Source organism: Pelophylax lessonae (genome assembly GCF_965119305.1).
Source record: "Pelophylax lessonae genome assembly, chromosome: 9".
NCBI lineage: Eukaryota > Metazoa > Chordata > Amphibia > Anura > Ranidae > Pelophylax > Pelophylax lessonae.
In genome coordinates this window covers 235,413,217-235,538,718 of record NC_138776.1, presented here as the reverse complement: position 1 = coordinate 235,538,718, position 125,502 = coordinate 235,413,217, and the positions used below count along the sequence as shown (strand labels likewise).

Genomic DNA, 125,502 nt, shown 5'->3' with positions numbered 1-125,502 from the left:
ATGCGTCCGGTGCCCTGCATGTAGATTAGGGGGCCGAATGCATGGATAGGGGGAGCGGCGCCCCCAATGGACGGGCCGCCACTGATTGGCAGTGTCTTAGCTGTGGCTGAGCCCCTGCTACAATTGGGCCTCTACTAGTACGAGAACTTTTACTGCCCCGTAATTTTAGCCAAGAAAATGTTGTCAGGTCATCTATCACAACAGAGTTACTGAGGCCAGAAAAACCTCAAAGAGTGGGGCACAACATAATTACCTGTAGCAAGGTTTCCAGGCCTGTGGCCTGATGTGGGTCTGCCATTAGTACCGGAATCCTCTCCAGCCCATGTGAGCTGAGTCCCCAGGTGTGACAATTGAAACAGTGACAACTCCGGCATCTTTGTTTGTGGTTTTTATTAAAATAAGGGGATGGGAGAAGGGAATAAGTGGGATACTCCTTTAAGCTTGAACTAATTACAATTGGGACTTTGATCCTGGAAAAATTCTCGTTTGCACTTCCTTGACGCTAGCCAGCGCCAGCCAACGCTCACTGACTCTGAGAACACTCTGTAAAACAGAGGAAGTGTTGAATCCCCGACCTATAGTCCAGTAGATCCAAGACTGAGAACTGTAGAACTCCTGACACTGCTTCATTGTGTAAGTCTTTGAATACTTTTCCCCCACCTGGCACAGCTTGAGGTAGTATTTTGTAGAACTCCAAATAGCTAACACTGTAACTGGCATACGCAATACAATTCAGGGCCCAGACTGCAGGTTCCCCCTTTACTCCTTGAACTCTTCAGGGTCCACTGACCATGTACCCCCTTTATACTTCAGGGTCCTCAACCTAGGAACCTCCTTTACAGCTAGCTGACCTTGGATCCCCAAACCTCTTCCGGAGTGGTCCCCTCTGACTCTAGGCAGACCCCCAGGGGCAATCCGCAGTGCTCACGACCTGTGTAGGCTTTCCTGGGACTGGACCCCTCTCTCTCTCCGCAGGCTCTCGGCACACCGGATCCCCCTCAGCTCAACTCAGCACTCTCTGGATTATCAGGCGACACCCCAAGACAGGAGGAGAGACAGCCACACTCTCCTTCCTGGGACTCTGCTCCCACCAAAGACACCATGCCATGCACTTCCCCCCCAAACTTATACCCACTCCCAGAATCCCTTGCAGCATAATCTGCCTTCTGGGGTAGTTACAAGCTGGGATGTGTCCCCCTGATTGGGCTTCCCACACTGCCCTATGAGAAGCCTCTCACAGGAGCAAGTGGGGATACTTCTCCCCTCAGCAGGCACATCTGAAAGCCCTGACACCCTGGCTAGATAAATCACAGCCCTGCTGTTAAGCAGACAAGGCCCACTATACATTTACCTAGCACCTATTTGTAGGGTGCTACATACCAATATCACATATGGGGAATTATATATATATATATATATATATATGAGATAGACTGTGTTATCTGTTCTCACCTGAGTGTAAGTGTGACACCTAGGAAGGAACATGCATTTATTTTCCCTTTTTGGGTCCATTTGGCAATCTTGGTTGATGGAACTCCTTCCTATATACAAAAGAGCCTCCTAATTACTGATGGTCACGCAATGGTTTACTTTATGGTGAATATCTGCCAAACCCAGCAAGTCTTGCTTATTCTAGTCTATAGAAATAGAATTTGACTGATGTGTTGAAACAAAAGCAAAGCACTTTTTTCCATATATTTCCAACAATGAGAAAGTTAAATATGGCTCAGTACTGCAAAAAACCTGTCTAACCAGTAAATAATTCTGATATTTACCTTTCACTTCAAAGTGCAATGTCAGTTCAAGGTATAAACATTCACATATATCTAGTGCAGTCTACAAGCCAACAGGGGATATTTTCCCTTTCTGTTGACCGCTGTCACTGGGACAGGAAGTGAAAGGCATTTTCCCAAAAGGGTAGTAGAAAACAAAACAAAAATACATTGCTTCATAACCGGTGTAGCACCATTCTAGTTTAAAGTAGTCTGCACACAGTGGAGCAGGAGTTGATTACTTAGGGGTGTTCAGTGTCTCATAGGCTGCTGTTCTGCTTCTCCCCCCTGTCTTCTAGAAACTTCTAGAAGTATAGTGGGAGGGAGAACAGGACATGCAGACTGAATATTTATGGAACTCCAGCCAATCCATTGGGAAGTGTGGCCAGTAGGTGGAGGAAGAGCCCATAAATATTCTGAGACCCAGCGAGGTTACCTAAAGTTAAGATTCCCATGTTTACAATGGCAGGAGTGGTATGGAAAGAAGCTAAGAGAATAGTAGGGTTTAGAGATGTCCCCCAGGAAGTTCCCATCTGGAATAGCCCAGCATTTGAACAGCTGGAAGGAAGTCCAGATGGAAAGAGTCATTGTATGTACCATGAGTCATGTTTCTGAAAAAGGGTCAAATACAATTTTGGTTACAATGGGTTTTGTTGGCAGCCTATTTAAAATGAATGTGCTACCTTAGTGCAATGCATGTTAAAACACATGACTGGCCTTGTGCTCACCTGTCTAGGCTCCTGCTATATCAATGCTGTGCAGCCCATGGAAGGAGCTGCAATTCTGTTACTGTGGACTCACCTGGAGAGCCAAACATCATGGATCTTGTAGAATTATCAACAGGTGAGTATAAAGCTGGATACACACTATACAATGTTCTCTACATTTTTTCCTTTAGATTTACCAAAACAATATAATATGAGCTCAACCCTAAACATTTTCAATTTGTATGCAATCAGACAGTCCCTTGCACTACATAGTTGAAGGTAAATCTAAAGGAAATCAAACAACAAAAGTTGTATAGTGTGTATATAGCTTAAGACTTTGAGCTGCTCAGAGTGTAAGGCTGGATACACACTATACATTTCTCTTTAGATTTTTTCCTTTAGATTTACTTAAACCATAGAATATGAGGTCAAACCTACACACTTTCAATTTGTATGCAATCAGGCAGGCCCTTGCACTACATAGTTGAAGGTAAATCTAAACGAAATCTAACAACAAATGTTGTAGAATGTGTATCCAGCTTTAGGGAGATGTCTTAAATAATGTATAACCTTCCAAAATGAAAGTCGTTTTTTCAATGATGAAAAAATGGGAGGGACCAATGCGCTATCAATGAGGTAGATAAATAGCAGAAGAAGATGAGTGGACCCCCGAAATCAGCTGCCGATTGTAGTAGTGTCACCACTTACTGTTAAAAAGTGAAGGAAAGGGGAAATCAGCGCTCAATTTCTAAAATGGTGGGCCACAAAACACATTGTTACATGGTCTATACCCTTGATAAAGTCACGTGTCTGTTGTGACGCAACGCACCGGGAGAAGCCGGGTGACGTCATTTCCGGTCTACGGCCGAGACCGGAAGCCTCTGTGGACACGGCATCGGCGGTTTGTTTTGCTGCTTGTTCCTGCTTGCTTACCCTTACTTCAACTGTAAGTGTTTTTATTGCTTGCTTTATTAAGGTATCTACCTACTACGCTTTGAGCGCCCCCTCTTGTCATTTTGATGATTGAGTGGCATAGGAATACATCAGGATAAAATTCCCTTTAAGGAGAGGAATTTCCACTACAGACATCTATTCTATGATCTGAGGAGATATCCACTGTCCATTCCCAGTTATACTTCATTGGAAAACCCCCTGATGTCCTTGATGGTGATCTAACACACCAAAAACGCTCATTTGAGTGTTAATGGAGGTGAGCGGCTATTGCACTTAATCTAGGATTAGAGCTCACTAATTAATTGCACACGTATATCACTGGATGAGATTCTTTGTTTTATACACTGGAACACCCTTGAACTCTTTCACCCCATTTTGCATTTATTTATTTATGCATATTTATTTTGTGCACACCATCCAGTGACACATGGACTATTTATGCTGTTAGCATCCTCACAGTGTTTTTGTATGCTACTTTATTGCATCACTTGCACTTTTATTTATTCTTCTAGTTCTTCTCCTTACTTCTGTTCTTCTCCTTGCTTCTGTTCTTCTCCTTACTTCTGTTCTTCTCCTTGCTTCTGTTCTTCTCTTTGCTTCTGTTCTTCTCCTTGCTTCTGTTCTTCTCCTTGCTTATGTTCTTCTCCTTACTTCTGTTCTTCTCCTTGCTTCTGTTCTTCTCTTTGCTTCTGTTCTTCTCCTTGCTTCTGTTCTTCTCCTTGCTTCTGTTCTTCTCCTTGCTTCTGTTCTTCTCCTTACTTCTGTTCTTCTCCTTACTTCTGTTCTTCTCCTTGCTTCTGTTCTTCTCCTTGCTTCTGTTCTTCTCCTTGCTTATTTCAGAAATCATGCTGCCAGCATTAACACTGTTATGCTGATTTGAAGTTGAGGTTTTGTTTTTGGTTGGTGGAATTTTATGATATGTAGAAAAGGAATACAGGACATTGAACATAGTTCTTTAAAGTGATGTTTGTAATTTTATTAGACATAAAATAAAACAAATACATTTAAATATTTTGGTTTGTGAATAACTTGGTGAGATCATATGTTATAGGAAGTGTAGTGATTTTTACTGAAAGGGCAAAAGTGTGATTGTTCACCAGGGGGGCAGGGGGGGCAGGGGGGGGCAGGGGGGCTGGATACAATGTGTTTAGGCAATCAAGATGTCTTCAGTAGGGTCTGGTGTCAGGAGAGGTTCATCACAATCCTCTTTCTCCTTATCAAGTTCTTTCTGTAAAATAGGAAAAGTTTTTTTGACACAACTTTCATAGATTTATAAGTATATTTTTGGTATTGTAATAAATAGAGATTAGAGATTTGTAGATTAACATCCAGAGGGAGGGCTCAACAGTTTATCACCGTTACTCTAGCTTTCTCCCAACAGCTGTTGACATAAGATATCTATCTATCTATCTATCTATCTATCTATCTATCTATCTATCTATCTATCTATCTATCTATCTATCTATCTATCTATCTATCTATCTATCTATCTATCTATCTATCTATCTATCTATCTATCTATCTATCTATCTATCTATCTATCTATCTATCTATCTATCTATCTATCTATCTATCTATCTATCTATCTACACACCCTATAATACCAAAAGTATTAAGATACCTGCCTTTGCACACACATGAACTTTAATTGCATCCCAGTCTTAGTCCATAGCGTTCAATATTGAGTTGGCCCATCCTTTGCAGCTATAACAGCTTTAACTCTTCTGGGAAGGCTGTCCACAAGGTTACCAAATGGTGTGTGACTCTCTAATTACAACACAATTCTCACACCAGTTCTTCCAACTGACTCATCACCAGCCCACCCGGCTGACTATTAAGAGATCTTTCAGAGAAGGATGACGACTTAAGCACACCTCTGTCTTCAGGGAGACTGGCTACATGTGGCAGTCTCCCCCCTTGTTATTCCCCAACAGTGTTGCTCTACTAACTGTCTCTCTCTTGTCCCAGTGCCTCTAGGAAGAGCTTCCTCCATCCATTATGACAGGATTCTTTCAGCACAAGGCAGGACACCCCTCCCCAGACTAGGCGGTATTCCTGAGTGCCACCCACAGCCTCCTCAACACTGTATCTACATCTTCTACCCAACTGCCCTCCTGGCATGGCTCATGTCTATTTATAAGGTAAGCAATGCCCCCTGCCAGCCCACTACTGGGGACTGGCTGAGGCCTCATAAATATTCTAGGCAGCTCCTCCTAACCTCCACCCACTAGCTCTAGAACATTCTTGCATGTCCCAGAAACAGGGGGAGGCACCAGAGGAACTGTCAGGATGTCATCCAGCCCTGACTCACAGAGTCTTGGCCTAGATTCCACAGCTCATGCTTAGCCCTGAGCTAAACTAGAATTTGAATATAAATAAATCCGCGCTAAGGATATCAGAGGATAAATTAGATGCACAGGTAAGCTGCAGCCTCACTTAAAATATAGCCAAAAAAGGCTATATAAATATGTATGTAAATATGAAGTGGTGGCGCTGCTTATAAGGTGCAAATAGGTATATATAAATATATAAAATGAAAAAATAAAATGTAGAAACACAGATGTGATTGAGGAATAAAAATATAAATATAAATGGTGGATATGTAAATGATGCCACAATATAGTAAAAGTCCAACATAAAATGGTATTGGGAATGAGTTAATATGGAATATATGAAAAAATATAAAAAGATATAATAATAAAATGAAGTAAAATATAAATAACCACCAGAGTGCGTAGTATAAAGTGCAAAGTACTACAATATATATATCTCTTAGTATATACCTAAAATAATAATATCAGCATTTTGTAATAAAATGGTAAGAAAATAACTTGAAATAATAATACATAGGCAATGGTATAATATGAAAAAGTGTGCAAAAAGTGCAACAATTAAATTGGGTGTGCGGGAAACTTTTCCGGAGAAAATGAATAAGAGTGCGGGAAACTATTTTTACAAAGTGCAGTAAGTAGTGATGTGATCTAAATTCATGTGATAAATAGTCCGTATAATAATAAAGGTGCAAACAATATTATGTGCAAAGAAATATGAACTCCAAGGTAGAAATAAGAAATGGTATTAGATCAGATCAGCTGTTAAGATAAGTCCATATATAGATGATTGTGCCCCGAGGAGTGGTGAATGAATAAGTATCCAGCGGTGACCCCCAAGGTGGGTGACTGGCGAGTGGCGGGGAAACCTCTAGTAGAAAAACCTACTCACCAGATGTACCCACCCCACACAGGGGTATAGGGCAGGTACTGTAGAAATATCCTGTTGGTCCTGGCTCTGGGTAGTAGTTCCCTTCCTGGGGGAGATGTAGTATAGGATCCGCAGGGATATCCTAAAGTGAGATCCTATCCGATAGTAGGATATCCAACGATCCGTGGGGTGAACTGATATGGCCACTCAAAGGTATGTGGATGGAGGGATCATATAAATGGAAAAGAACTCGATAGTGTAATACCGTTTTTAAAGTTTATTCCTTCCAGCAGTAACATAAAAATGGGTACTCACATAGATAAAATCAGTAAACAGCGAGGTAGTGGCGTCCCGGAACGCAATGCGTTCCAACTGGAGACCGGAACCGGAAGTGACGTGACGGCGCTGTACGCGTTTCGTCATGTGACGTCTTCTGCAGCGTCCAGTCACTTCCAGCGTAAGCCCTTTTGTATATGGTGGTTGCTAAGCGACGGGGCTCGTTTGTGAAATACAACGAGAAGTAACAGGTGTTCAATATAAACTGATGCCGTAGGTCAATTGCGAAAACGTGTGGTGCAACTAATAAGAAAATACGACCATGGCTTACTTCTTGGCAATTCCAAACCAAGTATGTGTATATTTCAATCAATATCTTATGATAAATACAATAACCCACGCCCGCTCGGTTGAACCACCATATATACATACAGGGAGGTATACAACATATATATATAATAATAAAAAAATATACTAAACATTTATTTATTAACAAATATTATAAAAACAGAAAATGTGTGTAAAATATAAAATCTTATATAGTATGCCGTCTGGTGGAAGAAAGTATATAGAGGAGACAAGGAATGTGATCATATATAATGCGCCATCTGGTGGACGGACATATATATGGTATTGACTATATGATGTATATACTAAAAGTGTGTATATAATATTAATAATTTAAATAATTATAAAGCATGATATGTGATATATAAATTATTATAAAAATTATAAAATTAATATGTGGTAATTGGTGAAAGGCAATGTGAATAAAGATATAAAAATTATACAATTGATAATATTGAATATCAATAATTTTAAGTGCTTATGTAACATGAAGGTGTGATATAAAATAAAAAATATATATAAAATTAATATATAAAATTAAAAATGTGATAATTGGTGAAAAGCAATGTGAATTAAGATATAAAATTATAAAATAAATATGTAGTATATTATGAAAGACAAAGTGAGGTGGGATACTACGGAGGAGGACATCTAGTGGATGGTCAATATACTACACCGAGAGTATATATATAAGATGCTAAATGGATGAAGTAAAGAGGATTGAGTGTAATATATTCAGATGGTATGATTAGATCTAATAAATATAGATGTATATGGGATGTAGATTAATGGCATTAGATAAGATATAGGAGTGGAGGTTATGTAAAATTAAAATACATTTTATAGTGATAGAATAGGATAATGAGGAATATGAAAAAGATAAAAATATTGGGATAATGGATAAAAATTAAGGTAAAAAAGGATATAAATAGAAAAAAAGGGGAATTAAAAATTGGAAATAAAACAGTTGAGGTCTATGTCCAAATTGAGTCCCCTAGGCTGAAGTGTATTAAGCCGGTAAATCCAGCTAGTTTCGTTTTTAGAGATTTTGATTCTTTTGTTTTCGCCTCTCCAGTGTCCAGTAATGGAGTCGATTCCCACAAAAGTAAGGCACCTTGGGTCCTTATTATGTACCTCTGCGAAGTGTCTGGAGAGACTATGTTTCGTAAACCCCTTTTTTATGTTCTTAACATGCTCTCTGATGCGTACAAACAAAGGCCTGGTGGTCCTGCCCACATATTGGAGCCGACAAGGGCACTCTACTAGATAAGTCACATGGGTGGTCTGACAAGTTATTAGTTTGTTAATCTTGAACTCTTCCCCACTCCATCTGGATTTGAAATGTAGTGTCTTTCTAGGTTGTTTGCTGGTTGATCTACAGGGTAAACATCTATTACATCGAAAAAACCCTTTTAAATCAGGGAACAATTTTACTGGTTTGGGGGGGTCAACTGCATTATGAACCAGTTGGTTGCGTAGGTTAGGGGCTTTTCTGTATATAAATCTCGGTTGTCTGGGTAGCATTTTGGACAAAGTTTTATCAGACTTCAGAATAGGCCAGTATTTCTTCACTATTTTCTCTGTTTGTCTGAAGTTTTGATGAAAACCGGTAATAAAAGCTAGCTCATTCGATTTTTGTTCCGGCACGTTAGTTTTATGTAGTAATTCTTCTCTATCTGTTCTCAATATTTTATTTCTGGCCGTAATTAACTTCTGTCTGTCATATCCCTTTTCTTCAAATCTGTTTATTAAAATATCCGTTTGTAGTATGTAGTCTTCCAAATTGTCACAATTTCTTCTGATCCTGACGAATTGGCTTTTTGGGATTCCTTCTTTCCATCTAGGATGGTGACAACTGGTACTGGGTATATATCCGTTCCTGTCTGTAGGTTTAAAATAAGTCCTACTTTTAAGTATATTATTTTCTTTAAAAATGTTAAGATCCAAATAATTTATCTGGTTAAAACTCCAATCTCCTGTAAACTTAATGCCATATGGGTTCTCATTCATCTTTAAAAAGAAATTGTTCAAAGTTTCTTCAGTCCCCTCCCATAAAATGATGATATCATCTATATATCGTCTGTAAAATATCAATTCTGGTATATTTTGGCTATAAATGATGTTCTCTTCTAAAAGGTCCATAAACAGGTTCGCTACGCTGGGTGCGTAGCGTGCTCCCATTGCGACCCCTTTTGTTTGTAAATAATATTTGTTTTTATGCCAGAAAAAATTACTACTCATAGTGAGTTTTAGACCATCCAGTATGTATTTTATTTGCGTTTGTTTTAACTTAGTGCGTTCATGTAAAGCAATATCTACTGCTTCTAATCCCTCCATCTGGTTGATGCTGGTATAGAGAGAGTTAGCATCTATTGTCGCCAGGATACATCCTTCTGGTAATTGTACTTCTTTTAGTGCTTTTATCAGCTCTGAGCTGTCTTTAAGATATGATTTTCCCATTTTTACAGCCGGCTGTAAGTATCCATCCAGATACTCCCCCAGTCTGGAAAATAGTGAGTCCACACCACTCACGATGGGCCTTCCTGGGGGTTTAACGGGATCTTTATGTATTTTGGGTAAATAATACAGTACTGGAATTTTACTTGAATTGGGTAATAAATATTGTGCTTCCTTCTTGTTCAAAATCCCCAATTCTTTACCTTTATTGATGAAATCTTTTAGCTTCTTCCTATATGTCGTGGTTGGGTTGCTTTTCAGTTTTTTATAGGTGTCTTCCACACTTAATAAATTATTCATTTCCTGTTCGTAATCAGTTTTATTCAGAATTACTAATCCTCCTCCCTTGTCTGCGGGTCGGATTATGATTCCCTTTCTGTCTTCCAATTGTTTGATAGCTGCTTTTACTTTATTGAATTTTTTATGTGGTTTCTTTATCTTCCTCAAGTCCTCCTCTACCATCTTCTTAAAAGCACTGATACACTCACCCCCAGGAACTGATGGGTTAAAAACCGAGTTGTTCCTGAGGCCTGAGTGTACAAAATTGGGGTCGGAAGTAGACTGTGTATGTCCTTTTATTTTAAAAAATTTTTTAATATTCAATTTTCTTAAAAATTTGTGAAGGTCGATAAAAATTTCAAAGGGGTCAGCATCCTTGGTGGGAGCGAATTTGAGGCCAAGATCTAAAAGCTGAAGTTCATCCTCATTAAAAATAATGTCTGTAAGGTTAAAAATCCCTTGACCTAAAATTCTCGTCTTCGTTTTCTTCCTCCCACCTCTCTTACCCCTCTTCCGTCTTCTTCTTCTTCCCAGTAGTAATTCTGTTGTTGGGGTCTCGTGTATCCTCCTGGTGGGGGTCCCCTCCATTGGTTCTGGTATTCCCCCCCTCTGTATGCATTGGGTCTTCTGTCTTCGTGGTAATTGCGATTCCATCTGTTCTGCTGGTCTTGTGGTCCTCTCCATCCTATGTTTCTTTGTGGTCTGTACCATCCTTGTTGTCTGTAAGGAGGTGGTGGTCTTCTTTGGTGGCCTCCGCGGAAAAAATCCCTTTGTGTGTTGTAATTCGGTCTGTCCCTATATTCTCTGCCTGGAGTGTATGTATCCATCCTGGCTAACGGAGAGAACCTATTGTGCATAGGGAGATTGAAATTTCTTTGGTTGGGTGTGTTGACCCTGTTGTACTCCCTGGGTGGTGTACGTGGTCTCTCTTGCGTTCTGGGTGTATTCCTAGGTGGTAGGGGCCTATTCTCTTGGGTAGGCGGTCTGTTGTCTTCTATATCTCTATTAGGTCTGAAGGTGAACAACTGTGGAGTCCTGGGGGCTGGTGTAGCTAGGGACTCCTCATATTCATCTTCATCTACCGATGTATCTCTGGACTCGAAGGCATTTGGAGTAGTGGGAATCTCCATTTCCTCTTCCGCTGTTTGCCATTTATATACTTTGGAACTCTTGTAATCCGTGACATCTCTACTATACTTTTTTTGCTTTTTTTGTTGTATGGCCGAATCGTATTTTGCAATATAGGTTTGAAGTTCCTTTTCTTTATCTTTGTATTCCTTGTGAAGTAAGAATGGAATAAGTGCCGTCTTTAAATCTGTAATCTGTGTTTCTATGTTCCTTAATTTAGTCTGTCTTCTTTTGATGATAAGTGTGAGAAGGTCTGTTTCACACCGATTAAAAAATATGTACCATTCTTCTGTTAGAGTGATATCATTAAGACCATCATTGGGATTCACATCCCATCTTAGTCGTCTGGGGGTAATTTTATCTCTAATATACATTTCCAGGTTTGAAATGTCCCACCAGACCCTAAGTTGTTTTTCTAGGGCGTGTTTAAGTTGTTTAAAAAGCCCATCCATGTCTTGTCTATTGGTTACTCTCTCCTGGTTAAAAATATCCTCAATGTTGATTTTCCTATTGTTTATATATCCAAAGATATCCGAAGCTGCAGGATTAGCCATGCCCAATGAGGGTATGTGTGAAATAGAATATAAATAAATCCGCGCTAAGGATATCAGAGGATAAATTAGATGCACAGGTAAGCTGCAGCCTCACTTAAAATATAGCCAAAAAAGGCTATATAAATATGTATGTAAATATGAAGTGGTGGCGCTGCTTATAAGGTGCAAATAGGTATATATAAATATATAAAATGAAAAAATAAAATGTAGAAACACAGATGTGATTGAGGAATAAAAATATAAATATAAATGGTGGATATGTAAATGATGCCACAATATAGTAAAAGTCCAACATAAAATGGTATTGGGAATGAGTTAATATGGAATATATGAAAAAATATAAAAAGATATAATAATAAAATGAAGTAAAATATAAATAACCACCAGAGTGCGTAGTATAAAGTGCAAAGTACTACAATATATATATCTCTTAGTATATACCTAAAATAATAATATCAGCATTTTGTAATAAAATGGTAAGAAAATAACTTGAAATAATAATACATAGGCAATGGTATAATATGAAAAAGTGTGCAAAAAGTGCAACAATTAAATTGGGTGTGCGGGAAACTTTTCCGGAGAAAATGAATAAGAGTGCGGGAAACTATTTTTACAAAGTGCAGTAAGTAGTGATGTGATCTAAATTCATGTGATAAATAGTCCGTATATGCAGTTGACCCCCCCAAACCAGTAAAATTGTTCCCTGATTTAAAAGGGTTTTTTCGATGTAATAGATGTTTACCCTGTAGATCAACCAGCAAACAACCTAGAAAGACACTACATTTCAAATCCAGATGGAGTGGGGAAGAGTTCAAGATTAACAAACTAATAACTTGTCAGACCACCCATGTGACTTATCTAGTAGAGTGCCCTTGTCGGCTCCAATATGTGGGCAGGACCACCAGGCCTTTGTTTGTACGCATCAGAGAGCATGTTAAGAACATAAAAAAGGGGTTTACGAAACATAGTCTCTCCAGACACTTCGCAGAGGTACATAATAAGGACCCAAGGTGCCTTACTTTTGTGGGAATCGACTCCATTACTGGACACTGGAGAGGCGAAAACAAAAGAATCAAAATCTCTAAAAACGAAACTAGCTGGATTTACCGGCTTAATACACTTCAGCCTAGGGGACTCAATTTGGACATAGACCTCAACTGTTTTATTTCCAATTTTTAATTCCCCTTTTTTTCTATTTATATCCTTTTTTACCTTAATTTTTATCCATTATCCCAATATTTTTATCTTTTTCATATTCCTCATTATCCTATTCTATCACTATAAAATGTATTTTAATTTTACATAACCTCCACTCCTATATCTTATCTAATGCCATTAATCTACATCCCATATACATCTATATTTATTAGATCTAATCATACCATCTGAATATATTACACTCAATCCTCTTTACTTCATCCATTTAGCATCTTATATATATACTCTCGGTGTAGTATATTGACCATCCACTAGATGTCCTCCTCCGTAGTATCCCACCTCACTTTGTCTTTCATAATATACTACATATTTATTTTATAATTTTATATCTTAATTCACATTGCTTTTCACCAATTATCACATTTTTAATTTTATATATTAATTTTATATATATTTTTTATTTTATATCACACCTTCATGTTACATAAGCACTTAAAATTATTGATATTCAATATTATCAATTGTATAATTTTTATATCTTTATTCACATTGCCTTTCACCAATTACCACATATTAATTTTATAATTTTTATAATAATTTATATATCACATATCATGCTTTATAATTATTTAAATTATTAATATTATATACACACTTTTAGTATATACATCATATAGTCAATACCATATATATGTCCGTCCACCAGATGGCGCATTATATATGATCACATTCCTTGTCTCCTCTATATACTTTCTTCCACCAGACGGCATACTATATAAGATTTTATATTTTACACACATTTTCTGTTTTTATAATATTTGTTAATAAATAAATGTTTAGTATATTTTTTTATTATTATATATATATGTTGTATACCTCCCTGTATGTATATATGGTGGTTCAACCGAGCGGGCGTGGGTTATTGTATTTATCATAAGATATTGATTGAAATATACACATACTTGGTTTGGAATTGCCAAGAAGTAAGCCATGGTCGTATTTTCTTATTAGTTGCACCACACGTTTTCGCAATTGACCTACGGCATCAGTTTATATTGAACACCTGTTACTTCTCGTTGTATTTCACAAACGAGCCCCGTCGCTTAGCAACCACCATATACAAAAGGGCTTACGCTGGAAGTGACTGGACGCTGCAGAAGACGTCACATGACGAAACGCGTACAGCGCCGTCACGTCACTTCCGGTTCCGGTCTCCAGTTGGAACGCATTGCGTTCCGGGACGCCACTACCTCGCTGTTTACTGATTTTATCTATGTGAGTACCCATTTTTATGTTACTGCTGGAAGGAATAAACTTTAAAAACGGTATTACACTATCGAGTTCTTTTCCATTTATATGATCCCTCCATCCACATACCTTTGAGTGGCCATATCAGTTCACCCCACGGATCGTTGGATATCCTACTATCGGATAGGATCTCACTTTAGGATATCCCTGCGGACCCTATACTACATCTCCCCCAGGAAGGGAACTACTACCCAGAGCCAGGACCAACAGGATATTTCTACAGTACCTGCCCTATACCCCTGTGTGGGGTGGGTACATCTGGTGAGTAGGTTTTTCTACTAGAGGTTTCCCCGCCACTCGCCAGTCACCCACCTTGGGGGTCACCGCTGGATACTTATTCATTCACCACTCCTCGGGGCACAATCATCTATATATGGACTTATCTTAACAGCTGATCTGATCTAATACCATTTCTTATTTCTACCTTGGAGTTCATATTTCTTTGCACATTGAGTTTGCCCATAATATTGTTTGCACCTTTATTATTATACGGACTATTTATCACATGAATTTAGATCACATCACTACTTACTGCACTTTGTAAAAATAGTTTCCCGCACTCTTATTCATTTTCTCCGGAAAAGTTTCCCGCACACCCAATTTAATTGTTGCACTTTTTGCACACTTTTTCATATTATACCATTGCCTATGTATTATTATTTCAAGTTATTTTCTTACCATTTTATTACAAAATGCTGATATTATTATTTTAGGTATATACTAAGAGATATATATATTGTAGTACTTTGCACTTTATACTACGCACTCTGGTGGTTATTTATATTTTACTTCATTTTATTATTATATCTTTTTATATTTTTTCATATATTCCATATTAACTCATTCCCAATACCATTTTATGTTGGACTTTTACTATATTGTGGCATCATTTACATATCCACCATTTATATTTATATTTTTATTCCTCAATCACATCTGTGTTTCTACATTTTATTTTTTCATTTTATATATTTATATATACCTATTTGCACCTTATAAGCAGCGCCACCACTTCATATTTACATACATATTTATATAGCCTTTTTTGGCTATATTTTAAGTGAGGCTGCAGCTTACCTGTGCATCTAATTTATCCTCTGATATCCTTAGCGCGGATTTATTTATATTCTATTTCACACATACCCTCATTGGGCATGGCTAATCCTGCAGCTTCGGATATCTTTGGATATATAAACAATAGGAAAATCAACATTGAGGATATTTTTAACCAGGAGAGAGTAACCAATAGACAAGACATGGATGGGCTTTTTAAACAACTTAAACACGCCCTAGAAAAACAACTTAGGGTCTGGTGGGACATTTCAAACCTGGAAATGTATATTAGAGATAAAATTACCCCCAGACGACTAAGATGGGATGTGAATCCCAATGATGGTCTTAATGATATCACTCTAACAGAAGAATGGTACATATTTTTTAATCGGTGTGAAACAGACCTTCTCACACTTATCATCAAAAGAAGACAGACTAAATTAAGGAACATAGAAACACAGATTACAGATTTAAAGACGGCACTTATTCCATTCTTACTTCACAAGGAATACAAAGATAAAGAAAAGGAACTTCAAACCTATATTGCAAAATACGATTCGGCCATACAACAAAAAAAGCAAAAAAAGTATAGTAGAGATGTCACGGATTACAAGAGTTCCAAAGTATATAAATGGCAAACAGCGGAAGAGGAAATGGAGATTCCCACTACTCCAAATGCCTTCGAGTCCAGAGATACATCGGTAGATGAAGATGAATATGAGGAGTCCCTAGCTACACCAGCCCCCAGGACTCCACAGTTGTTCACCTTCAGACCTAATAGAGATATAGAAGACAACAGACCGCCTACCCAAGAGAATAGGCCCCTACCACCTAGGAATACACCCAGAACGCAAGAGAGACCACGTACACCACCCAGGGAGTACAACAGGGTCAACACACCCAACCAAAGAAATTTCAATCTCCCTATGCACAATAGGTTCTCTCCGTTAGCCAGGATGGATACATACACTCCAGGCAGAGAATATAGGGACAGACCGAATTACAACACACAAAGGGATTTTTTCCGCGGAGGCCACCAAAGAAGACCACCACCTCCTTACAGACAACAAGGATGGTACAGACCACAAAGAAACATAGGATGGAGAGGACCACAAGACCAGCAGAACAGATGGAATCGCAATTACCACGAAGACAGAAGACCCAATGCATACAGAGGGGGGGAATACCAGAACCAATGGAGGGGACCCCCACCAGGAGGATACACGAGACCCCAACAACAGAATTACTACTGGGAAGAAGAAGAAGACGGAAGAGGGGTAAGAGAGGTGGGAGGAAGAAAACGAAGACGAGAATTTTAGGTCAAGGGATTTTTAACCTTACAGACATTATTTTTAATGAGGATGAACTTCAGCTTTTAGATCTTGGCCTCAAATTCGCTCCCACCAAGGATGCTGACCCCTTTGAAATTTTTATCGACCTTCACAAATTTTTAAGAAAATTGAATATTAAAAAATTTTTTAAAATAAAAGGACATACACAGTCTACTTCCGACCCCAATTTTGTACACTCAGGCCTCAGGAACAACTCGGTTTTTAACCCATCAGTTCCTGGGGGTGAGTGTATCAGTGCTTTTAAGAAGATGGTAGAGGAGGACTTGAGGAAGATAAAGAAACCACATAAAAAATTCAATAAAGTAAAAGCAGCTATCAAACAATTGGAAGACAGAAAGGGAATCATAATCCGACCCGCAGACAAGGGAGGAGGATTAGTAATTCTGAATAAAACTGATTACGAACAGGAAATGAATAATTTATTAAGTGTGGAAGACACCTATAAAAAACTGAAAAGCAACCCAACCACGACATATAGGAAGAAGCTAAAAGATTTCATCAATAAAGGTAAAGAATTGGGGATTTTGAACAAGAAGGAAGCACAATATTTATTACCCAATTCAAGTAAAATTCCAGTACTGTATTATTTACCCAAAATACATAAAGATCCCGTTAAACCCCCAGGAAGGCCCATCGTGAGTGGTGTGGACTCACTATTTTCCAGACTGGGGGAGTATCTGGATGGATACTTACAGCCGGCTGTAAAAATGGGAAAATCATATCTTAAAGACAGCTCAGAGCTGATAAAAGCACTAAAAGAAGTACAATTACCAGAAGGATGTATCCTGGCGACAATAGATGCTAACTCTCTCTATACCAGCATCAACCAGATGGAGGGATTAGAAGCAGTAGATATTGCTTTACATGAACGCACTAAGTTAAAACAAACGCAAATAAAATACATACTGGATGGTCTAAAACTCACTATGAGTAGTAATTTTTTCTGGCATAAAAACAAATATTATTTACAAACAAAAGGGGTCGCAATGGGAGCACGCTACGCACCCAGCGTAGCGAACCTGTTTATGGACCTTTTAGAAGAGAACATCATTTATAGCCAAAATATACCAGAATTGATATTTTACAGACGATATATAGATGATATCATCATTTTATGGGAGGGGACTGAAGAAACTTTGAACAATTTCTTTTTAAAGATGAATGAGAACCCATATGGCATTAAGTTTACAGGAGATTGGAGTTTTAACCAGATAAATTATTTGGATCTTAACATTTTTAAAGAAAATAATATACTTAAAAGTAGGACTTATTTTAAACCTACAGACAGGAACGGATATATACCCAGTACCAGTTGTCACCATCCTAGATGGAAAGAAGGAATCCCAAAAAGCCAATTCGTCAGGATCAGAAGAAATTGTGACAATTTGGAAGACTACATACTACAAACGGATATTTTAATAAACAGATTTGAAGAAAAGGGATATGACAGACAGAAGTTAATTACGGCCAGAAATAAAATATTGAGAACAGATAGAGAAGAATTACTACATAAAACTAACGTGCCGGAACAAAAATCGAATGAGCTAGCTTTTATTACCGGTTTTCATCAAAACTTCAGACAAACAGAGAAAATAGTGAAGAAATACTGGCCTATTCTGAAGTCTGATAAAACTTTGTCCAAAATGCTACCCAGACAACCGAGATTTATATACAGAAAAGCCCCTAACCTACGCAACCAACTGGTTCATAATGCAGTTGACCCCCCCAAACCAGTAAAATTGTTCCCTGATTTAAAAGGGTTTTTTCGATGTAATAGATGTTTACCCTGTAGATCAACCAGCAAACAACCTAGAAAGACACTACATTTCAAATCCAGATGGAGTGGGGAAGAGTTCAAGATTAACAAACTAATAACTTGTCAGACCACCCATGTGACTTATCTAGTAGAGTGCCCTTGTCGGCTCCAATATGTGGGCAGGACCACCAGGCCTTTGTTTGTACGCATCAGAGAGCATGTTAAGAACATAAAAAAGGGGTTTACGAAACATAGTCTCTCCAGACACTTCGCAGAGGTACATAATAAGGACCCAAGGTGCCTTACTTTTGTGGGAATCGACTCCATTACTGGACACTGGAGAGGCGAAAACAAAAGAATCAAAATCTCTAAAAACGAAACTAGCTGGATTTACCGGCTTAATACACTTCAGCCTAGGGGACTCAATTTGGACATAGACCTCAACTGTTTTATTTCCAATTTTTAATTCCCCTTTTTTTCTATTTATATCCTTTTTTACCTTAATTTTTATCCATTATCCCAATATTTTTATCTTTTTCATATTCCTCATTATCCTATTCTATCACTATAAAATGTATTTTAATTTTACATAACCTCCACTCCTATATCTTATCTAATGCCATTAATCTACATCCCATATACATCTATATTTATTAGATCTAATCATACCATCTGAATATATTACACTCAATCCTCTTTACTTCATCCATTTAGCATCTTATATATATACTCTCGGTGTAGTATATTGACCATCCACTAGATGTCCTCCTCCGTAGTATCCCACCTCACTTTGTCTTTCATAATATACTACATATTTATTTTATAATTTTATATCTTAATTCACATTGCTTTTCACCAATTATCACATTTTTAATTTTATATATTAATTTTATATATATTTTTTATTTTATATCACACCTTCATGTTACATAAGCACTTAAAATTATTGATATTCAATATTATCAATTGTATAATTTTTATATCTTTATTCACATTGCCTTTCACCAATTACCACATATTAATTTTATAATTTTTATAATAATTTATATATCACATATCATGCTTTATAATTATTTAAATTATTAATATTATATACACACTTTTAGTATATACATCATATAGTCAATACCATATATATGTCCGTCCACCAGATGGCGCATTATATATGATCACATTCCTTGTCTCCTCTATATACTTTCTTCCACCAGACGGCATACTATATAAGATTTTATATTTTACACACATTTTCTGTTTTTATAATATTTGTTAATAAATAAATGTTTAGTATATTTTTTTATTATTATATATATATGTTGTATACCTCCCTGTATGTATATATGGTGGTTCAACCGAGCGGGCGTGGGTTATTGTATTTATCATAAGATATTGATTGAAATATACACATACTTGGTTTGGAATTGCCAAGAAGTAAGCCATGGTCGTATTTTCTTATTAGTTGCACCACACGTTTTCGCAATTGACCTACGGCATCAGTTTATATTGAACACCTGTTACTTCTCGTTGTATTTCACAAACGAGCCCCGTCGCTTAGCAACCACCATATACAAAAGGGCTTACGCTGGAAGTGACTGGACGCTGCAGAAGACGTCACATGACGAAACGCGTACAGCGCCGTCACGTCACTTCCGGTTCCGGTCTCCAGTTGGAACGCATTGCGTTCCGGGACGCCACTACCTCGCTGTTTACTGATTTTATCTATGTGAGTACCCATTTTTATGTTACTGCTGGAAGGAATAAACTTTAAAAACGGTATTACACTATCGAGTTCTTTTCCATTTATATGATCCCTCCATCCACATACCTTTGAGTGGCCATATCAGTTCACCCCACGGATCGTTGGATATCCTACTATCGGATAGGATCTCACTTTAGGATATCCCTGCGGACCCTATACTACATCTCCCCCAGGAAGGGAACTACTACCCAGAGCCAGGACCAACAGGATATTTCTACAGTACCTGCCCTATACCCCTGTGTGGGGTGGGTACATCTGGTGAGTAGGTTTTTCTACTAGAGGTTTCCCCGCCACTCGCCAGTCACCCACCTTGGGGGTCACCGCTGGATACTTATTCATTCACCACTCCTCGGGGCACAATCATCTATATATGGACTTATCTTAACAGCTGATCTGATCTAATACCATTTCTTATTTCTACCTTGGAGTTCATATTTCTTTGCACATTGAGTTTGCCCATAATATTGTTTGCACCTTTATTATTATACGGACTATTTATCACATGAATTTAGATCACATCACTACTTACTGCACTTTGTAAAAATAGTTTCCCGCACTCTTATTCATTTTCTCCGGAAAAGTTTCCCGCACACCCAATTTAATTGTTGCACTTTTTGCACACTTTTTCATATTATACCATTGCCTATGTATTATTATTTCAAGTTATTTTCTTACCATTTTATTACAAAATGCTGATATTATTATTTTAGGTATATACTAAGAGATATATATATTGTAGTACTTTGCACTTTATACTACGCACTCTGGTGGTTATTTATATTTTACTTCATTTTATTATTATATCTTTTTATATTTTTTCATATATTCCATATTAACTCATTCCCAATACCATTTTATGTTGGACTTTTACTATATTGTGGCATCATTTACATATCCACCATTTATATTTATATTTTTATTCCTCAATCACATCTGTGTTTCTACATTTTATTTTTTCATTTTATATATTTATATATACCTATTTGCACCTTATAAGCAGCGCCACCACTTCATATTTACATACTAAACTAGAATTTACCTATTCTAAACTCTAACACTACTTCTAGCACACACTAGAGGGTGCTACATATATAAAGCTCAAACTTTTCTTTAAATGGTTAAAGCCCTTGCTGGTTTGATTATGCTGCCTCTGTCCTGGTGGGAAATCTCTTGTCATGATACAAAGTGAGGGGAATGTCCCTTGTAGACTTGTCACCAGAACAATGTGCCCATTAAAAGATTTCCTTTCTCATCTTGTTATGATGACAACTTTAAGATTTTGCATTTCCCATCACATCACATAAAATCCTGACAGAGGCTGCAGATAGACCAGCCATTTATCCTAATTATTGGCTACTCAGACAATGGTCATTGGATTGTGGCAGTGGATGTTCATGTGTGCCCCATGGCCCATGGTTCTGGGTGTTTAACAGGTCTGTGCTGGTGTAGCATAGTGGCAGGACGGATTAAATAAGTCTTGGCTCTGTATGGTCTAAGCTTGGGTCTCCAAACACTCTAAACAAAAGGCCAGTTTATTATCCTTCATACTTCAGAGGGGCCAGACTGTGGGCAGAAGAAGTAGAATATGTCCTGGCATCAGGAGCAATGCCCCATCATTGGTGTCAGTGAGATGAATAGTACCCCATCATTGTTGTCAGTAGAAGGACTAGTGCCACACTATTGGTTTTAGTGGCAGGAACTATGCCCCTTTGTTAGTATCAATGTCAGAGGGAGGAATAGTACTCCAAGGGTCGGGTAAAGGCAAGCAAAGGGCCGCAGGTCACATTTCCTTTTTAAACATTAGATTCAAAAATCGTATTTTTTTTTTGTATGCAAAGGAACTAAATAGACTCCAAGAATAAGAAACTACCGTAATTGAACATTTAGAGATTTAGCCTTACTTAAGCAGCTCAAAAGGAAAAAAGAATTTACAGATAATAAATGTATACCAGAAACTGGAAAGTAATGCACCATTGTGGCTTAACTTATTTCAGAGTTTGAGAAAGCAACTTGGAGCCACTTCATTCAAAGGCAATCTGCAGCCCTGGGTGCAACAAAACACTGTTCTCAGTAAAATGTGTAAGGACTAGAACCTCTCTCAAGTTATTATTACTGCAAAGAAAATTGGTAGGTGCTTGATTTTTTTTAAACATTGATTTGCAGTGCATGGGCCACCAATCTACAGACCTTCTCAGTGTCACAGAGAAACATATTATACAGGCCCCTCTCAAAAAATTTGCATATTGTGTTAAAGTTAATTATTTTCTGTAATGTACTGATAAACATTAGACTTTCATATATTTTAGATTCATTACACACAACTGAAGTAGTGCAAGCCTTTTATTGTTTTAATATTGATGATTTTGGCATACAGCTCATGAAAAACCAAAATTCCTATATCAAAAAATTAGCATATCGTGAAAAGGTTCTCTAAACGAGCTATTAACCTAATCATCTGAATCAACTAATTAACTCTAAACACCTGCAAAAGATTCCTGAGGCTTTTAAAAACTCCCAGCCTGGTTCATTACTCAAAACCGCAATCATGGGTAAGACTGCCGACCTGACTGCTGTCCAGAAGGCCATCATTGACACCCTCAAGCAAGAGGGTAAGACACAGAAAGAAATTTCTGAACGAATAGGCTGTTCCCAGAGTGCTGTATCAAGGCACTTCAGTGGGAAGTCTGTGGGAAGGAAAAAGTGTGGCAGAAAACGCTGCACAACGAGAAGAGGTGACCGGACCCTGAGGAAGATTGTGGAGAAGGACCGATTCCAGACCTTGGGGGACCTGCGGAAGCAGTGGACTGAGTCTGAAGTAGAAATATCTAAAGCCACTGTGTACAGGCGTGTGCAGGAAATGGGCTACAGGTGCCGCATTCCCCAGGTCAAGCCACTTTTGAACCAGAAACAGCGGCAGAAGCGCCTGACCTGGGCTACAGAGAAGCAGCACTGGACTGTTGCTCATTGGTCCAAAATACTTTTTTCGGATGAAAGCAAATTTTGCATGTCATTCGGAAATCAAGGTGCCAGAGTCTGGAGGAAGACTGGGGAGAGGGAAATGCCAAAATGCCTGAAGTCCAGTGTCAAGTACCCACAGTCAGTGATGGTCTGGGGTGCCATGTCAGCTGCTGGTGTTGGTCCACTGTGTTTTATCAAGGGCAGGGTCAATGCAGATAGCTATCACGAGATTTTGGAGCACTTCATGCTTCCATCTGCTGAAAAGCTTTATGGAGATGAAGATTTCATTTTTCAGCACGACCTGGCACCTGCTCACAGTGCCAAAACCACTGGTAAATGGTTTACTGACCATGGTATTACTGTGCTCAATTGGCCTGCCAACTCTCCTGACCTGAACGCCATAGAGAATCTGTGGGATGTTGTGAAGAGAAAGTTGAGAGACGCAAGACCCAACACTCTGGATGAGCTCAAGGCCGCTATCGAAGCATCCTGGGCCTCCCTAACACCTCAGCAGTGCCACAGGCTGATTGCCTCCATGCCACGCCGCATTGAAGCAGTCATTTCTGCAAAAGGATTCCCGACCAAGTATTGAGTGCATAACTGAACATAATTATTTGAAGGTTGACTTTTTTTGTATTAAAAACACTTTTTTTTTTATTGGTCGGATGAAATATGCTAATTTTTTGAGATAGGAATTTTGGTTTTTCATGAGCTGTATGCCAAAATCATCAATATTAAAACAATAAAAGGCTTGCACTACTTCAGTTGTGTGTAATGAATCTAAAATATATGAAAGTCTAATGTTTATCAGTACATTACAGAAAATAATGAACTTTATCACAATATGCTAATTTTTTGAGAGGGACCTGTACAATGGAAACCTTGACACTTGCTTCATCACTGAACCACCTATAATTTCCCATAACCCTCGAAGATAGTGGTGTTTCCGACCTATGAAAGGCTTTGGGTTGGTTTAAAATATTTAAGCAATAAATGCATTTCAGTTCACATGTTCTAATTCATTTACTGTTAGGGCTACAAGATTGTGGAATTCTCTACCACAAGAGGTGGTTTCTGCGGGTAGTATGGTGGCTTTCAAAGGACTCTTAGATGTACATCTCAAGGATCAGAACATTCAGGGGTATGAGAGATGATTACGGCCACACACACCTACACAGGTTGAACTGGATGGACTATTGTCTTCTTTATTCAACCTCACCTACTATGTAACTATGTAAGTGTTTAGTAAATAGGTTGCCACTTACCTCCCGTTTGCAGGCTGCGAGAACTACCTCCATTCTGTATCCCAAAGTTATAGAGGAAAGACAAAGGCCCCATATCATCATAAGCAAGGACATAACATCCAAGCCAAACAGCAAGTTCTATTTATGAAAAGGGAAGACAACTAGAATGTCAAACACCATATGGGTAAACTCCGAGCTTATCTCAGTTTTTGTAAATAACAGCTGAAACTAGTTTTCTTCAGTGGAAAAGTTTGATAGTCCATTGTATTTACATTTCATAGACTGAGGTTTTATATCTGATATGAAAGCTATTCACAAATAAACAGAGTCCTGTGTTTTACCCTTGCAATGCAAAGCAAAAGGCTCAATTTGTTGTCCCCCCCCCCCCCCCCTCCCCAACAGCATTTAATTATGAAGAGCGTCTACAATCGCTTAATTTATTCTCCCAGGAAAAGAGACGCCTGAGAGGGGACATGATAGCAATTTATAAATACCTCAATGGTGATCTCAGCATAGAAAAAAAGCTATTCAGTTGCAAGGATTGCATAAGGACTCGAGGACATACAATGCGATTAGAGGAGAAGCGTTTTGACCTCAGGCAACGCAGGGGGTTCTTTACTGTTAGGGCTACAAGATTGTGAAATTCTCTACCACAAGAGGTAGTTTCTGCGGGAAGTATGGCTACTTTCAAAAGACTCCTGGACATACATCTCAAGGATCAGAACATTAAGGGGTGTGAGAGATGATTACGGCCACACACACCTACACAGGTTGAACTGGATGGACTATTGTCTTTATTCAACCTCAACTACTATGTAACTATGTAACTATGTAACTGCTAGTGCTGCCTCTTCCTTCAAGAGCTGCTATGTGGAGGACTACAACGGGGTCAATCATTTTTCACCCAGCTCAGGGATGCTTGCAGGCCCCCCGCAGCTTCAATACCTGTGAATCAGCTAAAACTCAAGCTGTCTTGGGGGCCTCTAAGGAGACACGGCCAATTGTCCTATTCATTGCAACGTGAAAAGCCTTCAGCACCATATTCCACCAAATGTTAGAACATGAGGCAGCGCTGTAGTATATTTGTAATAAAGTGTGTTGCATAAAGTCCAATAAATAAAGTCCGATTAGATCACAATCTTATGTGGACATTAAATAAGTGCGAGGAGCAGCGGTGGTGGTGGCCAAGGCCTGATCACAGCCTGCCTGACTTGAGGCCCTTGGTGTGTATGGCAGTGAAAGGGACCCTTCTTCTGTCTGACCCCTTTTGATGCTCTCAGTTTCTGTAAATGATGTAGGTAAAACTACTGCTGTATCTGGAGTGTCTCTTTCTTGGTACTGATGATTAAATGCTGAGGTGTACTGTGCTGAGCCCTAATATCACAATCATCATCATCCTAAATACAGTGCATTGCGAAAGTATTCGGCCCCCTTGAACTTTTCGACCTTTTGCCACATTTCAGGCTTCAAACATAAAGATATAAAACTGTAATTCTTTTTAAAGAATCAACAACAAGTGGGACACAATCATGAAGTGAAACAAAATTTATTGGATATTTCAAACTTTTTTAACAAAAAAAAAACTGAAAAATTGGGCATGCAAAATTATTCAGCCCCTTTACTTTCAGTGCAGCAAACTCTCTCCAGAAGTTCAGTGAGGATCTCTGAATGATCCAATGATGATCTCTAAATGACTAATGATGATAAATAGAATCCACCTGTGTGTAATCAAGTCTCCGTATAAATGCACCTGCACTGTGATAGTCTCAGAGGTCCATTTAAAGCGCAGAAAGCATCATGAAGAACAAGGAACACACCAGGCAGGTCCGAGATACTGTTGTGGAGAAATTTAAAGCTGGATTTGGATACAAAAAGATTTCCCAAGCTTTAAACATCCCAGGGAGCACTGTGCAAGCGATAATATTGAAATGGAAGGAGTATCAGACCACTGCAAATCTACGAAGACCTGGCTGTCCCTCTAAACTTTCAGCTCATACAAGGAGAAGACTGATCAGAGATGCAGCCAAGAGGCCCATGATCACTCTGGATGAACTGCAGAGATCTGCAGCTGAGGTGGGAGACTCTGTTCATAGGACAACAATCAGTCGTATACTGCACAAATCTGGTCTTTATGGAAGAGTGGCAAGAAGAAAGCCATTTCTTAAAGATATCCATAAAAAGTGTCATTTAAAGTTTGCCACAAGCCACCTGGGAGACACACCAAACATGTGGAAGAAGGTGCTCTGGTCAGATGAAACCAAAATCAAACTTTTTGGCAACAATGCAAAACGTTATGTTTGGCGTAAAAGCAACACAGCTCATCACCCTGAACACACCATCCCCACTGTCAAACATGGGGGTGGCAGCATCATGGTTTGGGCCTGCTTTTCTTCAGCAGGGACAGGGAAGATGGTTAAAATTGATGGGAAGATGGATGGAGCCAAATACAGGACCATTCTGGAAGAAAACCTGATGGAGTCTGCAAAAGACCTGAGACTGGGACGGAGATTTGTCTTCCAACAAGACAATGATCCAAAACATAAAGCAAAATCTACAATGGAACGGTTCACAAATAAACATATCCAGGTGTTAGAATGGCCAAGTCAAAGTCCAGACCTGAATCCAATCGAGAATCTGGGGAAAGAACTGAAAACTGCTGTTCACAAACGCTCTCCATCCAACCTCACTCTAGCTATTTTGCAAGGAGGAATGGGCAAAACTTTCAGTCTCTTGATGTGCAAAACTGATAGAGACATACCCCAAGAGACTTACAGCTATAATCGCAGCAAAAGGTGGCGCTACAAAGTATTAACTTAAGGGGGCTGAATAATTTTGCCTGCCCAATTTTTCAGTTTTTTATTTGTTAAAAAAGTTTGAAATATCCAATAAATTCCGTTCCACATCATGATTGTGTCCCACTTGTTGTTAATTCTTCAAAAAAAAAATTACAGTTTTACATCTTTATGTTTGAAGCCTGAAATGTGGCAAAAGGTCGAAAAGTTCAAGGGGGCCGAATACTTTCGCAATGCACTGTATCTTGAGTTTTAATAATTCTTGCCAGATGCAAACCCAATGACATTTACAAGAGTAGCTGGGACACAATACCTGGGCTTGATGAAAGCCTCTCTTGCAGTTCTCCATTTTCCATTCTGGTGGCTGATAATATCTTGGAGCTTGTGTTCTGTTGCTATGGTAAAACCGGTCATAATAATGGGGATAACGGCTTTTGGAGACGTTTTCACACAAATGGACCAGGTCGATAGTCCAACCATTGTCATTAATTATGAGCATCATTGCAGCAATAGAGACAGCAAGGCTAACCAACATTGAAATGAAGGCGAGAACCTCCTGCAAGTAAGAATAAAACATTTTTTTTGTGAAAATATTTAATATTCACCATCTTAATATGGCATTAGCTGTGAGTGGCTGTTTGCATGTTTGGCAGATGTAGGTGTAGGAAAACCCAGCTGTCAGTCCAGCACTGAGCCCAGAACATGAATCCATTAGCTCTTGGTCTTCCGATCCTGCTACAGAGTGCTCTATAACACAATGTAGCCACAATGCATCCAGATTTTAGTAAATCTGGAAACCCAGTGATGTAATCTCTAATTTCAATAGTATTTCCTGGAAACTTCAGTGACCACTTTAAAGAACTGGACAGGGCAGGACAGAACTTACAACAGGAAGTAGCACAACACTATTTCCGGTTAACCTCTGCTGCATGAATTCAATAGGGAGCCAGATTATTTTCCCCAACTTGATCCAGCCCCCTCTCCCCCTTTGAAAAAAAGGCTTTTAACAAAAAATAATTTTATTGTTGAGTGTACGGCACTCAAATTTAGTCAACAGCTAGTTGCACACTAAATAGTTTATAAGCTAAATACCTCATGTACGGTGGTTGTTTTAAACCCTTTATCCACCCAAAGTTAAGGAAAATATCCCCAGTGGGACCTCAGAGAGAAATAAGAGTTCAACAGAAATGGAAACTCTGGTCTATCTGAAACAACAACAAAAAATGTTTGAGGTAGGCTTTAAAGTGTTACTTAACTCAGAACCTGCATTTACTATACCTGGTCTCCCACAGTACACAGAACATGTAAGTGCAATAGTTTTAGTAAATATAAACTGATAAATACCTTTTTTCATCTGTATATAGCATTTAGAGCAGTCTTGTGACTTGTATCAGTGCGTGCTGAAAGCTTGTAGGAGCAGTTTTCATTTCTTCCATGAGGGTCCTATCAGGCTTCAAGATCCCTGACCCTCTGTCTGGACATGTCTGGAAGGCAAGGTAAGACCTTGACAGTACCCTCCCCTCAACGGCCCCAAAGTGGAGCAAAAAAAGATTTCTGAGGAAAGTGAGCATGGAAAGCACGGAGAAGGATGGGAGCATGGACATCAGTGGAGGGAACCAAGAAGCGCTTCTCTTGACCGTAACCTTTCTAGTGAACCAGGTATTGAACCTGACCTCGGAACAGACAAGAATCCAAGATGTTGTTAACCTCATACTCCTTTTGATTGCCCACAAGAATGGGACAAGGGCGAGGAAGTGAAGAAGTATAGCAATTGCAAACCAGTGGCTTCAAAAGTGACACGTGAAAGACATTGGAGATACGCATGCCAGGAGAAAGATCAAGGGCATAGGCCACCGGGTTCACCTTACGGAGGATGCGAAAAGGGCCAACAAAACGAGGTGCCAGTTTTGGAGTGGGCACCTTGAGGTTGAGATTACGGGCCGACAACCATACCCACTCCCCCACCTGGTATGAAGGAGCAGATAAATGTCTCCGGTCTGCCTGGAGCTTCTGACGCTGTGCAAAAGACTCTTGAATCTGCACCCAAGAGAAACGGAGGGCATGAAGGTGATGCTCCACAGCTGGAATGTCCTGTGGCGAGAACGACTCGGGCAACACAGCTGGTTGGAACCCATAATTGGCCATGAAAGGAGACATTTTGGAGGACGAGTTGACGGCAAAGTTTCTGGCAAACTCTGCCCAGGGTAGCAGATCAACCCAATTGTCCTGATGGTCAGAGATATAGCAGCAGGGAAAATGCTCCAGAGCTTGGTTGGAATGTTCAGCGGCACCATTGGACTGGGGATGGTAGGCCGAGGAGAAGGAGAGTCGAATACCCAACTGGAAGCAAAAGGCATGCCCTAACCTAGAGACAAACTGACTTCCACAGTCCGAGACAATCTCCTTACACCCGTGTAGGCGAAAAACCTCAGTGGCAAACTCCTGAGCGGTAGAAAGCCGCTTAAAAGGAACACAGTGGCACATTTTGGAAAACCGGTCGACAACCATGGGGATAACCGTGTAACCTCGAGACGCAGGAAGTTCCACAATAAAATCCATGTCCAGGTGAGACCAGGGACGCTCCCCATTTGGAATGGGATGCAGCAGGCCCAAGGGAAGGTACAGCAGGGATTTGTTCTGGGCAGAGACCGAACAAGCAGCCACGTACGCAGCAACATCAGTGCAGGGAGATGGCCACCAGAACTGACGGGAAATAGCCCAGGACATCTGGTTCTTACCAGGATGACCGGCAGTCTTGGAATTGTGGTACACGCACAACAGTCTGATGTGCAACCCCTCAGGTATAAAACATTTGCCAGCAGGTCTCTCAGTGGGAGCAACAGGTTGGGCAGCCAAGATCTGTTCCCCAAGAGGAGAGGTTAAGTTGGTGCGGATGGCAGCCAGGATATGATCGGTGTTGGCACGGAGTCCTCCCTGGAGAGACAAGGCTTCAGCTTTAACATTTTTGGAGCTGGGCAAATAGGTGACCACATAGATAAAGCGAGACAAAAATAAGGCCCATCTGGCCTGAGGGGGTGTGGGCCTCTTGGCCTCCGAGAGATACATCAGATTCTTATGATCGGTGAGAATGAGAACTTGAACCACAGAACCTTCGAGCAAGTGTCTCCACTCAAGAGCCAGCCAAGAGCTCTCTGTCTCCAATGTCATAGTTGCATTCAGCTGGGGACAGCTTCCTGGAGAAGAACCCACAAGGAAGTAAGGGTCCATCAGGTGGCCAAAGCTGAGACAGGAGGGGGCCTACTCCTGTCTCAGATGCATCCACCTCTAGGACAAAGGGCAAACCAGGATTGGGATGAGACAGAATGGAAACCGAAGAGAAAGCAGACTTTAGGGGCTCGAAAGCTTGGATAGCAGCAGGTGTTCAATTGTGAGGATCGCTGCAACTCTTGGTCAGATCTGAGATAGATTTGGCCAAAGAGGAATTGTTCCTGATAAATTTCCGATAGTAGTTGGCAAACCCAAGGAAAAGCTGAATGGAACGGAGACCACTAGGGCAAGGCCACTGTAGAACAGCCGAAACCTTCTGAGGGTCCATAGAGAACTCCTCACCAGAAATGATGTAGCCCAAGAAGGCAACCTGAGACAGGTGGAATTCACATTTCTCAAGCTTACAGAAAAGCCCATTCTCGAGTAACCGTTGCAGCACCCGTCTGGACATCCAGGTAGTGTGATTCAATGGAGTCCGAGTAAACCAAGATGTTGTCCAAATAGACTAGCACGCTTTGCTGCAACATATCATGAAAGACATCATTGGTGAACTCCTGGAAGACAGCGGGCGCATTGCACAAGCCAAAGGGCATTACTAAATATTCACAATGACCAGTTCTGGTATTAAACGCGGTCTTCCACTCATCGCCCTCCTTCATCCTTAGTAGGTTAAACGCAGCCCTTAGTTCAAGCTTGGTAAAGACCGTTGCTCCCTTGAGGCGGTCGAACAATTCAGTAATCAACGGAATACTTCCATTCTTGACCGTGATGCAATTGAGACCCCTATAATCAATGCAAGGTCTCAACCCACCCTCCTTCTTCTTTATGAAGAAAAAACCAGCACCCACTGGATAAGTGGACTTGCGAGTGTGCCCTCAGGCAAGCGCATCCACCACGTACTCCTCCATGGCCTTATTCTCCGCAACCGAGAGAGGATAAACCCTGCCATGAGGGGGAATGGCACCAGGTTGCAAGTCTATGGCACAATCGTACGGAGGATGAGGAGGAAGAGTACCAGCACGCACCTTGTCAAATACATCTTGATACTCATGATATTGATAATGATACTGAATCTGAGGAGGTACAAAGTACCATGGATACAAACAGCGCCCCACTGTGGAGACCAAGAGAGGATCTCTACCGACTGCCAATCAAAGGTCGGATTATGCTTCTGAAGCCAAGGGTACCCTAAAACAACAGAGTAGTGTGGGGATGATATAACCTGGAAGGCTGACTCCCTGTGAACTGCCCCTATAGCCATGTCAACTGGAACATTCTCGTGGGTAACCTGTGCTGGTTGCAGGGGTCTGCCATCAATCACCTTGATGAACAGTGGAGCAACACGCGGCTGCAAGGGTATGGAATTCGCAGCAGCAAACGTACTGGCAATAAAGTAACCGCCAGCACCGGAGTCTACTAATGCCTGGGTAACCACCGACCCTGCTGTCCAGAACAAGGACAACTGTGATTAGCAGTTTATCTTTACGGGAAACCGGGCATGAAGAAATTCCACCTAAGATCTGCCCCCTGACAGGATCTTACGTGTGAGCGTTTCCTGGACGGGTAGGACAAGATTTCAGGAAATGTCTACCAAGGCCGCAATACAGACACTGGCCCTCCTCCTCTTAAAGGCCGCTCAGCCTTTAGAAAGGTGAGTGAACCCTAGCTGCATGGGTTCACAGTCAGACGCACCATCCCCAGGAGGCATGGGAAGTGAGTGAGGAATGGGTGGGAAAGAAAATGTAGGAGCCAATCTGGTAGGAGGCCTCCGCAGGCGCTCCTTAAACGATGGTCTCTCCCTGAGCCTGGTATCGTTCAAAATCAGGAAGGAAAGGAGAGCCTCAAGCTCATCAGTGAGATCTCGTCCTTCAATGCATCGGAAAGACATGAGAGAAGACCACCACCAGAGCCTCATTATTCCAGCCCACCTCTGCTGCCAGGGTACAAAATTCGATGGCATACTCGGCAACGGTTCGAATACCCTGTTCAATGGACAGGAGCAGCTTAGCAGCAGAAGCAGAGCGAGCAGGGGCATCGAATACCCTACGAAAGGAGGCAACAAAACTCGGGTAATCGAGAATCTCGGAATTATCATTCGCCATAGGGGATTCGACCAGGCCAAGGCCTTTCCGAGAGCACCGAGATTAGGAAGCCCGCCTTGGACCTGTCAGATGGAAACGCCTGAGGAATCATCTCAATATAAATTGGTTTAGGAAGCCACGACACTGACTCGGTTCACCCCCATAGCGCTGCGGGAGGGGGGCTGATCCAGTCATCCCTCTGGTAACAGCGACATCAGCTGCAGGAGCGGCAACAGGAGCAGCAGCGGGTGCAACAACAGGAGGAACCACTGGCCTAGCAGCACCAGGAGCAAGGTGTGCATGCAAGCAACATCTGCAACGCCTGAGCGAACTGCCCCAAAAGGTGATCTTGTTGATCGAGCCTGGTAACCAGCATGGGAAGCGTAGGAGCACCTGCATCGTCAGGATTCATGGCCCATGCGTACTGTCAGGTTGCCAGGAAACCAAACCACATGAAGATGCAAGTAAAATAAAGCAATTTATTTATGCAACAATAATAATCACACAGCAAGCCAGAGGTGCAAAATCACCAGGGTCAAGTTCAGAAGCTGATAGTCATCCAAGCCGGGATTGAGTCCAGGAACAGGTAGTCACCCAAGCCGAGATAGAGTCCAGAAGAGGGTAGTCTGCTGAAGCCGGTTCGTCGTCTGATGCGGGGTCATCTGCCGATGCGGAATCCAGGGCCAGGAAAGTTGTCAGCCAAGCCAAGTCATGCACAAACGCAAGGGCAAGGTCTGAAAGCCATCAGGTGATATATATATAGTCAGGTGTGCAACATCATCACGGAGCGATGCCCAGGCAGCAGACAAGTGATGATGCAAACAGAGTCTGCACATGTCCAAGATGGCTGCCAACAGGAAGGCAAGGTAAGACCTTGACAAGGAGGGAGGAACTGGGCTGTCATTTAGGATCTGTAAACACATCCAAATGTGTGATGTGAATACCAATTAACTTGACTAGCTCTGATCAAACAGGAAATGTTCTCTTCAGCAATAGAGACCAAACTGAGCATGTGCAGCCCGACTAAACTCATTGTGTCTTATCCGGACTTGTCCAGGTTGACGATGCAGGGGGGGGGGGGGGGGGGTTGTGCATAAAGGATCAAAGAGCCTTTTTACACAATGCAAAGGATTAACCCCTTAGGTTCCACAGTGAGTATAACAAGCATGCTATTCTGCTTATACAGACAGATTTTACTGTTGTGGGTTTAGTAACACTCTAAGTACTAAATTAATCCACACGAGAGTCCCCTTCATATCTAATTTTCTAAAATATGAAATAGCCTCAAACAATTGGTCATGTGGAAATGCTATGGGATTGATTTACTAAAGGCAAATATACCGTGCACTTTGGAAAGTGCAGATGCACTCCACAAGAGCAGTTGCTCCAGAGCTTAGTAAACGAGGGAGTGCTCTGCTGACTTTCATCATCCAATCATGTGCAAGCAAAAAAATGTTTTTTTTTCCTTGCATCTGATTGGGTGCTCTTTGCAAAGTGCAGCTTTACCTAATTTACTAAACTCTGTTGTAACTGCACGTTGCAAAGTGCACAGTCTATTTACCTTTAGTAAATCAACCCCTATGTGTCATTGACAGGATTCACATGTTTTACCATGCATTATCTCAATACACATTAATGCACAGTACTATGCACTTTACATAAGTTGCAATGCTTTTAGAATGTTAAAATGCACACAAAGGTTTGATTTACTAAAGACAAATAGATTCTGCAAGTTCAGTTATTCCAGAGCTTTGTAGATGAGGTAAAGCTTTACTTTACGATGAATACCCAATCACATGCAAGGAAAATACAAAAAAAGGTTTGCTTGCAGGTGATTGGATGATGGAAGTCAGCAGGGCTTCCCCTTATTTACTAAGCTCTGGACTAACTGCATTTGCAAACTGTACAATCTATTTGCCTTTTGTAAACCAACTGCATGGAGTAGCTGCAATTGAAGAGACAAGAACTCACTGCTCAAGGTGGTGTAATTGCCTGATGACTCACACCGGTGCATGCCCCGGCTCGCCTCCATGAAAACTTGATAAAGTAAAAGGATTTGGCAGCACTCCAGGTTGAGTCAAAATCCAGTTTTATTGACTGGACATCCAAATATGACAATCGTGACAAGGTAGACGCGTTTCACACACTGACTGTGTGCTTAATCATTACCAACATGCATGGAGTAGCTGCCAACTCACCTGTACTACAGTACACCACCACACACAAAGGGTGCATTGTGATGTTGCTGAAAGTGCTGCAGGGACATTATTTTTTCATGCATTGTTGTACAATGTCAGCCCATTTAGGATGAAAAGGCTGCCTTAACGCATCACTCTTCCGTGCAGGAGATGCATGCAAAGGTGTGAAGGGGACCTTGCTCATTTCTAGATGGATAGATCCAGCTGTAAACAAGAAGGCAGGCCTGAAATGTAATGGAGAAGTACTTACCCAATATGCTTTTGAATATCTAGAGGCCACAACATTCAGAACTCCGCAACCAATGAACTGTTAGGAAACAAGCAAAAGTAAAAACATAATGGGATTTTGAAAAGGACAACAATGGTACGTGGTTAAGAGATCTAGAGATAGAAACAAATAACTGAAGTAGAGGGCAAAAATAAAAGAGAGGAGTGGGAGACAGTGAAAGAGAGTCTGTGACAGAGAATGAGTAGTGCCATATGTAGGGATTCAACAGAATGGACATGAGGACAAATTCCCTCAAGGTTTTGGTGGGCCATTAACAATCAGTATTTAGGTTTTCTACTTAGCCTGTGTGTGTCTGCCACAGACTCAGGGGAAAAGACCATCATGAAGACATACTTCTGGTCCACCAGCCATGACTGCGTGTGCTATATGCATGGAGGGTTGGCATTATATTGTAGAGATCCCTGTCTCTTTTGGGGTAAGGGGATACTGAGAAAGGTATTAGGGTTACAGAAAGGGTTACTGCTAAGGTTACCGAGAAGGTTAGAGTTAGGCCCCCTTCACACTTCTACGACTCCAAAGTTTCACCGACTTTGGAGTGCAACTTTGACGCAAATTTGGATGGGTGTAATTTGAATACGACTTTGGCTTTGACCAGTTTTAATGGACAACTGTTGCACACAAGTTGCATTGTATAACATTTAGGTATGACTTTCATGCAGCTTTTGAGGGTTAATATTGAAGTCTATGGCCCTCAAGTTGCCTGAAAGTTGGACCAAAGTAGTGCATGAACTACTTTGACGTCGCTGCAACTTTAAGTATGAATGGGTATCGTTGGAAAACATGGGGAACGACATGTCGTGCAACTCTGATGTCCAAAGTTGCATCACAAGTTGCACAAGTGTGAATGGAGCCTTAGCCTCCCTGGCGGTATGATTATGTCAGGAATTCTGTACCAAAAGCGGTACAATTTTTTTCATGGAAATTTGGCGTTATGTATTATAGGCCTACAATTCTTAGTAATTACTGGCTTAAACCTGACCAAAACAAGACTCTAGTAGACATCCCAGATGTGATAAATTTGAAACACAAACGCATGAATTATAATCTAATCAATAATATAATTTTCTTATATAATATAATATATATATATATATATTATATAATAAAATTATATTATTGATTAGATTATAATTCATGCGTTATATTATATATATATATATATATATATATATATATATATATATATATATATATATATGTGTGTGTGTGTGTATATACATACATGTGTGTATATACATACATGTGTGTATATATATATATATATATATATATATATATATATATATATATATACACACATATATATATATATATATATATATATACACACACACACACATATATATATATATATATATATACATGAATATATACACACACACACATATATATATATATATACATACATATATGCACACACATATATATATATATATATACATATATACATATACATAAATGTGTTATGTGTTTGTGTTTTGTGCAACGTTTGAATTTCCCTCCCAGTTCCGCTCCCATGCAGCAATGCTGCTGCAGGGAACGGAACCAGGAAGTCATCATACCGACGGACGAGCGGCGGGGATCTCGGCTGGCGATCACAGCAATGGGAGATCATCGCTGGATCACCAGGAGAAGGTAAGAGACAGTGCTGCGCGCTCTGCACATCTACCCCGAGCGTGACTCGGGGATACCGATACTAGCATAACAAATCCACCCTGAGTCACACTCGGGGATACCGCTAAGGCGGTTAGGCGTTGGGTTACAAGGGGGTAATGTTGAGTTGCAGGGAGGGTTAGTGTTTTTGTTATAGGGAGTATTCTGGGTAAGGGTGAAGGTTACAGAGAGGAATAGTGCAAGGGTTACAGGAAGGGTTAGTGTGAGCGTTACAGGGAGAGTCAATGTTTGTATTACATGAAGAGTTGGGGCTAGGGTTACATGGTGCAAATTAGAGTTTCAGGGAAGAAGAGTGTAAGGGTTAGAAAGAGATGGTTACTGGGAGGGTTAGTATTATGGATACAAGGATAGTTGATGTTAGGGTACAGGGAAGGTAAATGTTTGGGTTAAAGCAAGAGTTAGTGTAGCAGAGAGGTTAGTATTTTGTATACAGGGAAGGCTACTGTTAGGGTTTTAGGGAGGGTAAGAGTTAGAATTAACCACCTCCCACCCGGGCCATTGTAGATATACGGCCGGGCGGGAGTCTCGTCCTTCTGAATGGACGTTCCGGAACGTCCTTCAGAAGGAGAGAGATTGCGCCGCCGCGGCGCAATCTCGATGTGCCTGTGTCCCTAGGACACAGAGCAACAAGACTCGGCAGGAGGGCCCTGTGATTGGCCCTCCTGATCACATGACGGCTGTGTCCAATCACAGCCGTCATGTAATGTCAATACAGCCGTTGTAACGGCTTCGATCTCTTCTCCTCCTGACAGATCCTGTCAGTGAGGAGAAGAGCAGAGGATCGATTCTGCAGCCGGGGTGATCAGTGAGTATTTCTGATTACTCACTGATCACAGGGGGGGTCTGTGCTGGTAATCAGATGATTGATTACCAGTGCAGCCCTGGGGGGAGGGGGTGCCACTAGAGCCACCAGGGATGCCCACCCATGACCACCAGGGATGCCCACCATGGCCACCAGGGATGGCAAACAGGGCTCAGAGAGCCTGCCAGTGGTGCCCCCCTATCAGTGCTGCCCACCAATGCCATCTATCAGTGCTGCCCACCAGTGCCCGTTATTGCCATCTATCAGTGCCGCCCACCAGTGCCTATTATTGCCCACCAGTGCTGCCTATCAGTGCCCATCAGTGCCCCCCATCAGTGCCGATCAGTCCCACCCATCAGTGCCACCTATCAGTGCCCATCAGTGCCCATCAGTGCCGCCGATCAGTCCCCATCAGTGCTGCCTATCAGTGCCCATCAGCGCTGCCTATCAGTGCCCACCAATGCTGCATATCAGTGCTATCAATCAGTGCCACATATCAGTGCCCATCAGTGCTGCATATCAGTGCTACCCACCAGTGCCCATCAGTGCTGCATATCAGTGCCACCCCATCGCTGCCACCCCATCAGTGTCTCCTCATCAGTGCCTGTCAGTGCGGCGTCATCAGTGCTCATCAGTGCAGGAAAAAACGTATCCATTTACAAAATTTTATAACCTAAACAAAAAAACTTTTTTTTTTTTTTCAAACTTTTCGGTCTTTTTTTATTTGTGCACCAAAAAAGAAAAAACCTGGCGGTGATCAAATACCACCAAAAGAAAGCTCTATTTGTGGGGAAAAAATGACACAAATTTGGTTTAGGTACAGTGTTGCATGACCGCGCAATTGTCATTCAAAATGCAACAGCGCTAAAAGCTGAAAATTGGTCTGGGAAGGAAGGGGGTTTAAGTGCCCAGTATTGAGTAAGGATGATCGAACTTTTGAAAAGTTTGGTTCGACCAGAACACCCGAATTTTCCAAAAGTTCGGCCCAGATTTCAGAACCCCATTGAAATCAATGGGACCCGAACTTCGGTAATCAAAAAACACCATTTTGAAGCCCTAAAACCCAAATGCCCCTAAAAAGTGCCTAGGGTTCTGGGTCATGCCCCATTAACTATTATTCACAAAGAAAAAAAAAGTTCTTAAAAATTGTCATTTTTGATAAAAAAAGCCAATTATTGAAAAAAAAAAAGAGAGAGATTTTTTGATTTTTACTTTGGATTTAGTATCTGGGGGGTCTAAAAGGTGTACATGTGAAGTTTCAGCTCTGTAGCATGTCCAGAACCATAAAAAAAAAAGATAATTTTTCATTAGAACAGGGATGTGGGTCGGGACCCTCCTTTAACTTTAACACCTATATGATCTTTTTTTCTGGTTCTGGACATGCTACAGAGCTGAAACTTCACAGGTACACCTTTTAGACCCCCCAGACACAAAATCACACAAAAAAAGTTCTTAAAAATTGTCATTTTTGATAAAAAAAAAGCCAATTATTGAAAAAATTAAAAAAAAAAAAAAGAGATTATATATGTCTAGGTGTGTATATAAATATATGGATGTGTGTATATATACCACTATACACAAGTTCAGATGTTTTGCCTGCCTCAAAAGAACCCCAAAAAATGCAAAAAAAAAACGCTAGCATCAAAAATAAAAATGCCCAGGTATGTTTTTGCTGGCATTTTTGGGGGGTTTTTGGAGGCAAGCAAAACATCAGAACTTGTGCACAGTACCACTATACACAAGTTCAGATGTTTTTCCTGACTGCAAAGATCCCAAAAAAATGCCTTCTATTAAACCGGCAAGGTGTTACAGCAGCAAAGCCAACCCCCTGTCAGAAAGTTTTCTAATACAAACAATCTTTTTTTTTTATGGTTCTGGACATGCTACATAGCTGAAACTTCACATGTACACTTTTTAGACCCCCCAGATCTGAAATCCAAAGTAAAAATCAAAAAATCTCTCTTTTTTTTAAAATTTTTTCAATAATTGGCTTTTTTTATCAAAAATGACAATTCTTAAGAACTTTTTTTGTGTGATTTTGTGTCTGGGGGGTCTAAAAGGTGTACCTGTGAAGTTTCAGCTCTGTAGCATGTCCAGAACCAGAAAAAAAAAGGATTGTTTGTATTAGAAAACTTTCTGACAGGGGGTTGGCTCCGCTCCTGTAACACCTTGCCGGTTTAATAGAAGGCATTTTTTTGGGATCTTTGCAGTCAGGAAAACCATCTGAACTTGTGTATAATGGTACTGTGCACAAGTTCAGATGTTTTGCTTGCCTCCAAAACCCCCCAAAAAATGCCAGCAAAAACACACCTGGGCATTTTTTTTTGACGCTAGCGTTTTTTTGGCATTTTTTTGGGTTCTTTTGAGGCAATCAAAACATCTGAACTTGTGTATAGTGGTACTGTGCACAAGTTCAGATGTTTTGTCTGCCTCCAAAACCCCCCAAAAAATGCCAGCAAAAACACACCTGGGCATTTCTTTTTTGACGCTATCGTTTTTTTGGCATTTTTTTGGGTTCTTTTGAGGCAGGCAAAACATCTGAACATGTGTATAGGGGGTATATATAGACATATATGTCTGAATATATACCCCTAGACATATATAGGTGTGATAGTAGCAGAAATATATTACTGTAAATGATTTCATTAGCGCAAGCATTTATTTCTGCTACTATCACACCTATATATGTCTAGGGGTATATATTCAGACATATATGTCTATATATACCCCCTATACACATGTTCAGATGTCATGTCTGACATCAAACATGTCCTCAAAAAAGCACTGGCAGTGGCAGCCCCTGCAGCATAAAAAATGCTTGGCTGGTGAGAAGCCATATGGGTGTCCCGAAGCAATTCAGAGAAATGATCATTTCTCTATAGCGGTCACCCTGCTATGGAAGGGTTTTGTCACCCTGCCATAGCAGGTGTACAGGGGAGCCGCACAGGCCCTCTGGAGCATGGGGCCCGGTTGAAATTGCAACCCCTGTAGTTACGCCCCTGCATCATTGCATGTTACAGAAAATTACAGAGACTGAAGCTTGTAAAGGAAAGGTAATTTTTAATACCATTAATTTACAATATTTATGTATACGCTATATTCGTTTTTCTTTATTTGCTATTTTTTTCCCTACAAAAGTGGAGTTACCCTTTAAATAGTATAAGTAATATAACAAAGAAACAAGGGTTCAGCACTGCTCGACTCCACTGAACCAGATAACACTTTTAGCCTGTGATATATTTGGTGGGTCATCTTACATACTGCCACCCAAACTATAGTGGTTCCATATGAACTTCACTATGTGGCCTATAGCATGATAAAAGAATTCCCATCTATAAGAAGAACCATAACTTTCAACACCCTATACCTTCTCAGCTGTTCCTGTACAGGGTCATTGCGGAAAACCAGCACTAATAAATGTGTTACATGCTGAGCTTGTTTACTGCTTGATCTTCCACCAGAATTAATTTAAAGTTACAGAAGCATGGCCAAGGAACGAAGAGAAAGGGGTGCAAATAGACACGCAATTATTGTGGCATTGTCTATAAGGAGAAATGATACAGCTACTGACCAATAGTGAGTAAGGAGGAAAGGATATACAGTGTATCAGAATCATAGGCGATGGAGAATGGAATCATATGGAGAAGTGAGGGAATAACACAGGAAGGGCCAGTAATGTGTGAGGAGAAAGGGGGTGCTCTTAGCTGGCATGCTGCTTTCCTATTCTGTGTTTGGCTCTTCTAGAATAAAGATCCTTACCATTAAGTATATAAAACTCAATTTTAATTATCATGTCTCTTTAATTTAGTCAATATTTTTTTTTTTTTAATTTAGTTTATTTTACAAAAAATAGGAATTTTGATTTACCAGGCTGAAAATTCCTTATCTTGGAGTACAATACAGGATGCAGGACTTTTCATAGACTTTGGGTTATATGCACCCTACCTTCAGGCGATTGGACACTGGCAAAAAAAAATGCTAGGGCCTCCCTAGTGGACATTCATATAACTATGCTCAGTGTGGGAGACTCCAGTTTTTTTTTAGGAAGCTAAAATGAGTGAGGAATTTACAGGTAATTCAAAATTCCTAGTAAATGAATCGTACAGTACATGACACAGGACTTCTATTCACAGACTGTGGATCTTCCCTAGCAATAAACAAAGGGGTTGGCAGCAATATACCCAAACAGAACTGCCAACAGGCCCACAAAAAATAAACCCACAATGGTTAAAAAATCTGAAAACACTCAGAAAACACCTTGAAGCACCTTGCGGACGAAACTTGCATCATCCAAGCCCTGAACATCCATAATAGAACTTGGAGAACATGTGAACGGAGGTCAGTTGAAAGCCTTGAAAATCTGGGATACAGATGCTTGATATTGAAAAGCCCAAGAGACATCAGCAGCCCATGTAGAATCATCTCTGATGGAGAAAGGAAGGAAACTTTCCCTTAAGGGTGTAGGCCTTAGGAGAATAAGGTCTTCATTGAAGTGAAAAGAAGAAACCACCTTTGCAAAATGACTACCTTCTCTCAGTGCAAAGCAAAAAAAGACCCTTTACAAGAAAGGAATGCCAGGTCAAAAATGTGCCTAATAAATGTAATGGTAAACAAAGGGAAACCTTGCGAAGTCCTCCAAACCAACGTCTCTAACCTGTTCAAAGGGGGGGTCTCTGAAGGACAAGGTTGAGATCTCAAGGTGACACAGAATGGCAATTTTGGAAAATTATTTTAGCAACTCCCTGAAGAAAAGTCTTGACAAGGGATTGCTTGGCAAGAGACTTCTGGACAGTGTTGGGGGGTAACGAGTTACAAAGTAACGGATTACAGTAACTACATTACTTTTTTGGGTAACAGAGCAACGTAACGCATTACACTAATAATATTGGTAACTCCACTACTTTACTAGTCTATAGCAACGCGCTTTCCTGCTTTACCCAAGCCTTGTGGTGAGTGCGTGGCGTGCATGGGTGCGTGTGCCGCAGTTGCCATAGAGATCGATGACGTAGCGAAGGGGAGTGGGGAATGGAGATCAGATGGAGACGGAGACAGATGGGTTTGGCCACTGGCGATATTCACACTACTTTCAGTTTATTGCTCTAAAGGACAAAAATATTCGTGTGAAATGCACAGGCGACAAGTTTCTTTCAACTGCTGCCAACTCAATGAGCAACCTTTTTAAGCATTTGTCAGCCCAGCATGACAATACAAAACTTGTGGCAAAAGATCCTGCTCACCGGTCACTTGAAGGAGTCACTCAGCCGACCCCGCCTAAACAAGTTAAGCTTTTCTCAAGCCTTGGAGCACAGCAGGTAACACAAAACTAAATGAACAGGCTATTTGCAGGGTTCATTGTAGAAGACATGCTTCCCCTGTCAACTATTGAATCGCCCAGGTTTAGAAAAATACTAGATAAAATACCCACTGCTCGCAGTCGCAAGCCAGCGTCCAACAGGAAAACATTTTGACATTACATGGATAAGTGTTATTCCGACATGGAATCGAAGCTTAAAAGAACGTTCGAGTCCCTGGATCATGTGGGTACCACTGCGGACATTTGGTTCCCCAACAACAAAAGGTATTTAGGAATGACGGTGCACTGGATAGACAGCATTAGTTTTAAATGCAAGAAGGCTGCTCTTGCCTGCAAGAGAGTGAGAGGAAGACACACTTATGATGACATAGCTAGCAAAGGTTCATTCATCCTTTGGACTATCACATAACAGCATGTGTCACTGATAATGGCAGCAATTTTGTAAAGTCTTTAGAATGTTTGAATCCCATCCTGATGATGGGTCTGACTCGGACGAGCCATCTGATAAGGAGGGGGTGGAGGAGGTCACTTTTACTGATGTTGCCGAAGCACTCTCCACAGAATCAGATGAGACATTTTCACTGCCGCCTCATCTGCGCTGTGCATCACATACATTTAACCTCATCGCAAAAAATAACCTGGAGAAATGGCTGACCAGTAACAATGACTGTAAAGCAGTTTACAGAAGTGCTCTTGCAAAGTGTGCAGCAATCTGGACAAAAACTAGTCACTCTACTGTGGCTTCAGACCAGGTTGAGGATGTGCTAAAAAGAAAGCCCATCATACCCTCTGCTACACGCTGCAACTCCACTCATGATGCCTTGTCTCTCATCACAGAAATCCCAATCAGAGATTTAAACACCATTTTTTCTAGACTGAGTGTAAAGAGCATCACTGAGCGAGAGTATCAGTTCCTGAAGGAATATTGTGCAGTGTTAGGTCCTCTAGCTGCTGCATTAGATATACTACAAGGAGAAGATGATTGCTACTACGGCACCCTCCTGACCTGCCAACCTTAGAGATTCTCATGTCAAAGTTGCTTGCGTTGAAGGATGGCCTTTTCCAGATGACAGCTGGCATGCCTGGTGCTATTGTACACATATTGAATAATTTATGAGGCAGTAAAAGCTGTTAATTGAACTGTATATGTTTGTCTAATGTAGCCTACTATTTCAAATCACAGGCAATCAAACACAGATTTGCATCTGTCTTGGACAGCAAGGATGCTCTGATGGCTGCTGCCACAATGGCCAAATTAAAGGTCCGCTGGCTCAAAGAAGGGAAGAGAAGAGATGCTGTTAAAACCATGCTAATTTCTGAGTGTCGTGCCCGGATTCCTGAAGAACCACTGATGAAATCAACAGTTCAGAACCCTGCCACCTCCAGTCACAACGACTTTTTTAAATTTGAAGAGGAGTTTTCCTACACCGCAGAGACTGAAGTCATGGAGTACTTAAAAATGCCTGTATCTGACTGGGAGATTCTCTCCAGGTTCCCCAGAATCAAGGAAATTGCAAAGCAGTACAACACTCCAACACCGTCTAGTGCACCGGTGGAAAGGTTTTTCAGCCTGGGCAGTATTGTTCTGACCCCAAGGAGGAACAGGCTCTGGGATAAAAGATTTGAAAGGCTTTTACTTATGCGATACAATCGTTATTTCGAAGAATAGAGAGGGATAAAGTTTATGACTTTTTGTTGCACTTTCTGTTTTATTCTGTTTTTTCAGGTTTTGTTCTCAGGAGAAGAGTGTTATTCTCATGTTTCCCAAAGCCTGTGTTTTGAAACGTTCGTGTTGACATCATTTTAAAATGACCCCACCATAGCCTTCTTTATCCTGTTGGTTCTGGATTTCACGGTGAGGCAAATTTATTTGTGCAGAAGGGGATATTGTTCTTTCATATGGTTCAATATTTATACAATAAACTCTATGCAGAAAGAGTAAATGTTTGTCCACGTCTCTTCTTCTACACAGTAAATTAAGAAAAAGAAAAGTAAAGTAATAAGTAGTGAAGTTACTTTTCAAATGCAGTAACTAGTAAAGCAATCTCATTACAATTTACATACGTAACTTGCAGCTAATAACTGATTCAATTTTTTGAGTAACTACCCCAACACTGCTTCTGGAAGACAATGGATAAAGCAGAAACCTGTCCCTTGAGGGTGCTCAAGTCCAGATTAAAACAGAATTTTTGTAAAATCTTACCTGTAAAATTCCTTTCTCTGAGTCCTCTGACAGTCACCGCCTCCAATAGGTGTGTGCATAGGGTGTGCCGAGTGTGCCTGGGCACACCCTAATCACCTTGTGCATATTGCCATTGTCACTGTGTGCAGGCAGGGAGATGGGGAAAGATCCCCCTCCTATAGGCTCTGCCATAAGAGAAGTTCTCAGGCAATTCTCTTTCACTGCACCAGCAGGGAGGTCAGTGTGCTGGTGTCATATATATATGAAGACACACGCATGCATGTGTGTTTGAGCTTTGGGGTGCACACCCTAATACAATAGGCTGTGCACACCTATGCCGCCTCCTCTAAGTCATCACTATTGGCAGGAGTAGCTAGGCATAAGACTTAGTCAAAAGCATTTGGATAGACACACCCATGGGCGCTGTCCCACTGGTCAATACCCCCCTGCAGTGATCACGCCCAACTCAGTTTGGTAGCATAGCAGTAAGTGTACAAGAAAACCCCAAAAGAGGGGCGGGGGCGGCGACTGTCGGAGGACTCAGAGAAAGGAATTTTACAGGTAAGATTTTACAAAAATTAAGTTTTCTCTTATGTCCTCCGACAGTCGCCGCCTCCTCTAAGTCATCACTATTGGGATGTCCCAAAGCAATGTAGACATGAGGGGTGGGAGACGCAACCGTAGAAAAAAGGCAACACAGTACCCCCATCAGAGAAAGGAACCTTACACGCACAGTAAGAGAACCTTCTGGGCAACAGAAAACAAGGCTCAACAGGAGCAACAGCCCAGGAAAGCAAATAACCCAGGGGATAACACCCCAACAGCCAGGGACCCGCAAAAAAACACAAGGGTCCTTCATGGCACTGCTGCACTGAGAACTTTGCGGCCAAAGGAGGCATCAGCTGATGCCAGAACATCCACCTTATAGAATTTGGAAAAGGTGTGCACCGACGACCAAGTCGCAGCCTTGCACACCTGGGCCACCGAGGCACGATGCCAATAGGCCCAGGACGCACTCAAAGATCTGGTAGAGTGGGCCTTAACAGGGAAGGGTGGAACCCGTTCCTTCAAAGCATAGGCCTGTTCAATGGTCTGTCTGATCCATTTGGCAAGGGTCGCTGCAGACGCAGCCATGCCCTTCCGAGGTCCCTCAGGAAGGACAAAGAGGGAATCCGTCTTCCGAAAGGACTCCATAGATGACAGGTAAACGCTGATCGCCCTGACAACATCCAAGGAATGCAATGCAATCTCCTTAGGATGCTTAGGCTTCATACAAAGCGAAGGCAGGACAATGTCCTCATTAAGGTGGAACTCAGAGACCACCTTAGGAAGAAAAGACGAATGAGGTCGCAAGACCACCTTATCCTTGTGTATCACCAAGTAGAGAGAGCGGAAAGACAACGCTGCCAGCTCCGACACTCTGCGAGCCGAAGTGATCGCCACCAAAAAGGCAACCTTCTTAGACAGCAGAGGCAACGATATCTCCCGGATGTTTTCAAAGGGAGCACGCTGTAACACGGACAGAACCAAGTTCAAGTCCCATGGAGGTAAAGGCTCCCTCCTAGGAGGACCCAAATGTCGCACACCTTGAATGAAGGTGCGAATTAAAGAATGAGACGCCACAAGGCATTGGAAAAGAATAGCCAGTGCAGACACCTGGCCCTTAATCGTGGCCAGCACCAGGCGCTGGTCCACACCAGTCTTGAGGAAGGCCAACACTCTCGACACCGAGTACGAGCGAGGGGAGAACCCCCTGCACTCACACCAGGCGAAATAAGCCTTCCAGGTACGATAATAGATTTTACCAGACAAGGTTTTCCTAGCCTTGATAAGAGTAGGAATGACCTCAGGGGCGAGACCCCTGTCTCTCAGGACCTGGGTCTCAACAGCCAGGCCGTTAAAGCCAGCGACTGTAAAGCAGGATGGAAGATCGGTCCCTGAGACAGTAGATCTTCCCGCAGTGGCACCAGGTGAATAACGTCGGCGTACCAGGACCGACGGGCCAGTCCGGCGCTACCAGAATCACCAAGTGTGGTTCCAAGGCTAACCTGCAAAGGAACCTGGACAACAACTGAATCGGAGGAAAGGCATACATCAGACGATACTGATGCCACGGGGCCACCAACGCATCCGAGGCGTCTGCCAGAGGATCGCGCGTTCTTGCCACAAACCTTTCCACCTTGTGGTTTAGCCGAGATGCGAACAGATCCACGTCCGGGTATCCCCACCTCGCACACAGCATTTGGAAGACCTTCGGGTGCAGGGACCATTCCCCCTGGTCCTGGGTCTGGCGGCTCAGATAGTCATAGTTACATAGTTACATAGTATGTGAGGTTGAATAAAGACAACAGTCCATCCAGTTCAACCTGTGTAGGTGTGTGCGGCTGTAATCATCTCACATACCCCTGAATGTTCTGATCCTTGAGATGTACGTCTAATAGTCTTTTGAAAGCCACCATACTACCCGTAGAAACCACCTCTTGTGGTAGAGAATTCCACAATCTTGTAGCCCTAACAGTAAAGAACCCCCCACGTTGCCTGAGGTTAAAACGCTTCTCCTCTAATTGCATTGTATGCCCCCGAGTCCTCATGCAATCCCTTTGACTGAACAGCTTTTTTTCTAAGCTGAGATCCCCATTGAGATATTTAAAAATTGCTATCATGTCCCCCCTCAGGCGTCTCTTCTCCAGGGAGAATAAATCAAGCGATTGCAGACGCTCTTCATAATCAAGGTCCTCCAATCCCCTAATCAGTAGTCGGCCTGCCAATTCTCCACACCCGGAATGTGAACTGCTGAGATTGCCGGGACATGAGTCTCGGCCCAAGACAGAATGTCGGTCACCTCCCGGGCCGCCCGGGCACTCCTGGTGCCCCCTTGGTGGTTGATGTAAGCCACCGCGGTAGCATTGTCCGTCTGTACCCGAACCGGAAGGCCCCAAAGTCGATCCAACCACTGGAAGAGACAGAGTTTGATCGCTCTCAATTCCAATATGTTGATCGGAAGGGAGGATTCCTCCCCCGACCAAGTGCCCTGGGCAGACAAGTTGCCCAGGACTCCACCCCAGCCTGACAGGCTGGCATCGGTGGTAATCACCGTCCACAACAACGGACGGAAGGATTTTCCTTCTGACACAGCCGGGGACTGAAACCACCACAGAAGATCCATTCTGGTCCGGCGACTCAATGAGACACTCAGATCCAAGGACTGAGGTAGTCTGTCCCACCTGGCCAGGATCTCCGCTTGAAGAAACCGTGTGTGAAACTGAGCAAAGGGTATCGCCTCGAAGGCCGATTCCATCAACCCTAGGGACTGCATGCAGGTCCTGAGCGACGAGGATGGCTTGTCCCTGAGGGACCTGATCTCGTCCCGTAAGGTCCGGAGCTTGTCCTCCGGCAAGAACACCCTTGCTTGAGCAGAGTCCAGAACCATTCCCAGATAGGGAAGACAAACCGAAGGAGACAAGGTCGACTTCTGTACGTTGATGGTCCATCCGAACTCCTGGAGTGTCTGTACCGTGGTAGACAGATCGCGCAGTAGGTCCTGGCAGACACTCGATCTTAAGAGGAGATCGTCCAGATATCCCAAGACTGCAATGCCCTGGGCCCTTAGCAGGCCCAGAACAGGCGCCAACACTTTGGTAAAGACCCTTTGTAGCCGAAGCGAGACCGAAAGGTAACGCCACAAACTGATAGTGGTTCTCCGCTATTGCGAACCGAAGGTACCTCTGGTGACCCTCGAAAATGGGAATGTGTAGGTACGCATCCTTCAGGTCTATGGAGGGCAGGAATTCCCCTGGAGTCAGGGAGGCCACCACCGAGCGGAGAGATTCCATACGGAACTTTCGAACGTGCACAAAGCGGTTCAGCGCTTTCAGGTTCAGAATAGGACGCACCTTGCCCTCCTTTCTGGGCACAGTGAACAGATTGGAATAAAACCCCCGAAACCTGTCCCGATGAGGCACCGGGACAATCACCCCCTGGCCAAGGAGATCCTGCACCGCTTGATGCAGGTCCTGCAGGCGCCCTGGGTCAAACGAAGATTTGAGGGAAAAAATCTGTCCGCCGGCCGGGAAAAGAATTTGATCGTGTACCCTGATCGAATGATTTCCTGAACCCACCAGTCCGGAATTCGGAGCAGCCAAGGTTGGAGGAAACCGCGCAAACATCCCCCCACCCCAGAAATGGGTGAGGGCGCTCCTTCAGGCAGAGGCGGATTGACCCGCCGCACCGGCATTGCCGGACTTCTGCTTGCCCGCCCAGGGCTTCTTCTGGCTACCTTGGCCCTTGAAGGGCTTGCCCTTGGTTTGATTCTGAAAGGCACGAAAGGACCCTTGATTGGGTTGAGAGGCGGAACCCTGCTTGCCACGAAAGGACTTGTTCTTCTGGTTCTGGGGCAGCATGGTACTCTTGCCCCCCGTGACGCCTTTTACCAAGGTATCCAACGCTTCGCCAAAAAGGCGAGAGCCAGCATAGGGAATATCAGCGACTGTTTTCCTTGATGTCTGGTCAGCCGACCAGCTCTTCAGCCAGATCAGTCGACGGTTAAGCACCGCAACACTAGATAGGCGTGCTACCAAAGGGGCCTCATTTAAGGCCGCATCGCACAAATACATGACTCCTTGGTGAATTTGATCCACCATAGCCAGTGTGGCAGGGGGGGCAGAATCAGATGCGAGGCTGCATCTAAGCACCTTAGTGCAATCAGCCACCGCCTGAGCCACCAGAACGGACGCGAAAGCAGGTTTGAGCATGGAACCTGCCACCGTGTAGGAATGGCGGGCTAGAGACTCCAACCTTCTGTCCGTGGGATCCCGAAAAACCGAGGTCTCCTCAGTAGGAATCAAGGTAGCCTTGTTTAACACGGCCACAGTGTGATCCACCTGTGGAGGCACACACCATCGCGATTCAGTAGCCGGTGCAAAGGGATAAAGTAGTTTAAACCGACTAGGAACCATGAATGGACGTTTTAAAGTGCGCCACAGTTCATTCACAGTGTAATGAAACTCAGCGGGGCAGGAAAAAACCTGCGCTAACTTGCGGGTCCTATGTGTACCGAAGGAGGACACAATGCCTGGAGGACCGGGCTCATCCTCCAAGTGTAGTGTTTCTTTTACAGAAACAATCAACTCATCCATGGTCACGCGTTCTTCAGGCGACCCCAGGGGAGAAACATCAACCCCCTCCACCTTCGCCTCCCCTTCAGACCCCAGAGGGTCCAAGGATGAGCGAGACCCTGAAAAGGGCACGGCCGCCGCAGCAGCCACATCACCATCTGAATCAGAGGAGATAGATAATCTGGGTCTTTTCCTAGCAGCACTTTCAGCCATCAGTACCTCCATTTTGGACACTAAGGATGCCACTACGGCGGCCAAATCAGGTATAACAGGGGCCCCAGCAGGACTGGGGTCCCCCACCAGAGCTGTAGGAAATTTGCTGTCCTGAGATTCCATTGCCCAAGGTAGAAAACAACAGTGCAATAAAAGGTACTGGCCCTTTAATACCGCTGCGGAGTGCGCAGCCCACCGCTATATGTACAGTAACTAAAGACCCCCAAGACCCCCAAAAGGAGAAGAAACTGAGCCAGGAATGACAAAACAGAAAGTTATTGAAGAGACAGTCTGCAGAGCCCCACAGAGTGTTACCACATCGATTGCTGCTTCAGAGGAAAGGGAAGTGAGGTCAGAAGAGGCTGAACTATAAGCTGCAATAACCCAGGGAAAATGGCTGCCTATAGAGCTGAATGGGAGGCTTCAGGAAAATGGCCGCCGAACATGTGCTCGGAACGATCGGTCTGCCACACGCAAGATGGCGCCAGATGGCGCCAAAACAGCATGTAATGTAGCCCATAGTGAAGCCAGACATGCTTGCCCATAGTAAAAATGGCGGACCGCGCGGTTTCCCCCCGCTGCGGCCGCCACACACATCGTCTGCACCCCCAGAAAAAAAGCACCGAAGTGACACAGGGGAAGGGGCCCCCAACAATACACAGCACCGCAGCGCATGTACAAAAAGACCCCCACAGGGATCGCCACCGTGAGCCCCACAAAGGCACAGACATGGGGGACACACAGCAACACAGGACTGCCACCGCAGACAGAGGCCCCACACAGAAGTACTTACCTGTACCAGATGGCGTGGGGTACCTCTCAGAACGGAAAGCTGCTGTCCTCACCTGACAGGGAATGCCGTTAGCCAAGGACATTACACTGCAGTATCGCAGATGAGTCCAGTGAGGTAGCCACCTCACAGCTGCATCCCTGCTGCGAGCAGGGATGGGTAGTTCATAATGCCAGGACGAACACATGGCTGAACGCTCAATGGCGGGCTGGGGGTCCCTCTGACCCTCTGCCCTGGAGAACCAGGGCGGTCAGTCCGATTCCCAGCTCCGCATGAATCCATCTTCATCCGAAGAGTCGATTAAAAACTAAACAAAAGAAACAGCTAGTAACAAGAAAAAACTGACATCTTTAAAAATCAAATAAAAAAGATTAGAAAGGCTGAGACTGTAGCCCCAGCACAGGGAAAGCCTAACTACTCCTGACGCTAGGCAGAAACAAACTGAGTTGGGAGTGATCACTGCAGGGGGATATTGACCAGTGGGACAGCCCCCATGGGTGTGTCTATGCAAATGCTTTTGTTCTTTTGACTAAGAGCCGGTTCACACTGGGGCGACTTGTCAGGCGACTTGGTCGCCTGACAAGTCGCCGTGGGTCGCCTGCCATAGATTAGCACAGGACCCGTTCTAATAGGAGCGACACAAGTTGCTCCGACTTAGAAAAAGGGTCCTGTACTACTTTGGAGCGACCTGCATGGACTTCAATGATATGAAGTCCGTGCATGTCGCTCCGAGGTCGCGTTGCGCGCTGTGCACCGCGACTTCACAGGTCGCCCCGGCAAGTCGGGTCGCCTGTATGTGAACCGGCTCTAAGTCTTATGCCTAGCTACTCCTGCGGAGCGGAAGTCAATACCCAATAGTGATGACTTAGAGGAGGCGGCGACTGTCGGAGGACGTAAGAGAAAGAAAGGTTTTTACTGCTCCCTGGCTGCCTTTGTGAAGGAGTCCTTCCAAGCAGGCTCAGAAGAGTAAGCTTCTAGCCATAAAATTCTGTGCATATGCACAGAGGTGAGAGATAATTTAGAGACTTAGCAAATTACATTCTCTAGAACGTGAACACAAAGCAATAAGGCTAACAGAATGAGCTGTAATTGTTCCATTAGAACAGAATAATCAAAGACATGTTTTTGGTCTCTTTTCATTTATCTTCTTCTTTTAGGAATAGTCTGGGAATTAAAAATGGCAGCTATTGCTGGCTACACGCCTGGACCTGCAAGAGCAAATAAGGCCTTTAAGAGGGCTTTAAAGAGAGAACATTCTCAATAGAAATTGTAAGGTGAAAAAAATTTAGGAGGAGTGAATGCCTTCTTAGGGTTTAGCCAGTCCTGAAAAACAAAAAATGCACAACCAATCTGTGCGTGTATTGGAAAAGTTTTTCTTAACCAGGTTCTTAGTGCCCATAGGGGCTTCTTTTGGCTGTGGAGAGTCAGGTGTTGTTAGGCAAAGACTAGAGTACACTGTGTCAAAAAAAGTGTCCACAGTGGAGAACATTTGATGTAAAACTGTAGCTTGTACCTCATAAAAACAGGCCAATAAAATACTCTCCTGATTCCATTACAAATGTAGGGTCCTCAATACTTCCCTCCATAATATCCTCAAGTAAAAGAGGTTCCACCTCTGATTCCTGAACCAAAGGTTCTAGAAGCTAAGGGTTGCCACCTGATCCCTTTAAACCAGGACACACATTGGGAAAGAGAAGGAGGCGCAACACCTAGTGCATTACCCGTGGTCACCGTATAGAATGTTTTATTAAAATCATGCCAAATGCATACTCACAGAGTCTGTGAGTATGCATTTGGCATGATTTTAATAAAACATTCTATACGGTGACCACGGGTAAAGACATGCCCGGCACTAGGAGGAAGGAACTAAGCAGAGGGCATACATGACTGGGTGAAAGGGGAATCATGCAGTAAGGGTCAAGTGGGGGATAAAAGTAGGTGGTCTGTTAGGGGACACTTACCTTATTGGTCAGTGGTCTGGGCAGGGGGTGGAGATGTTGAAATATAGGTTCAGGGTAGGAGGGGTCAGGTCAATCTTGAAGGAGAAAGCGTGGAAGAAAGTCCCTCCCTCCCCCCCTATGTTTTGTTTTTTCGTTGGGGTGAACTCTTTTTTGGGGGGTATGTCAATTTTTGCTTCTAAGAGGGGGCGTTTTGGGGTCCTTGACAGGGGTTCATCAAACAGTTTTTTTGGGAAAAATGGTGGGGACCCATCCGAGGTATGGCATCCTCTAATTGGTACAGGTGGGTGTCTGAGGTCGGCTGTGTTAGTCCCCGAGGCGGTGCTTAGCGGCTGGGGAAGTGACTAAGCAAAATTGGTGACCCAGACACAGAAGTTGGTTATATGGTACTGTCAAGGACCTACAAACAAGAGTATCTGGGTTATTGTTATATTGTTATTTCAGTGTTTTATATTTTGTTATTTAATAAAAGTCAATGTCGGCCATTTTTACTCCAAGCTGAGTAGCGTGTTTATTATATAGTTATAAGTTTGGTGTGGGTATGGGGGGTAAGGAGGTATTTACAGTAGTTCAGCACGGGAGCTCTGATCTACCCAGATCATGCACTAGGTGTTGCGCCTCCTTCTCTTTCCTATATGCATCCTAGTTGGAGCTCCCCGCCTGAGGAGAGCAGCACGTCGGTCTTCCCCTTCGGAGTGAGCGCTTGGCTGAATTGATTGTCAGGACACACATTAACTACACAGGTTTTGTAGCTGATTAAGGTGGTAATTAAACTCACTTGGTGCCTTATGTGCATTATATCAGCCTCAGAACCTGTGTAATTAAGGTGTATCCTGGATTAAAGGGATGAGGTAGCAACCCTACAAGAAGCACCAACATTTTTCCAAATAATTCAGACATAGTGGCAGAGAAATCTGCTTTTGTCAGACAGGTTGCATGGTGTGTGCCTCAGAAGGAGTTAAAATCAGAGGAGGGGAGCAGTGTCGCAACAGGAAATCGCTCTGGGACAAAGGAACAGCTATCATCCTGAGTGATGTTAAGAGAGTTTCCTGTGTGCAGAATGCATAAATTCTTCTCTTTTTTTTTCCAAACTCCCTTGCGCCTCTGACCCACCCTTACTAATTGAGGGATCCCCAGTGGAGTAGTCATGAAATGATGGAGTTTGGACTGGGTGAGGTTTTGCTTGTACTGGAGCCAATATAACCCAGGTGCTGATTGTGTTCTTGTGACAGTGTCTCTGTAGCAGATGGCATTAACAGTGCAGCAATGTGCTTTATGCATTATCAGCGGAAAAGGTGGGTGGGAAGGTGTCAGCTCAGAGATGTGACTCAACTACTGTACCTCGTCCTGATGACACTAAGTATAGATAAAAGGTGAAAAAAAGCCATATTAAAACTGCTTACTGCAAGAAGCGCTACTGACAAATATATTAGGGGCACCAAAAAGTGAATAACTCCCCATTTGTCTGCCTAAAAAAACACATAATATGCTACACAATGCAGTTTATTCTACTAAAAGCCAGGAACTGGTATTAATATACTGGGAAACCCTGCCTTACCTTATCCAAAATGTTGGTTCTACCAGAGGTCCTTCAGGTTTGTCACAGTGGGCATGCCCATAAATGAACTACTACACATGTTGCCAAGGTGAGTGCCTAATGCCGGATCCAGTGCCCGAAGCTAACATAAATGACTTGTAGAAGGGGCCCTCTATCAAGGTACCCAGTTGGAAAGGAATACACGCACACAGGCTTCAGTAAAGTGGGAACTTTATGTAGCGCACCCCATGTAGGAGCCGCTGCTAAATTGGGATCCCCCACCCTGCACAGCCAGGCACACACCGAATCCTCACAGTCACTTCAAAGACAGAGAGACAGCCCACAACTTTGTTTTTAAGGTTTATTGAGGGTTAATAAACTTGGATGGGGATGAGAAGTTATGTGAGGCCCACTTGATTTTATCAAAACTTCAGGGACAACTTCTTAGTATATACAGTCTCTATGTACACTCCACTTCTTCCTCCAGCACTTCACTTGCTTGCAGGACTCAGCTATGCTACCCAGCAGTAATTTGCATAGCAAAGGCCCATTACAGGCAGGGACCCCGGGCCCCTATACTTGCAGAACAGATAGAGTGTCACAGCTCACACTTTCCCAGCACTTCCTCCTCTGGTCACTGATCCCAGCACCACCTCTTCAGGCCCTGCCAGCTGTCCTGGCTGCAGCAGCCCCTTTCACCACCCCTCCTGGCTACATCTTCACAGTCCTCCAGACTGACATTCCCCAATCCTCCAAACTGACATTCACCAGACCTCCCAGACTAACTCTCAGGAGATCTCCTGGACATGCTGACCTGCTTCCACTGTCCTCTCCTTGCCCCCGTTCCCCTAGGAAGGACGTCCTCTGTAATTTGTACTTTCTAAGCATTTTAATCAATTCACATTCCTTCCCCACACACAAATATTTTGATTATCGGAGCCTGAGGCCCAAGGTCACCCTCCCAGACTTTGGTGCTCCCTCAAGGGCCTCAGACAGCCTCCTCAGCACTCCATTTCCAATCTTCCACCCGACACACTCTCTGCTGCTGGCATGACCCATGAGTATTTATGAGGTACCTGCCCCCTGCCAGCTCACTTTCTGGGGATTGGCTGGGGCCCTCATCAGTACTCCAAGAAGCCCCTCCTATACTTCTGGAAGCTTCTCCAATATTCCAGAGAGTAGGGGGAGTTACGAGAGGTGCTGCTTGCTGAGTCATCCAGCCTCCTGAGTCACTCAGCCCTAAACCCCGATTCAACTCAGGCCTGGCACCCAGCCAAGCCAAATTTGCCTACTCTAACATCTATGTACACTAGCACACTAGCTAGAAGGTGCTACACTTATGATTGTTGTGCAGCTGTAACAGCCTTATGGTTGGCACACTGTAGAAGAAGGCAGTAGAGAATGGCTGTCAATATTGTCTAACATTGAACAGAGGCTGGCTCTGCTGGATAGGTGGCAGTCTGCTGACCCAATGGATAGCACTGACTTATTGGTTGAACTAGATTGACTTTTTTCAACTAGACTAACTATGTAACCCAAGGAAGGGAATCCTAGAGAAGTTCTTCAGGATCAGAAAGGGTCCCTTGAGCTGTCCCTACTCATCAGGAGTATTTCCCTGTGCTAAGCACTGTCCCCAACCAGAGGGTTCCTTTCCCTAGCCTGTCCACTCATTCATTGCATGCCTAAATTACATGGGATCCCCTATTTAAAGACTCCCCTATTAAAATGGCTGTCTGAACTTTTGTGAGAAATCAGTATCAAATTAGGTATCTACTTTCCCTAGAAAGGACTAACAGAGTCTCCTAGGGACAATTTCCCTTAACAGACTACCATTCCCTTGTAGCATTGGCACAGTGACCCCTACACGACAGAAGGATGCCTGCACCTGTCTAAAGACTGGCTCCTCACAGTGAGGTCAGGGTATGGTCCCCAAGGTACACATTACCAATCTGGAAACTGTTAGATAGCCCACAGCATTAAGCAGATGGAACTTAATAGTTAGATAGCCCACAGCATTAAGCAGACAGAACTTAATTCTTGTCAGAAGCTAGAAATTGAATGGCTTAAAATAAAAAATACTTATCCAGAGAAGAACAGGTCCATCACCTAAGGACACAAACAAAAAACTGGAGTCTTACAAAATGGGTGGGATTATATAAGTCTTCACTGCAGAGGGGGGACCTGAGCAAGTTTTTCTGGTAGTGTCTGGTAGTGTCCAATCACCTGAAAGTAGCCTGCATATAACCCATGGTGTATGAATACAAGTCCCCTGTCCTGTACTGTATGATAAAGATAGTAAATTTTTTTGTAATATAAGTAAATAATGTCCAAAACTAAATCAGGCTAGCCAGTTGTTGGATGTTTGCCAGGGATCATTCTCCTCAGTGAACTGTTAAAATGATAATTTGGCGCAATTCAAGCCATATTAAGACATGTGAAGTATGTAACAAAATACTCGTCTTCCCCTAGTGGGAACAATGATCCTTCAGTTACCCCCTCTTCTCCTTCTTCCCCATTTCTTCTTTTCCCTTGCCTTGGCATTCTTCCCTCCTCCCTCCTCCCTCTTCTTTCTCTACTTTGCCCCCCCCCTCCTCCTCCGCTTCCTGCCCCCCCCCTCCTTCTTCTCCTCTCCATTCTCCCTCCTCCCGCTCCCTTCCACCTGCCCCCCCTTCCTCTTCCCCCCTCTGTCCCCCCCCCAGGTTATCTCTCCCCTCCCCTCCACTTCCCTCATTCCGCTTGCTCCCCCCTCTCTCTTCTTCTTCGTCTTCTTCCCCCTTCCCCTCTCCTCATTCCTCGTCTTCTTCTTCCTCTCTCTTGCCCTTCCTCTTCTTCCCTTTCTGCCTTTTCCTCCTCTTTCCCCCCCCCTCCCCCTCTTTCCTATGTTCTCCTTCCCCTATGGAACTACCCTGATACGGCTGTCATGCTTCGCACTTGTCTAACATTGTTCTTATCGGTACCTTTGTACCTACAGCACCGATGTTACTTAACTGTACGAGTTGTGCCCTGACTGCAATTGTATTTGGTACTTGTCATTTTATACCTGTTTGTATTATTTTGCTGTATTGTAAAGTTTTTTCAATAAAAATTTAATGGAAAAAAAAAATGATAATTTGGATTCCTTAGCAGTTCACTTCAATGTTGCAAAGAACACTGCGGGCCCACAAACAACTTTCCTTTTTGAGTCAATGGGTGGGTGAGCATATAGATGATCCCATTTTATAATGATGATGCAGTGTACAGTTTTATGGGTATGCAACTTGATCACAAGGTATATGCAGTGGCGTAGCGTGTGTTGTCAGCGCCCGGGGCAAGGCAAGTAATTTGCGCCCCCTAACCTGCGGACTTTTAGTACTCCCCGAGTCCCTTCCTACAATAGTACTGACCAGCCTGATTCCTATATTGACCTACCAGTCCACTACGCTAACATACCTGATTCCTGTACTGGCCACTACACTGACCTACCTGTCAACGACACTGACCCTTACAATGACCTACCTGATTCCTACCTGACCACTACACTGCCCACTACACTACACTACACTGCCCACTACACTGCCCACTACACAGAGGACACCACCGCGTCATCGAGCCCTTACAGGGGGCGGGTCAGGGAGGATTGTGAGAGCTTAGAGGAGGCGGAACGGAGGCACATGCAGGGCTGACTTAGAAGACGGCGACGCAGGCTCCAAAAGCGAGGCGGGACTCTGCCACTGGCCAGCCCCGCTGCCGCACATGACAATGTTGGCCCAATCACAGGGCGCTGACCGGCCATTGTTTAGCCTGAATATGGCGGCGGCTGAAGTGACACGCTAGGAAGAATTTTTAAAGTTTGCTAGAGTGACACTGGCGTTGGATGCGCCCCCCCAAATGTTGCGCCCGGTGCGGCCCGCCCCCCCTGCACCCCCCACGCTACGCCACTGGGTATATGTCCCAATTTTGATTAAATAAACACATCTCTGCTTTGATTATGTTGTGCAACCAAAAAAACATGTGCTGCATCATCATTATAATATAAGATTGCCTATTGGTTTTCCACCATGCTGGTCTGAAATATGAACAGGAGAGGCATGTTAATAGGAAAGTTGGGTAAGGGATCCGAAGAACCCTATTGTCAGCTCTCTTAACCCTGGAGGCCACTTGCGGATAACCCTTTGTAACATTGCTCTTTATATAATACTTACTGGAAATCCCACCCAGAAAAAAGTTCCATATGTCCAGAAGTGCACATCTGGCTGTGCAACATGAAAAATTACAGCCAGCACGACAACAAAACAACCCAAACTGATAAAGGAAACCTAAGGAAAAACAAAATGTTAAAAATGTACAAGAACTGGAATATGTACTGTGTGCAATTACCTGTGATTCTAATCAGTAATATAAATATACTGCCAGCAATAGCAATCCAATTTCAGCCTGATTTTACATTTCAGGTAGTTTGTAGTAATAATGGTATTTGACTACAAAATTAATGATGATTACAAAAGCATGAATTAGAAATAAAATTTCTGTTATAACCAGGGCTTTTTTTCTCAGAGAATAGGTGCAGGAACTCCCCCTCCTTTCCGAGTCACCCCTTTTCTCTGCCCCCACTCACCTCTGAGCATCATTCCTTGGGTCCAATCTCCCTGCCCACCTCCCAGTACTGCCCTTTTAGAGAATACAGAACTACGTATCATTTTGAGGTGCGGAATAATCTGTATAGAATTTGGAAAGGATAACAAGAAAAGCAGTAAAATAGATCCCCTGCAGATAGTAACAATAGGGCCCCCGCCAGCAACAATAGATCCCCTAACAATAACAGACCATCCACAACAATATTTTCCCCCTAGCATCAATAGACTCTCTGTTAGCCAGCAACAATAGACCTCTCTCTCTCAAAAGTAGATCTCTCCCAGCAACAACTGATCCGCAATATAAGACCCACCCCCAGCAACAGTTGGTCCCCCACCAGCAATAATAGACCTCCTCAGCAACAAAAGCCCTCCATGAAAAACTAGATCCCCTTCAGCAAGAATGGATTCCCCAATCAATGACCCTGCAGCACACCCCAGCACCCCTTGCGACTACAAATAGTCAGTGCTGGAGGTGCCGGAACTGCGTTCCCCCGCGTTCCCGCTGAAAAAAAGCCCTGGTTATAACTGTACAAACTAACAATAAGAGTAAACAACACAATCTTCTAGATAAGCCTACCCAGTCACAGGCACACTGTCCACACAAGCTTTTGTGCATCTCGGAACTCTTTCACAGCCAACTGGCCACCACAAACCATTGACCGTGTCTCCGAAGCCAATAGTGAGAAGCTAATAGGCTTGTTGGAGACCTGAGGGGCATGGCAAGTCCTATCCGAACTGCACACTAGGGATTTAGGGATTAGTTCACTCCTTTTGCACTTAGAAAACAATTTAGGAGGCATAAAGGGTAGTTTTGTACACGGCTTTCTGTCAATTTTGCACTCTTATTTCTAGTTTGTACATTTATTACATACTATTGATTCACTTTAGGTAGAGAGATGTGTGCTTTTTAATCACCCCAGCTCCAAGAAGTACTGCAGAACCAGTCTGTCTGGTTGGTTTTCTATCTTCACCAGTGTTCTTCACAACTCTGACAATCTTCGTGGCTTCCAAAAGGCCATCCAGGCAGGACCATTTATTTATGTTGATATCTATGACTTTTCCCTCAGGAGTCCCGCAGATGACTTTCCCATCCTCGGTGTTGACTGTGCTGGCTGCAGCCATATTGTTAATGTTGATGCCAATGACAGGTTCGTCAGGAGTCTCACAGGTGACTTTGTCATCCTCAGTGATCACTGTGCTCGCTGCAGTCATCTTGTGTCCAGTTAAAAAGAACGGAAACATAAAAAATATTAATATTGCAAAAATATTATTATTAAAGCCCATCTCTAGGGAAAGGAAAAACCCTTCCTTGCATTGGAGCTACAACTGTACTGCAAGGTTTAATGCCTAGTTAGGTTTCGGAGGCCACAAAAAGCACCTTTACTTACCTGATTTCCCTGTCCCCTGGCAGTTCTCCTCTACTCCCCTACGGCCTGGCTAGTGGGCTGTCCCCCCAGTGACCTCATGTCCATTGCAAGACTTTGAGCTCTGCATTGGACTTGAGGATGTCAGAGGACCGATATCTGCCAGAGCAATGGAAGAAAAGTCTGCGGGACCAGTCTTGGAGGGAGCAAGAGGGAAGAGAAGATCAAGTAAGTAAAAATGCTTTTTGCAACCCGCTAAACCTAAATGAAAATGAACCTCTTGCAGTGTGGAGTGAGCATTTTTCCTTTCCCATTCAGCTTTAAAATAATGAAAAAACATTTTATATTTCTTCCTCATGCAGCAGTCCCAATTAAAAAAGGAACTTAAGGGTCAAAAAAGCCAATAACAAAACTTGCAGAAAAAAAAGACTCTGTACTTAACTTTCTGTCAGGCAGCTCATATCTTAACCACTTCAATACAGGGCACTTTCACCCCCTTCCTGCCCAGGCCAATTTTCAGCTTTTAGCGCTGTTGCATTTTGAATGACAATTGCGCGGTCATGCAACACTGTACCGAAACCAAATTTATGTCATTTCCCCCCCCCCCAAATAGAGCTTTCTTTTGGTGGTATTTGATCACCACAAGGTTTTTTCTTTTTTGCTAAACAAATAAAAAAAGACCAAAAAGTTTGAAAAAAAAAAAAAAGTTTTTTTGTTTATGTTATACAATTTTGTAAATAAATATGTTTTTTCCTGCACTGATGAGCCTGCACTGACAGGCACTGATGGGGTGGCACTGATGGGGTGGCACTGATATGCGGCACTGATAGGCGGAACTGATGGGCACTGATGGGCACTGATATGTGGCACTGATAGGTAGCACTGATATGCATCATTGGTGGGCACTGATAGGCGGCACTGCTGGGCACTGATAGGCGGCATTGATGGGCACTGATAGGTGACACTGATGGGCACTAATGGGCACTGATAGGCGGCACTGGTGGGCAATAATGGGCACTGGTGGGCGGCACTGATAGATGGCAATGATGGGCACTGGTGGGCAGCACTGATGGGGAGGGCACTGGTGGGCAGCACTGATGTGGAGGGCACTGGGGGGCTCCCTGAGCCCTGATTGCCATCCCTGGTGGCCATAGTGGGCATCCCTGGGGTCATGGGTGGGCATCCCTGGGGTCATTGGTGGGCATCCCTGGTGGTTCTAGTGGCACCCCCCCCCGAGGGTCTGCACTAGTAATCAATGATCTGATTACCAGTGCCGACCCCCCCCCCCCCCCGTCAGGGGAGCCGACGATCGGCGCTCCTTTACTCGTGCCTGTCAGGCACGTACTGAGGAAAGCCGATTGACGGCTCTTCCTGTTTACTATGTGACCAGCCGTGATTGAACACGGCTGGTCACGTGGTAAAGAGCCTACATCAGTAGGCTCTTTACCGAGATCGGAGATGCGGTGAGTCAGACTGACACGCCGCATCACCGATCGCCACTCTACGCGCCCCCGGGGGGCGCGCAGAGCGCATTATCCTGCCAACGTCATATGACGTCCGGTCAGGATAATACAACCACTTTCCCGCCATCAATCTGCTATAGGGCGGGATGTGGTTAAATTCCTCCGTGATGATTCTCCCCAGCCACTGCATATTTGAGCCAGCGAGAGGAATCACTGTGTGCGACGAGGGAAACAGATATTCAACTCACCCAGGAGGTGGAATACTTGCAGCAGCTTGGGAAAAGCACTGAACTTTCTAGGACACATGCTTATAGTAAGGTGAGTATTGAGCAGTGGTCTCCAAACTTCTTTTCAGCCCTTGGGGCACTCATTATTCCTCCTACTGATATGAGACAGTATTTTCACCAATCATGGGCAAAATTTGTCACACTGACACCAACAATGGAGCGCTATTCCTCCCAATGATACCAGCGATGGGGCGCTATTGCTCCTAATGATACCAACGATGGGGTACTATTTATTTTCCTAATACCAAATGTGGTGATGTTTACTCCCACTGCAAACATTTCCACTCCTGCTTGGGACAGTCCAGCCCCCCTAAAGTCTTAAAGACAACAAACTGGCCCCCCTGCTTAGAAAGTTGGTATAGAGACTTTTTTTTCTGCAGGTATTGCAACAGTATTTGCTGTTTAGAACATCAGCTAACATTCAGTCTAGTGTTGGATGTCCTTTAAAATGTGTTGTCCTTTCCTACATAGCATTCTGAAAGTTCACATATTGAAATATTTTACATGTAGTGTTGGGCGAACGATTTGGACTGAGCAAAAGTTTGGCCCAAACATCACCTGTTCGCTCGTATGACAAGCACCCAAATTTACAGGGAGCTTGGCGGAATGCACTGTGCAGCACTGCAACTATGCATTACTGACCTTTGGCTTGTTCCTCGACTATGCTTCTGCTTGATCCCTATCTTCAATATCTGCTACTGGACCCTGGCTTGCTCACCTCCTGGTGGGGCAATCCTGAGGACTGCGACCTGGTGATAACTCGCAGCAAAACCCATGTACACCATCAGGAGCTCTGGTGAACACCGGTTAGTACTTTGATTCCGAACCTCAGGTGAGCCTGCGTCATCTGCCAGGGTGACCTGCCTGTGTTTCTATCCTGCTGGTTTATGTGTGAGCTTCCACTGCTATAGCAACTGGTCTCCGAGCCTGACCCCCTGATTGTGATAATCTAGGGGCGAAAACAGACATGGAGAGCTTTCCAGTAGATGATCCACTGGGTCATGAGAATAGACCACTTGCTAGAACTTGCCCAGTATGCAATTGAGCTGCTTGACTTCCCCACATCCAGCGTGCTTTCTGAATGGGCGTCTGTCCACAGATTCTGTTGACCAGCTGACATTTGTCGAAATGAGTCAGTCCTGGATTAGCAGCAGCTATCAAGCCCCTAATGCCGATGTCGCTGAAGTGGTATTAGGATCTCAAATCTCTGAAAGACTGTCTAGGCTGCCTAGCATTGCGGGTGTTGATTTTATCCTAAAGTATTTTTTTGGTATAGGTTTCATGGGCACAATTAACACCCAAGGACCAATTTTTCCGCACCTGTATGACAGGTGCATGGAATTTCAATTTTATTTTTCAGCAATCATCAAGGCCAATTCTTGCTTTCATCAAGTGTACCTCTAGAAGGTTACAGGGTGAAGGCACCACCAACACCCAAAGACCAGTTTTTTATGCAACTGTGTCACAGGGGCGTCAAATTGCAATTTTTTACAGCAAGACTATTTCTTACTTTCATCAAGAATACCTCTAGAAGGTTACAGGGTGAAGGCACCACCAAAAACCAAAGACCAAATGTTCCACAACTGTGTGACAGGGGCAACAAATTTCAATTTTTTACAGCAAGGCCAATTCTTGCTTTCATCAACAGTACCTCTAGAAGGTTACGGGGTGAAGGCACCACCAACACCAAAGACCAATTTTTTTGCAACTGTGTGACGGAGGAATTACATTTTAATTTTTTACAGCAAGGCTAATTCTTGCTTTCATCAAGAGTACCTCTATTTGGTTACTGTGTGAGGGTAGCACCAACACCCAAAGACCAATTTTACGCACCTGTTACTTTTATACAAAGTTTGCGAAAGAGACACCAGACTTTATAAAAAAAAAATATGTTAATCTTGGCCTAAGTGTATTATAATTTGGCTTCTTCACATAAGGCTTGCTCACTGTGGTGCAATACTTTGCTATTTTCATCCAAAGTCTGCCAAAGAGACACCAGAATTTATCAAAAAAATCTCTAATCGTGTTCCGAGTACACTAAAATGTGTCCTTATCATACAGACTGGCTTCCAAGCCATTGTTTACTAAATAAAGCTTGCAGGGAAAATTTAAATGTCTCTTTTTTCTTTATAAATGTTAGTTTTTCTGTAACAGGTTTTATACACGGTACAGATGGGCCATTTTAGAAGGCACACTAAGGGGACCCCCCAGGCATTAGAGTATATTTAAAGGCATTTTTCATTTTTATTTTTTCACTTTAGGCATCAATAAAATCAATTCTACTTTTAAAAACAATCTTTTAAAAAACAACATTTTTGGATTGATACATGTCCCCCACCAGGGCAGTACCTGGGCTCCAATAACCTTTTAATGGCCAATACCTTGCATATAAGCCTTCAAAATGGGCACTTTTGACTTGTCAAGTTCAGGTCTCATAGACTTTAATAGGGCTTGCAGTTTGGGTCTGAACTTTTGCGATGCTCGACAGGTCTGGTGCGAACCGAACCGGCGGGTGTTTGGCCTTTCTCTATTTACATATAGTTCAGTTGGTATTATTGGAGGCACTTATGAAAATGCAACAAAGATCTTATGGGGTTGATTTACTAAAGACACATAGACTGTGCACTTTGGAAAGTGCAGTTGTACTTTGCTAGAGCAGTTGCTCCAGAGTTTAGCAAATGAGCAGAAGCTCATGCACGTGATTGGGTGTTCTTTGCAGAGTGAAGCCTTACCTCATTTAATAAGCTCTGGAGCAACTGTCCTTGAAGAGTGCAACTGAACTTTTCAGAGTACATAGTATTTTTGCCTTTAGTAAATCAAAACCTACTTGTACAGTGCAGGACACAAGAGCTTTAGTCTTTTACCATGAGACGTCCAAAAGCAGTCCAACTAAGGGCTGAGCAACACAATAAAGAAATGCCAAATGGCCCAGGTAACAAACAGGTCATGCAAGGCTCCACAGACTCAAGGAGCAACTTGGAGCCACTTACAACCAAACCTGACATCAGAGTAGGCCTGGACATCCACCTGGTAAAACCTAAATGTGTGAACAGAAGTTCAGTTGCAGCTTTTCAAATCTGAAAAACATATGCCTGATGCTAAAAAGCCCACAAAGCACTAATGGGTTTAGTAGAGTAATGACTTGTCCAATTAACCTAGCAGTGCTTGAGAGAGAAGCAGGGAGTCTTCTGCAGGAATTCTTGGAAAGTACAAAGAGGGAATCTGACAGTGGAGAGAATTTTACTTGGAATGTTTCAGAGCAGGACATAAGGAGAGGTAAATCATGTTCTGGTTGAGGCAGAAGGAGGAAACCCCAATGCGACCTTGCGAGTAAGTACAGATAAGGGATTATCTCAAAAAGGCCCATCACATCATTATCACATCAGCCCCTGAAAGGTCAAAAGAACCAGGTTAAGTCATTCCTATCAAGGAACATTCAGTAGAAGAGATGTGTGTGACACCCTGCAAAAATGGCTTAACTAAGGAACGAGAAGTCAATAGTGTCTAAAACCGAAGCGCCAGGGTCAAGGCTAAGATTTGCCCTTTGATGGTATTCAAGGCCAGATGCTTGTCTAGACCAGACTGGAGGAATGAGTATTTCCTAGAATTAAATGTCCTGGTCTCGCAGCACACAAAAAAGGCTTTCCAGGTGCAATAATAGACTTTGCAGGAAGTTGACTTCCTAGCCTTCAAGAGGGTATGGATGACCAAATTTAATAGACCTCTGTCCTTTCAGATCTGGGCTTCAACAGCCAAGCTGATAAAGCCAGTGACTGATAACCAGGATGGTGGACAAAAGGCTTGGACGATCTAGAACCCATGGAGATTCTATGGAGAATCTGCCAAAAGTCTGCCAAGAGTCCCAAGTACCATGTCTTTCTGGTCCAGTTCTGTGTGATGAGAATCACAAGAATGTGCACCATCTTAATCCTGCAGAACATATGAGGGAGAACCTGGAAAGGTGGAAAGGCAGAGGTTATGCAAAACTAAGTCACCAGTGCGTCCATTGTAAAGGCTCGAGGAACACTGGACCTGGGAAAAAAAACTGTCGTTTGTTATAGATCACATCTGGATTAACCTACAAAAATGGGTTTGGGATGCCTTCAAATATTGTGCACATTCCCCTGGAACCAGAGGCTAAGAATGTCTGTCTGCCTATCAGTTTTCCACACCCAAAATATGGATAGCAGATCAAGATTAAGTCTGCTTCCCTAAGAGAGGCACAAGTTCTTGATCCTCCTGGTGGTTGATTTCAGCTGTGGCATCGTCTGACTACATTCTTTCTAGGTTACCCCACAACTGAGGGGTCAGCAATGAAGGAACAATTGAATCACCAGAGTTACAGGATTTTAATGAGAAGATAGGCTTCCTCCAATGACCAAGTCCATCATCTTGGACTCCTCCCCAACCTGACAGGTTGGCATCCGTCATGAAAACTTTCCATCACTTTTTGGGTAAAGGTTTTCTATGACTCCAGCATGAGTTTCAAAATCTACCATGCTAGGAAGAGTCTGGCCTTGCAGGTCAGGTACATAGACCATTCAAGGACCAAGTGTTCCCATGCTGCCAGAATGTTGAGCTGCAATTGTCTGCAGTAAAACTAGGCATCTGGCACTGCCTCAAAGTGCCACCTACCATCAGGACCAAGGCTCTCATACAGGCATTGAGAGTGTTGAGATCCAGAATTAGCCAAACTCCTCCGTTTGGCCTAGGAATTGTGAACAAGTCTGAGTCTAACCCCTTAAAGTGTTCCTTGTTCAGAACAAATTCAATGACTGCTGAATAGTAGCAAGAGAGTCACCTGTTTTTGTGGAGAGAGGTAAATTTAAGAGCATGAAGCAAGGAGGAGGCAGAGTCCAAAACTCCATTTTGTAGCCCCTAGAAAAAACACTCTTGACCATAACATCTGAGATTTCCTGGAACCAGACTACTGAAAAGGCCAACAGACGTCCCCCTTTCCAACAAACCTTTCTAAAAAAAGAGGGCTTGGAGCCAGATTTGGCAGGTTTGGAGAACAATGTCTGCCAGGCAAAATAGTGTGTTGTAGTTCCTGTAAAGATTGTTGCAGACTTAGTTTGGAGCTGGAGACCTGAGAGGGACAAAAAGGAACTTTTTCAAACCTCAGGAGTAGAAAGTCTGCCCATGGAACCATGAAGCTTCTTTTTCTGGGAGAGGAGAGTACTTTTACCTCATGTGATCTCCTTGATGTGCTTATCCAAGGAGGGGCCAAATGGGCATTCTCCCTCAAAGGACAGATGTTCAAGACCTTTCTTGCACAGGAGTTCAGAACATAGAAGAGACAAATTCTGGCCTCTTCCCCACAGGCCAGGCCTGCTGTCTCAAAGCCCATTGCACAGATATTTCAATCCCTAAGATTACTCTGTGCTTTGCATTCTGGCTTTTCTACTTTCAGGACTAGACCAGAACTTGACCTTAAGCATGCTGAATAGACAGGTTTTGGCCTTGTTCATTCGTGTTCAAACACCTCTGCATTCACTCTCCCTTAGCTGAAGATAGTTGTCCATGAAAGTGATCTACATAACCGATACTGCTTTAAAATCCTGCATTTATTAGGAAAACCACAGTGTACAAGTCACAGATACAGTGCATTGACACGTTTCAGCCTACACGGGTTTAATCATAACTATGATTTACATAGTTACATAGTTACATAGTTAGTGAGGCTGAAAAAAGACATCAGTCCATCCAGTTCAACCTATGATGTGTGTGTGTGTTTGCTTTTAACCGTACATTATATACCCCTGTATGTTGTGGTCTTTAAGGTGTCCATCCAATAGTTTTTTGAAACTATCAATGCTCCCCGCTGATACGACTGCTTGCGGAAGAGAATTCCACATCCTTACCGCTCTTACAGTGAAGAACCCCTTACGCACTTTAAGGTTAAACCGCCTTTCCTCAAGTTTTAGTGAGTGGCCACGTGTCTTATTGTATCTCCTTTCTCTGAATAGTTTGTTCCTTATGCTAGGGTCGCCAGTACAGTATTTGTAATTTGTGATAAGACATGAAACTAAAAAATATGTAGTGGCAAAAAAACAAAGGTTCCACCTACCAATAGGCTCAATAAAGAGAGTAATTGCCATAGAAAAACACCAACTTTAATCACTATAAAGCCCATGTACAGTATAAGCCACCATCCTTCACAAACATACACTATATTACCAAAAGTTTTGGAATGCCTGCATTTACATGCACATGAACTTTAATGGCATCCTAGTCTTAGTCCATAGGGTTCAATAATGAGTTGGCCCATACTTTGCAGCTTTAACAGCTTCAACTCTTCTGGGAAGTCTGTCCACAAGGTTTAGCAGTGCGTCTATAGGAATTTTTGACCATTCTTCCAGTAGCGCATTTGTGAGGTCAGACACTGATGTGGACTAGAAAGCCTGGCTCGCAGTCTTCGCTCTAATTCATCCCAAAGGTGTTCTATCGGGTTGAGGTTAAGACATGAGGTCCAAATCATTTGGTGGAGGGGGGGATCTTGGTGTGGGCATTTTTCAGGGGTTGGGCTTGGCCCCTTAGTTTCGGTGAAGGGAACTCTTAAGGTGTCAGCATACCAAGAAATTTTGGACAATTTCATGCTCCCAACTTTGTGGGAACAGTTTGGGATGGCTCATTCCGGTTCCAACATGACTGTGCACAAAGCAAGGTCCATAAAGACATGGATGAGTGAGTCTGGGGTGGGGGAACTTGACTGGCCTGCACAGAGTCCTGACTCCTGACCTCAACCCGACAGAACCCCTTTGGGATGAATTAGAGTGGAGACTGCAAGCCAAGCCTTCCAGTCCAACATCAGTGCCAATAAAATTGATATGGACTGTGAGCAATCTATGGTGTTGATTAGAAATGCTGCTAGCACTGTTCACTCCCTTGCCTTGGGTGAAATATAAGTATAAAAAAATGTAAATTGTGCTGTGCAAATCTTTGTATTCTATATAGATTTCATGCGTTTATATAGTGTGTTAAAAATCACTGTTTGTGTATGGTGAGACCCTTAATATTATTATTAGCTCTATGTCGATTTTTAATCATGTTGTAAGGAAGTACCGTATATACTCGAGTATAAGCCGACTTTTTCAGCATGTTTTTTTATGCTTAAAAAGCCCCACTCGGCTTATACTCGAGTCACTGTCTGACTTACCTTTTAAAAATGGCGCCGCCCCACGCCAACACGCCACCGCGCATGCGCCGCCTGCCCCGCCTGCCCGGGAATAGTCGAACGTGTACGGGCTTTCCCGAGCATCGGCGGCACATGCGCAGTGACGTGTTGGCGCCGGGCTGCGCCATTTTTAAATGTAAGGTGCCTCACCGACAGGTAAGTGAGACTCCTCCGCAGCCCCTGCATTTCCTCATGCAGTGCTGTGGGCATGGTACAGGACATTGTCCTGTACCATGCCCGCAGCACTGCATCTCCTATACAATCTGTGCCATACCTGTGTACCATCACCTGTGCACATCTCCTGTACAATCTGTGCCATGCCTGTGTACCAACTCCTGTACAATCTGTGCCATGCCTGTGTACCATCTCCTGTACAATCTGTGCCATGCCTGTGTACCATCACCTGTGCCATGCCTGTGTACCATCTCCTGTACCATCACCTGTGCCATGCCTGTACCATCTCTTGTGCCATGCCTGTACCATCTTCTGTACCATCACCTGTGCCATGCTTGTACCATCACCTGTGCCGTACCATCACCTGTGACATGCCCGAACCATCTCCTGTGCCATGCCTGTGCCATCTCCTGTACCATGCCTGTGCCATCTCCTGTACCATGCCCACAGCCCTGCATCTCCTTCACCATGCCCGCAGCCCCTGCACCATGCCCGCAGCCCATGTTTTGTATCTCATGGTGGTCCAGTTGGGTCCAGTAGCTGCTGCATTTACCACCCTAGGCTTATGCTCGAGTCAATAAGTTTTCCTACTTTTTTGTGGTAAAATTAGGTGCCTCGGCTTATATTCGGGTCGGCTTATACTCAAATATATACGGTTTGTGACAACTGTGCAAAGGGAATTGTACAATTAAACACACAAGCAAAAATTATAAAAATCTGATTCCTTACAAATTATATGTAGATGTAGGTATCCCAAAAGTGATATTATGTATATATAACTGCCGTGCAACAAATAAAGTTCAATGGTGTCACAATAAATTATTGTCCAATCCCATATGCGTTTTTTCCAACAAATGTGCGTTCAACAATAAGGTGCTCCTATATATGGAAGTGTGTCCCAATCACCAGTGCCTAGGGATATCCTGGTAGTGAACAGGCTCGATATCACCTCAATATATTGTGCTCCCCCCTCAGGTGGGTGCCTGACCTTAATGCCTGCCAATTGAGCTTGGTAATTGGAAAGCTTGTGTGTGATCCAAATGCTTTGAATCCTGGCTTGCTTCTCCTATGGTGGTGCCATGGAGCTCATACCCTCCAGAATGGATTTATAAGGTGCTTTATGTGAACCACACTGTATCAGGTACTGCAAATTATAACCCGTGTGACCAGGCAAGGATCCTGAACTGAGTGTCACTGTCCACTTAATGAGCTCCAATACTGCTCGTAGCTGCACACAAACTCTGGTGTATGGCCCCCCCCCCACGTGTTTCGACACAGGGCTCTGCGTGTCCTTCCAGTGGGAAGAAGAGCAACAAGCATTTTTTAAACAGCCCTCAATCCAACTTTACAAAAGATTTATAGATGACATTATCATCATAGCAAACAGTACGGAACAGGAAATGGATAATCTCATAAACCAACTAAACAATAATGACAAGAACATCAGACTCACCAGTCCAACTAGTATTGTTACTTTCCTGGATTTGGAAATAGAGATGGAAAATGTAAGATTAACAACTAAAACACATTTCAAAAATACTGATCGCAACTCTTACATACCAATGGATAGTTGTCACTATAAGCCCTGGATTTACAACATACCAAAGGGCCAGTATGTTAGAATCAGGAGAAATTGTATAAAGATAGAGGAATACAAGCTACAATCAAACAAACTAACCACTTAAGCCCCAGCCCTATTTCGGACACTTAAAATAATTTTTTTTCCCTAGAAAACTACTTAGAAACCCCAAACATTATATATATATATTTTCAGCAAAGACTCTGGAGAATAAAATATCGGTCATTGCAATATTTTTTGTCACACGGTATTTGCGCAGCGGTCTTTAACCACCTCCCACCCGGGCCATAGTACATATACGGCCGGGTGGGAGTCTCGTCCTTCTGAATGGACGTTCCGGAACGTCCTTCAGAAGGAGAGAGATCGCGCCGCCGCGGGCACGCGCAGCGGCGCGATCTCGATGTGCCTGTGTCCCTAGGACACAGAGCAACAAGACTAGGCAGGAGGGCCCTGTGATTGGCCCTCCTGATCACATGACGGCTGTGACCAATCACAGCCGTCATGTAATGTCAATACAGCCGTTGTAACGGCTTCGATCTCTTCTCCTCCTGACAGATCCTGTCAGTGAGGAGAAGATCAGAGGATCGATACTGCAGCCGGGGTGATCAGTGAGTATTTCTAATTACTCACTGATCACAGCGGGGGTCTGTGCTGGTAATCAGATGATTGATTACCAGTGCAGCCCTGGGGGGAGGGGATGCCACTAGAGCCACCAGGGATGCCCACACATGACCACCAGGGATGCCCAACATGGCCACCAGGGATGGCAAACAGGGCTCAGAGAGCCTGCCAGTGGTGCCCCCCTATCAGTGCTGCCCACCAATGCCATCTATCAGTGCTGCCCACCAGTGCCCGTTATTGCCATCTATCAGTGCCGCCCACCAGTGCCCATTATTGCCCACCAGTGCTGCCTATCAGTGCCCATCAGTGCTCCCCATCAGTGCCGATCAGTGCCGCCCATCAGTGCCCATCAGTGCCGCCTATCAGTGCCCATCAGTGCCACCCATCAGTGCCCATCAGTGCCGCCTATCAGTGCCCATCAGTGCCGCCCATCAGTGCCCATCAGTGCTGCCTATCAGTGCCCATCAGCGCTGCTTATCAGTGCCCACCAATGCTGCATATCAGTGCTATCTATCAGTGCCACATATCAGTGCCCATCAGTGCTGCATATCAGTGCTATCTATCAGTTCCCATCAGTGCTGCATATCAGTGCCACCCCATCAGTGCCACCCCATCAGTGCCACCCCATCAGTGCCTGTCAGTGCGGCGTCATCAGTGCTGATCAGTGCAGGAAAAAACATATCTATTTACAAAATTTTATAACCTAAACAAAAAAACTTTTTTTTTTTCAAACTTTTCGGTCTTTTTTTATTTGTGCACCAAAAAAGAAAAAACCTGGCGGTGATCAAATACCACCAAAAGAAAGCTCTATTTGTGTGACATAAATTTGGTTTAGGTACAGTGTTGCATGACCGCGCAATTGTCATTCAAAATGCAACAGCGCTAAAAGCTGAAAATTGGTCTGGGAAGGAAGGGGGTTTAAGTGCCCAGTATTGAGGTGGTTAAAACGCCATTTTTTAAAAAAAAATTACGAAAAAACACATTTCACTGCATTTAAAAAATACTAACAGTAAAGTTAGCCCATTTTTTTTTTGTATATTGTGAAAGATGATGTCACGCCGAGTAAATAGATACCCAACATGTTACGGTTTAAAATTGAGCACACCCGCGGGAATGGCGACAAACTACGGTCAATAGAAATCTCAATAGGCGACGGTTTAAATTTTTTTAACGGTTACCAGTTTTGAGTTAGAGTTTAGCTCTTTTCTTAAAATTATTGCTCACGCTCTGGCGATCGCGGGGATACCTCACATGTGTGGTTTGAACAGTGATTTAATTCGCGGCTCGACTTCCGTATAAGTTTTTTTTTGTGCGCGAGCTAACGGTTACGGGGGCGGCTAAAATTTTTTTTTCCTATTTATTTTATTTTTCTTTTTAACTTTAAAAAAAAAAAAAAAATCTGATCACTTTTATTGCTGTCACAAGCAATGTAAACATCCCTTGTGACACCAATATGCAGTGACAGGTACTCTTTATGGAGGGATCGAGGGTCTAAAAGACCCTAGACCCCTCCACTACACTTTCATGTATGCAAAACGCCGAAAACGGCATTTTTGCATACAGCCGTTTTTTAAATCTGCCGCCTTTTGCAGCAGAGTAACCTGGAAGTGACGTCATGGACGCCGCCTCCGGGTTACGTAATCGGAGACCCGTTTGAAGCAGTTTCCGGCTTTGATCGGGACTCCATCCAGCCGGCGGACGCGACGGCTGGGTGCTCGGGGGTCCCGGTGGGCAAAGTCGCGGAAGGCAGCGGGAGGGGGGGAGACGTCCCCTCCCGCTCACCCGGGTAACGATCGAGCGGCTCCCGAGCCACATCGGCCATTACCAACGGAAAGCCGACCATCGGCTGTAAACCACGGTACCGGAATGGTGCCTCTAGCTAGAGGCATCATCCCGGTATAACACCGCAAAGTTTGCCGACGTAGCCCTACATCACTTTGCAGTAAGTGGCTAACAAAGATGTTCACAGAAAAGGGATACCTGGAGGAACATTTAGATAAGGAAAGAAATGAGGTAATGCATATGGAAAGAAAACTCCTTATGCAAGATAAAAACAAGAACCCCAATAGTATATCATCAGATGGGGTAGTTATACTCGATTATAGCATACAACATAAAGCAGTGGAACAGATAATTCGGCAATAGTGGCAAGTCCTAAAAACAAGACAAGATCATAGGACAACACATGCCAGATAAACCAAAATTCGTGTATAGAAGAGCTCCCAACATCAGAGAGAAATTAATCAAAAATGTAATAGAACCACCAAAGAGAATTTCATCAGAGGATGTGGGCATTGCTATAGTTGCATAAGAGTCCCTCAAAATATAAAAAAAACGGAAAAAAGCTTTATTAATCCTAAAAATCTAAAGTAATATCAAATCAAGGACTTTATAACATGTAAAACAAAAGGAGTGGTATACGCTATAAAATGCGCATGCAACCTCTTCTACATCGGACGAACAAAGAGAGAGATGGGTGAAAGAATGAGGAAGCATATCTATAACATCAAAAAAGGAACGGATAAACACTATCTATATAAATACTTTAAGGAAAAACATCACCAAAACTGCAGAGGCATCCAATTTTGGGGCATCGAAGCACCCAAAAAGCATTGGAGAGGAGGAAACTTTGATTGAGATTAGCAAGAGGGAATCCTGGTGGATTCACCAGCTGGGATCCTTAGTGCCAGGAGGTCTCAACAAGGACTTTGATTTGGGGTGCTTTCTAAGCAACAGTTAATTAGAGGTGTTTATACGACTCACACAGTCTGTTCCTGTATCTGAGTCCACAGATAAAATTCATTCATATGCACATTCTCCACATACTGGTTGGGGCCCATAGTATCAGGAAGGCTTCAATTATTTAACCACTTTACCACCGGAGGATTTTGCTGTCTTCCGTCCAGGCCACTTTTTGCGATTCGGCGCTGTGCGACTTTAACTGATAATTGCGCGGTCGTGCGACACCGTACCCAAACGAAATTTACGTCCTTTTTTTTACCACAAACAGAGCTTTCTTTTGTTGGTATTTGATCACCTGTGCGATTTTTACTTTTTGTGCTATAAACAAAAAAAGAGCGTTTATTTTGAAAAAATAACAATATTTTTCACATTTTTTATATGAAATTCCCCCCCAAAAAAATGTAAAAATCAAATTTTTTTTAAATTTTTGGCCAATTTGTTTTATGCTACCTATGTTTAGTAAAAAAAATCGCAATAAGCGTATTTTGATTGGTTTGCGCAAAAGTTATTGCGTTTACTAACTAAGGGAAAGATTTCTGTCATTTTTGGTGTTTTTTTTTTTAACGCGTAATGGCGGTGATCTGCGATTTTTTTTGCGGGACTGCGACATTGCGGCGGACAGATGGGACCCTTGACTGACATTTTTGACACTTTGGGGGGTACCAGTGACATTACTGCAGTAATCAGTGCTATAAATATACACTGTTACTGTAAAAATGACACTGGCAGGGATGGGGTTAATTTTATTGGAGAGGGAGGGGTTAATGTATGCCTGGTGCTTACTGACGTGTGGGGGGGGGGGAGGTGACTGTGTGACAGAAGGACAGATCGGATGTCCAGCTATGCTGAACACTCCGATCTGTCAGTCCCTGTCACTATGGAGATCCGCCCGCTGTGTTTACACACAGCGGGCGGATCTCCAGACTCGATCCCCGACGATCGGGGCAGAGCAGCGGCAATCGCCGCTGCTCCTCCCCTGGCCCGACTCCCGCTGTGAATGAACACAGCGGGAGCGAGCCTCCGGCGGCGCGCGAGCGCCGCCCACAAGGGGCGGAGTCCAGCGACGTAGGTCTACGTCGCTGGACGGGATCGCGGCACTTTGCCGCAGTAGCCTCAATGTGAGCGGGGCTAAAGTGGTTAAATACTTTCATTTAGAATGTGTTCCTAGTAATAGCAATTCAGGGGTGTCATATGATTTTCATTTGATGCATCCATATGTATGCTCAAAATATACTCCATCTGTTTAGAATAATTTTCCTAGAAAAAGCACACTATTACAGTTAAACTTTACAACTTACTGTATATATAGGCCAATGGAATACATTACATTTTAGTGATCGACCAACATCGGTTTTTTTGCCGAAACCGATACCGGTATTTTGGCCAATGCATATCGGTATCGGCCAATATTGGCTGATATTTTCGTACATTTAAAAAACATTTTTTTTTTTATCACTTGACAGGTACTCTTGTGGAGAGATCTGGGGGGGGGGGGGGGTCTAAAAGACCCCAAACCCCTCCTCTGCACTAAAAAGCATTCAAAACGCCAAGCTTGGCTGTTTTGAATGCTGTCATTTTTTTAAATCTGGCACCAGCACCCGGAAGTGATGTCATGACATCACTTCATTGCTTATATAACGGAATTATGCTATGTGACATAATTTTACCCTCAAATGAGCAATATTTGGAATATCGTCAATATCGGCCAGTTCCGGGGCCGATACAGATATATCGGCAAAAATCAATATCGGTCCTCAATATATATCGGCCTTGCCGATTATTGGTCGATCCCTATTACATTTGTATAATACATTTCCCCTTTGCATCCCTATTACATTTGTATAATAACATTTCCCCTTTGCATATATTACATCATAGATTTATTTAGTCTTAATAGACATATAAATGTAAGGACAACAAATATCCACAATTTGGATAGCACAACATATATATAAATATTGGTTCAGTAAATATATACTTAATTTCGTTATGTGGTACGTGCTATTCTGTAATTATTGTATTATATCCGGTCCTAATAGGTTTTTTAACCACTTGCCGACGGTTTCACGTCTATTTACAGCCGCTTACAGGCAAATCGACGTAGACCTACATCGCTCGCCCATGAGCCTGTAGGGGGCAAGCACACGCGGCTGGCGGCGCGCTCCCGCCCCCACTCGTTCCCTGCTGAGCCAGCACGTGTGACCGGCAGCTCCGATGTCCGCCGGCCACTCACGATCTCCCGCAGGAGAGGGAGAAAGACAGACGGCTGATGTAAGCACAGCCGTCTGTCATTCTCACTGAAGTAGGCACAGAGGCTATGCAATCCTGCTATATAGGATCGCATGCCTCTGTGGTTACTTCACCCCCTAACAGTTAGAAGCACGCCCCTAGGGACACACTTAACCCCTTGATCACCAATAAAGTTAACCCCTTCCCTGCCAGTGTCATTTTTACAGTAACAGTGCATATTTATAGCACTGATTACTGTAGTAATGTCACTGGTACCCCCAAAAGTGTCAAAAATGTCAGTCAAGGGTCCGATCTGTCCTCCGCAATGTCGCAGTCCCATAAAAAAAAAAAAAAAAATCGCAGATCGCCGCCATTACTAGTTTAAAAAAAAAACAATAAAAATGACATAAATCTTTCCCGTAGCTAGTAAACGCAATAACTTTTGCGCAAACCAATCAAAATACCAAAAATATGTCGCAGAAAACAAATTGGCCTAAAATGTTAAAAAATTTTGATTTTTACATTTTTTTTTTTAGAGAATTTCATATAAAAAAAATTGAAAAATATTGTTATTTTTTCAAAATTGTCGCTCTTTTTTTGTTTATAGCGCAAAAAATAAAAAATCAAACAGGTGATCAAATACCACCAAAAGAAAGCTCTGTTTTTGGGGGAAAAAAAGACATCAATTTCATTTGGGTACAGTGTCACACGACCGCGCAATTGTCCGTTAACCTCACGCAGTGCCGAATCACAAAATAGGGCCTGGTCTTTGAGCAGCCAAATCTTCCGGTGCTAAAGTGGTTAAATATGGGATGGGTATAAGGGCAGCAAAGATTTTAGGTTTTGGCAGCACGATATATGTGTATTTGGTTCCGCCAATCGATTGCATGGAGTCGGCCATCTATGCTGAGAAAGTGAATGACGGGTTCGGATGTGATGCACTGCAACATTGCAATGCATGATTGCAGTGGAGTGGTGGTCTGATTCTGACACCTAAGGTTAAAGGTTAGGAACAGTACCTGTAGAAAAGTATGATAATGGTTACAATGGTTCGCTGTGTACACGGGGGAATGGAGCCTGTCACGTTCACGTGATGGCACTTCCTCTTTGCAGATGTCGCACTGCAGACAAACTCGGTCTTGGTGGACATTTAAATAAAAATGCGGTTGAGATTTCTGCTTCTGGCAGCATAATATATACATAGTCACACTATATCCGGTCCTAACAGATATGTAAATAGTAGATGGGTATAAGTGCAGCCAGGATTATAAAATTTTGGTAACATAATATATATATATACACACATGTTATAGAGAAAACTGATTAAACTGAGGAAATTAAATATCAGGTTTGGACACAATATTACACCGCAATATTACAATGTAGTGATAGCCTGTTTATAGCACCTAAGGTCACTCTATTAAATGGATATATGGAATAGCATGGTTTTATATAACTGGTCTGTCATGCAGTCTCTGGGCATTACATTGAGTTACAATCGTATAATGTGATGGGACAGCCCAGTATAAAGTTTTATATCGTTATATTTTAATTTAATTGTTATGAAGCTGTATCATTGAATTCCCGGCACAATACACAGAGAGAGATCTCCTACTGATTGTCCGATCCGCACACACTCCCATATCAATTGGTATATGCAAATGAATGAAGTCTCTTGGGTAATTAATGCAGTAATCAGCGCCAGGTGTTCAATGAAGCAGAAATGCAAATCCACCTTTTAAATTAGCCGCTGCACAGCCCAACTCAACTTATCACCCTGATGAGGACACGTAGAGCCCTGTGTCGATACACGTAGGGGAGGAGCCAGACGCCGGAGTCTGTGTGCGGCTACGAGCAGTATTGGAGCTCATTCTAAGCGGACAGTGACACTCAGTTGGGGATCCTCGTCTGGACACCCGGGTTATAATTTGCAGTACCTGATACAGTGTGGTGCACTACAAGCACCTTATAAATCCATCCTGGAGGGTTATGAGCACCATGGCCAGTGGCGGCTGGTGCTCAAAATTTTTGCTGGGGCGCAAACAGAAAAATTTAATAGGCATTGCTTTGTGGCAAAAAACGCTGTAAAAAATTGCGTGACTTTGAGGTCGCAAAAGTGTGAAAGGGGCCTTCAGAAATTAAGGTATAGTGTGCCCCCTTTCAATGCAGAGAGACCAGCGTGCCCCCTTTCAATGCAGAGAGACCAGCGTGCCCCCTTTCAATGCAGAGAGACCAGCGTGCCCCCTTTCAATGCAGAGAGACCAGCGTGCCCCCTTTCAATACAGAGAGACCAGCGTGCCCCCTTTCAATGCAGAGAGACCAGCGTGCCCCCTTTCAATGCACAGTGACCAGCGTGCCCCCTTTCAATGCACAGTGACCAGCGTGTCCCCTTTCAATGCACAGTGACCAGCGTGCCCCCTTTCAATGCACAGTGACCAGCATGCCCCCTTTCAATGCAGAGAGACCAGCGTGCCCCCTTTCAATGCAGAGAGATCAGCATCCCCCTTTCAATGCAGAGTGACCAGTGTGCCCCCTTTCAATGCAGAGAGACCAGCGTGCCCCCTTTCAATGCACAGTGACCAACATGCCCCCTTTCAATGCAGAGAGATCAGCGTGCCCCCTTTCAATGCAGAGAGACCAGCGTGCCCCCTTTCAATACAGAGAGACCAGCGTGCCCCCTTTCAATGCAGAGAGACCAGCGTGCCCCCTTTCAATGCACAGTGACCAGCGTGCCCCCTTTCAATGCACAGTGACCAGCGTGCCCCCTTTCAATGCAGTGACCAGTGTACATGCCCCCTTCAATACAGAGATTAGTGTACATGCCCCCAATGCAGTGACCAGCATACATGCCCCCAATGCAGAGATCAGTGTACGTGCCCCCAATGTAGTGACCAGCATACATGCCCCTAATGTAGTGACCAGCATACATGCCCCCAATGTAGTGACCAGCATACATGCCCCCAATGCAGAGATCAGCGTGCGTGCCCCCAATGTAGTGACCAGTGTACATGCCCCCTTCAATGCAGAGATCAGCGTGCGTGCCCCCAATGCAGTGACCAGCATACCATTCCCCCAATGCAGAGATCAGCGTGCGTGCCCCCAATGTACTGACCAGCATACATGCCCCCAATGCAGAGATCAGCGTGCGTGCCCCCAATGCAAAGATCAGCGTGCGTGTCCCCAATGCAGAGATCAGCGTGCGTGTCCCCAATACAGAGATCAGCATACATGTCCCCAATGCAGAGATCAGTGTGCGTGTCCCCAATTCAGAGATCAGCATGCGTGTCCCCAATGCAGAGATCAGCGTGCGTGCCCCCAATGTACTGACCAGCATACGTGTCCCCAATGCAGAGATCAGTGTGCTTGCCCCCAATGTACTGACCAGCATACATGTCCCCAATGCAGAGATCAGCGTGCGTGCCCCCAATATACTGACCAGCATACATGCCCCCAATGCAGAGATCAGCGTGTGTGCCCCTAATGCAGAGATCAGCGTGCGTGTCCCCAATGCAGAGATCAGCGTGTGTGCCCCTAATGCAGAGATCAGCGTGCGTGTCCCCAATGCAGAGATCAGCGTGCGTGCCCTCAATGCAGAGATCAGCGTGCGTGCCCCCAATGCAGAGATCAGTGTGCGTGCCCCCTTACTTACCTGGAGCAGCAGCGGTGGCGGGCGGCTTCTGATCAGTCTCTTGGCGTTGGCTTCTCCTCCGTCCCGGCGGCGCGTCTCCTCCAGTCCTCCCGCTCCCGCCTCCTCCTCGGCCAATGGCATGAAGTTTGCCTTGCGGCCAATCAGGAAGCGCGTATTCGACGAGTTTCCTGATTGGCCAGGAGGAGGATCGGTGTGACAATAGCGAATTTTCATTCGCTATTGTCACACAATGGGTGGGCTCGGGAAGCACTGCTCTGCGCCCGGGTCCACCCTTTGCATCGCCCTATTAGAGCCTCTGGCTCTAATCAGGTGATGCAACAAAAAAAAAAATTCCCATTGAACTCCATGCGTCCGGCGCCCTAAATAGACCGGCCGCCACTGACCATTGCACCACCATAGGAGAAGCAAGCCAGGATTCAAAGCATTTGGATCACACACAAGCTTTTCAGTTACCTGAGATCAATTGGCAGGCATTAAGGTGAGGCACCCACCTGAGGGGGGGGGGGGGGGGCACAATATATTGAGGTGATATAGAGCCTGTTCACTACCAGGATATCCCTAGGCACCGGTGATTGGGACACACTTCCATATATAGGAGCACCTTATTGTTGAACGCACATTTGTTGGAAAAAATGCATATGGGATTGGATAAATATTTATTGTGACACCATTGAACTTTATTGGTTGCACGGCAGTTATATATACATAATATCACTTTTGGGATATCTACTGTACATCTGCATATATTTTGTAAGGAATCGGATATTTATATTTGTTGTTTGTGTATTTAATTGTACAATTCCCTTTGCACGGTTGTCACATACTTCCTTACAACACGATTAATAATCAACATACAGCTAATAATAATATTAAGAGTCTCACCATACACAAACAGTGATTTTTAACACACTATATAATCGCATGAAATCTATAGAGAATACACAAATTTGCGCAGCACAATTTACATTTTTTTCAACATCAGAGCCTGACCTCACAAATGCGCTTCTGGAAGAATGGTCAAACGTTCCTATAGAAACACTCCTAAACCTTGTGGACAGCCTTCCCAGAAGAGTTAAAGCTGTTATAGCTGCAAAGGCTGGGCCAACTCAATATTGAACCCTACGGACTAAGACTGGTAATGCCATTAAAGTTTATGTGCGTGTAAAGGCAGGCGTCCCAATACTTTTAACAATATAATGTATATATATATATATATATATATATATATATATATATATATATATACACACACACAGTATATATATATACATATATAGGTATGTATGTGCGTGTAAAGGCAGGTGTCCCAATACTATTGACAATATAGTGTATTTGTAATTGCCTGGATGCAAACAGCACTAGTTACAATGGACATGTTTCTCTATGTGGAGGGATATAGAATCGCCTGGCCGCTATTTCCAATGCTTTGCTTCTAGTTCTGGCTATGGGAGCTTCCTCAGGACTGCTCATTCTGATTTTGGATGAGAAGGCATGGCTTGCAGTCTCCGCTCCCAAAGGTGTTCTATGGGGCAAGCAGCTTGCTATGGGGGCACCTGAGCCGAGCTACAGCTCCCTTTGTCCAATCAGACACAGAGTCGCGACCCGGCCCCCCTCATTGGCTCTCTAAGTTTGATTGACAGCAGCAGTAGCCAATAGGGCCACGCACTAATGAGGAAGGAGAGCCTCGGGCAGCTCAGACTCTTATGTACTGTACATATACCTCTTTTTTTTTTAGATATATGTATATAAGGGAATAATTAGGAATTAATTGTATGAATTATGAGATATTTTTTTTTTTACATTTACATCAATGGAAGATAAAAAGTAGTACTTCTTTATTTGAGTATACGTATACATACACACAAACATACATACATACATACGCAGAGATATACACTCAGATATATGCATACTTACTTAGATATACAGTATTCATATGTTCAGTTAATCACATGCACACACACACAATGAAATGAATACAGATACTGAGATATACCCATGCACACTAAGATATACTCTATACATACGCTCAGTTATATATATGCAAACACACACACACATATATATATATATACACACACACACACTCTGATATATACACTCAGATACATGCATACACACATACAGTATATACACTCAGATACATGCATACACACATACAGTATATACACTTAGATACATGCATACACACATACAGTATATACACTTAGATACATGCATACACACATACAGTATATACACGTAGATACATGCATACACACATACAGTAGATACACGTAGATACATGCATACACACATACAGTATATACACTCAGATACATGCATACACACATACAGTATATACACTTAGATACATGCATACACACATACAGTAGATACACGTAGATACATGTATACACACACGCACACACATATACTGTATATATACACACTCAGATATACTTTATACACACACTGAGATACATACATGCACTCACATACACACACACACACATACATGCATAAATACATTGGACACAACATACTATCAGATGAATACTTACGTAGTTAGTCTGGTAATAGGCAGCCAGCTTCTCTCCTCCCCTCTCCGTTCTGCTGTTCCCTCACTCACTGCAGCTCCTTCCTCTTCCTGCTCTCATACATTTACATCTTCTCTCCAATAGATCTATCTCAGAGTTAGCAGTCCTGAGAAGGCTCCCTTAGCCAGAACTAGATGCAAAGCATCGGAAACAGCAACTAGGCGATTCAATATCCCTCCATAGAGAGAAGCAAGTTCTTGTAACTAGGGCTGTTTGCATCCAGACAATTAAAAATATACTATATTGTCAAAAGTATTGGGACGCCTGCCTTTACACGCACATGAACTTTAATGGCAGTCTAAAGCTGGCCATACACTATACAATTTTCTTATTCAATTTCCTTTAGATTTACCTTAAACTATGTAGTGCAAGGGCCTGTCTGATTACATACAAATTGAAAGTGTTTAGGTTTGACCCTATATCACATGGTTTTGGTAAATCTAAAGCAAAGTTGAACAAGAAAATTGTATAGTGTATGGCCAGCCTTAGTCTGTAGGGTTTAATATTGAGTTGGCCCACCCTTTGGAGCTATAACAGCTTCAACTTTTCTGGGAAGGCTGTCCACAAGGTTTAAAAGTGTGTAGATGGGAATGCTTGACCATTCTTCCAGAAGCGCATTTGTGAAGTCAGGCATTGATGTTGGAGGAGACGTCTTGGCTTGCAGTCTCTGCTCTAATTCATCCCAAAGGTGTTCTATCAGGTTAAGGGCAGGACTCTGTGCAAGCCACTCTAGTTCCTCCACTCCAAACTCCCTCACCCATGTCTTTATGGACCTTGCTCTTTGCACTGGTTCAAATCCACCGGGATCCGAGGTCCAGATGCAGAAAAGGGGAGGTATAGATACCAGCTGCCATTGAAGAGTAATTCAGAAGGAGGCTGCGAGAGATGCAAGTGCAACATAGAGGACCAATGTCAGTGCGGGTCCTGCTGGGATGGTGTGACTGTCCGCCGGCAACTCTGGAAGAGGGTGCTAGCCCATAACCAGCACCACCAGGGAAAAATTCTCCCCTCCTTTCAAGAAAGGTTCTGTTTGCAGTATGAAGTGCGCGTGCTGTTATTGGGGGAACAACCGCCCAAGGAGTGGACAGCTAAGTTAAGCAGACTGGTCAGTTGGACAAGAGCAACAGATCCCTTTGCTGGTGTGTAGCCCATGTGTGCCTGTGGACAGCAGACAACAGCCCAACAGAAGGCTTTGGCTAAGGCGGCCTATGGTAGTTGTACGGAAGTCTGTCTGAAGTGTCAGCAATGGGGCAGAGTGACAGTGATAAAGGTACAGGAGATGGAGCAGCCGGCTCAACTCCCCAGGGGCAGTTCAAGGACTAGGGAGGAGAGGAAGTCGTTCTCACTCCCCAGCCACAGATTCCAGAAAGCAAAGATTTAATTCTCCTTTCATCGGAGGATATAACATCTACTGAACTTTCAACTTTTTTTACTGTAGGGCTGGCAAAAGGGCAGAGCGCCATTGGCCTCTGCCTAGCACCTCATGTGTCTTTATGGCTCCAGGGGGCCAGGGCAGTCAGCCCCTCTCCCCAGCAGCAGACTGAGTCCCAGAAGAGTAAAGACCACCCATAAAACAATAATTCACACACTCTACAAGACTCTAGTCTGGCCGCATCTCGAGTATGCCTTCCAGTTCTGGGCACCAGTCCTTAGGAAGGATGTGCTGGAACTGGAGAGAGTCCAGAGAAAAGCAACAAAGCTAATAATGGGACTGGAGGATCTCAGCTATGAAGAAAGACTACAAGCAGTGAACATATTCTCTCTGGAGAAGAGACGCTTGAGAGGGGATATGTTATCAATGTACAAATACTGTACTGGCGAGTCGCGACCCTAGCATAGGGAATAAACTATTTAGCAAAATGGAATATAAAAGGACTTGCGGCCATTCATTAAATATAGAAGAGAAGCGGTTTAACCTTAAACTGCGTAAAGGGTTCTTTACCATCAGAGCAGTAAGGATGTGGAATTCTCTTCCACAAGCAGAGGTGTCAGCGGGGAGCATCGATAATAAAAAAAAAAACTATTGGATGGGCCCCTTAACGACCACATCATACAGGAGTATACAATCTACTATTGACATAAACACTTATACACACATTCATCATAGGTTGAACTGGATGGACTGGTGTCTTTATTCAGCCTCACTAACTAACTATGTACTGTAACTATGTAAAAACTATGGGATATATTTCTGTAATCTTTAGTTATTTATTTATTTATTTACTAGTAATGGCAACGATCAGCGACCTTTAGCTGGACTATAGGCACAAAGGGAAATAGGGATGACTTATTGTAGGTTAGTCCATTTCTCTAAAACCCTGAAATCATAGCCCCTGGATTTCAAATGTATAGTAAAACACACAATATGCAATATCAACTTACTGCTGGAAGTTTGAATTCCTCCTTAGTGAATTTGCCAAGACATATTGGGCCCTTCTAAAGAGCTAGCTGAAGATTCAAAACCTCATCTCAAGGACTCTTCTGTGTTGCTCAGACCTGCAGTGATTCGTGAACACATTTATACTCATAGTTACATAGTTACTATGTAACTATGAGTATATGTAACTATGGTTATAAATGTGTTCCCAAACCACTGCAGGTCTGAGCAACACAGAAGAGTCCTTGGAGATAAGGCTTTGAATTTTCAGCTAGCTCTTTAGAAGGGCCCAATATTTCTTGGCAAATGTGTTAAAGGTACCGTATTTTCGCGACTATAAGGCGCACCGGATTATAAGGCGCAGTATCAGTTAACGGTAAATATTCAAACTATTTTCATATATAAGGCGCACCGGATTATAAGGCAGGTGCTCATCGCAAACCCTCGGATGACAGGTGTGGCGGATACTTTATGCCAGGCATCCACTATCCACTAGCACACAGTGGCATAACTTGCCCGGCGTTGCCTCCCGGTCTTCGTGAAGGAGTGCTCTCCTTCCATCATCCATTTTTCCCATGTGATAAGCAGTTTCGCCTTGAAGGAACGATTGACACTTATGTCCAGTGGTTGCACCCCTTTGGTCAAACCATCCAGTTAACGGTAAATTTTCAAACAATTTTCATATATAAGGCGCACCGGATTATAAGGCGCACTGCCGGTTTTTGATCAAATTTTAGGATTATAGTCCGAAAAATACGGTAATCCTTTTTGCAGGATGAAACAACTGATGCAAGATGGTCCCCCTACTGGGCTTGATGAAGTGAGTAAAGTAAAGGTGTCTGCATGCAGTGTCCTACTTAAAAGGGGGGTTTGCACAAGATGGGCTGATGCCTGCTCACCAATCCACCGACACCAGGGCCCAAGATGACAGATGTCCTGGGGTAGGCTCTTGTAGGTTGCCTGACTGGCTACCTGGCAACCTGGAGCACTCAGCGACATAGTGATCCCTGTATTACCTGCTCTAAATCCAGTCATGGAGTTGCTGGTGGGCGAGTTTGTCACGCTGTTCTGGCCACGATTTCCCCCTGTGAAAAGCCTTGTGGTCTCCTCTCCTCTGCTCTACCTGGTATCTCTCTCTTCCCCTGCCTGTTTGGGCCCCTCCTAGGCAGGTTGGGACAGCTGTTTCCCTGCTGGAATGTTTTCTAGAGCCCCCTGTTCTTGGGACTAGATATCCTAGAATCCTCCACTGCTCTCTTCCTGATTGGCCCATACGCGGCCAATCAGGAGCTGTCTTTGGCAACCGGGCTGTCTATAGGTGCCGCTCGGTGTGAGGAAGAGAAGGTGGGGGAGGAAATCCCCTGCAGCTGATGCTGTCTCCATGTCCCTGCGTGTCCGGCGGCAGCAGCAGCTGACTGAATGAGCGGGGAACTTGGCTCTCGCTACATTTATATAAGTAAAATGTTTTGAACCTTGCCTCTGCCTGGTCTGAAGTTTTTCAAGGGGTGCAATGTAAGTAACCAGCACATTAATGGCTCATTTCCACTGAGCGGTACGGTACGGTTCGGTACGGCACGCAATTTTTGCGGTTTCCATTGTGAATGGTACCCTAATTCCAAACCGTGCTGTACCACTTTTTTGGGACCCTTTCGTTGGGGTACCAAGCACATTAGTACCGTACCAGAGTTACACTCTGCAGAACTTTGAATGGTTGACAGAAAATCGTCGATCACAGCTTTCCTGCTATACCGCGCCTATCATGAAAGGGTACTATTGGCAGTGGAAACGCAAGGTGTACCATTCCGAACCGTACCGTAGTGAACCGAACAATACCGTACCACTCAGTGGAAACGAGGCAATAGTCTACAATTGGGTCACTAAACACATTGGTATATGAAGCTAATGGAACAAGGTTTCATACAGTCCAAAGTTACAAGAGGTTACCAAGTTATAAAAACTTTCTCTAGCAGCCTGTTATAAGCGTGTACATGTGACAGGTGAGACAGCCAGCGAGGATGATTTTGTCGGCACTCCTTTAGCCGCAAACCATATCCCATGGCAACAGGAGCAGATCTTCATCGCCAGGGCCCTCAACCTGTGAAACAAATACAAAACACCACTCTCCTGTGCTTAGAGGTGGACCTTACAAAGATATCACTCTAGGCTCTTATAGTCTTATTCTTGTCCACCCAGGATAACTGTCACCTTGGTGCCCTCTCATGATGGGGGAATGTCTGGATACATTGGAATCCAGAAATAGACACAGGGTGCATCGGCCTAGCGCATTATCCTCAATAATAACGGCTTTATTAAGTAAACAGTCAAATTCATACTAACAAATATAGGTTTGACAAAGGCACATCAATTCCAATGTTATAGCATCAAAACTTTTGTTTAGCAGGTAAGATGTTCTCAATACGACTGGCTAACTCATTTCGAGGCCCTGCCTCTTCCTCAGAGCCTTCAACCCGTGCACAGGTATGGAAGAGAAAGAGTTAAGTATAGCACATGAATGGAATCAGCTCTAGGGGCACAACGGGAGCTTACTGGGAGTGAGGTAGAGGTGATATGCTGGACAGTTGGAGGGGGCAAGGGCTCTGCGTGTCCCTACTAAATACACAAGTAACTGTATTGATGTTTAGTACATCGGAAAAGTTCAATCAAGATCAGGCATCTGTTCAGGTAAAAGTATCCCGTATGTAAGGCAGTGACCCTGTACAAAGCATCTAGCATAGCCCAGAAGAACCCATTCTAGGGTGTGACCCTTGCTTGGCGCCCAACAAGGAGGAAAGCATGGGGGATGTGACCAGCACCCACGCGTCTTACCCGCCCCCATGCGTGCACACACACACGCCATTCTCCCTTCTATTCCTTGGTTACTCTACATTGCTTGCTACAAATCTGAGGACTCCCTGAGTGTGGTGGGGTAAAAGTGGGGATCCTAGGGGGTGTGTCTTTAATAGCATTGCTTGTGTTCATTCACCTGAAGGTACAAGCCTATAACCCAAGGTGTATGAATGCTCAGCCTGCACTCCAAGATATAGAATTTACAGGTACTTTAAGTCAAACTTCCTCTTTTTTTAATGACCTTGCAGTTAGGGAGTTTATAAACAACAAAAAAAAAAAAAATTTACAATCCTGTAGAAATCTTTTTAGATGCATAGTCAAAATCCACATTGGACCCACAAACATACAACTTCCAGCCTACATATTTTACAAGTTCTGATACAAATTAATTAAGCATCTTCCCTCTAGATTCTCTCTTTCTCTCATGTCTTTATATTGCTGTATACTGTAGCTCTATATATGTTGTCAGTGCATGGTGAGACATCACTCTGCTTATCTACCAGATGACGTAATCTATGATGAAACGAGTAGGGTGGGGCTTACAACTGTGACGTCATCACTAACACAGACCTTGAATAATGCCCAGGACTGAGATGCTGTAAGCCCATAGGAATGCTATATGAGATACTGATGCCTGTGTAACTTTTCAGCACAATTTTAACCAGTTGCTGACCTCCCCCTGCAGATTTACCTCGGCAAGATGGCTCGGCTGCGCAAACCAACGTAACTGTACTGGGGCTAAGGGGCGCTCGCCCACCGCCGCCGCGATGTGCTGATTCAGTTCAGAACCGATCAGTCATCAGGTCCAGGCCAATGATTTTTAACCTGGTAATTGGTTCTGACCAATTGCAGAACATCCTGTGCCTGTGTAATGTAAACACAGGCACAGGCTATGAAGCAATCTTCTCTCCTTTTCGGTTCCAGCGTGGGAGAAGAGAGCATCAACTGTGAGTACATAAGCACTACACGGACACCAGTACACATAGGCACACATTTAACCCCCTAATCACCCCCCAGTTAACCCTTTCACTCCCTGTCACAGTGTCACTATATACAGTATACAGATAATTTACTGATCACTGTATTAGTGTCACTTGTGACTTCAGATAGTGTGAGAGACAGTTAGTGGTAGCTAGATGCAGTCCCAGATAGGTTTAGGGTACCTGCCATACATCCCCCAATAAAGGTTTAGGGTACCTGCCATACATCCCCTAATAAAGGTTTAACCCCCTGATCACCCCCAGTTAACCCCTTCATTGTCCTGTCACAGTGTCACTATTATAGTGTACAGATCTTTTTTCTGATCACTTTATTAGTGTCACAGGTGACATCAGTTAGCGTTAACATTAGTTAGCGTCAATACAAGATAGTGTCTGATTGTCCGCCGCATATTTAGTAATACATTTTAACCATTTGATTGCCAGTGACACACACACACTAAACACCTCCATTACGAGTATAGTGTCTGAATTGATCTTTGATCTAATGAGCAGGACAGATGAGAGCGATGGGGAAGCCTCACTGTCAGAATCAGGCTCAGTATTTGAACCTGTAGAGAGCAGTGGCAATCTTACAGATAGCTCTGACGACAGAGTAGTAGTCCCTCCTAAGGTCAGACGTACCCGAGTCCGTTCTTCTGTTGCTGAGGTGCATCAATCGCAGGGTGCTTGTATGCAGAAGAGTGTCAGTACTAGTGCCGCTCAGCCTTTTGGTGAACTGGCGAGCACCGGCGGCCTAGTACATCCTGGTTGTAGTCAAACCAGCACTGCAGTATCACTTGGTGATGTGGCGAGTGTTGTGGAAATGTTACTAATATTTGTGTGGACATTTTTCAGGAAGTGTTTTATTTAAATTGCCAGTATGTCTCCCAGTGTCAGTTTACCGGTATTTGCTATGCACCGCAAATATGGAAAGACTGTTAGTTGTGGAAACCTTCCATTAAATGGAGACTGCATACCACTCGCCTTATCTCCTGAATGGTGGGCGCTCTGAGCGGCTACCGCTGGAGCAAACGCCAATCCGGATTTATGGCAGTGCGATGCGGACTCTGCCGCGCAAATGTATATCAGCCAGCAGAGGCCCCGGTATTCACTTGTGGAGATATGTTTGTGATGTGGAATAATTATTATTGTTTTGATAAATATCTGCCCTTTTGCTGGAATAATGGCTGGTAGCTTTCTATTATGCTTGATCCGCAAATTCAGAAATATTGCTGCTATTTTTCTTTGCAGATATTGTTTCTTTTACTAGAACAGTAGCATAATCACTATCAAATATGTTTTTTATGAACTATATTACTGTATATAGGATTCACTCTAACAGGTTATGACGGGAGTGCATGCATATGTACTGGCATGACCGCGTTCATGAGAATCCACGCTAGTTCCATTGTCACAGAACAGCTGGAAGACTCCTGCACACAGCTCAGTTGGTTCGTTTACATGCACCCCCATTTCTATTGTACATTTGAATGCATACAAGTGTGTCATTGGCTGATGTGCTGTAGCCATCACTTCCTATCTCTGTTCTTTTGTTGCCCTATAAATAAACAAGGCCCATTGTTCATCACAGCACAACTTGGGAGCATCCAAACCTAAACAGCCTGTATGTCTGTATCTCTGGGGATGGTGAGCACACTAGGATTTCTTTATACAAAAGAGCTGTACATTGTACTTTTTCAGTACGAGAGATTAATGGCTCTTGGCGCTTATTAATATCCACAAGGCGCTTTTTAGCACAGCAAAGTTTTCAGTGCACCAAGCAAATTTCTATGCTCCAAACCCCATTCATTTCCACCACACGAGTCCTATACGTGCAGTTCAAGCTGGTGCGGTGGCTAGCCCTAGTAGCAGCCACCAATAATTCGAAGACAGGCCCATAGAGCCCTTAGTGTCCTTCCTGATGCGCTTGCAAATCCTGATTGGGAGCCCACTTCAGCGCCCGTACTTCCCCAATTTCATTGGTCAACCCGGAATTCAGGTGGAAAAAGCCGATTTTACTCCCCTTGATTTTTATGAGCTGTTTTTCATGGAAGATCTGTACAGATCTATTGTGGACCAAAGCAATTTATATGCTGATCAATTCATCGCCATAAATCCAAAATTTAACCCTTGCCAGAGAATTTTCATGGAAACGTATTACTGTTTCCGAATTTAAAACCTTTCTGGGCCTATCCCTCCTCATGGGCATTACTAAAAAGAGTGAGTTGCGGTTATATTGGTCCACTGACCAAAATCATCATATGCCCGTGTTCTCTACTGCCATGGCCAGGGCTAGATACGGGCAAATCCTGCGGTTCAAGCACTTCAGTGACAAAGAACTCTGTCGTCCTCGGGGTGACCCTGGATATGACCGCCTTCACAAAATTCGGCACCTCATAAATCACTTCAACCAAAAGTTTGCAGGCTTGTATATGACCCAACAAACTGTCTGCCTTGATGAATCCCTGATTACGTTTTCTGGCTGCCTTGTTTTCAAACAGTCTCTCCCCAGCAATTGTGCCAGGTTCCGGCTCAAGATGTAATGTGGAGCCCCCTCAACTGCCCAGACTACATAGGGAGCAGCGGCAATATTTTTTGGGACTTGGTGTCACCCTTATTCAGAAAGGGGTACCATTTATACATGGACAATTATTACACACGCGTGCCACTTTTTAGTCACATTTTTTATTTTGGAATTGGTGCATGTTGCACCGTGCGATCTTATCGCCAGGGTTTCCCCCCAATGGCTTGTAGATTCCCAACTTGGACGAGGGGAGAGAGCCTGCTTGAAGTGTAATAAATTGCTTGCAGTGAAGTGGAGGGACATACGGAATGTTTTAGTTCTGTCCTCAATTCACACAGATACGACAGTCCAAATTGCAAGGGCGACTGGTGTTGTTGAGAAGCCCCTCTGTGTCCACGAATACAACCTTAGCCACTTTAGGACCGCCCGCCGCAGTTTTAAGTCGCTATTTTGATGTTAAATACCGGGGTTATGGCAGCAGATAGCTGGTATAACCCCAGTATTTTTTTACAGAGCGGGCTGTCCTCTTTTACATAAAAGTGGTCCCAGCGGTGGATTCGCCACGGGATCACTTTTATGGGTGGAGGGAGAGGTGCCCCCCTCCCGGCATTTCCCGGTCATTTTCCCTGCTTACCGAAGCCGTTTGGGGGTTCTAAGTAAATTTCTAGCAAAAAATACAGATTTTAACTTGAAAAAAAAAGGGTAAAAAATAGGCCTGGTCCTTAAGTGGTTAACATATTGGCGCCGTACTTAATTGCCCGTAAGGCCAGACGTTGGTACAAAAAAAGTGTCTGTATACTTATTCTAATTGGCTCTGCTGAACGCTTATGTGCTATACAATGCGTCAGGAAGAAGTGGATCCTTCCTAAAATTCCGGGAAGAGATTATCACAGCCCTTCTCCATCTAGAAGGTGCTGTGGCCCAGATTTACAATCCAGATGCAGTGAGCCGGCTGCATGAGAGACATTTTCTCCCTGGATGTCCTCCCTGGTACCCCTATCCAAAGAGCACCCCATGTTGTGTCTGTAGAAAACGTGGATATAGGCATGACACCCGCTATTTTTGTCTCTCTTGTTTCTGTCGCTATCACACACTAGTAGAGTATTAGTATAGGGTAAAGCACGGCACAGTCTGGGGCACACTTTCACACACAGGGTCTCAAAAGATGTTAGATTGCTATCACATTTTGAGAGAACATAGCCTGGAATGTTTAAGGTTTTTTTTATAGTTACAAAAAAAGTGTAAAAAAAAAAAAAAAAAAAATTAAAAAATTTAAAAAAATTAAACAATAAAAAAGCCAAAAATAGTTGAAGTAGTATTGAGTTAATTTCCTGTTCTTATTCTTTTACTGTACTTTATAATATACTGTTATAATGTAATGTTTTATTCTTACTGTTTTTCATTGTTAACCATAGTTTGCTTTGCAGATACCACCATTCTACTGTTTTACTGTACTGTATGCTACTATAATGTAATGTTTTATTGTTGCTGTGTTTAATTGTTAACCATTGTTTGCTTTGCAGTGTATGCCCATCAGCTGCAGCACTGATCTGTTTATTCTGACAGCAAAAGCGTTTGCTCTCAGCATATTCATAAAGAAATGATTGCAGCACTGTAGGAGGTGATTTCACCACCGCAGTTAAAAAAAGAGAGCATATATGGCGAAGCATGGAGGATGGGGTAGACACAGAGGGTGAATCCCCCCTATGCTTCACCATATACATTTTTCTTGGCGGAGATTTCTTCATCCACATCGATTGATGCGAATGGAGGATTCTGCTATGTTAGAACATTGTATGCCCATCATTAGAGGTGGGTTGATGTTGGGAGGTCTAATGGTGGGCAATCTTTAGATGGGAATGGAGGAATCTGTTAGGTTCTCTTTTTTTTTTCAGCCCACTGGCTGCATGAAAAAAAGTACCATACAATATATGCCCAACAAGGACCAGCAACGTACTGGTATGTCGCTGAACTTTGAGTGGTCATACCAGGATGATACCTGCAGATATTGGCATCATCTTGGTATCGTTTTTTACAGCCAGCGGTCAGCCTTCATGTAAAAGCAATCCTATTGGATAATTCACCGCTAGACTCCTTTTACAAACAGTGGGAGGGTACTCCCGCCGCCTTCCACGGTTTTCTCAGGCTCTCCTGTCCCACCGGGTAACCCGAGACTGCAGCCGGTGGTTCTGTCAGCTAATCATAGAGCTGATTGGAGTCCAGAATAGCTCAAATCATCTCTATGGCCTAGGATATTGGAAGCTACGAGCATTTCATGCCTTCGGTTTCGCCAGATATAAACAGCGCCATTAGGAAATTGGGAAAGCATCTTATCACACCAATCTTGGTGTGATCAGATGCTTTAAGGGCAGAGGAGAGATCTAGAGTCTCAAGTCTAATAGACCCCAATTTTTTTTAAAAAGAGTACCTGTCACTATTTATTGCTTTCATAGGGGATATTTAAAGTCCCTGTGATAACAATTAAAATGATAAAAAAAAAAAAAAAATGAAAGCGAAGGTGTCAAAATAAAATAAAAAAGCAAAATAAATAATAATAAAAAAATAATAATTCAAGCACCCCCTGTCCCCCCATGTTTGCGTGGGAAAGGCGAACGCAAGCATCAGTATGGTGTCATATGTAAACAGTAATTGCAGCATGCATGTGAGGTATTGCCGTTAATGTCAGATCGAGGGCAGTAATTCTTGCAGTAGACCTGTAAAACTTTAAAAGGCTTTTAAAGGCTTTTAAAAAAATGTATGTAGTTTGTTGTCGCTGCACGGGCCTGCACAATTTTCAAGCATGTCATGTTTGGTATGTATGGAAGAGCCCTGGGGCCATCATAAAAAAAAATTTCAAGTTTGGACCAGAAATCTTTGAGATTTCTTTTATGATGGCCCCAGGGCTCTTCCATACATCTATGTACTGTCCATAAGATAATATTTTATATTTTACTAAACAATTGAACAATAAATAGTGTTAAATTGTTTTCACTCCTTACTACCTATCACAGTTTCGGAGGCCATGAAATGCCAAGACAGCACAAAACCCCCCCAAATGACCCCCTTTCGGAAAGTAGACACCCCAAGGTATTTGCTAGGAGGCATGGTGAGTATTTTGCAGCTCTCATTTATTTTGGCAATTGAGGAAAAGAAAATAAAAATATATTTTTTTTCAATTTTTAAAACTGTGACAAAAAGCGAGATCTGCAAAATACTCAACATGCCTCTCAGCAAATAGTTTAGGGTGTCTACTTTCCGAAAGGAGGGTGGGGTGGGGGGGGGGGGAGTGCGTTCTTGGCATTTCATGGTATGTTTGAGCAATATATCATTTAAGTGACAACTTTGTGTAAAAAAATGTAATTTTCCCATAACTTGTGGGAAAATATGAAATATTCATAGTTACATATAGTTACATAGTAGGTGAGGTTGAATAAAGACAATAGTCCATCCAATTCAACCTGTGTAGGTGTGTGTGGCTGTAATCATCTCACATAGCCCTTAATGTTATGATCCTTGAGATGTAAGTCTAAGAGTCTTTTGAAAGCCACCATACTACCCGCAGAAACTACCTCTTGTGGTAGACAATTCCACAATCTTATAGCCCTAACAGTAAAGAATCCTCCTCGTTGCCTGAGGTTAAAACATTTCTCCTCTAATCGCATTGTATGTCCTTGAGTCCTCATGCAATTCCTTCGAATGAACAGCTTTTTTTCTAAGCTGAGATCCCCATTGAGATATTTGTAAATTGCTATCATGTCCCCCCTCAGACGTCTCTTCTCCAGGGAGAATAAATCGAGCGATTGCAGCCACTCTTCATAGTTAAGGGCCTCCAACCCCCTAATCAGCTTAGTTGCCCTTCTCTGGACTCTCTCCAGCTCCAACACATCCCTCCTGAGGAATGGCGACCAGAACTGGACAGAATACTCCAGATGCGGTCGGACCAGAGTTTTATAAAGTGGAAGGATTATTGTCTTATCTCTGGAATACATCCCTTTCTTTATGCATGCTAATAATCTGCTGGCTTTGGCAGCTGCCGCTTGACATTGCATGCTGTTGCCTAATCTATCATCAACCAAGACTCCCAGATCTTTCTCCATTTTTGATTCCCCCAAGGGTTCCCCTCCTAACGTGTATTGTGTTTTTATGTTTTTAGTGCCCAAGTGCAAAACCTTACACTTCTCCACATTAAACCTCATTTGCCATGTCGTTGCCCACTCCGTTATTTTGTCCAGGTCATTCTGTAGGATATCTGCTTCATGCTGTGCAGTTATTGCCCTGGCCAATTTTGTGTCATCTGCAAAAACTGATAACGAACTACTGATCCCGTCCTCAATGCTGTTTATGAATAAATTGAACAAGGTTGGTCCCAGGACTGAGCCCTGGGGCACCCCGCTTACTAACTCAGACCAGTCTGAGTATGCGCTGTTTATTACCACCCTTTGGACACGCCCTTTTAGCCAGTTCCGTATCCAAGAGCAAACCCTGCTATCGATACCTGCAGACCTTTTTTTATAAATTAAGCGCTTGTGGGGAACTGTATCAAACGCCTTAGCGAAATCCAAGTACACCACATCCACTGGTCTCCCCCTATCTAGCTCACAGCTCACCTCCTCGTAGAATGCTAAGAGATTGGTTTGACAAGAACGCCCATTTGTAAACCCGTGCTGATTACTGCTGATGATGTTGTTGTCTTTAGCATACTCTACGATATTGTCCCTTATCATCCCCTCCAGAAGTTAACATATTATTGATGTCAAACTGACAGGCCTATAATTTCCCGGGATATGCCTCTGCCCCTTTTTAAATATCGGAATCACGTTAGCCTTCCTCCAATCCCCTGGTACATCTCCTGTCCTAATACTGTCAGCAAAGATCAGGAACAGTGGTCTAGATATAACCTTACTGAGTTCCTTGAGTTCTCTCGGATGTACGCCATCCGGGCCTGGTGATTTGTTTGTGTTAAGTTTATCCAGCCTTGCCCTGATTTCACCCTCTGTTAGCCATAGTGGCAAGTCCTGTGTATTACTACTAACCATACAGTCATGGTCAGTGTACCCCTCCTTTTCCTGTGTAAAGACTGACGAGAAAAAATCATTCAGCACGGTTGCTTTTTCAGTGTCCTCTGTAACCATCCTCCCCTCATCGTTAATTATGTGTGCAATATGATCTGCCTTAGTTTTTTTGCTGTTGATATATTTAAAGAATTTCTTTAGGTTTTTTTTACTATCCTCCGCTATTTGTCTCTCAAAGTTGATTTTAGCCATCCTGATTTCTTGTTTGCTTTTCTTATTTGCCTCCTTGTATTGCTCGAAAGCCGATACTGTGCCCTCTGATTTATATTTCTTGAAGGCCAATTTTTTACCCCTAATAAGTTTTTTAACGCTACGGTTTAGCCAGCCAGGTTTGGCTTTGTCTCTTCTAAATTTATTTCCCATAGGAATGCACTGCAAGATGCATTTGCTTAATATGTTCCTAAAGCATTCCCATTTTTCCTCTGTGGTCAGTGATCCCAGGGTTTGGTCCCAGTTTACCCTTTCCATCAATGAGTACAATTTTGGAAAGTTTGCCCTTCTGAAATTTAGGGTTCTTATGTTCCCCACTTGCCTTGTTATATTGTTATTTATACTAAATGTGATCATCCTGTGATTGCTAGAGCCCAGGTTGTCCTGGACTCCTACCTCCGAGATTAGGTCTGGGTCATTAGTGATCAATAGATCCAGGACTGCGTTTTCTCTGGTAGGGGAATCCACCAACTGTGACATGTAGTTGTCCTGTAAGGTTTCTGTGAATCGACGGGCCTTCTGTGAGTGTGTAATCCCCTCATCCCAGTCAATGTTGGGATAATTGAAGTCCCCCAATATGATGACTGATCCCAATCTTGCCACTTTACCCATTAGTGCTAAAAATTCCAGCTCTACCTCCTCCCCTTGGTTAGGTGGCCTATAGCAAACCCCCACAACTACTTTTCCCTTTTCTCCTTCCCTATGGAGTTCAACCCACACAGATTCTAAATCCGTGCTCATCCCATCCATAATGTCACTCCTTTCTATCACCTTCATATTGTTCTTGACATAGAGACATACCCCTCCCCCTCTTTTTCTACCCTGTCCTTCCGGTACACTGAATACCCTTGGATATTGGCCAGCCAGTCATGTGAGGGGTCGAACCAAGTCTCTGTTATTCCCAAAAGGTCTATGTCATCCTCATGTACTAACATTTCCAATTCATCCATTTTATTAGCTAGGCTCCTGGCATTAGCATATACCCCTCTTAGTTTTACGGAAGTTAAACGTGATTGGCGGTTATGTTTATTCCTGTTTGGTCTGAGGTTCTCCCGCACAGACCTGACAATTGACGTTGTGGACCTACTGTCGCTGCTGGCCCTACAATTGCCTTCAGTCCTTTGCTCCCTCCTGACTGATTCTACTTCTGAGCCCTCCCCCCGTCTCCTAGTTTAAAAGCCCCTCCAACTTGGTGGCCATCTTTCTCCCCAAAAGAGCTGTACCGTCCCCATTAAGGTGCAGCCCATCCTTACTAAAGAGCCGGTAGCCGACTGAGAAGTCAGCCCAGTTCTCCAGAAACCCAAACCCCTCCTTCCTACACCAGTTCCTCAGCCACTTGTTAAGTTCCCTAATCTCCTTCTGCCTCTCTTGTGTGGCTCAAGGTACAGGCAGTATTTCAGAGAAAACCACCTTGGAGGTCCTTTTCCTCAATCTATTACCTAAGTCCCTGAAATCGTTCTTTAGGATCCTCCACCTTCCTTTTACTTTTTCATTAGTGCCCACATGCACCATGATCGCTGGGTCATCCCCAGCACCGCACAATAATCTGTCTGCCAGATCTGCGATGTGCCGAACGCGGGCGCCCGGTAAACAACATACTGTTCGGTTACCGAGATCTTTTTTACAGATTGCCCTCTCTGTCCTCTTGATAATTGAGTCCCCAACTACCACAACCTGTCTAACCTTTCCTGACTTACGGCCCCCCTTCTTCCTGCAGCCGCCCCTCCCCTGGCAGCTGGGAGAGGGTGCATGCTCCAGCTCTGCCACCCCTGAGTTGATATCCCTCTCAACCTGCAACTCGGCAAATATGTTAGGGTGAACCAACTCAGGACTGGCCTCCCTGACACTCATCCCACTACCCTTCCTAACAGTCACCCAGCTGCGTACCTCTGCTGCTTGCGTCTCCTCTATTCCTCCCTCCTCTATGCTGGCCCCTGCCAGCGCCTGATGGGTCATGTCCAAGCTCCTTTCCAGGTTGTTGATGCGACGCAGTCTTGCCACTGTGTTCTCTAGATCCACGATGTGGGCTTCCAGAGCAACAAGTCGCTCACATCTTGCACAGCAGTATTCGTCCTCGATTGGTTCATCAAGGAACGCATACATGCAGCAAGAAGTGCACTGAGTGGCATCCCCAATCCTGTCGGACATTATTACCCACTACTCTATGGGGATAATATTAACGACCTGCTCTTCCCTACCTACACTATCTCTATCTCCCCTGGTACTAAACCTGGGGTACTCACCAGTCGCTAATATACTAACCAGTCACTAAGATACTCACCAGTCGCAAGGATTCCATGGACTCAACATGCCTCTCAACAAATAGCTTAGGGTGTCTACTTTCCAAAAAGGGGTAATTTGGGGGGAGGGGGGGGGGGTTGTGCTATCTTGGCATTTCATGGCCTCTGAAACTGCGATAGGTAGTGGGGAGTGAAATCAACAATTTACACCCTTAGAAACCTGAAGGCAGTAATTGGTTTTTGGGGTTCTGTACATGGCTAGACTGACAAAAAGTCTCACACATGTAGTATCCCCATACTCAGGAGAAGCAGCGGAATGTATTTTGGGGTGTAATTCCACATATACCCATGGCATGTGAGAGCAATATATAATTTCAATGACAACTTTGTGTAAAAAAAAAAAATTATTATTTTTTTTTTCATTTTTCAAACACCTGTGACAAAAAAAATTAAATATTCAAAGGGCTCAACATGCCTCTCAGGAAATTCCTTGGGGTATCTACTTTCCAAAATGGGGTAATTTGGGGGTGGGGGGTGTTTGTACTAGTGATTGACCAATATAGTTTTTTTACCGCCAATACCGATTTTATGGTCATCGGATATCGGTATCAGCCGTTATTGGCCGATATTTTCGGACATTAAATTTTTTTTTTTTTTTTTTTGTAATGCCTACAGGTACTGTGGTGGAGGGATCTGGGGGTCTAAAAGACTCCAAACCCCTCCTCTACACTTAAAAGCATTCAAATCGCCAAGTTTGGCTGTTTTGAATACTGTGAGTTGTTGGCTGTTTTGAATACTGTGAGTTGTTGAATTCGGCGCCGCCAGTACCCGGAAGTGATGTCATATGACATCACTTCCGGGTACTCGGCGGCGCTAAATTCAAAGAAATGGAGACCAGGTTGGATGGCAGCGATGAAGGTAGGATGCCTGGGTCTCCCGGTGGTACATGCACTTTCCCGAAATATCGGCAATATCGGCAAATCAAAAGGCCGATTCCGATATATTGGGGAAAGTGCATATCGGCCCTCGATATATCGGCTTTGCTGATAATCGGTCGATCTCTAGTTTGTTCTGCCCTGCCATTATAGAAGTTCATGAAATGAGATAGACAGTCAGAAAGTAAGAGCTGCATCAATTCCAGTATACTGTATACACCTTAGTTTGTAGACGTTATAACTTTTTCACAAGCCAAATAATATACGCTTATTGAGATTTTTTTTTATCAAAGAAGGTTTTTCTTCAAAGAAGATTTCTAAATACATTTTGGCCTAAATGTATGACAAAAATTTAGTTTATTGATTGATATTTTTTTTATAAGAAAATGCAGAAAATGTATCTTTCTATCAAAAAGATAGGTGATCAAATACCACCAAAAAATACCACCAAAAAAAAATCCCGTTTAGGTACAGCATTGCATGACTGCGCAATTATCAGTTTAAGTCATGCAGTGCCAAATTGCAAAAAATGGCCTGGTCATTCAGGTGGTAAAACCTTCTGGCCCAGAAGTGGTTAATGTGAAATGTGAGTGTTATCGGATGAGAATTATACATACATAACTTTCTGCACTTACTTAATGGTTTGTTTAATTTTAGCACAACGCTTTTAGTCTTTTCCATTTTATGTGAATTCAAGTATCTGAATTTATAGTGTAGTATAGTATGTATTTATAGTGTGTATAGTGTATATAGAATTTATAGTTTGTATAGTATATTTATAGACAGCTCTTAGTATTTTATTTATTGAGCCTGAGTGCAGTGAACTTCTTTTTATTTAATGTATACTGTGTATTGTTCTATACAATTATATGTGGAAACAATACTTAGTTTGCATTATCTGTATGACACAACCTTGTTTGTATAGTTTTGAACTGTACCACGGGAGAGGTTGGTAGTATGAGAATCTCTAAAATGTTAAATAGAAGGGAAATTCTACTCACCTTTGTCGTATCTCCTGAGCAGAATATATTCTGTGTGCCTCTTCTCCTGCCTTTGTACAGATAGAGTACCATGGTGTCAGAAGTGGAGGACAAGGAGTCTCTAATAAAATGGTAGGAAGAGATCTATTGAACCGGAGCTTTGTCCTTCCCATTTTCTGGTTTCACAAATGTTATTATAGAACTAAGCAATCATTAATTTACTAGCTTTTAAATAGGATCTATAGTCTGTTTAATACTTAAAGATGAACCACAGTTCCCCCTGTTTGCTACTCGTAACCTCATGCTCCAGCTGTCTTGGTCCCTGCCCAGGACAGCCCTATTTGTCCCACGCTTCCCTCCTCCGGGATCTGATTACCCTCTTGCAGTTGCCTCATAACTTGGTGAGTGCTTGTTGGCCGCGCCTCTCCTCCTGGGCACAGCTTGTTCCCTTTACGGGGTGCCTAGGGGATGGGTTCCTTTTACCCTTCTCCATCCCGAGATCCCCCATTGGTTCATAGCCTTTGTTGTCACTTACTGAGGTTTTCCTGAGGTTACGACTGTTTGTTACTTTACTGTTTGCTCTCTGTACCCTATGGGTTATTAGTTGTTTCTCTGTAATTCTCCAGTGCATGTTAAACGTTGTACTACATTTGTTAACTCCAATAAAATCTTTGAAACAGTAAAGATGAACCACAGTTAGTTTATAAAATAACACTTGGATGCTCCCTTTCACTTCCTACCCTATACAGTAGGGGCCTAATGCTTGGTCAGTCTAGGGTTTAATGTGGTAGGCTTCTTATCCAATGGTTCTGGGATTGGACGCCCAGTCCCACAAATTTGCTCCTCTTCTACGGTCATGCTGCTGCTCCCTCGCATACAAATATGTGAGGGCATTAATGGTCCACCCACATCCTGAGGCAGGGTCAGAGAAGAGTGCTGGCTGTAGTCCCCTGGACTAAGCAAGCATGTCTGGGGAGGGCATGTTAGGTAGCCCAAAATGTATTTTATGAGCTGATCATGGTTTAGCATTAAAGAAGCATTAAAGAAGACCTGCTTTTTCATCTTGCATGGGCAAGGCGTTGGCTTGCTTTACCCCAACTCTGAAAATAATTATTTAGCCAAAAATACAATTTTTATACATGTAGACTATCATTGCTGAGCTCACCTTTTGAAAATACAAGTTACCCGGTTGATATGTTGGTTCAAAGGTAAGAATGTAAATTAGGGGGACACCTTTTCTGACAGAAAAGTTGTGTGTTGCTATAGATATTTAGGTAATGTATTGCTATAGATATTTTGGTGATTTTATACTGTAGTTAGGTATTGTGATGATGTGCTTGTCACTTCAGAGTTGATGTAAGTTTTTTACCTTTTAAATAAACCTCTTATGAGACGGTTTTACACTATTTGGAGGTCTCTTGTTTCCTTATAAGTATCGGATCTTCATGACCAATTTAGAAGGCTGGTTTGTCGGAAAGATATGGTGTCTGATTCTTGAGGACCATTTACCGTGACCATCATGCTGGAAATATTTTACCTCTATGCCTGTTTGGCTGTTGGCATCTAGGTCCAATTCTTTTGGTAGGAGTATTAATTCTTTCTTCTGGGTAGTGGATGCACGTGACTGTGACTCTTTTACCCAGTTGCTGATCGCCACCGCAGATTTACTGCTGCAAGGTGGCTCGGCTGCGCGAACCGACGTACTTGTATAAAATATATATAAACTTGGACACCCACTGTCAAGTAAAATATCTTTGCGCTTGAGGAGGAGTCAGTCTCTTGACTGCTATAATGAACAAATACTGCTGCTACTTGGACAAATAATGGAAAATATTTGCAGATACATAAATGGAAAAAGAGTAGCGCACGAGATCACTATTATATGACTCAAGATGTTGTAAGCAAACTGTCAAAGATACTGCTAAACAAACATTTTCAAAAAAGAAGAATGGTATTCAGGAAAGAAATAATGTCCCTTCAGTCCATGAAATCCAGGGGTAAGTGAGATGAGTTACTGGATCACCATCCACCACCAGGTGTCACACCAAGGAATAGTAAGATTGGCAACTCACCAGAAATCAATGCTCAGGTGTTCTCACACAAGAGCAAACTGCGCAGAAGTGTTAAATGGATATAGAGCCAGAGCCTGTTCACCACTGCTTCATAACAAATCCTTGCACACACTCCCTCGGTATACCGGTATCATGGAGAGAAAGAATGGCCCCACATAGTGAAGTAACGTAACCACAATCGCTTATCTGTGGTGCGGCAATGCCTTCCTTGCTTCATACAGAGAAAGCAGCAGAACCCGGGGAGCGCCACCTGATGCTGAGGAGCGGAGGTGTGCCGGTGAACGCCTCCTGTACTGTATACTGTACACTGTGCACGACCATCCACAGCCTCTCAGGCCACTTCTCTTCCTGTTCCCGGCCAGCCAACAGCGGGCGGTTTCAGAAGCCGGTGGACAGTGATTGGATGCTGCGAGCATACCAGCCTCTATTTATATTGTGAGGAAAATTACGGTCACATGATCCCCTGATGACGTCAGCACGGCTGACGAAACGTGCGTCGGGAGCGTGAGACCGTAGAGTTCCGGTGAGGTGGAGCGCAGATGCGCAAGCGGCATCCCATCCACCAGACCAGCTGAATGTATTGTACTTCCAGGCGTTAAACCTACTGCTATGATGTAAGTGCAATCTATCTTATTAAAATCCCAGTATATGACGATAATACACTATCTGAGTTTCCTTTATTTTCTGCATTATGATGCCCGGAGATCCGGAGCTTCCTAAAGGCATTTGGGCTAAAATCCTTTGATGTGGAGACAGCGCTGAGGACAGCCTTGAGCCTGTGCGGAGATAAATGCTGGTTTTGACCCCCTGTAATTAAGGGGTCATCTTCTTCTGGTAAGAAGTATATTGTCTAACCACTGGGTGGAGGTGTATGGTGAAGGTCCATCAAGTCCAAGTTTGTTGCTGAAGACACAGTCTGCACTGAGCACTTTAAGGACTTTAATTTTATCACATAAACCACCATTGATTTATTTATTTATTTATTGATTTATGTATTTAACTCATACTGAATAGGTTTGCTTTTATATTGCAAGTTTGTGACCAATCACATATGCACTATAGCACTTTACAGTGAGAACTGACTGCTGAGCGCAATACTCACCCTTGCTATTACTATTCACGTTTTTACGTTTATATTGCGGCTCGCAGTGTGGAAGAAATTCCCAGAAACAATTTAATATTTATTTATTTATTGATAATTTTAGTTGTCAAATATCACTCCTTTTGCGCAGGTCTTTTTTGGTTAACACCAATTATTTTGCACATATAAAGGTACCCCTTTCCGAATAAGGGTGACATCAAGTCCCAAACAATCTTGCCACTGCTTCCCATAGTAGTCTGGGCAGTTGGGGGGCTCCACATTGCTATCTTTTTCCTTGTAAATCCAGAAACTACATGTATAGCCAGTTGCCCTGTCACAGAGCTTATACATCTTGACCCCATATCTGGCACGCTTGCTGGGGAGAAACTCTTTGAAAGAAAGGCGGCCAGAAAATTAAATCAGGGACTCATCAATGCAGACAGCTTGTTGGGGCGTAAACAAGGCTGCAAACCTCTGGTTGAAGTGATTAACGAGGGGCTGAATTTTTTGGAGCAGGTCATATCCAGGGTCACCCCGAGGACGACAGAGTTCATTGTCACTGAAGTGCATGAACCGCAAGATTTGCTCGTATCTGGTCCTGGCCATGGCAGCAGAGAACACGGGCATACAGTATGATGAATTGGGTCAGTGGACCAATATGACCACAACTCACTCTTTTAATAAAGCCCATAAGGAGGGATAGGCCCAGAAAGGTTTTAAATTCGGAAACAGTGATACATTTCCATGCAAATTCTCTGGCAAGGGTCAAATTTGGATTTGCAGTGATTCGCATCAGGTGGCACTCCCCGGGTTCTGCTGCTTTCTCTGTATGAAGCAAGTTGCCGCACCACAGATAAGCGATTGTGGTTACGTTACTTCACTATGTGGGGCCATTCTTTCTCTCCATGATACCGGTATACCGAGGGAGTGTGTGCAAGGATTTGTTATGAAGCAGTGGTGAACAGGCTCTGGCTCTATATCCATTTAACACTTCTGCGACGTACTTGTATGTTGGTCGCGCATAGGGCTAGGAGGCGCGCATGACCCCGATCTTCTGATTCAGTTCAGAACCGATCATTTATCAGGTCCAGGCCAATGACCTGATGAGAAATTTTGACCAATTGCAGAATGATGCAATCTTCTCTCCTGGAGCCCTTTTCCATTCCAGCATGAGAAGAGAGAGCATCAACTGTGAGTACACAAGCAGAACACTGACACCAGTACACATAGGCACACATTTAACCCCCTGATCACCCCCCCCCAGTTAACCCTTTCACTCCCTGTCACAGTGTACACTATATACAGTATACAGATAAATTTACTGACCACTGTATTAGTGTCACTTGTGACTTAAGTTAGTGGGAGAGACAGTGGTAGTTAGAGGGAGTCCCAGAAAGGGGATATTTGGAGGGTACCCTAAACCTAATAAAGATTTAACCCCCTGATCACCCCCAGTTAACCCCTTAATTGCCCTGTCACAGTGTCACTATTATAGTGTACAGATCTTTTTTCTGATCACTGTATTAGTGTCACAGGTGACATCAGTTAGCGTTAGTGTTAGTTAGCGTCAATCCAGAATGGCGTCAGATTGCATATTTAATAATACATTTTAACCCTTTGATTGCCAGTGACACACACACACACACACACACTAAACACTAAACACCTCCATTACTAGGACAGATCAATATATTTGATCTGATCAGAACTATACTAGCGTCCCCAATAATTTAGTATAGTGTTCTCAAAATGCAGTGTTAGCAGGATCAGCCCCGACACCTGTCAGCACTTGTGTTTAGCCCCCCCCCCCCAAGAAGTGCAGAATCAGCAGATAACTGTCACTTCCAATACACAGCACACTAAACTGCAGTGTTAGCAGAGTCAGGTCTGATCTCTGCAAACAGTCCTTGACAACCAGTGGCTTTTTACCTGCCATTTACACTAGGTACCTATAAATTTATTGGCCAAAATGTCCAGAGGTACACTAGTGAAGAGGCCTACACGATGCTGAGCATGACAGATGAGAGCGATGGGGAAGACTCACTGTCAGGGTCAGGCTCAGTATTTGAACCTGTAGAGAACAGCAGCGCCCTGACAGATATCTCGGACGACGGAGTAGTGGTCCTTGTTAAGGTCAGGGATACCCGACCCTGTTCTTCTGTTGCTGAGGTGCAACAACCAAAGGGTTCTCATATGCAGAAGAGTGTTGATACTAGTGCCACTCAAACTTCTGGTGCACTGGCAAACACCAGCGGCCTAGTACAATCTTTGTCATAGTCAAACCAGCACTGCAGTAACACTTGGTGACGTGGCAAGTTCCATAAGTGTAGTTCAAGCTAATGCGGTGGCTAGCACAAGTAGTGTCCCGCAGCCACCAAGAATTCGAAGACAGGCCCGTTGAGCCCATAGTGTCCTTCCTGATGCGCTTACAAATCTTGATTGGGAGCCCACCACTTCTGCAGTGCCTGTGCTTTCCCCATTCACTTGCCAACCCGGAATTCATGTGGAAACAGCCAGATCTATTGTGGACCAAAGCAATTTATATGCCGATCAATTAATCACTGCAAATCCAAATTTGACCCTTGCCAGAGAATTTGCATGGAAATGTATCACTGTTTCCGAATTTAAAACCTTTCTGGGCCTATCCCTCCTTATGGGCTTTATTAAAAGAGTGAGTTGTGGTCATATTGGTCCACTGACCCAATTCATCATACTGTATGCCCGTGTTCTCTGCTGCCATGGCCAGGACCAGATACGAGCAAATCTTGCGGTTCATGCACTTCAGTGACAATGAACTCTGTCGTCCTCGGGGTGACCCTGGATATGACCTGCTCCAAAAAATTCAGCCCCTCGTTAATCACTTCAACCAGAGGTTTGCAGCCTTGTTTACGCCCCAACAAGCTGTCTGCATTGATGAGTCCCTGATTTAATTTTCTGGCCGCCTTTCTTTCAAAGAGTTTCTCCCCAGCAAGCGTGCCAGATATGGGGTCAAGATGTATAAGCTCTGTGACAGGGCAACTGGCTATACATGTAGTTTCTGGATTTACAAGGAAAAAGATAGCAATGTGGAGCCCCCCAACTGCCCAGACTACTATGGGAAGCAGTGGCAAGATTGTTTGGGACTTGATGTCACCCTTATTCGGAAAGGGGTACCTTTATATGTGCAAAATAATTGGTGTTAACCAAAAAAGACCTGCGCAAAAGGAGTGATATTTGACAACTAAAATTATCAATAAATAAATAAATATTAAATTGTTTCTGGGAATTTCTTCCACACTGCGAGCCGCAATATAAACGTAAAAACGTGAATAGTAATAGCAAGGGTGAGTATTGCGCTCAGCAGTCAGTTCTCACTGTAAAGTGCTATAGTGCATATGTGATTGGTCACAAACTTGCAATATAAAAGCAAACCTATTCAGTATGAGTTAAATACATAAATCAATAAATAAATAAATAAATCAATGGTGGTTTATGTGATAAAATTAAAGTCCTTAAAGTGCTCAGTGCAGACTGTGTCTTCAGCAACAAACTTGGACTTGATGGACCTTCACCATACACCTCCACCCAGTGGTTAGACAATATACTTCTTACCAGAAGAAGATGACCCCTTAATTACAGGGGGTCAAAACCAGCATTTATCTCCGCACAGGCTCAAGGCTGTCGTCAGCGCTGTTGCCACATCAAAGGATTTTAGCCCAAATGCCTTTAGGAAGCTCCGGATCTCCGGGCATCATAATGCAGAAAATAAAGGAAACTCAGATAGTGTATTATCGTCATATACTGGGATTTTAATAAGATAGATTGCACTTACATCATAGCAGTAGGTTTAACGCCTGGAAGTACAATACATTCAGCTGGTCTGGTGGATGGGACGCCACTTGCGCATCTGCGCTCCACCTCACCGGAACTCTACGGTCTCACGCTCCCGACGCACGTTTCGTCAGCCGTGCTGACGTCATCAGGGGATCATGTGACCGTAATTTTCCTCACAATATAAATAGAGGCTGGTATGCTCGCAGCATCCAATCACTGTCCACCGGCTTCTGAAACCGCCCACTCTACAATAGACTGTTAGGTTCTTCCCCTTCATAAGGGTGCCTTCCGGGGACAAAATTGGAAAGATTTTTTAGACATGCTTAACACTATTTTTGCTCTTCCGGTGTGCAAAATCACTATTCCTTGGAGCAAAAGGTTGCAAACTATGTCAATGATCCTATTTTCCAAATTTGCGATAAAATATTATATATTAGATGGGATGCTGTTTGCGCTAAAAACAAAAAGTTTATCCATTAAAAACATACTTTAAAATTTCCCAATATAATAATACATTAATATCACACTACATATTGAATATTAAATTTTAATCAACATCCTAAAAATTAGGAAAAATATGTATAAAAGGTATATGTTAAAATGTTAAGGTTAAAGATGATAATATTCCTAAAAATCACATAAACCACCATTGATTTATTTATTTATTTATTTATTGATTTATGTATTTAACTCATACTGAATAGGTTTGCTTTTATATTGCAAGTTTGTGACCAATCACATATGCACTATAGCACTTTACAGTGAGAACTGACTGCTGAGCGCAATACTCACCCTTGCTATTACCTTTATATGTGAACAATTATTACACAAGCGTGCCAATTATTACTCACCTTTTTGATTTTGGAGTTGGCGCATGCGGCACTGTGCAACCTAATCACCGGGGCTTCCCCCAGCGGCTTGTAGATTCCCAACTTAGAAGGGGGAGTGAGCCAGCTTGAAGTGTAATAAATTGGTTAAAGTGAAGTGGAGGGACATATGGAATGTTTTCACTCTGTCCTCCATTCACGCAGATACGACAGTCCAAATTGCAACGGCGACTGGTGTTGTTGAGAAGCCCCTCTGTGCCCACGAATACAACCTTAACATGGGAGGGGTGGACTTCAACGACCAGATGATGGCGCCGTACTTAATTGCCCATAAGGCCAGATGCTGGTACAAAAAAGTGTCTTTATACTTATTCCAATTGACTCTGCTGAACGCCTATGTGCTATACAGAGCGTCAGGAAGAAGGATCGTTCCTAAAATTCCAGGAAGAGATCATTACAGCCCTTCTGTATCCAGAAGGTGCTGTGGTCCAAATTGACAATCCAGATGCAGTGAGCCGGCTGCATGAGAGAAATTTTCCAGATGTCCTCCCTGGTACCCCTACCCAAAGAGCACCTCCAAGAAGATATTGTGGCTGTAGAAAACACAGATATAGGCATGACACCCGTTTTTTTTGTGCCTTCTGTCCTGGCCAACCTGGTCTCTGCATTGGGGACTGTTTCTGTCGCTACCACACACTAGTAGAGTTTTAGTATAGGGTACAGAACAGCACAGTCTAGGGCACACTTTTTCACACAGGGTCTCGAAAGATGTCAGCTATCACATTTTGAGAGACACTAGCCTTGAAGTTTTTTTACAGTTACAAAAAAGTGTAAAAAAAATTACAATAAAAAAACATTTAATAAAAAAATAAAAAAAAATTAAAAAGCCAAAAATAGTTGTCGTTTTATTAAGTTAATTTTCTGTTCTTACTCTACTTTTCTACTGTTTCTGCTTTTACTGTACTTTAAAAATATACTGTTATACTGTAATGATTTATTGTTACTGTGTTTTATTGTTAACAATTGTTTGCTTTGCAAGTACACCCATCAGCTGCAGCACTGATTTGTTTATTCTGACAACAACAGCGTTTTCTCTCACCATATACGTAATCAGTGATTGCAGCGCTGTAAGAGGTAACTTCACCATCGCAGTTAAAGAGCATACATGGAAAAGCACAGGGGGCGGGGTGGACACAGAGGTGTGGTATCCCCTATGCTTCGCCATTTTTTTTTAAACACTTTTCTTGGCAGAAAAGAGATTTCTTCCTCCACATTGATCGATAGGAATGGAGGAATCTGCTATGTTCTTTTTTTTTCCTTCAGCCCAACGAACAAAAAAGATCATTGCATGTATGCCCATCACTAGAAGTGGGTGGATGCTGGAAGGTCAAATGGTGGGCATACCACACACTATCTGGTATAGTATTTTACAGCCAGTGGTCGGCTTTAATGTAAAAGCAATCCTAGCAGATAAGTAGCCGCTAGACTGATTTTACAAGCAGTAGGAGGAGACTCACCCCCCCCCCTCCCGCCACCTTCCATGTTTTTCTCGTGCTCTCCTGTCCCACCAGGTAACTCAAAAATGCAACCGGTGGTTCCAATATCTGACCATAGAGCTGATTGGAGACAAGAATGGCTCCAATCATCTCTATGGCCTAAGATACCAGAAGCTATGAGCATTTCATGACTTCGGTTTCGCCATATAAACATATAAACAGCGCCATTGGGAAAGCATCTTATCACACCAATCTTGGTGTGGTCAGATGCTTTAGGGGCAGAGGAGAGAACTACAATCTAATAGACCCTAATTTTTTGAAAAAAGAGTAACTGTCACTACTTATTGCTATCATAGGGGATATTTAAATTCCCTGTGATAACAATAAAATTGATAAAAAAAAAATGAAAGGGAAGGTGTCAAAATAAAATAAAAAAGCAAAATAAATAATAAAAAAAAAATTCAAGCACCCTTGTCCCACCGTGTTTGCGCGCAAAGGCGAACGCAAGCATCGATCTGGTGTCATATGCAAACAGCAATTGCAGCATACGTGTGAGGTATCGCCGTGAACGTCAGATTGAGGGCAGTAATTCTTGCAGTATACCTCCTCTGTAAATCTAAAGTGATAACCCGCAAGAGCTTTAAAGGCTTTTAAAAATTAACGTAGTTTGTTGCAGCTGCACGGGCATGCGCAATTTTGAAGCATGTCATGTTTAGTATCTATATATTTGGAATAAGATCATCTTTTATATTTTACCAAACAATTGGGCAATATATAGTGTATTTGTGCAATACATTTTAAAAAAAGTGTTTTTTTTTTCTCAAAAAATTGCTGTGTGACAAAAAAAATTGCAACACTCACCATTTATCTTCTTTAGGGGCCCCTGCTTTAAAAAATATATAATGTATGGGAGTTCAAAGTAATTTTCTTGTAATAAAAAAAATATATATTTTTTTCATGTAAACAAAACAGGATCAGAAAAGGCTTGGTCTGGTTTGTGGGTGTTGTGTAGCATAAGCTTCTAATATTGGGCATAAAATGCCAGGACAGTTAAAAAAACCCCTCAAATTACCCATTGTTGGAAATTAGACACCCCAAGCTAATCACCACCAATATTCAGTAATAGAATGGGCATTGGGTGGATAGGATGATGCAAATATATCAGGAATATATTTTGCAAAGAGTTATGGGGGAGAACCCTCAGAATGAGTCTTTTAATGGCAACACATAGTTAAACATAGAAAGTTGTGATTTTGAGTCAACTGTTAAAATTATACAAAATCTTTATTGTTGTAACAAAAATATAAAAAATATATGTACATTACTCAATATTAAAATGATTATTGCACAATTCCTAAATAGTACACTCGGATTTTCAATTGATAGCACCAAACAAGAAATTCAAGTGATAGCCATCCAACACGTTTCAAAAAAAAAAAATGTTTCTTCTTCAGGGGTGCATAAACATGTTTAGGAAAAGAGGTTATCTTCTAAAAATAAGAACATAACAATTAGAAATATAGCATATATAGCGTCAATACAATCTCATACATATTCTTTTTTTATATTGTTGTTCATACCTGTGTCATTTATGTGAATAATCAAAAGTGCCAGTAGGGCAAGTATCATTGTTAATTATTCTCCAGACGTCAGAGATGGGGGAAGAACGGTGGCCGGCGTCTAACTTGTGATTCACTGGGGTTGGGCAAGTCACAGCAAGCACATGTTATGTGTTGTAACACTATTAAAATAAAATAAAAGTAATAAATCATGTAGACAACTTATGAGGCATAGTAGCATGTAACTAAAAGTTACCTTTAGATAAGAGTATAAATACATACATGTAAATGCCTATTGCGTTTTTTAATACCATCTGTCCTATATATATATATACGGTTTTGTACAACTTAATCTGCATTAACGGTAGCTATTGATGTGGTGGCGCTCTATAGCTGCACACCTCATAAGAGTTTGGACATATCTTATCACAACGTTCCCATCATCAATGGACACTTAATGAGTTCATCCTGACTTTCGCTTACGCCATAATGTCTTTACATTCAATGGCTCCCACTTCCTCCAGGTGCAGGGCGCAGCGATGGGGACCTGTTGTGCCCCATTCAAAATCCCAACTTTCTATGTTTAACTATGTGTTGCCGTTAAAAGTCCCATTATGAGGGTTCTTCTCTATAATTCTACAGTTTAAGGGATGGTGGCAACTATTAGCTACTTTTTCAATTTCATATTTTGCAAAGATAATCAACATTATATACCTCTTCTTTGCCATTTTTGGTCATATGGTTTGATTTTACCTTTGTTTATTTTGTATTGGATGTTTGGTATATTCGAATTGTGGCAGATTTTTGTGGAGCTAACTGGGAAGAGTTTCAGCAAGAAATCGCTGGCCCTAAGAGCTCCAATCAAGAAGTCGATGCGTTCTTTTTTAAATTAAAACAGCTATTCATCAAAAAATCGAATATGTTTTGGCACTAAATTTTTTTCGATAATTTTATTGAATGGAAGTGTATTCCTTTTGACCTACGTATTCAGATTTTTCTCACTATTCCAGTTGTAGATGCTGAAATAAAAAGACATAGGATCAAATCTCCAGGTTTGTTCAATCAAAATAATGAAGATTTAATAAAATAATTATGAGAAGAAGATACACTAGCGACACTTCCACAGTATGAGGATATGCAAAAAGCACTAGCTGAACTTATGGAGTAATTTATTCAAAAATAGTTCTGAATAAAAACAAAAAAATAGCTAGAGATCTACTGGCCTATAACTGGTCATGTGGGGTATAGACCAACACCAAATAAGTCTTCTCAAAACTCCACCTCTAACACTTCACAACACACTGTATTGAATCAAATGGGCTCTGATACTGATATATCTTCTATTTCCTCTTTTTCCTTCAACGTCTCATACCCCGGAATGTGTTATCAAGAAAAATTGTAAACAGGGTAGATAAAACACCCATAGTAAAAGACAACACTGATAGTCATAAGTCTTCTAATGGTGGTGGGTACTTGTCACAACTTCACTTTCTTTTTCTTCTCAGTCACAATCTACAAATGGTTCTAAATTTTCTTTAAGTGTTGGTCCTTCTGCACGTCACAATGGTGAAGGATCTATGAAGATGCCTTTGAAAGAAGTGCTGGGAGGTGGTAAGCAAACCACTCCAACAACACCGTTCTATTTTTTTTGTCTTTTTCAAGTTTGCCCCCTTTGGGGGAACACAAGAAGGTGGGCAACTTAGATCCTTATCTAGTCAAGAAAATATAGATAACAATGAGATGCAGATTATTAACCTTTGATCATAAACATATCACCTAGTGAGGAAAGGGAATTATGTCTTAACCTTCGTTTTTGGATCTATGGGGATCTAGGCTTAGAAGAAAAGCTATTCAGTCGCAGGGATTGCATGAGGACTCGAGGACATACAATGCGATTGGAGGAGAAGCGTTTTAACCTCAGGCAACGTGGGGGGTTCTTTACTGTTAGGGCTACAAGATTGTGGAATTCTCTACCACAAGAGGTGGTTTCTGCAGGTAATATGGTGGCTTTCAAAAGACTTCTAGACGTACATCTCAAGGATCAGAACATTCAGGGGTATGCGAGATGATTACAGCCACACACACCTACACAGGTTGAACTGGATGGACTGTTGTCTTTATTCAACCGCACCTACTATGTAACTATGTAACTATAAAATCCATATAGTCCAAAGGGGTGATCTGAAGAAAGGTCAAGAGCCAGCCGAGTTAGAGCCAGAGTCCATATAGTCTGAAGGGCTGATCCAAAGAAAGGTCAGGAATAGCCAAGGTCAGTAAAAGAGATCAAACGAAACGGTAGTCAACAGGAAGCTAAACCTATACTAAGGCACTAGCAGGAAGTGGTAGATATACAGTAGGTCAGGGGACGAGGTAACCGACTACAGCTGGCCCCTGGTTGGAGCAAGAGTCTCATACCAAAAGGAAGACGATAGTGAGAAGTTACCCCAGCATAGGAATGACCCAGTGGCTCAGGCAGCAGGGAAACGATCCAGAACACACCAAGCCACAAGATCAATTCCCAGCCAAGGCATGACAGTACCCCCCACACAAAGAAGCCCACAGGGCAGCTGGGGCTTAGAGGGATGTTTGTCATGAAATGACTTAACCAATTGCAGCACGTGAACATCGCAAGCAAGTACCCAAGTCCTTTCAGCTATAGCGTAGCCCTTCCGGTCCACAAGATTTTGTAATTGCCTACCCCTGTGCCTGAATTCAGAATTTTATTGATCTCGTACTCCTGATGGAAATCAACCGAGACCAGAGGGGGGCGTATAGAGGGAAGAGAGAACCTATTCTTCAAAAAGGGTTTTCACAAAGATACGTGGAACGTATAGGATATACGTAAGTATGAGTGTAACCAAAGTTTATAGGCAACTGGGTTAACCTGACTGAGAATGTGGATGGGTCCTACGTATTTAGGGCCCAATTTAGAAGAGGGTTGTCACAGCTTGATGTTCTTAGTAGATAACCACACCATTTGGTTGAGACGAAAACGGGGAGCGGGTCGCCTGTGAAGATCTGCGTATCCCTGGTACCTGCGCACGGAAAGAAGTAATACTTTCCTAATGTCTTTCCAGTGCCTAGTTAATTTGCCTACCATGTGGGTACTACAATCGGAGTGGATTGAAAGGGTAGGACCTTGGGCCGATAACCAAAGGCAGCTTGAAAAGGGGAACGTTTGAGGAGTGCCATAGAGAGTTGTGTGCTAATTCTGCTAGGGACAGCTTTTCACTCCAGTTATCCTGTTCTATGTTAACGTAGGCCCTCAAATAGGTTTCTAAATCTTGATTAACCCTCTCAGTTTGACCATTAGATTGGGGGTGGTATCCAGAAGAGAGGGAATTTGATACCCAGATGCTTGCAAACGGCTTTCCAAAATGACAAAATAAATTTGGGGCCATGGTCACTAACGATATTGACAGGAACTCTGTGTAAACGAATGACATTGTCAATAAATAAGGCCAAGCTGGGGGCCGAAGTTAAGGCCAGAAAGGGAATGAAATGTGCCAGTTTAGAAAATCTGTCTACTACTACCCAGATGACAGTATTTCCTTTGGAGACAGGCACATCTACGATAAAGTCCATACTGATATGGGTTCAGGGAGCACGAGGAACAGGCAACAGTAGTAGAAAACCTTGAGGAGCAAGTCGAGGGGTCTTGATGGTTTCACAAACATTGCAGGCTTTAACAAAGGCAAAAATGTCCTTGTTCAGGGAGGGACACCAAACCAGGGTTTTCAGGCGTAAATGGGTTTGTTTACTAGCCCGTGTGCCCAGATATCCTTTGTCCATGGGCCCATTGCAAGACTTCCTTACGAAGTTCAGGAGGGACATATAAGGTATTAGGTGGAACCGAAAGGTTAGCAGGGACTCGAGACTGTACTGCTAATAGGTTCCTTTGGAGGACGGTGTCCAGTTGAGCGTTGATTCGTTCAGGAGGGACAATATAATCAGTAGAACTTAGACTAATCCAGCAAGGAAACTGCCAAAACAGAGCGTCTGCTTTGATGTTTTTGGTACCCGGGATGTAGGTCACAACAAAGTTGAATCGAGTGAAGAACAGTGCCCAGTGGGCTTGCATGGGATTCAATCTTTAAGCTTTCTCAAGGTACGTCAAGTTCTTATGATCAGTTTGAACCACAATTGGAAGCTTTGTACCGTCTAACAAATGCTTCCACTCGGAAAATAACCAGCTTTATGGCCAAAAGCTCACGATTCCCAATATCATAATTTTGTTCGGCAACAGAAAATGTTTTAGAAAAAAGGCAACTGGGTGTAACTTGTTGGTACAGTGGTCTCGTTGGGATAATACTGCTCCGGCGCCCACTTCAAAGGTGTCCACTTCCAAGAAGTATTGGGCTGAAGGTTGTGGATGGCGAAGAATGGGAGCAGAGCAGAAGGCCGATCTGAGGCGGTCAAAGGTTTCTGAAGCTTCTGGAGGCCACTGAGAACAATTGACACCCTTCTTAGTGAGGGCTGTGGTGGGAGGTAAGAATTTTGGAAAAGTCTTTAATGAACTTCTGATAATAGGTACTGAAGCCAATGAAACGTTGGATCTCCTTCAAGGTGGAGGGCCTGGGCCATTGTAGAATGGCATCGAGCTTCTTGGGATCCATTTGGAAACCCGTAGGAGAGGTAGGATGTATCCTAGGAAAGGTATTTCCATCCTTTCGAACGAGCACTTAGACAGTTTGGCGTACAACTTGTGCGTTCTGAGATGTGGGAGAGCTGTGCGCACATGGCTACGATAGAGCTGAAGGTTTTTGGAGTGGATCAGAATATTGTCTAAATAGACAACAACGAACGAGTCGAGTAGTTTTCTGAATATGTCATTTACAAATTCTTGAAACACGGCTGGGGCATTACAAAGCCCAAATTACATCATAGGGCACTCATAGTGGCCCCTTCTGGTGTTAAAGGCAGTCTTCCACTCCCTGAGAGGGAGGGGACACCAATTCTTAATTGTGATACAATTGCATGCTCTGAAGTCAATACAGGGTCTGAGTCCACCGTCTTTCTTCTCCAGGGCTGAATAAATCCTTTCCTAAGACTGTCTTCAATGTACTCCTCCATAGCCTTCGAGTTCGCAAGGTGTAGAGGATAGGTCTTCCCCCTAGGTAAGGGGGACCGGGGAACAGATCTTTAGCACAATCATAGGGGCAATGAGGTGGAAGCTCCTCAGCATCTTGTTCAGAAAACACATTGGCAAACTCAGCATAGGCGAAGGGTACTACAAGGCCGGTCGAAACCTCATGGAAACATTGCATACAACCTTCTGGAGACAGTGAACTAGACAGGAAGTGCTCCATGCGGAAATTTGACCCGAGGACCATTCTATGGACAGGTTGTGTACACAAAGCCACGGGAACCCGAGAATGACTGGATGTCTTGGGGAAGAAATTACGTCAAACGTTAGGATTTCTTGATGTAATGTGCCCAAGAGAATGGAGAGAGGTTTGGATTCCTGGGTAATAAGCCCGTCTCCCAGAGGATCGCCACCTAGGGTGGTTACACAAAGTGGAAACTTCTTAGGAACAACAGAAATTTGAAGTCCTTTAACCAGTGCTGCGTCAAGGAACACACCGCCAGCACCAGAATCTATAAAGGCCATGGTGGAAAAGGTCTGGTTCTCCCAGGATAGGGAGATAGGAATTAATAGCCTCTCTTGAGGAGCATTCATCTGGCTTAATGGAACTCCTTGATTACCCATTGAGCCTGGCAGTTTTCCTGCCAAACAGGACAGGCACGCAGGAAATGTCCCTGCTTCCAACAATAGAGGAAGAGGCCTAGGGTCCTGCGTTTAGAACGTTCATCTTTGGACAATCGCACAGCACCTATGTCCATGGGTTCTGCAGTAGACAAGAAGGGTTCGGGAACAGAAGAAACCGGCTCAGGCTGTGAAGGAGTTTGGTGGTCCACGCTGCAAGGATTATACTGTCTATAGCGCTCCCTCTCTGCTCCTCCTCCCTGAAGCGAGACTGCCTGCACCAATTCATTGAGGTCCATCTGTCCTTGGTATACTGTTAGCCCAGCCAGGAATGCCACCCATCCCTCCGGATTCCTGACCAGTAGTCTTGTTATGCCGGTGTCAGGTGGAGGAGTGGATGGAGTCCTGTAGCTGATAAACAACACGTTGGCAGTCAGGTTCCCCCAGCCATGTTGGCTCCAGTGATGATGAGGATGGTGGGGATGATGATGATGAGGTCACTTACGTGACTTGGGTGCTGGATAGAGCAGAAGAGGAAAGTGAGGGGAAGGCACAACCTGTTAGGACAGCCAGGAAGGCCACCCGTCCCTCCGGATTCCTGACCTGTAGTCTTGTTTTCCCGGTGTCAGGTGGAGGAGCGGATGGAGTCCTGTAGCCGAAATATCAGGACCACAAATGTGAGTGCTGCTAGCAAAACCTCAGAAACAATAAACATAAAGAACTCACGGTTAGAAGAGATAGGTCTGAAGCCGAGTTCCAAGGAAGAGAAGTCCAGGAGAGAGGTCAGGGGCGTGCTGAGTCGATAACCGGTGTCCGTATAGTCCAAAAGGGGTGATCCGAAGAAAGGTCAAGAGCCAGTCAAGTTCGATAACCAAAGTCCGTATAGTCCAAAGGGGTGATCTGAAGAAAGGTCAAGAGCCAGCCGAGTTCGATAATCAGAGTCTGTATAGTCCGAAGGGGTGAGTAAAAGGGATCAAACAAAACAGTAGTCAATAGGAAGCTAAACCTATACTAAGGCACTAGCAGGAAGTGGTAGAGGGTAACTGACTACAGCTGGGCACTGGGTGGAGCAAGAGTCTCATACCAACAGGTAGATGATAGTGAAAAGCAAGCCCAGCATAGGAATGACCCAGTGGCTCAGGCAGCAGGGAAATGATCCAGAACACACCAGATCACAAGATCAATTCCCTGCCAAGGCGTGACACAACCCAAACGAGGCAGGATGTCATACAGAGGCAGCCATCATGGAAGAGTAGAGAGCAGAAACCCTATTTCATCATATTGTGGAGTGGTTATCTCCAGGCCCACTTCCCAGAGCTCAGCTGTGTGGGCCTTTTTTAGCACTTGTGCAGCTTATTGCACTGTTGCAATTTGCAATCTCTGCCGCAAGCAGATCAAGTGTGGCAAAAACACCAGCCATTTGGGTGCCACATGCTTGACAAGGCATTTAGACTCCCACCACTCAGCCCGTTGGCAAGAGCACCTAAAAGCCACCTTTCATGTCTACCCTGCTATATCTCATGGCCTCTCAGCAGCCTCTACTAACGGGGATGATGGCATAGCAAAGGGTGTCACAGGTCCTTGCAATACTTCAGCCAGCAGCACAACACCAGCTTTAGAGTATAGCAGGCCAATGTATCTGCCCCAGCTGCTGCAGCAAAAAATAAATAAACTCCCTGCCACCGACATGCCCGGTGCCTAGATTCCAGCATGTCCAAATAGCTGGCTTTACAACTCCCGCCTTTCTGTCTGGTGGATTCTGCCCCCTTCTGTGAATTTGCAGAATGTGCTGTATCACAATGGCAGGTTCCCAGTCCCTATTTCTTTTTAAGTAGGGCCATTCCAGCTCTGTACCATCACATGGAAGGCAACGTTTTGGCATCATTGGGCAAGGGAGTCAGCCGCAATGCCCACATAACTGCTGACACATGGTGCAACAAGCATGGTCAGGGACGATATATTTAATTCACTGCATACTGGGTAACTCTGCTTGCAACTAGGAATAACTCAGGACAGGGCTCAGTGCTGGAGCTTGTTTTGCCACCACGTCTCCATACAGCTAGTGGTGATGATGAGATTTAACAGATCCACCCCCTCCTCCTCTATGCCCTCCTTTGCTGGATTGTCCTATAAACCACCAGTACCCCCTAAGCATTCAAGATTCAGGAAAATATTATTTCAGTTCTGCAGAAGCAGGCCCTAGAGGTGGTTCATGACACAGCACAGCATGGCACGGCACGGCATGGCATGGCACAGAAGTTTGAGCCAGAAATGGTGCTGTGCAATAATGGCACTAACCTTCTGTTTGCCCTTTGACAGGGAAAGTTGACACATGTGCCATGCCTGGCACATGTCTTCAATTTGGTGGTGCAGCATTTCTTATACAGGTTTGCAAGATCTTCTAAGGCAGGCCAGAAGAGTCTGTAACCATTTCAGGCAGTCATACACAGCCAGTGTTCAGTTGGCTAAAACTTAGCGGGAATTCCACCTGCCCGTAAACCGCTTGATTTGTGACATGCCCACCAGGTGGAACTCAACTCTGGCAATGCTACAGCGGCTGCACATGCAGCAGAGGGCTGTCAATGAGTACCTGTGTAAGTATGGCACAAGGACAGGCTTAGGGCAGCTCAGCTTTTTTCCCCCCACACCAATGGCTGCTGATAAAGAATGCATGCACTCTACTGTCACCATCTAAGGAGGCAACAAGGATGGTGAGCCAAGACAATGCATGCATCAGTGACACAACCTCTCTTGTGTTCCTGCTGGAGCATATTCTGCATAGCGCTATGGACAGGGAACTCGAGGCAGAGCAGCAGGAGGAAGAGGAGGACTTCCTTTCTTTTCAAGGCCTGCTTTATGTAGACACCATTCTTGTGACACCGTAGAACACGAAGAAGAGAAGAGGGAGGTGGAGGATTCTGGCAGTTTTGAAGGCAAAGAAGCAAAGGAAGACTTAAACCTTAAGAAATGGTTTTCAGTCTCCAGAAACCTTGGGAGTAGTACGTGGCTGGGAGGAGGCAGTTCCAGATACTGTAATCCTCAGTGACCCCAAGGACTCTACTTCTCATGCCTCCACAAACTTGCAGTGCATGGGCTCCCTTTTCCTAAAACCTGCAAAAGGACTTGAGAGTTTGTGGCATTTGGAAGGATCATTATTGGTTGGAAACCCTCCTTGATCACCGTTACAAGGGGAAAGACTCTGAACTCATCCTGCCCTCGCAGAAGGAGCACAGGATGAAATATCTTGAGAATACCCTAAAGAATAGAAGAGAAGTTTATGTAATGCCTTTCCAGACTCTGGTAAATTAAAGTCTCATGGAAAAGCTAGTTTTGAGGCTTCTGTTGGTTTAAAAGAGGAGCAGTGGAAAAGAGGGCCGACTCTTTGATGCATTTCAAATCTTTTTAGTCCTCAGCACCCAGGGCTGTCAGCTTTAAGATCCCATCGGTAGTGTCTGCATTATATGGTGAAAGATTATCTAGGGGCGAAAACAGACATAGAGAGCTTTGCAGTAGACAATTCACTGGGTTTCTGGGTCATGAGAATAGACCACTGGCCAGAACTAGCCCAGTATACAATTGAGCTGCTGGACTGACCGCCTGACATTTGCCAAATAAATCATAGCTACATAGTCAGGTTGAAAAAAGACACAAGTCTGTCTAGTTCAACCAATAACAAAAAAAAAACTATACAATTCCATATACACATTCCTAGGCCCACAGTTGATCCAGAGGAAGGTGAAAAACCCCAGAAAAGCATGATCCAATTTGCTACAGCAGGGGGAAAATTCCTCCCTGATCCCCCGAGAGGCAATCAGATCTTCCTTGGATTAACTTTACCTATAAATGGTAATTACCAGTTACAATATGTACATTTAGGAAATAATCCTTTTTAAAGCAATCTACTGAGCTGGCCAGAACCACCTCTGGATGGAGTCTATTTCACATTTTTACAGCTCTTACTGTGAAGAAACCTTTCCATATTTGGAGATGAATGATGACTCTCCTTTAGACGTAAAGAGTGCAATTATCCTCTGTGATGACCTTAGCGTGAATATCTCAACACCAAGTTCACTATATGGACCCCTTATGTTTTTGTACATGGTAATCATATCCCCCCTTAATCTCCTCAGAATAAATTCAGTTCCTCTAATCTTTCCTCATAGCTGAGCTCCTCGATGCCACTTATCAGTTTTGTTGCCCTTCTCTGCACTTTCTCTAGTTGCCAGATATCATTTTTGAGAACTGGTGCCCAAAACTGAACTGCATATTCCAGATAAGGTCTTACTAATTTGTACAGGGGCAAAATTATATCTCTGTCTGGAGTTCATTCCTCTCTTAATAAAAGAAAGGACTTTGCTCGCTTTGGAAACCGCAGCTTGGCATTGCATGCTATTATTAAGCTTATGCTCTACCAGAACCCCCATATCATTCTCCACTATGGGTTCCCCTTGTTGTATTCCCACTTGTATGTATGATGCATGGATATACTTAGACCCCCAAGTGCATAACTTTACATTAAACCTAATTTGCACAGTTGTCCAATTGAAGATTTCATTGAGAAATTGTAAGTTGTAAGTTGGAGATATCCTGTAAGGACGTTTTTCCACTGCATAGCATGGTGTCATCTGCAAAAACTGAAATGGTACTTTTAGTCCAAGACCCTATATCATTTATAAAGATATTAAAAAGTAAGAATCCCAACACTGAACCTTGGGGTACACCACTAATAACCTTAGACAATTTAGAGTAAGAATCATTAACCACTACTCTCTGAATTATATCTTTTATCCAGTTTTATATCAATTTACAAACTGATCTTTCAAAGCCTATAGACTTTACCCTACAAATTAGCCCTGTGTGGGGAACTGTGTAAAACACTTTTGCAAAATCCAAGTATACTACGTCCACAGCCACCCCTCTGTTCAAGGTTTTACTTACCTCTTCATAAAAACAAATCAGGTTTGTTTGACTACTTCTGTCTTTCATGAAACATGCTGTCTTTTGCTTAAAATTTTTTTCTTCCAGCAAGAACTTATCCATGTGGTCTTTTATAAAACTCTCTAGTATCTTCCCGACTATAAAAGCTAAACAGGTCTATAGTTACTTAGTCAACTTTGATCCCTTTTTAAATATAGGCACCACATTGGCCCTACGCCAATCCAGTGGTACTACTCCATTCAATACCGAGTCGATAAAAATGAGAAAAAATGGCTTTGAAATGACAGAGCTCAATTATTTTATGATATTTGATTAACAGCAGCTCAAAAGTTATCAAAGTTTGTTCTGCACTCCTGTGACCCGTTTCAGCAGAGAGCGGATTGAAGTCTGAGCTGCTGGGAGCCTGAGCTGGCCGCTCCCTGTCCCTCCACAGCTCACAGCTTCAATGAGTGAAGAGGGGGCAGAGCAGCGAGCTGCTGACTGTTCTGGGGAGCTGTCAAAACCAAGCGATTGGCGGTGTTCGATCGCTCGTTTCTCAGTGCAGAGGCACCGGGGGACAGATTCAGCATCGGACCGATGCTGCAACCACCTAGGTGAGTATAACTGGGTCAAAAAATGAAACTCAATACTTTTCTTTTAGCCCACATTTTCCGGAACTGTTTGGCGATACAATAGGGGGATCAATAATACATTTTTTTCAGCAAAGCCAATGTTTGCTTTCATTAAGAGTACTGCTAGAATGTTATGGGGTGAAGGCTCCACCAACACCCAAAGCCCAATTTTTCTGCAACTGTTTGACAGTGGCATCAAATTTTAATTTTTTACAGCCCTTGATGCCAATGTCACTGCTTACTGTAAGTGTTATTTGGATCTGGAATCTCTGCAAGATTGTCTAGGCTGCCTAGCTTTGTGGTGTTGATTTTTGGTAAAGCTTTCATGGGCACAATTAACACCCAAGAACCAATTTTCCACATCTGTTTAATGTTGCATCATTACAGCAAGGCCAATTCTTGCTTTCATCAAAAGTACCTCTAGAAGGTTACGGGGTAAAGGCACCACCAACACCCAAAGACCAATTTTACTGCAAGTGTGTGACAGGAGCATCAAATGTATATACAGTATATATATATTAATATAATAATCTTTTTCTGAGTGCACTAAAGTATAGCCTTATAATACAGACTGGCTCCCCAAGCTATTGTTTACAAAGTAAAGAAAGCTTGCAGGAAAAATCTATTTAAATGTCTTTTTTTTTATTCATAAATGTCAGTTTTGCTGCAGCAGGTTCTATACAGGGTACAGATGTGTACTTTACAGGAAAACTAAGGAGATCCCCCAGGCACTATATTAATAGAATTTTTTCATTTTTGTTTCAGTTTAAGCATCATTAAAATCACTGCTCCTTAACCACTTTACCACTGGAGGATTTTGCTGTCTTACGTCCAGGCCACTTTTTGCGATTCGGCGATGTGCGACTTTAACTGACAATTGCGCGGTCGTGCGACGCCATACCCAAACGAAATTTACGTCCTTTTTTTCCCACAAACAGAGATTTCTTTTGGTGGTATTTGATCACCAGTGCACTTTTTACTTTTTGAGCTATAAACAAAAAAAGAGCGTTTATTTTGAAAAAATAACAATATTTTTAACATTTTTTTATATGAAATTCCCCCCAAAAAATGTAAAAATCGAATTTTTAAAAAAATTTTTGGTCAATTTGTTTTCTGCTACCTATGTTTGGTAAAAAAAATCATGATAAGTGTATTTTGATTGGTTTGCGCAAAAGTTATTGCGTTTACTAACTACGGGAAAAATTTCTGTCATTTTTGGGGGTTTTTTTAACGCGTAATGGCGGTGATCTGCGATTTTTTTTGCGGGACTGCGACATTGCGGCGGACAGATCGGACCCTTGACTGACATTTTTGACACTTTTGGGGGTACCAGTGACATTACTACAGTAATCAGTGCTATAAATATGCACTGTTACTGTAAAAATGACACTGGCAGTGAAGGGGTTAATTTTATTGGAGAGGGAGGGGTTAATGTATGCCTGGTGCTTACTGACATGTGTGGGGGGAGGTGACTGAGTGACAGAAGGACAGATCGGATGTCCAGCTATGCTGAACACTCCGATCTGTCAGTCCCTGTCACTTAGGAGATCCGCCCGCTCTGTTTACATAGGCGGGCGGATCTCCTCACTCGATTCCCCGACGATTGGCCCGACTTCCGCTGTGAATGAAAACAGGGGGAGGAGTCCAGCGACGTAGGTCTATGTCGCTGGACGGGAACGAGCCACTTTGCCGCAGTACGCTCCATGTGAGCGGTCGGCAAGTGGTTAAAAAACAATCTTTTTTAAAAAATTATTTTTTGCATTGGTACATGTCCCACATGACCCTTTTTATGGCCAATAATTTGTATAAAAGCCTTCAAAATGGGGGCTCTTGATTTTTCACGTTCGGGTCCCATAGAATTCAATGGGGTTTGTGGGTTGGGTCTGAACTTTTGCAATTTTTGAGAGTTCTGTTGTGAATGGAACCGGGGGGGGGGTGTTCAGCCCATCTCTAATGTTATATAATATTCTTGTGATTTCATCACCAGCACATAAAAAAAAACTCTCCTGATGAAGCTAAAACAGTGAAGCTCACAGAGATACCATACTTGCCTTGACCCGCTGGCCTGTATATCGATTTCTAATGTATTTAGATATGTGATGTTATATACCACATTCTGATATTGTTATGTCGAGTGGACTGGAGGTAGACCTGTGTCTGGTATAAGTTATATCATTCACTGTTTTTAGCTTCAGCGCTTGATTCAAATGCCTTTTTTCATCTTTTGTAAACAAATAAAAGATCTTTTTTAAATCATTTTTTGTTTCATTCCCGAGATTTTTAGCACCGTAAAGTCCTATTACTCTCTTTGGTATTTTTGTGCTAT

At 43.2% G+C, this 125,502-nt stretch overlaps 1 protein-coding gene across 1 annotated transcript; it reads right to left on the bottom strand.

The window, feature by feature from the left end:
• Positions 1 to 4,550: 4,550 nt before the first annotated feature.
• Positions 4,551 to 83,010, bottom strand: LOC309563757 (uncharacterized protein). The gene is made up of 7 exons (XM_082268355.1): positions 82,875 to 83,010; positions 59,962 to 60,258; positions 58,615 to 58,728; positions 34,811 to 34,867; positions 27,367 to 27,609; positions 24,283 to 24,399; positions 4,551 to 4,661 (listed from the first exon to the last, which is right to left on the bottom strand). Exons 2-7 carry the CDS (start codon positions 60,256 to 60,258, stop codon positions 4,581 to 4,583), a joined length of 909 nt encoding a protein of 302 aa, XP_082124481.1. The 5' UTR covers positions 82,875 to 83,010; the 3' UTR covers positions 4,551 to 4,580.
• Between the last annotated feature and the right edge of the window lie 42,492 nt (positions 83,011 to 125,502).

What these genes read in the sequence shown, in the direction of transcription:
- LOC309563757 (XM_082268355.1), bottom strand. Translation starts at nt 60,258, where the DNA reads ATGACTGCAGCGAGCACAGTGATCACTGAGGATGACAAAGTCACCTGT. An exon ending in GATATTCAAAAGCATATTGG is followed by an intron (nt 27,610 to 34,810) that starts GTAAGTACTTCT and finishes TCTTACTTGCAG; the next exon opens with GAGGTTCTCGCCTTCATTTC. An exon ending in GAGGCTTTCATCAAGCCCAG is followed by an intron (nt 24,400 to 27,366) that starts GTATTGTGTCCC and finishes TTTCATAAATAG; the next exon opens with AACTTGCTGTTTGGCTTGGA.